This window comes from Dufourea novaeangliae, unplaced genomic scaffold (assembly GCF_001272555.1).
Source record: "Dufourea novaeangliae isolate 0120121106 unplaced genomic scaffold, ASM127255v1 scaffold89, whole genome shotgun sequence".
In the NCBI taxonomy this organism is placed as follows: domain Eukaryota; kingdom Metazoa; phylum Arthropoda; class Insecta; order Hymenoptera; family Halictidae; genus Dufourea; species Dufourea novaeangliae.
The window spans coordinates 2,893,104-3,037,282 of record NW_015373988.1 but is presented as its reverse complement, the minus strand read 5'-3'; the positions used below and the strand labels follow the sequence as shown (position 1 = coordinate 3,037,282).

The 144,179-nt window shown below is 42.2% G+C and overlaps 1 protein-coding gene across 1 annotated transcript; it reads left to right on the top strand.

The window, feature by feature from the left end:
- The first annotated feature begins 41,121 nt into the window (after nt 1–41,121).
- LOC107187569 lies at nt 41,122–130,574 on the top strand. Its single transcript, XM_015575694.1, is given in 6 exon segments — nt 41,122–41,491; nt 67,831–68,032; nt 116,612–116,741; nt 116,744–116,827; nt 118,727–119,392; nt 130,011–130,574. Coding segments are annotated over 6 exon segments (2,016 nt in total).
- Nucleotides 130,575–144,179: the final 13,605 nt, after the last annotated feature.

The window sequence follows — 144,179 nt, the reverse complement described above, 5'->3', positions numbered from 1 at the left end:
GTCAACAAGAACACGTCTATCACTCAGATTAAACACAAGTAGTGCACACAGTAGTGAGTGTTAGAAAGCAGTGTTACAAAGTAGTGTTACAAAGTAGTGTCAATTTATTCAAATGACATATCACCAACATCATTCAAACCATTTCCAACGAGTTACGTGAAATTAATTTATCATACACCAGCGAAAAATCACGAGCTTACTACGAATACGCCGCAACAAGAAGAATGGAATGATTAATATTTGGTCTCCAAACTAGTCGACTGACTCTTTGGGTCTATCAAAGGTATTTATAACAATTTGTACCAACCAAGTCAATTATACGTGACAGTGGCGATCTCTCAATAGTTCAAATTACTCGTATAGTCGGGCGCAACAGACGGAACAGTTAATCCAAATTTTCCTCGAAAACGCGCCGTGATCCTCTTCCTTTCATTCGCCGCCGGGAGAAACAACCCCTCATCCCGACAAAGGGGCCGGGGGAAATTTCAGACGACTCGTCGTGCATATTAAATTTCCAGCGGCCGATGCACGCGGACCTGTACCTTTCGTGCTGAATGTCAAACAAATCCCGATTTCATCAAAAACCGATATCGGTCTATCTGGCCGTCCGGCAGCCACGCGAATTCTGCCATGTGATGGCCTATCCCCCGTGTGTTGTTCCGCCCTAAATACACGAACGACGGAGTAAAAACCAGATACCATTGGTTGTCAAACGTTCCGAGCCAGGAACACGACGATTTTGCGAAAGTGTTGTTACCTTATCCTCGCCCAATATCCTTGGGCTACAGTTTTCCCTATTTTTTCTTCATCGAATTTCAATCCTCATCGAATAATTGTTCCAAAACGCTCCTTAATTTTCTCACGTAAACTCGGTATGACTTCTTTCTGGAAATTTTAAGTTTTATATCGCATTGATACTAATTTTTTGCCTCCTAAATAACCACCGTAATTTTTAACACAATCTCTTAATTGATATAAGAAGTTTATTCTACGACTACCTACAATACGTTCAGAGGATTGTCTCACCAGTAAGGACAAACGAAATTCATCTGTATAATTTTGTGCAACGGTGCTGAAGTTAATATCGATAAACTAAAAGTTTCCAAAGGAAGCAATCTACATACAATATTCACCATAATTTCAATCAATCTATATTAGTCCGGTTTCATTCGTGAAAAGATAACAGATTCTACGGGGGAAATCTGCCAAGCGTAAAATTATTAATACCTACATCGAGGAGGAACATTTCACGACCATTATCGTATTAAGCCGTCACCTTTAACTTATTGATTATCCACCCCGGGATCGATGGATTCCTGACAGTGCACAAGGCGGTGAACGGCGTGGCGAGAAGGGGGATTTTATCAAAGAAACGAACAGGTTCAAATCGAATCATGACACGACGGGATTAACATGCTTTCCACGTTCCACCTCTTACACGGTAATTCGTTTAATCGAGATCGCGCCGGGCTATAATCTCGTTTACGTCTATTCATCCATCATCTTACAGCTAACCGATCGTGATTCGCCCGGCGTGTACGGTATCGCCGGCGGTAACGCGAGACGGCAAATATGCGAATGAAGAGCTAACCAATTGATTGAGTCGCGTCACGCGTCATTGCCCATGTATTCACTGACCGTGGTGGTTTCATATACACATAAGAGCGACCCGTCATTTCGACGGGCGTCCCTATCCGCCGCTTAACACCTCGATGGACGGGGCCTGAAGAATGCCGTTTCTTGCATCGTGAATTCAAACAATTTGCGCCGGGCAGATTTGCCCCGAGAGCTTTTCGTTCTTACGACAAAGTTGAGGGGGAGAAGGGACTTCGATAAAATTGCAATAAAGTCGCCTAACGTCGCATGGAAATTCCCGGAATTTCGAACGGTAAAGAATGTCGTTCCAAAGAGTTCCTAGGATGCAGGACGAAGGGATGATAATTACATCGGTCGAAGCGTATAGTAAAGTTTATGGTATTTTTAGTTTTGTGTCGCCAGAGGAGAAGCAGCGAAGAATAACTTTCCGGGACAATAGCTTCGTTCTGCTGTAGAAATGTTTCAATGCTCGGTTATTCGATTGAAATTTTTTTGCTAATTTAGTACTTGGGAGTAGATGTTATGACGCGAAGGGAAGTATGATTTGATGCATAGGTTGTGGAAAAATTGTGATATTTTACGACACGTTGAAAAGTAAAAAGATGATTGCAATTAGAAGTGGTACAATTTTTTGCATTCATAAAAGCCCTGCGCACTCATTACCATACACATGATATTTGCATTTAAACCGCTTTTAAGATAACGAAGGCAACAATTTATTTGATTTAATCCTCTCGCGAATCTTCTTTTGTTCGTTGAAATTCAGAAATCTTTTTTAATAGACCACTATGGAGGGGTTAATTGAAATACTTTGAGAGTGAGTACGATTGAGTTGTTTTAAAATACACTTTATCTGGCGAAAACCAACGTAGAATTTCAAATTGAATACAGTCCCAGTTCTATGCCAAGAAAAATTACAAACGACTGTCCCAGCATCCACTTAATTTCATTACCATTACATACATCATTTAATTTTACCGACAATACCGCACCAACATCAAAATGTATCCCAAGTAAATAGTTCCATAGACAGACAGAATTTTCAAAAACGTCTTCGAACACAAAAACTCACCTCAAAAAAACTTATTACATAATTTCGACTAATTTCACTTCGACCGAATCACTCCATTTCACAGTGCATTTTATCGCAGCTTCGTCAGCGCCATGTACGAATCAATTTATGTCGTTAAACGACAATGCCCGTTAGGACGATCGTTCGACAGACGTCTAAAGTCTATCGATCCAGCTAAATCCCTTGAACCGAATCCTTTTCCCCATCGACGGAAAAGATTGATTCATCGCGGCGCACCCCGCTGAAAGTGGCCGCCCTATTCTTCCCTGTAAAAGCATTCGTTGCTGTCCATTAACATTCCTCCGGAGTGAAAAACACGTTTCTTCAAAGGGGGAGGGGGTGGGCGTGAAGTGCGACCGCGGCGGGTCAGGTACAACGCGATTTCCATCGACGACACAGCAGAATGCACGTCGATGGGACCGTGCGATAACGCATACGGAATTCCGCGCGCCCGTTTACACGCGGTTCAGGCGAAACTTTTATCTAGCCGGGGGACGTGCGGAAAAAACGAACCCTACTACCCAGGGCAGGGTGTAGACCGAATGGAGGTGGGTGGGCGACTGTTACACCGGGTTAGCGACACTCCCGGAACTTTATACCGAACTTTCCACAAAATTATTTCCCTGATAAAAGTTCGCGGGAGACGCGTCACTGTGAGTCAAGACCGATATATAACCGGATATTACGCCCCCCCCCCCACCCTCTTAAAAAGTCACATGAAGCAGTAAATACCGTTGAAGATGATGAAAACACGTTGCTAGGAGGGAGGTTACGCCGCATGGAAATGCTCATGGTAACGACTACGGGGATGTAATACGAAATGTCTCTATCGTTTCGGTGGCCGAGACAAGGGCCCGTGGAGATGGCGAAGAATCGGCGATGGAACTCGTTTGTTTTACGGGGTATGTTTTGTTAAATCGAAGAGTATCACCTGTTGACGTTGAATTACCTGTGCTTTGTTTCGAGGTCTTGGATATTGTAGATTTTCTTGTATTTTACTGCCTCACAATAGTTTGATCTTTTATGAAAAGTGAACGATTTATATGTTAGGAAAAAGAAATGAACGAATAAACGTACCAATGAATGAACGTCTAAGAGGTTTTATAATTATCAAAGTCGAATTCTAAATGGTAATAATATTAATAAAAATGTGGCAAAAACATTACTAATTTTCTTCGGGGTTTAGTTAATTTTTACAATTACATTCATTTCACAACTAAGTATGCCTGCATTTTAATCTCATCATCCCCTGTTATGTACGAAACACGGGTACAAGAATAGAACGCCGAAAAAAGCTTCAATCCGAGATCATGTACCCGAATGTTGATATTTCTTCTTCAATTGCCAGTACCACGAGGTTTAACATAAGAAAATACAGAAAATGTAGAGGATTAACGGCACACAAGGCGAACGGGGAACAAAAAACGAAGGTAGAACTAATGGTCCACGGCCGGAAGGAAAACGGCTGGTAAAGCTACTTCCCCTCTTCTCGACTTCCTGCAGCTCGCGCCACAGTCTTTCGGTAGAGAGCTAAGAAGCAAGGCTCGTATCGTTTAAACGGAATTAGAATTTCGAATGGGAAAGTAAAATAAATAAGGGCGTTATTATGCGGTAGCTTGGGCGAAGTGTTTCATCGCGGGGCGAGATATCACGAACTTTGCTGACCGCCTTCCAAATGAGCCGGATAAAATATTCTTGCCCCGTTCCGGGCGGGCGAGCGGCGTTCTCGGGCTCTCTCAAAGTTGCCCAGAAATTGCGTTAAATATCTCGAGCAATTCCGCCAAGTGCTTTTGTCCGCTAACGAGTAAGTTGTAACGTCGGGGAATTTAATAACACCCCATCTCCCAGCCATTCGTTAGTTGTTCGATTTAAAATATCCCGGATGAAGCACTGCCTCCCATCCCACCCATTCTCGTTAGCTTATTTCTCGACTACGCTTAAAAAGGGACGCGAGCGCGCGAATTGGAAAAAATAAAACGAAGGAAGAACGAAAGAGCCGTCGGTTGAACCGTACAGGCGCGATATAAAAAAGCCCGCATGTACATCGGCGCGCCCGTGTCCCAATTGGTATCGCTGACGTTACAAGCGTAGAGGAGAGAGGCTGGTGTGAGTGACTCGTTCGTAGTCGCAGCTCATTAGAGATAGGGGTAATTTCCTGATTCCAGCCAAGCAGCGCATACCGTTCCAGGTGCTTACAGGGTTTCGTTATCAGTATTCTGACAACAACGGCCATTCGGCTAAATTGAAGGTCCGTATGCCACGTAGGAGGAAGTCTATGCAGTCTGGTATGTAAAACACGATCGCGTAATTGCCCTGGTCTTTTGAATAAAGGGCTGGGTGTGTATCAAGTAATTTGTTCATTATGCCCTGGTAAATTGAAGTATTTAGCTTTACGGGAATCAGAGAACCGTGAGACGTAAATAATATTCGTAGTTGCTCTGTATCTCTGAAAAATTTTAGTAACCGAACGGTTGAGTCGATTATTCGAATGGAGATTACAGTGATAGATTGTCAAACATGAAAAGTTTGACTATTTAATCTTCTATAACCAAAATGAATTTTTATTGTTTCAAAAATTTATTATCCGTGTATACTGTTTACTACTGACCCGTTGAACACGGGGAACTTAAATGTTTAATTTGGAAGGTTTTAGTTTCTTCAAAATAGGTTTTCGAGTTTACAATCCGATTAGACAGTAGTGCATTTTCAAATGAACAACCATATTTTAATTTGCAACTTACATTAATCAACTACAGAGAAAAATATTCTCGTTTGTGTGATAATGGTCAAACTGGACTTCAAAATTAAGTGATGTTTCAGATATTTAAACAATGGTATGTAATTACATATTTAACTTTGGGATTAGATGACTTTATTGTACCCTTGTCGATGATTAAAATCGTCAGTCATCGTAAAATCGTTGCCAGTCCCGAGCGGTGTACTTATAAAGAGAGATTCAATTCTACACTTCATATTCCAAACCAAATTCTCGACTAAACTATGAGTCTGTACTGACAATGAAATACTTCCAATCCAAAAGACAATCAATCCTCAAGAATTTCACCTCATATCTTCAACCAAACAACGAATAGATTTTGCTATAAGGATTTTGTAACAGTTTCATTCCGATACAAATTTACAGTAAACAACATCAATAATTTGTAAACACACGGAACAGACCGTAACATACATAGAAGTGTCGTTCGCAACTGATCTTCATAAAATACCGCTAACAAGAAGTTCCGTGATACACCAGTTCTACACCAGATAAAAAGTGCCATCACTTACCGGGTGACCCGGCAATTGCTTCCCTTTTTGTCACGAGCAGAGGACCGAGAATATAAATGACTGTCGAAAATTCGTGACAAACGCGGTCGGTTCGCCCGGTTCGAAACTTTCCGAGCAACACTGTAACCGGCCTATGTGTATACGTACATGCATAAGTGTACTGGGCCGCTCGCGTGGAGTTTGCGCAATTGTGGAAACGGCTGACGTAATTTACGCGGATACAGGCTCGCGGTTATATGATATTGTATAAGTACGGCTTGTATCACGTATATACGTACGTTTAATCCATTAATTTTCGTCCAAGCTGCTTCCCTCGTCGCGTCAGGAGCAGCGATGTAGCCGTGAACCGCGGAAAAAAGTTGCTCGATTAAACTGGATCCCACACAACATTCAAGCCTGGCTGGATTAACAGCTTTGTTATTATCACGAGCGGTCGGTCATTGACTTTGCTTCTCTCCTGTGTTTCCTATTTTTTTTTTTTTTTTCGTTTTGTTTTTGTTCTGTTAACAGATTACGTATAAACTTTTTGATTTGCGGGGCCGCTACGCGAGAAGCCATTTATCCGATAATATGCATTGCGGGATATTAACGCGTGAATTTACGAGGCCGCATCCATTTATAATAACACTCGCTCACTACACGCTTACCAGACAGTTTGGAACGGCGAAAGGTATGACGTTAAATCACCGCGATCCACCGTCGTCGCCGATACATTGTTCCTTCGGAACCATTCATTTTTTTTTTTTAGAGAGAAAAATTCGTTTTTCGAGAACGTTTTTATTTCGAAACGTTCTCCTGTGTCATCGAATATTTCCGAGTTTTTTCGTCTCTATAGATATTTTGTGAAATTTAACTGACATTTTCAGATGTAGATTATTCACTAATCTTCTAGACGCAAATAAGTTACAAACAACATTATTAAGAAAATGTAACGAGAATTTGTCGTGAATCGAAACGATCAAATATATTTTTGTTCTAAACATTCATGTTTGAAGAGCATCGTGAAGATTTAACGTATACTTGTTCACTAGGTTATCACTTAATAAATCCTTAGTAAAAATAAGAGAACAAAATCACACAGACATCATCTTCCAAGGTAATGTTTAACCGTCATTTTGTATTGCTCTGAGTCACCTGTGACACTCGTTCGTGTACGACAAATGTCCACACAATAAGTATACAAGGTTCCCGGTATGCAAGTCAATGAAGTAAAACGATTTAGATCTATGGCGATCCAGGCTTCATTCCTTCGTATTCTAATCGCAGGGACTTAAGGGGGCGAGAAACGCTGATCCAACTGTCAGGCAACATAACGACGTAATTTAGATGAATCACTTTAGATAAACGCTCGCGCTATCTAGATGTATCGCTCTACCTGCTCTCCTGAAAAGAATTATAGTCCTGTGGTATCTTAATCTACCAGTTGGTTTGTCAACATTCGGATCTTGTTCGCTGTTTAACACCTGGTAGAACATAAAGCATGATAAAAGATATTGAGCTTAAACGTATAAAGTGATCGCCAGGTGACAAATCTAAAACGTGTACAAGATTGCACAGAGATAATTAGATTTAACGTTCCACTTTAAGTCAGATTAAAGTCAAGTCTCTATGCCCCTACTCGTCCATTTCTGACATCTTTCGCAAGTTACAACATTGTAGCTACTCGTTACTGCTACTCTTAACGATGCAAGTCAGCCGGCCGAGTTCCCGCGGTAGCTTTGGATACGTGCTGCCAAATCTATTGGTAGCCAACGACACCGCCGGAACTCGGCTGGCAAACTCGCGTTTTGATTGGTCGGGTTTTTTGGTTAATATCTCGTTAATAAAGCCTCGGATAAAATTTTTGCTAAGGGAAAAAATAATTCAAATCATCCTAGGAACTCCCCATTTCCGGGAATCGAAGCTATTTTGGGACACCCTGTATGGGAAGTGTTAAAGGAATTGCAACGTGAAATCGAGAGAAATGTCATTTATGATGTAAGAATATATAATAAATATCGGTACGTGAATGGAAGCTGTTCACTGACAGAAATAGAGTGACATTGTTTTGAATTATTGTTAAATTACTGGGATTTATACTAGTCTTCATTTTTGAAATGTTAGGTCTACCAATGTAATGCACATCTAATAATTGATCGATCAAGATCTTAGACAAATTATCTGGATCATTAACATTAAAATAATTACTTGGGCCACATAGCTATTTCAACAACATCGACAAAATTGTTTCGTCAAGAAGTACAATTTCTTTATCCATGTCAGTGTTAGTTAACTGTTCTGGTAGATTTAACGTTCAATGACTTGTCTTATCGCGATATCCTTCTTTCGTTAGCAATACTCAGCGTGCATGCGATTTCTGGTCATGCCTGACGTATTCCACTGAAAGTGGCCTTCAGTGGCCAAGTTGACTTTGCTGCGACTATAATTAATGTCGCATTTCCGGTATTCCAACGCGCCCCGGTCTACATACCGCAAAGTACCGGTTGACACTTTGGAAAACCGGTCGATTCCACGTTTTGTTGCTTCCGTCGTGCCTATTTCAACTGGTCCCGCGGTATGACCTTATCTCTGAATTAGTTCCGAGAGATATTCAGATATTAAAATAATTTTCCTACGCTCCACGTGGGTGCTTCGAGTTGTATACACGAACGAAATTCATAAGTGGCACAATTACGGGAACACTGAATTTTGCATTCAACGAATATGTATGTAAATGCAATCTGTTCTTGTACACTTTATTTCAATCCGTTAATGCTGACTCATACGAGTTAAATAAAATATTAATACTGGAATCTCTTTAAATAATCTAAATGGATAATTGGATACGAGTTGTATATATTCCCTGTTTCCGTCTAAAAATAATCACGCCCGCACAGTCTCCACTGCATAGTATTTCTATTTTCAAAGGAAGCAATTTGTGCTTCCAATTACCACAAAAAACAAATACTGCCGACGACAGTATATTCATTTATTTTCCAATATGGCTGAACGAACGTTGAACTGTATCCGCAGGAATAGCACTTGTACAGATTAGATTTTCTTCTGAAACTTCTATAGGGCGATGGTAATTTTCAAGTCACACGTTCATGTATCTGTGCATTTTAAGATTTATTTCACTTTTTCATGTTGTACCACTCCTTCATAATCAAGGCTATTAATATACAGGGTGTTAATAAAAATGCAGGACACTTTCACAGAGTGGATTCTACGCGCTAATTAAGACAAAAATCAAGAATAACGAAACTCCGTTCGAGGCTTCGTTTCCAAGTTATTAATTGTTGAAAATACGGCCACAAAACGCGTGAAATACGTCCGGCACGCTGGGTTATACTACAGAAACAGCCCATTCCCAGGTGATACACAGGCTCAATCGATGACCCAGCGAAACTAATGGATGAAATAAAACGAAACGAATGAAATCAAATCGCGAAACAGTTGAAGAGCGTACCTCTCAAGTAGAACATTCCGTCGTGTCGGTCGTATTTTACCTGTATCTCGCCCGTATCTTCAACAATTAATAACTCGGAAACGAAGCCACGAACGGAATTTCGTCATTTTGTGAAAGTGTCCCACAGTTTTACCAACCTTTATAGAAGGGGTAAGTTTTTCATGACTATTTATATTGTCGACTTAGAATTGTTACGTATTCATAGTATTGAACTACGAAAAATAAGTGACCTCTCTGGAGCCTAAAAATAAGCTTCCTCTACAGATTAACTCCCTTAACACTAGAACTACCAAACCCGTCGAAATGACGGATCCCAGATTTTTTGTTTTATAATTATTAAAATCCTAGAGATACTTTCATTGGAATTTACTTTAACCTCTATATATGTATATAGTAGGGTTCGATATCTGTTTCCAAACTAGGACGGACTATACGACGTCCGGTCTGGGAGACGTACGGGAAAATTCGTGGGTTCGAGAACAATTTTTGCACGAACGGGATGTTTTAAACGCGAACGGGCCAGTAAATCTTCCTTTGGCGAGAGGCGCGCGAGGGGGGTGCCTCGTTTCGCACGCCCGCCCGTCCCCCGTAACGATGTTGTCCATGCAAACACAATCATTAATGCAAGAAGAACGCGTCAAATAGATTACACGTAACCCGCCGCGATGTAAATCACATCGCTGGACTGGTGAAGTAAGGTAGCGCGGACCGGTGGATCCTGAAAATGACAATGAATCGCGCGCGATCGACGATGTAAATCAGAGCGCTGATTTATGGGCGTTCGGCGCCGAGCGCGCTGCTTCCAGTCGGGAATTGTGAAAGAAAATTAGAAAACGCGGCGGCGGTAAGTTTAACAGAAAGAAGTTATAGGTTAATATTTTCACCTGGTAGCAAAATGAATTGGGCGGACTAGAGGTGCATCTCACGGAAATTTTAAATTAATAATTCAATACTGGATGGTATTGGAAAAAAAATTCTTTAATGTAGATAAACTCATTTGATGAGAGAAACTTAAAGGATATTAACTTCTGTGTTACTTCTGTCTGTAAATATTATTCCACAGAAATGTGAATTTGCATAACAATCCGCGGTATGCTAATAGGCCTTAAATGATGGACGTCTGACTCTTCCGGAATATATCCATACATTCCACATGTCTGCTGTAATGAATTGTAAGCAAAATATATTAGATATAAGAAGATTATTATAATATTAGACTGTTAATAATACCCTATATTTTTCAAACTTTAAATTCGTTTTTTAGAGTGTGCTACTCCAGTGACATGCACTCTCATTCTCGATCATTTTTCATTATTTTTGCGAGATACGAACTGAAACATGTTCTGAATTCAAATTATATAACATATTTTATTCAAACAAAATGGTGTATTACTTATTTGTACACCTGGTAGACCAAACAAGCTATCAATCTTATAAGTAGGATATTGCACTATTATACTCATCTGGTCTTCATAAGAGAGCCTTCCTAAGGAAGGTTCATATTCCTTTTCCTTATTGTGACTAAAATGTTAGAAATATAATTCATTCATCGAACTGAGTATCGTACATATAAAAACGTGTCGTAAGAATCAATCGAGTTCCATTTCTAAAAATCTCTAAATCCTTATGAGACAATCTTAGGTGCCAGCGTACGTTTGGTTAAACGAAAAAACTTTTCCCCTCTCGTACACGTTCAGGGTCCAGCAGAACGACACTGCGAACGGTCACGCCAGGATTTAGGGGCGAATCGCCGCGGTTTTTCATGCAAACGATAGCTCGCGTACATCCAGCTGCCACGTGAGCCATGATTTCTTTGGTCGACGCATTCGTCAACGTCGCCCGGCTGAGTCGCAGAAATTTAACCCGCCGGAGAAATGGACGGCTTTGTGGTATGCCATTCACGGATGGATTATATCCACTGCGCAAAACGTCGTCCGTGGAAAGCCTCGATTTGTTTTCGCGCCGTGTGCGAGTCCCGGCTACTTCTTCTTCAGACGTTGCTTGGGAGCAATTGGGTTCCAATGGTTGCTATTGATTCAATTACTAAGCCGGTATCCGCAACATTCAGGTTACGTGTTCAATGGCGAGCAATTAGCCGTGAGTTAACGTCCCAATCTGTCGCTCCATTTGATACATTTTTTAATTGAACAAGTTGTTAATGTATATATATATTCTTACCATTGATAAGATAAGTTATCAATTTCTATTCACTAATGTCGCGTCTGTGATAATATAAGAAAACAGCTGTTAAATTTTAGATCAACTGTTTCGTTAATGAACATGAATTATTCTTTCATTTAAGTCCGTCTATAGAAGTTATTTATAATTAATTATAGAACTATTAGAATACATGGGTAGAATATTGGTACCCAAATTGAGTATCGTAGTGTGGAGTTAAGAAAAATCAATGATTGTTTTCAGAGGAAATTTTAAAGCTAGAAATTAATTGCTCTTTTACTATTCCATCTCCACGAGAACGTTTTTTACCCACGATTTTATCATACTTTTCAGAAAATACAAATAATACGTGGAATTGCACGGGATATATAGATTATAAAAATCCCGAGGATTAGAATTTATAGAGAGTAATTTAAATTTGTATTCCTCTGTGTTTTTATCCAATGGTTAATCTAGAAGGAATATTAAGTAATGAGATTTATCGAGTCCGTAAGTCCCACGGAATTATATTAAAAACACGGGGAAAACGTGAAACGTCCATTTTCGTTGGTTTTATAATTTCGATGCCTTCTGATAACTAAAAAGGAGTACTTTAATACGACGTAGTTGAAAAGGGGAACAATCTGTCAAGTCCAAAGATATAAGCTTTTCAAAAACAGGTGAACAATTTGATAAGTCCATGAAAAACTTAATACTAAAAACTCAATTTAAGAACTTAAATGGCCATTTTAAGGAAAGCTCAGAAGTGATTGTTTAAAAAAAAAACCATTAACAGAAGAAAAAGCTTATAAGTCCACTTAGTTCTGTAAAAAATCAAGGCCATCACAAATAATATAACCATCGATATTTTTGAAATGTTCAAGAGAGCGACAAAAACACATATTTATTGCCAAAAGCAAATAAAACCCAAATTTTGGTATCAGAGTGCTTGCAAATTTTAAATGCCTCTCCTATAAAACCCAGACAATGTGACTTATCATGTTTTTCCTCTGTGATGTTCATACGTTCATCGTTCTACAAATAACTACCAATTATACAATATCTAAAGTACGTGTTGCAAAAATATTTCGTAAAAAAATTCCAGAATATATAGAATCGACGATTAGACAGCCGCGGGTGCGCGTCTCAGTTTATGAAAATAGGTTGTTCTATGAGTGCTACGCATTCCGTAAATCACCCTCCAGCGGCCGAAAAGATTCGTGTGCGTTCGCTGAATAAATTGCCACGGTTTTATGCATGAGTATTTAATCACCGTAATCATTTATTCCGTCGGCCGGGATTCGTAGCTGCGACGTAGGGAGTGGGACGGTGGAAAAAAAGCTCCGAGACTCAATGAATTAACTAAACTCGCCAACTAAACGTTGATATTTCAGCTTGCTAAACTTTCGACGTCATTCCCAGCGCTAGCTCGCGTGCTGCTCTCGCTCTGAAAGCGTGCTACCTGATGAAACATTCACCTCCTCGTTTAAATCGCGTTCGCTTCATTATTCCGCTGGACACACAACCCACCGATCAACAATGCCACGGAATTTTATTCGATCAAAAATTTCGTGCATTTCGCGAAATAAACACGAAATAAAACGCAATGTTAAACTGTATTTCTTCAATCTATATTCGGATGAATTGCGGATAATGTGTCCACCGTAATCTGTACGATATTGGTGAAAAGAGGGGATAATGTTGCATTGTATACATACATTTGAAAAACGGACGATGCAAATGTACTATATACAGTCTATCGAGTGAGAACGTGTGCGGAAATATTTTCGCCTGGACACAGCTGACATAAAAATTCCAGTGAATTCAGGTAGCCTGACCCTTCCTCTATGATGCATTGTAGATAAATTTTCACTAACTGTCCGACCTTCGTAAGGAAACTACGTTTTCAAGCATGAGTGCTGTGTACGCGACACGTTCCGAAGCAGTCTTCTTGTGCAACATTTAATTTTTTAACTTAAGGATACCCAGGAGGTTATTGAGTTTGGAAGGAAAAATACAGACTTTTGAAAAATACAGAAGTTTTGAGAGAACAATACATGTAACTTAAAGCAAATTCGCCACGTTCAATCAACATGGCGATTTTTAACCAAAAAATAGGCTGCGAAATGCCAGGCGATTATAAACAATAACGGAGATTGGACAACATACTGAAACGAATGCATCGTAGAGGAAGAGTCAGACTATCTGCAGGTAAAACTTTTACGATACACACTCTTTACTAGACAGACGGTTTATGAATCTGTGTATTTCGAAAGACTCGATTCGACAGATTTTCCGCGTGGCACTTGGACAAATCTGTCGAAAGATTGAATAGCCGTCGAGTGGGGTTTCGCTTTTCGTCCTTGTAATTTAAACGTGCGATGGAAACGAGACGGTCGGCGACGAAAAAATCGTGGAAGAAGGTTGAAGCTCTCATATGTGGCACAGACACATACACAGACCTCAGCCGGTGTGTGGTCGGTCCTTGCGTGTCAGGTTTATTTCTATTCCGTCCAGGGGAGAAAAGCGTCGGTTAGTCGGGGGATGGAAAAAAAAAGGATGAAAAAGGATGGAACGGAGGAAAAGAAGGGGGCTACGGGCCCAGGTTCGTCGCCGCGTGGTTTCGTTCCTTCCCCGGGTTGCCACCGCCTCTAAAGGACGAATTAGATTACCCACCGACTCGATTAAACTGGCGTCATTCGAGGCTGGTCCCGGATAATCTCGGACGTTGCCTCCCCAACGGCTCGTGTTGTCGACACGTTCCAGAGAAAAGCCATGATTTCGTCCCGGGCATTACCGCGAACTTTTACGGAACCCCCGTAACACTGGCGAATCCATTACACGGAATAATTATCCCCGCGCGTAATTATCAACGAGCAATCTCACGCGGAAAATAAAAAAGGAGACGTTAATGAACGATAATTTCGCGCAATTTCCGGTGGTACGATGAATTTATTCGTCGGGCGGTTTCGCCGAGCGAAATTTCGGGATGGAACGACCAACGATTCTGTTAGATTCTTCGGTCGAAATGGTTGCCGGATCCTTATAACGGAATGCTTATTATGTGAATCTTGTGCGTTTGAGGGGACTAAGAATGATTGAATGCCACGAAATACACACTGAACAGCGTGTTTTAATGTTCGGAAACGTCGACATGGAATTTTCGAAAAGAGTTCGTAAAACTTGAATTGTTCACACAATCATTTATAGTTAGATCCAGTCACAGTTTTTGTGGCAATAAAGTTAATCAGAACACATCGATCAAAATGAACATCAAAATGAAGCGAAGCATATGCACAATATACTATTAATATTTCCACTGACTACGTAATTTCCGTGATGTATTTTTAAATTTATAAATCATTAATCGGAGAATATTGTTCCATCTATATTAAAATGAATAAAATTATCCAAATGGAACGAAACATATGCTCCATACAATATTTACATATCCACTGATTACGTGATTTATGCAGCTTTTCAAAGAATCTAAGAACGACTTATCGAGGAACCTCCGATACACAAACCGCCACCGCGTGAAACGCTCATTTTCGAGAAAGAGAACGCGCGCGCGACACGCGGACACGTCGCCAGGGCATAAGCAATCGAATCCCGTGGGGAGAGGAAACGGGGGCGCAATCACGGCGTACCATAAGTTGTATGCAGCACCGCGGGGCGGCCTCATTCTTAAATCGTCGTCGTTCCCTCGCCCGGTAACCTCGGCGCCTGAGCTGAAAACGGGGCCATATCATATCGTGCCGAATTGCGGTGCCAGCGATACGGCGAAACGCTGTGCACGGAGAAATCCCATGAAATAGAGTGCAGGTCGCGACGCTCGCGCGACCCAGGCACAGGGTGTAACACCACGGTGTGCAAGAGCGCGATGGGACGCGCGGCTCGGCGCGGCAGTAAACGTTAATTGAATGCGCTAATTCACTCTCTAATCTTGTGTAACCCTATTTACGCGTAATTGCAGAATACACGGCCGCGATATTGCCTCGCGGGCGTGGCGCGCGCTTCTGTGAGCTCTCGCGAAGGTCGGTGCATACAGCCGGCAGGATTTTCAGGCACCTACGGGAATATTAATTTGCCAAGGGTCCGCCGACGCCCTGGCAAATACCTATAGCCGAATATCAGGCACGTAACGCCGACGTATGGCTGGTCCCTGCACTCTCGTTCAACGTACGGAACTGCCGCCCGTAATTATGCCCGCCCTCGCGAAGGTGTTGCTTCCCGGGAACTGGATTGTATTATGCGTTGCTCAGAGAGTGGCAAACGGAAGGAACGTGGCTCCGATTGCTTCTGTCCCTGCAGGCCCATCTTGTTTAACACAATCGTAGAGATATGGCGAACATGATTTTATTATTGATCGAAACTGTGACATACACAATAGGATTATATAACATTGCATGACCAAGAGAGCGAACGGGACACGTTGGGATCGAGTGGGACAGGGCGATAACATGAGCGGTTAGATAAACTTCAAAGTAACACCGCAGCATCTCAGGGTGTGAACCATTAGCCTGCAGAAACGCCAGAGGCAGACTTAGGTAAAGCAAACAAGGTATTAGGCGTTGCTCAAAAGGTGGCAAACGGAAGGAACGTGAGTCCGATTGCTTCTGTCCCTGCAGGCCCATCTTCTCTAATAGAATCGTATATTTGGGACGCACGTATTTATATCATTGACCGACACTGTGACATACACAATAGGATTCAAGGACGGTGAATTATCGACTGTTTTCTTTCTCCAGCTTGCTCGCGTCTAAATCGTTTGAGTGGTAGAGTGAGAAACACTGAGTACCAGTAAGATCCGAAGACAGCTTATTAGAGACCAATATGATGTGGCGACACCCTACAATCAAAGGAACTGGTAAGGATAGCTTATGACTACTAACTGGGCAAGAAATGCGAACATTAAACGGGCACCAGTGTATAGTCCTTGCCCAGATATAGCGTGGTCGTAAATTATCGCAAGAAATTTCAGGCTACACAATGACAGCAGTCGCAATAGTATGCTCTTGTAAATTATGTAAATAATTAGCGCTTTGTGGCAGTGAATGTTGAGAATATAGCACCAACAGTGTTCAATGACTGAACTTCTTTGGGTGCCTATAAACGCCAATGGCAGACTACTAGCAAATTTTCGAAGCGTCTACAAAAGCCAGTAGCTATGAAAGGGTTACGAGGTGTAGAGTTGCCTCAGCTACGGTGTTATTGGGGATGAAGTAGGATAGACTCTTTACTGCTAGGGCAGTAATTTTATGTCGCCTAAGAAACTGATTTATAAGGGAAGTCTACAATCAAGGGGAACATTTTATTTATGAATCTTCGTGTAAAATCTAGGGCATCATGGAAATGAACAAAGTTTCGAATATTAGCTGCTAAGGTTGCGCCGTTGTTATAAAAAAGTTGCGGAAGTCATTAGAGAAAGTGGGAGTGGGGTTACAACTGATTTGTTGGTTTAATCTGTGGGGACGGAACTAGAGGCACTCTGTGAGAATGGGTTGGTAATATTCGTTTTGTAATATGGTTTAGTAATAAGTACTGCTTTAGTAATAACAGGACTATCGATTTTGGAGTAAACAATTAATCAGAAATTCTTTGAAAATTAATTTTCTTTCTATTGTGGATTTCAGTGGATTGAAAGTAAGTTCGAGTTTTTGTTACATTTCTCGGATTTTGCCGTTTTAATATCCCGAGTGTTCATTAAAATACGGATAATTTTTACAACATACAAGTACACTGATAAAATATGTGAATAATTCATAGTTTACGCGAAACATAAGTACCTATGAAAGACGTTTCTGTAACTGATAGCAAATCTCGGATAATTTAGTTGAATACGATTTCTACCGTTATTGCGCAAAACTTATTCGTGAAAATTATTACATTTTAATCAATCACGTTTTAAAAGATTTTACTACAATTTAATATTCTGTGTTTGAAAGGCTCCTTTTAATCGTTTTAATGACCTGTAATTTAAACAGGATTTACAGGTTCATAAAATTAGCAAGTTTAATGATAATGTTGAACCTTCCTCGCTTGTAATCAGTTTCATTTAATTCTCTCAGTACCAATAGGTAGAAACTTTCCGTATCAGAAACAGTGGAGCCAATAAAATTTACTCCAATTCTACTTAAAACAGTACGTTAACTCAAAGAATTTAATAATAATAAAATTCATAAGTTTTTACACAAATTACAATATGCTATACAAAATGTAATGTGGCACTTGACTCAAATCCCCAAATCAATTAACAATAATAATAATGCAAATCAATTCACCCATCGACAAACATTGCCTGGAAACTACCAACGGTGCATTAAATTCCTTGAACCAGAAGACGACGAGAATGGAAAATTCGTAGGTAACAAGCGAAACACGACTTTTGTGTGTCGACGACGAAAGCAAATTTCGCTACAACGAAAGCAAATTTCCCTCCGCTGAAACTGTCCCCATTGTCCGCGGCAGACTCGTAATCCACTTATGTCCATACCAGTAATTTTAACATTTAAACCGTCGTCCATTTGTTAAACGGGCGCACCGAATTTTCCGCGTTCAACTCGGACGACGACCTGCTATCAGACGAGACCACGATTCGCGAGAAAAGAAGACGCGTACCCGCCGATGCCAATGGCCGGGGACAATTAATACTTCCATTCTGGCCATTTCGTGTGTGTCAGGGTTCGTATTCAGGATGGAACGAACAACGTCGAGAGAGGGGTCTGGGACGGGTCGGGCAAGAAAGGCTGATTAATACTCGAGGTATTGTTTTATGGAAATTTCCAGCAGCCCAGGGGGAGAAGACTTTTTATTCCTCATCCCCCACGGTCCGTGTAACCCATTAGGGAGCGAAGCCCGGGGTGCATTGTCATGCTAAGACACTGATTTTCTTCTGGTCCTGATTACCTGCTTTAAATCGTGACCAGGTCCGAGGCAAACTAAATAGAAACCCGTGCTTTTTCCCCCCGAAGGAGGTGGAGGTGGGGGTGGAGGAGGAGACCGCTGAAACGATTCAACTTCTTAGGGCGAGATCTTTTGACTTAATTACGGTCGAACAAAGGGACGGAAATCGTGGGTAGCTCGTAAGATAGAAAGAAATAGGAAAGACGGGAAATGAAGGCAAAGGATTCTTACGAATTGCCATTGCCATCTTTCGCGTAACGAAGTTACGGCCGCTCGTTTGCATCCGTGTACGCTGATGGCGCCCGGTAAGTTACGTAATTTCCTAACATGGTCCGAGGAGACGCACAAAGGACGAGACTGGACCGAAATGGAATAGAATAGGAAAGAACGGAATAGAATAGAGTACGGAATACAATGAATATATAAAGTATACCGGGGCTATACCGTGCTGAAAGTAGTTCTACGAACGTAAATCGTTATCCACGTGTACTACGTGTGTCGGTTTTTGCTACTGTGGATCTCTTGTGTCCGCTGCCCATTACCGTGACACGTCACATTAAAACATCGAATCCCGGTTTTTTCTTCCTTCTTTTACCTTCAGCACCGTACGACGTGAGGCGCTATTGGACGTTTTTTTTCCTATATCTCTCTCTGACTACGATTCCGTAACGTGTGGGTGATTCGGTAGGCGTGAGTCAATCAACCGTGGAGACAATGAACCATGATCGAGGAGGCCTCGTGCCGATGAAACTTGACGAAAAAGAGAAATTAAAGATTCCGGAATATTACCGAAGGTAATAACTGACGATAAAACGTTAGATTAAAAAGGTGAAATACGAGAAGTATGTGCAACCTGTACGTTATTAATGGCTGTTTTTAACGTCTTTCGGCTATCATCGGTTGATAGGTCTGGAGTATTTGCTCATATTTACTGTTAATGAAATTCCAGTTAAATCCTCCGTTTAGCCTTTTTACTCGGAATATTTAAATCGGCCAACTTTTTGTGAGTCACATTGATATGCCGTCATGGTTAAATACTTAAGAATGGAAAAAGTAGTTAGTCATCGAACGTGATGCTCAATGAAGAAGTGGGCGATGCAAGGTCAGAGTTTGTTCAGGAGCCATTCATTTGGTACTACGGTCATGCTTGAATAGCATCCGTTAGATTCAGAATTCAGTTAGTCAACACCTATCCACGTAGCCAGGTTTTGGCAGGAAGGTTCTATTCAGATATTGATTAGTCAGCGTCGGGTATCAATTCGATAGACCAGTTTTAGTCGAAGTACAATGTGTTAGCCTTTCCCAACATGAAACAGTGAGGGTCATTTTTTGGTTCGACTAAACAGACGATAATGGTACTTTGTTTTGTTCAGTAATACTGGAAGTATCACGGCTTTAGAAAAGTATATAAATTTGATGGATTTTAAAGTCATGTTACTTCGTGTGAAATATGATTTAAAATCTATAGTCACCGTTTTAAATGAAAAGATAAAATTCTTCATATCATCATACATACTCATATTAAGATTTAATGTATCAAGTGGAAGCATAAGAATATTAAATTTTTATCACTAAAATAGGAATTTTACCAGACGATACATTTTTTCGTCCACCATTAAAATTTATAACTAAAGAAAGTGAGAGGTACTTACAGCTAAAGATCTCAAAATGTTTAATTTTCAACCTACTGTATGTCAAAATAATGAACCAAAATGCACAGAATCACCTAATAAAAATCATCTCAAAAACACTCCTACAAAATAATACTATGACGACTGACTAGTTTCGCGAGTCAGCTTTACCAGTTGCCAGCTGTGCTTGTCAAGAATTAACAAAACATAGTTTTTGCAATGTATGCAAAAAAATTCAATAACTGTGAATATCTGAAAAGTACCAGCTGACTTCACGCGAGAATCACGTCATCGGCCACTAACAGTTGGCACTCACATGGCGTCATACCGTTTAGATACCGTTAACGAAGGGCAATGTTCTAAGAATTCAACACCAGGTCTACCCAATCTATTAAACTAATTGTTTCAAAATCCTCTAAAAATATACATTTTACCAAATGTTCTAGCTTCCAATAGAATGTACAAACGATAAAATTAATGGATACGTGTTCAAAAATCCATTATTTCTATAGAACTCCAGCAGAAGCAAGCACACGTTAATCGTCTACATAGTCCCAACATAGCATCGTCGTTTGAAACGTCCTCGGATGTCGACCAGCATTCCCGGTACCATCGGGTAAAAGTAAAAACGTCTTGGAAAATAAGCGTGCACGCAGAACCACTGATCTGTCTCCGCGGTGGGCACAGTAAAACTTTCACGAATGATATATCGGCGTTTCAGAGGCAATGAGAATTATTCACGCGTGAGCGTGCTGAAACGCACGAACAGAGAGCAGAAACAGACGCACACACACGCGCACAGAGTGGAGACAGGACATACACAGAAAGTGGCCCCTGTTGTTAGTCGATGCTGGTCGACGTGAAAATATAATTTCCGCTCTCAGAAACTCGCCGGGATCTGTCTCTATTACCCGGCGCATCGGTACACACAGAGAACAGGGCATCCGACTACGAACTTCTATCGTGCGTATATAAGCTCGTGTTGGTAGGATCGAACAGTTATTTAACCCTTCAGCCACGAACAGCCGAGTACGCGTGTACGTCGTATGAAAAAAGTAGTCCCTTATTTGCGAACGCCAGTCATGTACGGCATCAAATATTGACCGCCATTTGCGAGACCCGCATGTACAGAGTGTCTTCGAAGTGAAACAAACTCGTAGAACTCCGTAAAAAGGAGCAAAACTCTTAATTAACGGCGGCTCGGAAAATTAAATAAAAACGATACTTTTCGAATGTTCCTGTCCCTAATACGTGGTTATGATCTTTGCTCGCGGGGATATGCTGGAATGCGATCGTAATTTCTATTAAACCGTGAATAACATTTTATGGATGTGTAGTAAAATCGAGGAGATATCAAATGTCTAGAATTTTACGAATTAAATTAATGTGCGCGAGTAAAAGATGAGCTTAGAGGCAGTAATGAGTACTGCATTACTTTTTTATTGAAGTCAGTATTTATTTCTAAAGAGATCGACAACCTGTGCTTGCTTAATTAATGTTTATCGCTTGTTTTTCACATCTTGTACTATATTTCTGTTCAGCACACGGTTAAGAAGATATTTTAGATTTGAATTATATCATATATTATTAAAAATACTAGTGAATTACTCAGTGATGTTTTACCAAATAATTAAAATTGGATGGTGGATAAATAATGTCATCAAAATTATTTATCTATGTCTTCATTTTATTTGACCTGTCGCTGACAGTTACAATTTTCATGCTACCAATTCACTAAAGACGAAATGAGTTTAACATACACTGAAAATGTGCTCGATACTAAAAATATTCGGTGTATCAAATAATTCACTATAGTTCCAATGCGGTGACAATAGATTTTAGATTTCGAATATCTTTCCAATTTCCTGTTCAGTCAAAATGGCTAAGGTTGACAGAAACAAATAACGAATATTGTTTAAATAGGGTATTTGAATTATTTCAAAACAAATAGAAAGTTTCACAGAAAAAAAAACAGTGAACTATTAATCGCTACATCTAATAGTTACAATACCATTTCAAGTGACACATCAATTCAAAAGCGTATCAAAGCTTGACCTAGCCTACTAACGCGACTCCGGTGTTACATTTTACTGCGATCTCTCATTCCAGCGGTCGACGTGCGGTTGCCCTGCACAGAAAGATCGCTTTGCAGCCGAAGCGCGCCGCGGCTGGAGCGTTAAATTACCACGTCATTGGAAGGGGGTTCAAGCTTTATCGTATCGGCCGGACTATTAATTGAATAACGCCCGTATACGAGAGCGTGCCATTAAAAAATGATCCGGTTTCAGTAATCGTTGCATCGATACGACCCCTGATACGTTCCCTGGACTGGAATCCCAGGCATTTTTGACGGGTCTAATTGTAGAAAATGGAGCGATTTAATTACCCCAGCTGATAATCGGGATTCTTGAGGCGCGATTTTCTGCTGCGTCAAGATCTTTCTCTCTCTACCCATCGGCCGCCGTGGGGGGTTTAATCTCTATAGGTTCGGTTTCCTTATTGGTCATACTGACGATGATTTCCTGTTTCATCGATACCCTCGAATTTCATCTGGTGCCCACGAGACGTCCAGGCTACGCGGTCCAGGCCAACGAACTTATCTCACACTTTGCGTGGTGATCGTAACATTTACTTTTTTCTTTCTCTCTTACAGAGTCACGTCCTGCTGTTTGCACCGCTAGAGAACCGTACCCGTCCCACGGAATATTATCGCCTTAACGACAGTGATTTTGCTCGGCTTCCTTATTACAGGCACTATCGAAATTCTCGGCAGCGTCGAGATCTTCCTCCTCTCATCTATCGCCGGGAGTAACGATTGCGCAAACAGATTTTTATGGTACCGCCAACGATACGAATAACTGAATATCAAAATGAATCAGTATGTATATATCTTCTGGGTGAAATATGTTTCGACTGTCTTGCGATGTTCGTGTATGAATTAAATTATCCAAGAGTTTGCAAATTTTGCGAAGATGATGACCTTTTTGGTAGTCTAGAAGACTTCAAGATTTCGGTGGTTTTCTTGTCCTACTTTGAACGTATAAACAGACAGTTATTTTTTTGAAGAAGAAGAAATATAGGAATGATTAGGAGGTCACATCCTTTAGAAATAGTTCCACGTGTAATTTTTTTGTGTTTACAGTTAGCCCTCGGAAGGCAGATGTTTTTGATGATCAAAAAGATAGCGGTACCAGGGTCCAGATAGGCCCTACTGAGTTATCTTTAGATTGCGTCTTAGAACGAATTTCTTCAAAATAAGGTTTTCTTACAAAATTCTAATTGAAATTAATGTACTCTTTAGTTAGTTTCTGGAAGCTGGAATGATGCGCGATGTTTCCGAAATCCTGGATCAAAATGGACCCAGGCATCGCCTTCCGAGGGTGAATGTCCCAAATGAATAATTCTATTATTCTATACAACATTCGTTGACAAACTTCGTTTTACCAGAAAAAAAAATATTATTCCGTGTTACATGGTAGTTTCTATACCGTCGATCGTATACTTTGAAATCCTTGAAACGTTCTTCGTTTTCTTTTTTTTATACGTGCATGTCCGCGTATTATACAGCGATGCACGTAAACGCATCACAGGCCCCGACGAGCTGTTCTCTCTCGTTTGATTTTAACGATTACTCGCCGCCTAACTAGTTCTTCCAATATCCTGTATTATTAGGAATTTACATATTTATGTGCACGTAAAGCGGTCGCTCCCAACATATGATTTCATTCGAAGTCCTTTAATATAAACTTCAACGGCGATTTCGCTTGCACAGGTTATCTCGAGTGGAAAGTAACGGGGCGAGGTAGGCATCGGCCGCCTTGTTTACGATTATCATAAATATGATCTACTAAGTCCTTCCTGTCCTCTGCCGTGATGCGTCGCGAATCAATTTCTTCGACAGAAACCCTTATAATCGTCTGCAACGAATTTTCATCCTCAGTTTGCGGCTCGACGGTCTCCTATAACCTTATATCGGACCGTGTTACGGTGGGGTTTGAAAATGTTTGAGACGTCCGAGGCTGGGAAGTCTGCAGGATAAGCGATTGAACAGGGATAAGTCGCATCCTTTCTTTAATCATAGGTAGGAGAAACTGGTAAAGGAGCCGTTGAATATTTAAAAGAGACACGTTTTTTTAAAGTCATAATTTTTTCGTAAATGCATGGACCATACACAATGTGCAACTGCACTTTAATCGTGGACTGGAGATACAAACAACAATGGAAATATTTATCGCATCACTCGAATATTAAACATCCTATTAATTATACTTCCCTTGTTATTAGTATTAGGAAAATTAATTAAAACAGATATTTATTGTAAAAATGTGTAGGTTACTATTGTGGTTACAATAAGTTGAATACGAATCATTTCATCAATCATAACACTTTAAAGGTTATGCGTATTGCATAAATTACAGCGTTATGCAATAAACATGATTTTAAATTTTACTTTTTACAGTGAATTAAAGTAGTCACATACTTTCCATTTCAGTTTGTTTATGACATTATATTTTACTCCATTACTTCCTTCTTATTAACGGTTAAAGTAAACGCCAATCTAATTAAACATAGCAGATTAGTTTGCCACGATTATGAGACCGTTCCTGCGAAAGTCAGGTTGCAAGCGATTCCAGAAAGGCGTGCGAACCGTCCCTGTAATAAACAGTGGACCTCCTAGGTCAGAGGGTGACATTTTCCTGGCGCCAGTGATCGTCTTGGGAAAGTCTACTTGTTTTAATACAGTGCGAGGCACTGTTCTGCTGCATCCCCTCTGGGGAAGGCATGATTAGGACAAAATGGAAGGGAGGGTAGGCCAGTATCTTGACATGTAGAATTCTTACTGGCAGAGTCAATTCAGTTACAGTTAGAGTTCAAACAGAGTTCATCAGCGAGAATTACAGTATAGAGACGTCAAGAAGGACGCTTTTAGTGCAGTTTATGTAGAAGTCTTCCAATGGTTAGGTTGGAGCTTTAAATGGACAACTAGGTCCACCTCAGATGTACGTTTGAAACCAGTTAGGCTCTCAACGTGGAAATTAAGCAATCAGGCTTGTAAGAGCACTCAGGTCCTTTCTGTAACTAGTTGTATACTAGTAAATAAATTTTAGTGAGTATACATATAGTCCCAAAAGAGTTTTAGAAGACGCTTCATTTATGCGATATTTTGTGGCATCGATGTAGAATCTTAACGTGCCTGAACATTAGCCTTTTTACTAATGTGATCAGAACTGCAAAAAATGTCACGTAATGGTGGAGTGGATGAATATCTTCTTGGACAAAGAATATACATTATTGTGAGAATGAAGACATAATATGCTTATTAACATCATTGAATTATGTGAAACAGCAGACGTTACAAAACAATAAAAAAAGGGAGAGGCAAGAAATGTAGAAGAAAAGACTGTACACAATACACGCAACATTATACAAAGTGCCGGAAAAACATATTTACGAATATTGAATAATAAAACGATCCACGATTTCATTATTATTCAGTATACTCTACAAAAGTCTTTAGGAACCTCGCTACTAATTCATCATTAATCTTCAAACAGGATGTCGGTCGAGTGATGCGAAATGGATTCGTCACGGACTGCGTTAATCATTATGTCTAAACATTAACAGCGTCGGTTCCTCGCGTAAATACAGCGTTAAATCGTTTATTTACCGCGGGCAAAGAACACAGGGTACAGAGAGGGAGAGCAGTATTCACGTGGTTCCGGTTTTGACATTCTAACGACGCTGGTTTTTGCCAGCTGGTCAGGCCTCACTAGCACCGATTAACCACCGCGAACATATGTGTATGTATATATGTATATATTCGTGCGTTACGCTATTGCTTTATGTGTCTTCCTAATTAGCCGATCTTACAGCGGTACTGGAGCTAATGAAGGGTACTCACACGCACATCTACCCAGGCTACCGAGAGTATATACCCCAGTGATGACTAATCTCCGCTTGTGCCTCGTTGACCGATCGTTATGGCCCGGGTAACGACAGAGAACGTTTCACCCCCCCTATTCGCCTTTTACCTTCATCTTTCTCCTTAACGAAGTAGGAACGAATCACGAAGGAAGACGGAGAACCGAACGAACGCATCCATGATCGTTCCTAGGAAACGTTTAAGACTCACTAGACGATAGAGTCGATCGGGTTCGCATGCCGGTCGAATTGACGGGCCAGCGACGATGATCGACGATCGATCGTCGAGCTTTAATCACTGTCAACGAATCTCTTCGTTGAACGACCCTTTCTCCCTCTTGCTCTCTCTTTCTATCTCTCTCCCTCTCTCTCTCTGCTTATCTCTGTCCCTTTTCGACTGGGAGGGACGTTCAGATAGGAGATGTATCTACGCATGTAACAGAGATCAACGACCCGCCTGGGTGGCTGTTTCACTTATCTATCGTCATTGCACTCTATCCCAGCCCAGGGATGGGACGTTCTTATTCTGGTTGATGAAATTTGAATTATGATAAGAGATTACCGGGAAAGCCGGAGCACCGGAGCTAGGCGTACAAGATAAAAATGTCTCCGCCGCGATGCTAATGTGCGGACTACACGTGCTTCGAATACCGTAGCGTTACCTTGAGTGCCCCGGTAATCCCTTCCCCTTCTACCCATCCCCTAGCCCCTCCGCACATCGTTCTCTACCTCAATCCTTTCGTATTTTATCTTGTTCGTTTAATCGGAACGTCTCGTAAATTGGATTATCGCGAATTCTTCGATTGTTCGAGTCGACCCGTGTGTATCTTGTGCATGGATTGCTGATCGTATATGCTCGCGTTGGTGGTATTGTTTGAAGGAGTATTTTAGCGGGTTCCTAGGAATAATCAGTATTTCGTTTAAATGGTCTCTACATGGGTTTAATTGAGAAGAGTATTGCCGTGTGTATTGTTTCATTCGGACAAGAATGTTTCTGAAGAAAACTGAACATGTTAAATTTGTTGTGTAACGCATTATATAGTTGATAATGCACTTTGTTTGAATGGGGGGAACAATTCCGATAATACGTGAGTTAAAATATTAAGCTATGAAAGTTATTAGCATACTATAAACTATCTTTGTACAGCAGTTTCTTTCTATTGTCTTGTGAAATATTATGACAATATCTGCATTAAATAATACAATAATAAGACTGTAAGTAATGTCATCAAATAATACTGAGAATATTCAACTATAGACATATATAGTTGAACTGTAAATTCTATGTATACGTACATCGTCACATTCAAGTTTATTCACAATGTCAAATAATATTTTATTTTTATAGCAAATTCTCTCTTTACGTTAGTTTACATTTTTGTCTGCATAAATTCTCAAAATGAAATAATTTTCTGGCTGTACAATGAACCACGCGATGTACACGTTTCTGATTTTAATTCAGTAAGATCTCGTATTATGTTGACTAGGAACCCACATATACTGTTCACTAACGCGACTTCAATGCATATAATATTTTGATGACAGGATTTTGAGGTTTGAACGTCCGAGAAAATCTGAATTAATTTTTAATTTACTAATTTACACAAGTTTCATTTATAATGAGTATTTTTTTGTTTGACCGAAACACTACATTTATTAAAGACAGTTCTCCCACTGTTTGTCTCGCTTGAAATTCGTCGATGTTAGTAATGGAAGTTCGCATCAGCGATTTAACGGCCAATTTGCGGAAGCTCTTTCAAGCCTTCAATTATCGTAAGCGATAATGGGAAAGATTCGTACTACGCCCGTGGGAATTTCGTTGCGAACGAAGATATACGATTTCTAGGAAAATCTACCCGGCTTGGACCGGGAAATCCTACATTTAAGATATCACCATAGAAGTTGAAAATAACAGTGCTACGAAAAACGATAGTAACCAGAAACTCATTCTCGGCAAACAGAAGCAGCGTCCCGCTAAACAATTACATTTTCTTGAAAGTGTAACATTTCTCCGTGCCGCCTCGTAAATGTTACAGGAAGACGGGTTCTCGAGAATTAGACCATCGTTATAAGTAATAACAGAAAATTCGTGTAAAATAATCTTATTTCATTAAGGGAACTTTTATCTATATCTACGCGATTATTCCAAGAAATCGAATGCAGAATTCGAGTATCGGAGGGATCCAGTTTGAGGGGAAATGAAATTGGAACGTTGACTTTATGGTAGAAACATAAAATCAACGTGCTGGGAAATCCCGTGAGACTGATTTGTGCGAGGGAAGAATCACTTTTTACGATTTTACACTAACAGGCAACCGTGACCAGATTTATTTTCGTGTAATCGACCCTGGACAATTATTACCGCGTAAAATTAAACGGAGATATTTACATGGTAAACAGCTATGACGTGACGTTTTTTCATGGAAAAAACTGGATTGGAGTAGAAAAGAGTAGAATTGCATGCTTTGTTGACAGAAAAACTGCAGAAATTGTGCTGTCTCGTGATTATACGTGATATTATAATTGTGCTAATCGAATAAAATAAGAGGAATTTCTAATATTTATTCATGAAAGAAAACCAAGAAGATTGAGAAAATAGTGTAATAGTAGAATCTAAGACGAAAAATTTAAATGCCATGGAAAATAATTTTGAATTTTTTATATCAACGAATACAGGGAGGACATCATATTCGCAGTTCATTTCGATAATTTGACTTTCTTTAGAATCACAGAATTGGCGTATTTCCATTTGAAGGCGCTAGTTGCATTAAAAACTTCCAATCGGCGTAACCAGGATAATCGCTGAAATAAATCGATACCGCATACATCAGCGATCTCGAAACGTTTCATAGAATTCCCTCCGGTTCCACAGATTTGGTTACTCGAGAAACTAAGAATTCTTAATTAATTCCAACGCATCATCCCATGCATCTGCCATAAGCACAACTGTAATCGACAAGTCACAGTATTAAAGCTAACAATTTTCCATTATGTCTAACCCATGAATGTTGTACAACCGAATAGATTCTATAGCGTGTACCACAATACATTAACAATGCTAATAGAGGAGCTCTTCACGGTATGAATGCATTATTCAGTCATTACCAGTGCGCCAATTTGACGTACAGCTACGCAGCCCGTGTCATGTCTCATTCGTTCGGCCACCATATCATCCGCCTGGAATTACGCTCGCGTACACGTGCTACCGTGGACGATTTTTGCGGACTGTAATTTGATTGATGTTGCGTTATTAAAAGGAACTTCAATTACAGCTATTCATATATTATAAAACCGCGCAGCTGGACCGCTGACGTTCGTAACAGCGCCGTTTCAACTCCTTTTCCCGTGTCCTCCTGGGTCGGTAAGTTTTGCTCAATTCTGATTCAGACGATGAAGCTAATAGAACAGGTTATTTATTGTATGTCAAGTAATCGATTTGTTCGATATGTTGAATTAAAATGTTCGTTTGAATTAAACACTGTTGCGTGGAAGGCACTATACGTTGCGATAATAAATTCCCTTAGTGATAGTTCACAATAAAAATCGATTCATTTTTTATGTATTTCAAAGAAGAGGATTTCTTATGAAATACACGATTAAACGTGAAAATAATTTGCTTCAGTTTTTCATACCAACTACGAGTGAGGGTGAATCATTCGAATTATTTAAAATTAGTAATTATACCCGTGTTTTATTGGAAAAATTGTACTTGTGCATCAATAAATTGTAATATTAAGGTACAGTTAGATCACGATTTTCAGGAAACGTGCAGAGATAGTTTTAATTATTTTATTTAATGATTTAAATAAACGATACATTTAAATTTTATAAAAAGGGACATTCGATAAAGGGTACTGAAGAAGAATGTGGAGTCAGGTTGAGAGATCGGTGTAGGTAGAATTTTAAAGAGTTCACCGACATTAAGAAGAATAGGGTCACGGAAGAAACCTGTTTCGTCGAAACGCTATAAACTCAGATTGGAATTTGGTCGCGTGTACAGGTAACAGGTTGACTTTAGACCTCTCGGTCCACTTGAATAAAACAATTCTTTTCGTAACTGTTGGAGCGGATGCGAATTAACATTGTAAAGTTGATCGTCCGTACTACATTACAATGACAGAGTAAACAAAAATAAGTCAAATATTTATAACTACAGGACATAAAATTTATAGAATGTAGATCAGTTACGAGGGATATGCGACACAGGAAAATAACATTAACTCCTCTTTTTAATAGAATTATCTACTGTTTATCTGAACTTCAAAGAAAGATCGATTCATGAATGAAATAGTGTTCCAAAGATATTCTTTGATACTAAGATACTTTGTATTCCTAAAATATGTTTTCTCTTAAAAGAGGTACAAACCCGCAACCTTTAATTGTGCTATGAGTTAATATAAAGTAGGTCTTATAGCATAATTAAAGGTTACGTATTTGTACCTTTAACGAAAATTTGCAACAGGTGGAAAAACCTTCAAGCAAAAGAAAACTGTTTACTTTTCAAGAAAATTTTGACGATGATTTTGAATCTTGTTTGAAGTCATTGGAACACCCTGTCACTGATGATTCGATGTCTTCCAGATGAACACTAGATAACACAATTGAAAAATTCAAATTAATGTTATTTTCGTGTGCCACATATCCGTAGTTGATAAAATCGAGTTAATAAAAATTAAATCTTGATTTCATTAACTATCACAACTTCATTAAAGAAATAACAAAATGGTATCTTATATTTCCTCGATAACCAGTAACTTTTAATTGAAACTGTATTATACCGAGAGAACAAATTCACGGGTAATTTGAGGTCGTCAAAGATACGAGTCACCCTCCTCGGTACAAGTGGCAGGATCTTAAAGCAATTAAGGCGTTCGCCAGGAGGGCAACTGTTACTCCCGTACCGAAGGACGTTAAGTCGTGGAAAAGTTTCCAGAGAGGCTCTGTGAATGATGTAGGCGGCAGGGGGTTGATTCCCTCGTAAGACTCGAGCAACCACAGCCTCTGCTGAAGGGCGGAAGCGTATACTTGAACGGTTTGGGTAAATCAAGCGTTGGGGGAGGGACGTACGTTCTCTACGATCGCGGAAGTGTTAGTGGTTGTAGGCAGAATGGTTGAGTTAATTGCCACCGTTCCCCTCTTCCATAGTTTCCTTCTTCGTACAGCAGCCCGCGCGGTTTTGTTCCGCGGTAGAACCTTTAATTGCGTTCTCGCCGCGATTTCGCGAAACGGTACGGCGGGATAAACCGTTTGAAACGTCGTGGGTGAACAGGAAAGGACTCTGGTGGCAAAGAAACGAGTGCAATCACATAAAAGGACTTGGGCTATATTGTTTCGAGCGAGAGGGGCTTTATCTACGATCAACGTTTTCCTAGAGCAACGACTCCCCGGCCGTCGCCGTCGTCCTCGTCGTCGCAGCGAACCCACGCGGGCACGGTGTAAGAAGCTGATGAACGTGGAAAGCAACGGTAATGACAATCAGAGAGCGGTAGTGCCATTATACACGGCTGACTCCCTCAGACACGCAACTGTCTCACGACCTTGTACGAACACCTTCCTTTAATCGTTTTTCATTCCACCTCTTATCATTCTGCATTCGCTGCGGGTCGAGGCGTAGAACCCTCATTCGTATGAATTACAGCTCTCCGTTCCAGCGAAATCACAGCCCTGCGCGACTTTAATAAGTAATTAGCAGATGACACTACTTTGTTGGGGATCTTTTAATCGCACACTTCCCTTCTCGATATACTGGATGTATCCGGTGCTACCTTCAGGATGCTTTCTTGCCCTAGCATTTGGAAGGGGAACGAATGATTTATTAACTAATTAATAGGTAGGAAAACATTAAAGTAACTTTAATGGCTAATTTCTTCGGAGATCGTGAATCTCCAATCCATTGATTCCGTTTCATTTTATAGTTGATTTGTCCACATCGTTAATACTGTATGAGGTTCTTTCTTCTCTTCTTTGCACACACCCGGTACCGGAAAGGAGAATCAATGCCGTTCTTCCGTGCTATTAAGACTCCTCGTTCATTTTATACCGGCTTAGTATGTTTCCTGATTGGCGCAAATTAATTATCAAAGTTACCAGAATGTAGGTAATCTTGACATAGAAATAATTTAAACCACAATATGTATACTTTAGTAATTTTCAAACTCAACACAGTGAAAGAATTCTAAACGCACTGTTGAATTCTACACGCGTTTCACTGTGTAAACAGGGTAGATCTGATCCCGAACTGACGCTTCGTCTTCGGTAAAGAAGAAATTTCACGAGGCGCACATTATTGCGAATCTCCGTCATTTGAGTGGAAGACTCGATAACGTACGGTTGCGCAGAGTAGCAATCTATACGGACGATAGCACCATGTTGCAAGTTTACATAGGCAAGTACACAATCACCGCCCTTCCATCGCATCAATCCTTTGCACCAGCACACAAAGCAGACGTTGCGAAGACAGGCCGCATCGGGACAACCTATCCAACGTTCGCGAATATACATAATCCACGTATCGGATCGGAATTCATGCGCAAGCGTCGTCGAAAGCGAAACATAGGTAGCAGAAGCACGGTAGGGTACGGGGAAATAAGAAAATTACAAAAGGGTAACACCTCGTAACCTTTATGCAAATAAAGCATTCTCGAAAGCGTTAGCGATTCAAGCATACGGATCGTAATGCCGCTCCCTGGCCGGCGACAAGATCTTTAATCGCGATTAAGCACACGAGTCGCAACACGTCACCTCCGCTGTACAGTCGCGATAAGAGGCAAAGCGGTTCCTCGAGACAGCAAAACCAGAAACGTCACGGCACCGGCGTGCACGGGTTGAGTAGGACAACGAAAGAGAGCTGCTAGCAAGGTGGATCGAGAATGGGTAGGGGGATGCTAGGGAAGCCCACAGCGTGTAGGGTCACTATCAATCTCCTCCACGACATTCCCGTGGAGGACGCGTAAGGGGGATCAAGGTGGTGTTAGCAGGCGCGAGATAGAAAGAGAAAGAGAGAGACAGGGACAGAAGGGGACCCATCCCCAACGTAATACGACCAAAGTTTAATTACCACATTACTTTGGGTACGCTTTATCTATCTCATCCCCCAGTCCCGTTCATCCTTCTTCCGTTGAATCCATCAGCAGCCAAGATGCTTGATTGCTAGAGAGAGAGAGAGAGAGAGAGAGAGAGAGAGAGAGAGAGAGAGAGAGAGAGAGAGAGAAAGAAGTGGAGGGGATGGGATAGAAGCAAATAGCCTCCTCTCGAAATTCTATACACTATTTTCCTTGAACTTCATCCTCCCGGCTCAATCACCCCACCACCTTGACGCGTTCGTGATCGCGGAGGCTACGTGCACGCCAAGGTAACCGCGCTTCTTTTCTCTGTCCCTATCGTTTGCCACCGTTCTATCTAATGGCCAGTCCGGCTTTATTTCGTTCCAGCCGATCCCCCTCCCTAAGTGTTTCCCTCTAACAGTATCCGTGAACACGTAACATCTATAGAAGGTAGTGGGCAGCCACTTAGAGGCGCGGAGCGTAACCACGCATAAACCAGTTTCCTGGTTATCCGACTCCTCGCATTTTCCTGGTCGACGCACCGCGCGTCGAACCCGTACGGAACGTACCATTAACGGAGGCTCCGCACGATTCCGCCGCGATTGGTGATCACCGGCAGCGGTTGGATAGAGAGAAACACTGGAGTGGTGTACACACCGATGCCGGGGCTGCTTAAAGGCCTCTGGTATCGTTTTAAAAGCGACGACTGCCCGGGTACCGTCTCTCTACGTCATGACAACGAGCATCGAATAATTACGTAACGAGCCGTGCTTTCTTCTGGCTGCATCACTTCTACCCGTGGTCTGCCCCCTCTGCAATACCTTGTGCGACGCTCCTGGGAAGAGGAAGACGTTAACGGATTGATTGGTATGCGTCTGATCGAACGGCGAACGATTCCGGCGAGGTTATTTTATGTATTTAGAAACAACTTGATTGACCCTCTACACGGCCGAGCCAGACGATGCTTGAAAAAGAGCATTCCTGAAGTGACTTTAATCGAATGGTACTACGTTTACAGTTTTCTAATTGGAGACTCGATCAGTTATTTCACTTATATTTTTTATCGATCATGTTCGATCACATAGCATTCGTGTTACTACATGGAGAAGGTACGAGGAAAAGGATGACACGTAAATAATAATGTATTCACAAATCATCGTACGTAGATGATGAATAGTCGTGCTTTATGAAATTAACAATTTCGTCGACACTACTATCGACTCAGGATCGCTAGCGATACGAATCGATACTCGACTTTACGACCATGCGTTACTGCGATTGCAGATCAATACAGCAAACGTAATAATCCACGACCTCGGTCAATATTTAATAAAGTATAAATTTTATTGCGAGTCTAATACAGCCAATAAGAGACATCAATTTCTGTTCAACTTCCTGACACCAGAAGTTAATATATTGGAGGAGCAAATTTTCATAAATATTCGTAATCAGGTTATATGATTGTAGGACTTCCTGGTGTCGATAAGTTTACAACCGATGAGATCGTTAAAGCCCGGGTTCTATACGCAGGGACAATTAACCATGAGAAAATCATCGACGGCGAATATGAGTCCGCGATTGGCAATCAAGTCACGAATAAGTCGGTTGCTCCGTATCGAAGACGGAACCGAGTGATAACCTTTCGCAATTTATCTGGCCTTCTTCGGGGAAGGCTTTCTCTTGCCCTTTCACGCGATAAACTGGTACAAATTAAATCAGCACGGAGAATTTTCTTCGGGACACGGTACAACGTTCATAAATTTCAATAGATCTCGAAGGGGGGCGAGTGTACATCACGGGGCCGTGGCATTCGTATACACTCTTATAATCGTCTCTCTGCATAACTTTGAGAATCCGTTTGACCGAGAACCAGTATCGAGAACGGCCTTACGCCGTTATGCGATAAGTCCCGTGCCCGTTAAACGTTCACGCCAGTCCGAGATTCGTAGGTACGTTTTCGTTTGTTGTGTGTGCGCTCACGAGAAACAGGGAGAGAGAGAGCTCGACCAGTACCTACCTACGGGAATCACGGTTAACGCCGAACTGATCCGAGTAATAAATTAAAAGAGCATGGTGAATTACGCCTGACGTGATCGGGAAGTGATTTTTCCGCGGTGTAACTGTTCTTCTCGAATCGGTCAGGATTTCTCACGCGTCGGTGGAACGGTAATAACGTTAGGTGATCGATCGTTTTAAAAATGGTAGCAACTTGAATGATTTCATTAGCGAAACACGGAAATGAAAAATGTACTGTAGTTGGTTGAAAGAAGAAAACAATCCCACGGCGGGAGAAAAGTTCTCGAGTCAAGGTTAAAAGAATACTGAACTTGGAAGGAGTAGATTAATTGGAAGCGACTGAAGAAGTTATCGTTTCGAGCGACTAATAGTGCTTAAGTATCTTCGTGAACTACTTTCGTGGTAATCGAGTTTCACGAAGTTCTTTATACATCGTTAAAACGCCAATATTTAAATTGCTGTCAAATCGACGGCCGTTTTAAGGACAACGTCCAATGAACTGTTTTTCGTTCGCCTGTCTAACCACTCCGCGATGGAGACGTGTACTGAATATTGAGGTAAAAGTGATGTCTGCATTTTCAACTTTTTCGTGGCTAAAGTGAACAATGATTCTATATTGTAGCTCAGAAAACGGGATGCACTTCGTCGATAAGGTTTTCAATTGGGTAGAACGCAAGTTGCAGAAAGGGCCATTTCCATTCGAAATCACTATCGCAACTTTGGTTCAATTTGTGCAAGGCAAAGCGATGTACGTTGGCTGTTACTATCGGTTTTGTGGCCAGTAAAGCCATTCAATAGTATTAGCACGTCTTTACTATTCAACTGTCTTTATTGTACCATGATACCAGATAGTATTACTATCGAGAATAAGATACAGTATTCGGATAATTCTTTTTGAAAATAGTTTACAGTAACGAAGATAACATAATAGGAAAATAGTTGATAGAAATCCGAGGAATGAGTCTGGTTTGGAATACACGTGGTGAATTCCTGATGAAAATATTATACACAAATGTATAACATAATAATTATAATTTCACCAATATTCTAAATAAAATATTCCGTTTTAAATGCTATAATTTTTATGACAATTAGTACTTGAAAACTGACGTATCATACTATGCAAATACTTTATCCAATTACTACAGACACCTTACTCGTTAAACTGGTTGGACTAATTGCATAAAATAATCTGTATACGCGTCTCTAACGATCGTTTAAAGATACCTGAAATTCACCGAACGAATAAAACTAAAGGTAATATCTGAGGCGACCACAATATACGGATCGTGCCAATAGCACTAACTGCACTAATTGAATAAACAGATAATTCCATTTCCCACTTCTCAATTAGATTCGATAATTCTGAAACTGCAAGCATTATCTCGAATTTCTCCGTGCGGTTAATACATAATTCGACTCGGGCCAGAAGTAAGTGCTCGGCGCCACTTCGGATTTAAAAGTACTTATGAAATTGGATCTTATTCCCAATGGAATTTCAAAAATGTAATCTTACTTTCCCGAAAGAACATCATCTTCAACGATTACGATCCATCCAGGTTGAAACTAGAGGGGGGGTTGATAGGAGGAAAAGGGTTAAAAATTCTGAACGAATCGCGCGTTCGATGGCGCATCATAATACAGGGTTAGAGGATGTCTCGCGCAAGGAACGAAGCAATCAAAGTGATCGCGGTATAGCGCCCGTACCGGTGGCTTTATTAGAAGCGAGTCCGTAAGACACGCATCACCAGATCAAACAACGACGACGACGAGGACGTCGGACGGCTAGGGGGCCATTGGGTCGATCGGTACTCAAGGGCGGACGAATAGCGGCCGGTCGTAAATCGACGGAAGACTACCACGACGACAAAACGGTCGTTTCCTTGCGAAATTCCGCGGCAGAAGATTGCCGATTGCGATTGAACCCGATGAGACATCCAGGCACCGTTATTCCGGCATGGTGACGCGCTCGATGGTATGGGCACCTGGTACGAGAGCGCGCGCGCGCGTGCTACGTCTCTCTTTCTCTTTCTCTGTCCTCTGTTCACCACACAGAGACCCCTTGGTTCGTTTCGCTTCCTTCTACGTCGAACCACAGCCTCTAAGCACCGCGTGAATCGGACGAGTTGGTATATACGCTCATATGGGGGAGAGGGGGGGGGGGGGACTAACGCCCGGTTAGGTCACACTGATCACAGATGTACACCTATACTAAATTTTTCTCTTTTTCGGATCCCCCACCCTATCACATGCCGTGTTACTGTTGCATCTTTCTTCGTTCTCCTTGGCTCATCATCCGCTCCACTATGTGTACAACCGAGCGATAGCTACTATTTACCCGATACGCATCATTTACCCGAAGTTCGGAATGCACCAGCGTTGCTTAATGAGCAATACCGGGAACGGTCCCGTCGTTCTCCGCATTCCGTTTTCTTTCTGAGCTCGTTTTTGCTTTTGTGTCCACTGGCCTGTGTAATCTGACGGATATTCTGGTACCGCGGTCTATTATCCATCCGGTTGACACGGTTCTATTAGATCGACCTGTAAACATCGTGTAATACAGTAGCGTCTTCGGTGATCTGAATACTCTAATATTTGTACGTTCTGTTGTCCGAACAGTGTCCATCAACAACAGATGCCTTCTCGTGTTGCAAGTCTGTAGTGTTTACATAGAACGTGTACTTTTTTCTGTTCGTTCGATCGAACGAATTCTGTTTGTTCGATTCGTCGACCGCAGGCATTTGTGTTGAAAAATTTAACAGCTAAAATGATATGGGATGCATTAATACCTAAGCAAACTATCGATTTTCTTGATCTCCATTTAAAGAAATGAAGTTTAGTATCAGAAAAATTATTGTTCTACTATCCGAAAATTCCTTCATCCGAACGCTGGTGTCACCCTATTAGTTCGGATACTAGAGGCTCCAAACGTCCTACTGGTAATAAATAGTTCATGGTAACTTCGTAAAGTTATAAGTTGAAGACTGTACAACAGAAAAAGCAATAGTCTTTCAGCAACAGCTCCGACGACCGTTCCAAAAGTTCTCGAAAAACCTTGAAATTATAGCTGCGAGAAAAATTAGGCGATTGTAAGATATTGCTCAAATTGCAGACACTTTCGACGGACCAAATTTCACCCCGTGAGTCCCACAATATTCACCAGCATCCGATTTCCACTACCCCAAAAAATCACAGTTTGAACAGTATCCGAAACTCTCGGAGGCTTGCGTCAGGAATTCGAGTGTTTCCGCAGTGTCACGGATTATTCGCCGCGGCAGGTACTTCGATCGCATAAGTCGAGGAGCCCGTTTAGCGTCGACGCCTCCGCGACGGGGCCGGTGTCCCGGTGGCTGAATAAATTTCGTGGGTGTATCGTGGCAAGGTTACATCAGTGGGACTGGTGGGGCCCCCAAACACCGTTGCTTCTGGCTAAGAATAGAATTTCACCCAATCGTCTGGACGGACGTGAACGAAATCCAGGTCTGTCTGTGCTCCCCAACCAGAGATGGAGTGGGGGGAAGAGTGGTAAGGGAAGGGGCGGGGAGGGGGGACTCTCGTGATTTCGTGTGTAGACAGAAGGGACAGGAATGGGGGAAGAATTCGGAAAGAGACCGGTGGACAGGCTCGCGAAGAGAAGGAGAAAGAGGTTGGCTTGTTTTCAATGGTGTCGTACCTGCGATCGAATTATGCGTACCGTTCTGTCCTCCTTAGTCGGCAGCGGTCCCACTGCCCCCTCCCCCTTCTCCCGATCGGTCGAGGAAGAAACGTGCGCCGCGACTCAGCCAGGTGTATCCAGTGCCTAAGAGCCAGCCGGTCGACGTCGTTATACCCTGGAGCGCGGTGCCTCGCGAGGTGCGTATTTATACATTGCAAAATCGTCCGCCGATCTACGAAGTGGTTGACGCGGGTGTGCTCCGAGGAAAAGTAATCCGGTCCTATCGACGCCGTTGTGCTTCGTTGGTGCGCACCGTTTCCCCTTTTATTGTGCCGGGTGATCGACTGTATTTCGAACGAGAAATCCCCCTTTTGAAAGCCGATCGGTTCTTGTGAGAAGCGTACACATATCCTGGTTGGATATCGGACGAAGAAACCCCCTGGACCACCATCGATATCGTTCGTCTCCACCTCGTTCCAGTCGAGGCTTGATATTCGACAGGTACGTTCGCCACAGGATCCGAAGAGTGTGTCTCGGAAAAAATCGAGCAAGTGCATCGGCACAATTATTTTAACGCGAGGGTAACAACGAAACCGGGTACGCTCGTTCGATTTCACTGCGATTCCCGCGGGGATGCAGGAATTTTTATAACTTTGTCACTTGAGCTTTTGTTCGCTTCATCGAGCCACGGGAACGTACATATTTGGAACGGCAGCGCTGTCGAGTGCGCCGACTGTGTTATTTAGTTTTCCCGCGCCTAGAGAACAACGCGACGGAAATAAAGGCCGCGACACCCGATGTGCTCGTATTTTTTGCAACCACGTTTTTTTCCCTTCCGTACGCCCCCTTTTTAACCAATGTACGTAGGTACTTTTGCATGGGGAATTATTGAAACTGTTGAAAAGTTCCTTTGCGATCTGGTGAAAAATTTACATGTACATGTAAGGTTCGTGTTCGACGCTCGTAAAGTTACGATGTTAACTAAGAAAATTAGGCGGTCAGTCGCGGTGAATTTTCAGTGAATCTAGGATGTAGACCAAGAGGTCTCTTGGTATTCATAGCGTACGGTTGCAAAGGCACGTTCTTCTACAGTGACAGATTTCAACCAATGCTCTCATTTTATTATTATTACACGTAGTAGTACACAAAACTAGGTTATTTACGTCCAAACTCGGATATACTGGTTCCGTAGCTGGAATGTTGAACTTGCTAACATTTATATTCAGAGACTGAGCTGTTTCCGTAAATCAGGAATAATGGTTTTACTTGCCACAGAACTTTGTATTTCACTGTAACAATTTCGTTTTTGTTCTTTCGTTTTACGAAGTTCCCTGCGCTTACTGGGCACGTTTTATGCGGGTAAAATATTGGTTAAATATTTTGATTGTTCGAAGTAACTTGAATTGCCGAGAACTATTAGTTTGACAGATTATTGTTGCAAGTTGACAAAGTTTGTGCAAAAGAGTGGTCACTTAATTTTTCATTTTTCGTCTAAGGTCTGCAGTTTGACATTTATAAAAATTATGTGGATATGTTGTACATTATTTTATACAATTGTCTCTACTTGTTAGATGCACATTTTATCTTCAGAATAATTTTAGCCGTAGGAACTATATCTACGACTTTCAATAAAATATTTTGAAAAATGCACTGCACACTGCATTCTAATATACGATTATGAAATTACCTTATTTGTTCAACGTAGAATTTTTTCTCAAACTTACGCTAGACGAAAGACTCAAAACTGGAGAACGAATAATAGAATCAGTAGTGTATCAAAGATTTCAAGCAGTCAGCAATGCGTAGCGGTCATCGAGTGTTATTTATCCGATTCCGATTACGATCCAACCATTATTCTAATTTTCAAATAAACACGAAGGCAGAATAATCCATGTTTTTGCTTCAAATAATATCGATAATTATGATGATGCATTTATTACAGTACACTTGTTGGCATAGGTAATAAGCGAGATTTTCCACAAATTGCTACTGAATTCAATTATCGAACAATTCGCTCCACGATTAAACATTGGTACCCAACAATACAATTAATCGTTCGACTCATTTAACACATGAATATTTGCTTAACATTTAATATTTCCAATAAACCAGAAACCAAAGAATGCTCCAAACTAAAGTGACAGTACAGGCATACATATACTCGAGAAAGTAGTGAAACACTTTCAGTCACACTTCAGAAACACTTTCAATCCCAAAACCCTCTATAGTAATATTCCGTGAACAATACTCTTCCCCGCAGCACCAAAAGCTGTCCTGTAATTCTCTCGAGCGCATTCTCGAGAAATCGAATCTGGACAATTAACTGACCCCAGTGTTTCTCTATTTTTTTTCGCAGATAAAGTTGCACGGACAGGTGGAGCGGCATGATGACACGAGAGTTCATCGCGACGTTACTGCTGCTGCAGGCTATCGCGAGGTACGGTCGCGTGGCGACCGCAGAGTCCACACACGCGGCTGAGCAGCAGCAGGCCTCCTCTGCGGTCCCGTCCGGGTTTTCTGGGCCGGATTACACAGGCCCGTCCGCCGGTTCCGACGAGTGCGACCCAGAAATGGTGGGCTTCGAGCTGGTGACCGGTTACGTGTACACAGCGCCGACGAACATGCTCGAGTCCATACCAGGAACCCTGATGCTCACCGACTGTCTGGAGATCTGTCAGGCGAACGACTCCTGCCTGGCGGTGAACTACGAGACGGGACTGTGCGTGCTGTTCAGTTCGAACGCCGACAGCAACCCAGGTAAGATTGAATCGTTATCGTATTCGCTCGCTCGTGCGACCGTGAAATGTTCATGTCGATATGTGTGTGCGTGTGTTCGTATGGACCTGCGTGATCGACGTTGATATTTCTAGGTGGAAACGTCAAACGGGTCAGGAAGACTGTTCTGAGATCAGTCTTCCTACCAGATACACCCGTGGACATTGAACGGTGCCACGCATCCGGGGGATCGTACATGTATGTATGCCCCCGACGGCGGGCGGCCCGAATAAGGGAATTCCATGAAACGTGTAAGCGTTCCGCGGAATGATTAAATGACCGGGGGAGAGAGAGAGAGAGAGAGACGATGGGTAAAATAGACGTGTGTGTCGTTTGTACGGAGAAGACAGGGGATCAGGGAGGGAGAGGCCCGCTTTATACAGCACGTGAGTCGCCTCGCTGAAAGCGTAACGGGTTCAATACGATATTCGGACGGTCGGTCGGCTATTTGCTTGTTCGATTGTGAGGAAAGTATCCGTCGAAGAATTTCGCGATCGGTGGGAGGGATATGGCACGGATGGTATATACCATGTATATGGTGGTATATACCGTAAGTACAATCGCGTATTGTCGAGAGATTTTTCCCTGTTCGTATGACATTCTACGAGGATTTAGTCTCTGCTCGTTAGTAAGATATTATGGCCGGTTGATTTTTGAGATGGTATTCCGGAAATGACGGAAATCGGTGTTTAATGTTGTGAATGCATGATGTAGGGTGAGGAATCGATGGAAATTGATGATGACCATTAAACAGATATTTTAAAAGTTATTTTAGAATCATTGATATTGTTTACGGTTATGAATGTAGTAAGTGTTTCCTAGGGAAAACTGAATACATGATATTTAGTCTATATTATGAGGAATCTTTTAAACGAGCTAAATTGGGATTTTCAAAGCACAGATTTTTAGAGTGGTAAGAAAAAACTATTACGCTAATTCATGATAATTGTGCATTAAATGTAGAAATCTGACAAATTTTAGATCAGAAAGAAAACATCGAATGAAAGTCGGAAAGTTATAATAAATGTGTTCAATGTGAGAAAACTGTTGAAAGTAATAATTAAAGAAGTACAAAACATACGATTAAAATATTTCAAAAGTTTCTGAACATATTACAGAAATTATTAGATTAAATAAAGTGTAAATGTTTCGTTCTCTTCCGTGATAATTAAAAAAACTGATACGAGACATTGAAAATATTCAGTTCTATTCGGGCTGAAAAAAACTGATTTACTGCTTGGAAAAATGTTCGCTCCCACGTTGACCGATTCCACGATGCATCCGTGCTGTGCGTTTGATAAAATTCGCTAGTTTGTACGGTGTTCGTCGCTCGTGTATATGTATACGATCGTTATTAATCGCGCATTTTACGGATTATACAACGTAGCGTAATCCGTGTTTGTCGATTGTATCGCGATATACCGTGTATCGAATGCGTACGAAAAATACCAGACTTTCCGTGCAGCGACTGCCATCGAAAATCTGGTCTTCTTGAAACGTTGTTCACAGTGAATTCGAAATGTTCCTCGTCTCCCATGTCGCTGGCTTTGAAACCGAATTTTTTCCGAAAATGGTAGATTTTTTTGCGTTGTAGATGGTGCATTTTGAAACGTATTCCCTATTTTTAAAGATATTTAGCTAGGTACCACAAGGCATCATCAGTGAGTTCACGTAACTGAAATAGTTAAATTGCGAAATTTCATCATGTGAATACCGAATTTCTTCCGGAAAGAGTAGATTTTTTCGCATTGTAAATGGCAGATTTGTAAAGGATTTCCTATTTTTAGGAATATTTAGCTAGATCCCACAAAGAATTATCAATAACTTAATTTAATTTGAATACAATTAAATTGAATAATTTCATCTCGTAAAAACCAAACTTTCTTCGAAAATAGTCTATTTTTTTTTCATTTTAGGAGTTCGGTTTTCAAAAGTATTCCCTCTATTTAGAGATATTCACCTGGGTATCACAGGAAGGACATCGGTAATAAGTTCATTCAACTTAAATAATTCAATTAAGAAATTCCATCTAGTAATGCCAGCTTTAAAAAAACACAAGAATTCTATCTCTGTTAAATTTATGGACGTAGAAAAATGAATCAGGTGGTGAGATATTTATTGATTTATTCTATAGGTAAATACTTCATTCTCATAAATCTGCTACAGCCGTCTCATAATCGCTTTACGTCTGTCTTCGATTCGGGTCGGTCCATTTAAATGTTCACGAGGCAGCATCCGCGTTCGCCACGCGCACGGTTGATATTTCCGCGAGACGTCGGCGAAAAATATCGAGAGCCCGGCCAAAGGATTTGTCAAGCGCCCCTCGACCTACTCTTTCATCGCGTTCCGAGGCGTTGGACTGAAGACAATTTTAAGCTATTTCAGCCACGAGCGTCGCGTCCGGATTACGTGTTGAAGTTTTATCGCGCCGTTGCCCATTTTTACTGTCCTCTCCTCCCATTCGAACGAGAAGTTTTGCAACCGGACGGAAGGGTGTGAAAAAAAAAATGGCGACGCGCGAACGCCTGCTTCTCGCATATTCGCCGGCTCGATATTATAGCTTGGCCGATTCCCGCGGAAGATTTCAGGTAATTTTGAAAAGTAAACGGGAACGTCCCAAACCGCGAACGTCCTCTGCGAAATCGTTAAGAGAAACATTTCCTGATAAAGGTAACATCAAAAGTGAAAACGCTCTAAAAGCTCTCTAAAACAGACGAATATTTTAAACAGATGATTTCTCACGCGAAAATAAATCGAAAATGGTACAAATCAATTGTATCGAACGTAGGTTTGTCTTTTCGAGAAAAATCCGATTCGAAAATTCGTTTTAGTTAATTAAGCACGTGCGAACGCGGGAAATTTTGGGATTCAATTTTCTCGAGCTAAATGATTTATCAACTACAGCTTTTTTTTATTGTTTCGCTTTGTCTGCGAATATTTGCGCGTGGAATGGCTGTTTGGAAGTTAATGTCGCTCGCGTCGCAGAATTTTGTACGTTGAAACTTATCATTTTTCTGATAAGTGATTCGATTTTCGTTGTCACGATGAACCCACGGGGTGGTTAGCGCGGGGCGGAGTCGATGTAAATACGGAGTAAACTTTATACTCGATCGAATTCAATTAAAACCCACGGAGTAACTGTACCGCCGCCGCGGGAAGTTTTGTCTGGTTGGGTTGCTTGCATCGGTTAAAAATACAATTTGCTTAAAAGTTATACAGGGGGTTCCGTTAACGCAACCGGAGGTTCGTTTTCATGTGCAGCACAGTTAAGATACAAGATAATTACCGGAGAACAAGGATGCATTATAATAATTTTATTCTCGTGGCTGCCTCGTATACAAAATTTAATGTTGCATACGGAGGGTAATTAGGAAAAATGAATGAGTTTTGAGTTATGAGTTTGAAGTGCCCAATGATAGTACCGATTCATTTCGAAAAACGCAATGTTGGGTGCGCTAATGAGTGAACCGTTATTTTTCACGCGTTCTTGATTCTTTTAAAAACAAGTAGAGAAACTAGAAAAAGTAGTTTATTATTCGTTTGTACAAGTAACGATAAGTTAAACTTGGAGAAATGGGAAGAATTCGTTTTGAATTTTCATCTTGAAAATTCATGGAAAGTGAAAGTTAAGGACGAAGTAATTAAGATAGAGACGTTATTGAAAAATATAATTTTCTCTTGTATTGAAGCAAAATTGAATGATTTATAATATTTTAAATAGTTTACTTAAAGTAAACATTGTTCGTTAGAAAGCCAATGTAAGATTTAATAGAAAGGTGAAGCTTTCGAGTATCAGAGGAACTATTCTGACCTTCTTTGGCTTTATTTTACGATGAGTCGGGAATACTGCTGTTAAATTTGTTTTGTGGAAAAAATTCACCTATAATGTTATATCAATGATAATTAATTTCCCTATAAATCACTTATTTCACAATCTTTCACTAAATTCTAACTGTTAAAGAATCACGAATCTTGGATTCTTAGCTTAGTAGAGTTATTTCACATCAATGTTTAACGCACTACTCGGAATAAACGTGATACGATTATTACTTCCAAAATGTATTACACATTATGACGTCAAGGATAAGGCGTGAGGAAGGCCGATGAACATTCAATGTGTTAATGATTGCTGGATCTAACGAGCACTGCAAAATTTCCGGCGGCATTAACAATGAAGCACCAAAGAGATTTTCATTAGCGAGGCAACCTTAACGTCGTCGGGCCTGCTCCAGATGCATTTTTATCAAAATCCATGTACGAAAATCTCCCTGGAACAATACACTCTGTGTGTAACGATCACGTGCATTGTCAGGAAACTCGACCGCGCTGGTTCCTTATGAATAATGGATACTGGTATAAGTAAGTGTAATGAGAAATGCACTAATTGAATCTTCCGGGGTGTAATTAATATAAACTATGCGTTCATGGCCGGTGGACTCGTGAGCATTAATTACGTGGCAAATGAGTTGCCGCATCTATAGAAAAACGGTGCATGGCTCGCGAGATCTCTTTCGATTACACCCGTTATTGTTCCGCCGTGTTCATCTGACCGTCCATGGAAACGATTCTAATTGTTTATTAGCGGCGAGGCCAAGTTCAACATGCACTCACGAATATTAATCGCTCGATATCCGTGATTCGTTTCATTGGGTTAGGATGGAAGAAGTATTTAAAATAATTCACTTAGTCATGTTATGAGTAAGTGCTTTGAAAATTTCAAATAGTACGCATGAATGTACACTTAAAATTCTCTAAGAATCGAGTAATCCGTACTTTATCGATTTTACGCATACATACAGTGGCTCACAAGTTTGTTCACGAAAGACTGTCACTTCTATTTCACCAGATTATTTAACAACATGCATATTTCATTTAAAAATTAAGAAAAATTTATCACAAATGGATGATACAGTCATAATAAGCAGAATATATAAATAGAAATTGCATAAAAGTTTTTCATCAAACAAATGAGTCACTGTATACACTGTGTGTACATTTACATTGTGTAGGAAACAAATACAACCGACGTAGGTATTTATGCAGATTCACGTTTCTATAGATTAATTTATAAAAACAGAAATTGCATAGAAACTTATCTTTTGTCTTAATGGTTTCACTCATTACAGTAGAAATAAAAATAAAGTACACGTCTAACTTTGTTACAGTTTTTATTTTATCGTGCTCTATTCAGTTGTACCTATTACAAACGTCGTGTACGTATAGTAAAAATATATTATATGTGTTTTTCTAAATTTTCATTAATGATTCGTACACATTCCGTCAGAACTTGATTATATTTGTAAGGAAAATCTTTTGTTTTTCACGGTATTTCTAAACCATTCAAGGAGTTTCTGTTACATCTCGATACGACTCGCGACCTGTTTGGGTCCCAGCGCCAGTATTCATTACTCCGTCACATAATTTACGGCTGACGAGTTGAGAAAATTCTTCCGTGTTCTTGAAAATCGTTATACCGCCGCCCGCAGTAAGTTTCCAACCGTGACGCAACCGAGTTTGGAATTGAATTTAAACAATCGGCGAAAAAGGGAACGGGGATGGCGATGGTACACTTTTACAACAATGAAAACCAATTTCCGTTGCTCCTGCCCCATGAGTTCTCTCCCTTTGAAACGCGCTCGAGGATGCAGCGTTCTGTAAGGAGTGGAATTATTCAAAAAGTTGCGTTCACTTTCCCGAAGTACATAAATTGTCCAAGTTGGACGAGACGCGCAACGGGTCACGGTTACGAAAACATCGTGGAAGCGGATCAGCAAACGATCAACTCGCTCGCTTTATTCATATCCATTCGGTGGCTCGCGTGTTTCAAAACAATGTGTGCAAACCGGAACGAAACCGAGCCGGAGGCATTGTTTTATATCAATTCCACCCCCTTGTCGACGCTTCCCAACACTAAAACAATAATACTCCTTTCGGAGGGATATCGTTTAATTGGAGATGTTTTTTAGTCTATATTTTACTTCCAACACCATTTAAATTACTTATTTTTCATTTCTGGGAAATTTAAATGTTTTGAAAACCCAGTTACCTACAATTCATTTCTGGCCACCTTAGTTGCATCTATAATTGTTTAGCTCTTTCACTTGTTTCCAGAGAAAAGTAACACCGACCAATTGTAAACTAAGAAACTCGTATCGTCTAGTTAATTTTGTCCGTCAATTTTGAAATTGAAAGAAAATTTTCAAATTGAAAAATGTCACTTTTAATCGTTCTATTGTACAAATTCATGCCCCCCTTGGAAAAAGATATTAGGAAATGATAAGAAAAAATAAAAGGCATAAAAAATATATATTACAGTACATGTAAAGGTATAGAAATATATAAAACATAAATTATTTTCACTTACATATTTCATACAGAAGATAAGCTGTGTGAATGATTCTTATCCAGTCTTTTAAAAATCTCAGTAAGAACTGAACAACGAAAGAAAAAAAAAACTTACGGAAGAACCGATACATTTCTATGTAACTTCTGTTTTGGTCCATTACTCTGGAAAACGGTGATCTAGCCATGAATCTGCACACAGCTCGATCATCGACGTTGTTCGAATAATGAGCCCGGATACGCGTTACAAGTTACAAGAGTGTTACGATCCATCTTGCTGGCAAAAAAGTCCCACCACAAACACAGCCGGTACACGCACTCTACGCCGGAGCGGCAATGTCTGGAAACTTGATTCTCGCAGCATGCACCTAATGACGACGATCGTCGACAAAAAGAAAAAAGAAACAAAGGGGAAGCGAGGGAAGACTTGCGGACGGTCAGGTTCGAGTACGAGGGAAAAAGTAGGCGATGCCAACGAACATGCAAAATATTCGAGACACCCTGGCCCGATCGTTTACCGCAAACTTCTCGAGTTATCGAGTTGACGTGCAGGTATACCTGCTTCTGACAGCTTGACGTCGTCTACAAAGTCCTCTTTTGCTTCTTTTAACAACACCTCCGCCGGCTTCCCCTCCCCACGATCGTCTATTATAAATAGGCCAGCAACCGACGACGTTAAGTCGGACGTGTTGGATTTTAAACAGCTAATTGCGTCAGATTGGTCGTGCACCGTAAAATTGGTCGTGTCAAGCTTACTTGCCTTCGTGGCATTTTCGAGCGTACGACAGGAGAATAAGAACACAAAAAAAATGAAGAATCGGAGAGGAGGAGGAGACAGCGGCCGGATGCAAGAAGGGCGGCAAGAAACGAGAGAAAGATAGACCACGGATCGGCCGATCTTCGACGGGTCTCTCTGGCTCGAGGACGAGACTGACATCGTCACGGTTTGATGGCTTCCTGACATTAGCTTCCTGTATCAAATGCACTACGAGCAAAACGTCTTTTTCGTCTTTTCACCGATGTTCTTTCCTATTATCGGGTGTATAACGCTACAAATCGAGCATTGCTAATGTTTTTGGCCCGCTTGTCTAGTTCGTTAACCGAGACTTCCTGCTACCGGTTCATGCCTGCATTACCAGACACTTCGAGATACTTTTTATTCGCGGCGGAAAAACGTTCTTAACGGTCTTTACCGCGACATAGACAAAACTGCTTCGATTGATTTCTAATGGATTTCATAGAAACGTGTTACTGGCGCGTTAGAAACGTTAGCTTTGGAATACATTGAACGGTACTTTGTTAGTATTATAAAATGAAAATTGAAAAGGACTGATTTTGTACACAATATTCGCATACAAAATTATATAGGAACACTTCGGAGGAGCTAATAATATCTGTTCCGTATCGTCGCTACTATCATCAGTGCCCACAATTTTGATTTATAATACAAAGTACGTATACACGAGAAAGGAATTTTCGTTACAAATCTATAAATATAACTACGAACTGGAATGCACAGTTAGAGACAAAATTCCGAGTGTATTTACAATCGTGATAAAACGTTCATTTGCCACGATAAAAGCAAAAAAACGTCTGAACGTAAACACGAGAATTCGTTCCGATGTCCCGCTAGAAATACAGCTACCTCCATCAGTGTTCCTCTGCGTTGAATATTTGTTTCTCGTAAAACGGGACGAGTGGTAGGTTCGCAGGCCCCATGTACCGTGGATCATGATCGACGATGGGACAATGACGATATAGCATGAGCGTCACGATCACGAAATTTCTGTACCCGAGGCTCCGTTACTGAATGATAGGATCGTCTTACGGCGACCCGAGCACCGTCTACTTACCATTCCTTCTCATTCGTCTACAAGCCGTCTCTCCGTTCGTTGTCCCGAAAGAACCACTTACAATTAGTGCACGCTGCTATAGGACATTGCCGGTAATTAGACGTCGGATAATATATTCCAGGTGTACCGCGCGACAACGGGAGATAAATGATTTTTTCTTTCCCCTCGCCGTTTCTTACGTCTTTGGTTACACTTTGTTTTGCGCCCGTTACAGGGAATTCTTATTGCAAAGCTTCTACCGTGACAAATTGTTAATATGCAGTTGTAATACCTGTGTCTAATTTGCTGGTGATAAATGTCATTGAACTAACGTTCAGTCGATTTAAATTACGGTACAGAAGGAATGTGTTCGTAGCTACATAATTCAAAGCGCCCTCCTTTTACTTGTTCAGACTCACTTATTCGAATGATTACTAAGCAACCAGACCATTGTCATTTGTCATTTGGTCAATTATCTTTTTCTTATATCGGTAATAGTTCAGTCTCTCAGGTGTACGTTAAGTGGAATAACATGTTAAATTGTATAGTGGGTCACAGACTTACTCATATTCAGTCCTGTTTCTTTTCTTAAACATCGGTGCACACCAGTATTTAATTTAATCTGTGATTTTCCATAAACGGAAATTTCAAATTGTTTGAACGCAAAATTTGGAACGTGTATTGTAAGTACAGGAATTCCTCGATGAATCCGACACGACCAACGGCGTTATCCCCACAACTCAAGCTAAGAAAAGCTAAACAGAGGCTCGGCTTCGTTCAAAAAATCAATTTATAAGGGGGAAACATTACTGTATACATGAAATTTAAGTATCATTTTACTACTCCATTTACTCTCCCAACATTTCAGATTAAAGAATAGTCAAAATTAATTATCAATCTGTTGTCTAAAAATACATAATGTGTACAACTACATAATTCACTATTCTCATAATTTTTCAATAGAATTTCAATTCAATGTATTTCCTGAAAATCATTTTATAAGATAGCATTATTGCTAACCACGAGATCCTCGATCTTCTCGAAAACAACTACTGAATTCGTACATTACCGAGTATATCACTCGTGCTGCGCACTCACTGCACAACCATCAAGACCTCGAAGTAGATGTTTTCCATCAAGCCCGTAAAAGAACTTCTACGCGTTCGCGTTACACACGTCTTCGTTGTTACACGTTCACTTCCTATACCGGGTGTTCGCGATTCCGCTTTCATCGTGGTCGATTCTTTTCGTGCGCGGCTCACAGTACAACCCCACTCCCTGTCCCCATCCGACAAAAGAGACAAAAGGCGGACGCCTCTGTACAGTCTTCCGCGGCACCGTTGCTCTCTCGGATATGTATATCCACTCGAAGCGCGCTCGAGCTTGCCAGCCAGTCATTTTTCACTCTTATCGTTCGGCCTTTATTTAAAACGCGCGAATCGAGTGGCCCCAGAGTATAAAAGAGAGGCAGAGCAAGCGTGTACAGAGCGCAGGCTTTGCGAAGCGTCCTCCTTCGCGATAGAGGAAAATCGCGACGGTAGATCGCGACGGGGAGGGAACTTTATAAACGATATAGGTGGATAAGTAGCCTCAAGAAAGAAGTGGCCTGGTCCACCCAACCCTGTCACGGCGAAAGTTTTCCCGCGTTTTGATGGAAGTCAGGCAACGGGACCGGCCTGATACGAAGTTCGGCGGCCTGTGTCCGAGAGATTTAAAGTTTGTTTCGCATACTTTGGGTATTACGGGATTTTGATGCGGCTTTCGCCCCACGAAGCGAACTGCAAAGTGGAGGAAAAAGGGGGTAGAAAAGGCGGAGGTGGCCGACACTCGGGGGAAATTGTTTATTAAACGTTTCGAGCCACCGGCCGACTGTTGAATAACTGATGACTTCGTCGGGGTACGAGGTACCCCTCAGCGCCATCTCGCACGTGAAATTAATTGCCGCGAATTTAATGGAATTACCATCAAGTCACAAGTGAATCCACGGTTCCGCGCAAGCTACGATCGTTATTTGGAAAATCCCGTTCGTGAAATGTTCCCTGCGCTCTCGCGAGATTTTCGCTTTTAAGCGTCACCGTTAACTTCTCGGCTGCTGGCGATGATCCGCGAGGATTAGCAGCTCTGGACGCCTCGTGTATCGTGGATAAGCGCGATTGACAATATTTTGGGCGAAGGTTTCGTTCCACGTTCGTTTAGAATTTCGATTGGTGAACTACGATGGAACGGGAATTACGGAGAGCGTATGGAAATATCGGTGCATGGACGACGCGTAAAATAACAAAAGGGGTGACCCAGCGAGGAACGAATGTTTCCCGTACCGGTTTGGAAGGAAAAAACAATATCGAAAATTCTGGGAGAGCATGAAGTGCATTTAAGTATAGGCGTTCTCGTTACCTTTTCCATTACCATTTACACAAGAGAAAAAAGATGTTAGCTTTGCTAGTATTGGATTGGACGAAAAGTAACGTCGAAATTTTCAGTACGGGATAATAGTTATTTCTTGGAAATATAGGGAACTTTATTAAATAACGCGGGAGTTCGATATTTTCAATATTTCAGCAATCTTGCTTGTAGTGTAACGTGTATTATTTTCAATTATTAATAACGATAGGCCTATCCGATCGTTCATCATCCGCCAGACTTAAACTCTATATCACGGAATTTCTTGAACCACTACGAACCACGTTTATCTCTTTCCACAAATAAAAAAGCTAAATTGCTCGAAAGTACTCGTTCTCGACCCTGATTCTCAAAATAGGGTCAGTTCAGCACAATTTATTCCAAATGTAACGATTTCTCTTTAAACCAGGTGTTGAAGTGTCATCTCTCAGAATGCATACATACTTTACAGGTTAGGTGCAGTGATCTAGATACAAAAACTAAGAAGCATCATCCACTGCAGAAATCCCACATTACTTTTTCGCCAAACCCAATAATTCGACAGTAATTCATTGTCCACCTTGTAGAATCCTTTCCACCAGACACATACTAAAACGCTTTTAGATCCATCGATCATTTAAAATCCAGGGGCTTCGTTAAAATATTTCGAACCGTTACACCGATTCAGTCTGTGACCGCGAGTTATGCAATTTATTATAAGATCAATTACATAAATCCACGCGCCCGTAATCGTCGAGCAGAACGCGAATATTATTTTCTAATAACGAACCAACGCGAAAAACAACGAAAAAAAGGAATAAATAAATCTTCACGAAATTGCGTTCCGTGGCGATGCGCGCGCACGTGCCCGGGACGCATCTTTCCGGACAAATGCATTCCGTGGCCGCAGTTGTACAGAACGGAAAGCTCGGTGAGGGAATCACAGAAGCGTTAACGAAAAGATCAAGGAAATGATTTCACGATCTGATTGTCCGGTTATTTACTGTCACTCGCCACGTTAACGTCGGGTTATTCACCATCGAACGGTATAACGGGGCTTGGCTAGGCCGCATACCAGCCGGCCGCATCGCCTGCAACACCATAATGCTGCACGTGCGGAACGCCAGGGCCTGATGCATAATAACGATTTCCATATAAAACGAAAAGTCAGCTGGGGCTCGCGCGGGGAGGAGGTGCGCTGGGCCCTTAATGAGAGATATTAACATTTTCCATGCGCGTCATGAAGGTTACACGCACGCGATTGTATCTTTTTCGTCCTTTGAGGAGGACGATGATTCGTCCAGGAATAAGGGAAACACGCTCCAAATTGGCACACGCCCCGCTATTATTCGACGTGAGCGTCGCCAGGCCAGCGAAGTGACATTAAAACTGAACAGATTGGCTCTCGGTTGTTTCCATTTACTTATGAATATGCAACTGACTCTGATCGAGCGCTTGTACCGTTAACGTTGGGAACTAGGTGATACACGTTAAAACGACGATTGCGTGCTCGCGAAAGAATACGAAACTGGGTCCGTTTAGAAGTTGATTGTACCGTCGATATTTTATCAGCGGGACTACCGGTATTGAATGCGTACTAAATTAAATTGTGTAATATTGGGTCATTCCACGCGAAATCGGACACTTTCTGGAGCACCATTTCGGGTTTTATTCAAATTTGGATATGTTGTAGCCTTTAGCGATATATGAACGTAACTCGGAGGATTTTTAAAATTTTTTTAAATTGTTGATTTTACAGCTGCTGGAAATTTAGGGTCAACCTTTTTTCAGTAAATCGTAACTAACTAGCGAACTGATCAAAATGTGCTTTGTGGACACTTACAGTGGAGACATAAAAGTATCGAATAAAAATTATATCAGTTAAAAATAATAATATTTAACCGTGTATTTTTCAATTGTCTTAACGAAATTTAATTGTATAATAGTAGGGCCCAATTGAAAAATTTGAAAAAATTGAGAATGTAGTCCTATTTGTCCTCTTTATGGACAAATTTTAAAAAATGTACATAATATAGAGGGTGTTTCATGTAGGGTAGTACAACTGGGCAAAGCGTGATTCTATAAGATGTAATAAGTAAAAAAAAGGATAAACTTGTTTCGTTTGAGATTTCGTTTTCGAGGAAATTGTGTTTGAACATTCATCTGAAACGCGTGTACTTGCGCTGGTAATAAGTGGAAACGGAATACGATGATCAGACGCGTTAGCCAAGTCCTGTTCCATTGCCCCATGCATCCAACAAATTTTTACCTTCGATTGTCTTGAATACGAAGCATCACTCGAAAGAATTTTATTGTCTTTTTCTATTTACATTTTCTCATAGAATCACACCTAAATACTAATATTGTAAATGTCATTTTCACTCATATAACATCTGAATAATTTCTATAAGATGTACAAATCAATCGTTTCGACATCCTCAGTACTTTCAACATTAACCTCTGGTTTCGTCTATCTATCCCCAGCCCTTTATAATAGACTCAGGTGTATGTGCACCACGTATCGTTGCGCAACAGTCGGAACGCGCAGTTCGGTCCGATAAGTCGAGTCCTTGCAGCGTGTCCCACGCGTTTTACACGCGTGGAAACGCGCCTTTAGGATAATTGCACGACAGTGGTCGCAGTCGAAGGGTCAGTTTCGCGTGAAGAGACATGTACGCTGGATCGTTTACGTTGGGCGCGCAGCCATTGCTATAACCGCGAAGTCGCGGTCCGGCGCCGCTGGCAGGCTAGTGTGACAAATTACACATAATTCACGAGCCAATTTCACACACGGTTGTCCCGCTAGGGAGGACACCGTTGAACGCTACGTGTGTGCCGAGAATAATTCGGAGGAACGAACGATTCGAGCCGTGAAAGAAAATAAATACGGCGGCCGAGGTGTACGATAGTATAAAAATCGTTCGCAGCAAGGAGGATTGACTGTTTTACGAGGTCCTAAGTGGCAATAAAAGCGAACAGTTCCACCCCACGGAAAAAATGTCGTCTCTTTAAATTTCACGAATCAGTTGCCTCGTGGAATTGGTCCACGGAAGACTAAGAAACGTGCTCACACGGGGGAATGACTTTACGTGATCCGCGCGATGCAGGTGTGATTCATTCACACGCCGAGTGTTAATTACTTTTATCATAGTTACGGTATATTTAATTCAGTAGTTTTTGTTCTCTTCCATGAATACAAAGATCAGTTCTTTAAGAATTTAATATTATGCCTGAAATTGACGTTGAAATGCAAAGAACAAACCGTTACCTATGATGAAATGTAATTGATTCAACATTTCTAGTGCAGATGTCTGATCACATACTGACTACAGCTACTGCAAAATGTGGATGAGCAATTTGAAAAATTTCATTTGAATAAGATCGTATAAATTACTGTAGGCATTGGATGACAATATATTTCCATATATCTTATTAACTTTCACTCGTATTTTGTTATTTTAATAAATGTTTATTTACATCTCTAGAGGATAACTTATAACAGTTATTAATATAGTCTTGTGGTTGCAATGATTTAAAAAGAAGGTGACTACTTATCTTCGCTTGTCACAAAGTTTTCTTCTCGAAAGAATTATTAATCCTCGCCCAGTCCAGCCGGGTCACTTTTGACCCATGTTTCTGGTTCAATGATATAAGCGTTACTAGAGGATATTTAGTATTCAAATATTCAATATTTACCAAAAGCGATCCGAATTTGTCTGCTTTTGGTTGGCAGTTCGAGGATTAAACATGATCTATGCATTTTTATTTTTATTTTTCCGTGAAAATTATCAGATCAAATTGTCATATTATAGTATTGCAGATATTTCATTTGCAATAAATACAGAATATCTTCTAGTTCACGAAACTATAAATACGATTTCAAGTAAAAAAAAAAGCAACCAACCATCAGACCGAGTAGCTAATTCTACCAGTCCCTCCAACTCAAAGTTCTCAGGTACAAATTACCAATACGCTAACCAGCTTAAGTTTTAAAGAACGGACAGGTTTTTTCCATGAATTGTTATATTTTCAAGTTAGATCTTTTACAGATGTATTATAGTGTTTTATTACGAAAACCAAGCGACCCCTCTGGAGCCTAAAACAGGGCTATCCATCCTCTACAGGTTAATAACACAGTCACGTTCGCTTCCATTCCAAAGCCAAAAAAGAAATGTCCCGAACAGGTACGCAAAGACGACAGGAAAATCACCCGAAGAATAACGGTTAAGACTCTGTTTACACGCGAAAACGGTCGCGGGCAATCGACTCTCGACACCCTCGGCACGTCAAAGGGCCCCACACGGTCTGACTCGGCGGGTTACGCGTCGAGCCCTTTCCCGGTTCGCCGGACGACGGTGAATTGCGTGTCGAGACGTCGCGTCGTTCGGTCACTGAATACCGAAAGAGTACATATACCGCTGTACACACAGTGGATTCCAAATAGCCGTGGGAAGAACTGTGGGCCCGATGCCTTTCGAATACTAAATACCCAGCGGCCTGGGTACAGCTCTGTGTGTACCACGTTCGCTAGGTGGCAGGTGGTCTGCTCGGTGGCTCGGAACTGAAGCGTTAAAGCGCCTCGTAGGCCGTGATACGGGCGCCCGCGCCTCGGGCCCAACGAGACACGCGTCTCTCGAGATCGTTTGCGTGTGTATACATATATATATATATGTATATGTTGTGCCCCGGTATAGGCCTGTGTGTATTGCCCCGGTGTCCGTGGCCGCGGGATCGAGGTAAGTAAGGCGTACGTAAGCGAATACCTTCCGTGTACGCTTACATCGCGGTGGTATACGTTCACGGTGTCGTCAAACGACCGGCCACGAATACCACAACCGGGAGAGAAGGCGAGATCATTCGTGTCCGCCGGAATTTATGGGTTTCGCTCGTACAGCACCGCTACAGCCTGCCGCTGAATTTGCATAGGGTCGAGCGCTAATAGTCGCAGATAACCGAGCGATGGAGGGGAATCGCCGGGGACGACGCCTTCGTGCCACGCGAACTCGATGGTGGTTTTTATTATTCTTCGCGATCCGAGATCCTCGGTACGAGGAGACGACTAGAGGAAACGGAGTTTCTGATTTTCTGGTGGAATGGAGGTTGGGAATTGTGGATGTGGTTGCGTGAGATATTGAATGACTGGATGAGGATATTTTTGTGGTGTTTGTCGACAGATCGATTGATCGATGAAATCGAGGGAGTTGATAGATCATTAGAGTCGATCAGGAAATGTCTGTAACTGAGTAGCGGTTGGAACTTTGGTGTAATATCGATGTGTTACTCGCAAACATTGTTGATTCAGAAGCTCACCAGTGTCAAAATTCATGTGGATTCTGTGTATATTTAGGAATTTGGACAATAGGATGAGATACGATTTAAAGAAATTGATTTGTGTAGAAAATAGATAGGAGATGATATTATTATATGCTTCGGTTCAATTTTTCGTATTTAGAGATATTTAGGATTTTACATTTCAACCTTTATAGAATTTCAGTTAGTAGCTGATCTTCTACTGATTAATATTTAAGAATACTGAACCATGCTTGCTCTGATATCTAAATAACAAAAAGAATAAATTAGTCCGAAGGAAATCAGGCGTAAACAGCACATGTATTATTCACGACTGTTGTGTGAGCCTTTAACAGCTTCATATTAATATTAAAAGTTTAATATGAATGTCAGAAATGTTTAAATGGATATAATATTCCGAATAAAAAATAGGTATTTGCAAAGTTAAAAAAATATTTAAGAAGGTCTTGGACAAATTTACTGTATATTTGGGTGTTCGAAATACAAAAAAATGGAATAAAAAAGAAATGTCCGTCGAGCAGACCTCGTCTGCTGTGCGAAACTTGTAGAGGGTACTCGCAAAGTCGTTTAGTCATCGTCTACGGTGGAACGCGTGGGCTTCCGAATCGGTTGGACGCTGAAGTTGCATAATCATTGTGAGTTCAGGGGTTACCGACGGTCGTGAAGAAATAATCAGTAGCCATTGGCTTCGTCACACTCGAGTACACGACTATCTATCTCATCTCGCAGCCACAGAAGCGGCCAATCGTGCTCGATAAAGCGTGTTAAAGTGCCTTGACGTTAGATCGCTACACAGACAGGAATACAAGAGGGATATTCCTTTGCTAACACATCATTAAACTCTTGATGCGAAGTTATTGTACGTGTATGCAAATATTGAATAGTTTACAGAATTAATCAGACAGGGCTCTACCGGGATGGAATATCCTTAACGAGGTGTGAAGGGGAAGATTTTGTAATAAGATAGACGGACCGAAGTATGTGTTAATACGTATACGAGTGAACATTTTTATTCTGAATTTGAAGGTAGAAATATTCGATTAATTTCTATAACTAAATATACATTGATCTGTATCATATGTTGATACAGATTATTTACTTCGATATCCACAAATTCTGAATAAGTTTACGGTTTTAAATTTATAAACTTCATATCATGTTTGGACTCCTATCTACATATATTAAAAACTAGACGATTTAGAACAAAATAATTTTTACCATTGGAGAGAGTGATATATTTGACACAGGAAACATGTAAAATATAATTTTTTTAAAAGTGGACTTAATACACTCTCGACTCTGATGTCCAGATATAAGAAACAGATTAAAACGATTCCACACATCGCAATAGTCCGTTTACATTAGATACACAAACTGCATTTCCGGTAGGCACGCGTATCTCCATTAATTCCAGTAAAATTCAAAAAAATTCCAACGGTCCCGATATCCCATCCATCGAAAACTAATCCGTGAAACCGCTATTCGCTAACTAGGCCTGTCAGTTTCGCTCGTTGCCCGTCCGAAACGGGCAAAAACATCGCCGGAAACAGCTCATAAAACTACCCCAGTATGACCAATTGACGTGGGGTAGTAACTGTATGCATCGAGTGTGAACAGTTTCCGGAGAACCATCGAAAGTAATTAACATTATTGGTCTCTCTGTGTGTGTGTGCTTCTTTGTTCGCTGGTGCACGGAGAGATATGGTCGTCCGTCGCATGCTCGTGACTCTAGGTCCGCCTCACCTCGTCTAGTGGCGTGCATGAATCGCCGCCGCTGCGTTTCCACAGAACGACGACGCGCTTCTCCCCCTAGGCTTCCGCCTAGGCGTGGTCTCGTGTATTAAATTCTTGCCGCTGCGCCTGATGGGGTGCACGGTGCTTGCACGCAAATTAGAAACATACCATCAGAGATACACGCCGCGCACGGGGAATGTATTCGTTCTGACGACGACATTGCGCCGCAGCGCGGGGGCTTGAAAAAGTGACAAGCAAGCCTCGTGCACCACTCGGTGGAGACGCCTCCAGCGCCTCGCGGTTACACATTTACGACAATTATACACTAACGAAATGCACATTTTCGCGTCGCTGGCAAGATGGACGCGGAAGGCGGCTGTTATTGCGCCACAGTTTGCTGCACGACAGTTGCTGGTATGTATATTTACGTATGTGTATGTGCTCTGTAACTTCGTTATGGTCGTCGCGGCTCGATGCGAGGCGGAAATGTGTTTATTTCATTTTCGGGGGCTTAAGTGTCGCTGGTTCGTAATGACATTGTCGTTTCTCGCGGTTCTTTGTTTAGGGGACTCTAGATGTGCGTTTATGGTTGTGAGAAAATCAGTAGTTCAGCGGGCTGTAGTAATTGGAAAATGAAGGATGAGGTTTATCCCTGTAAAGGTTCGTTTATTGGAAATCGAAATGAATGTTCGTTGCATACGAGAGCTATCGAAGTATGATGTTTAGGGCTTGTCTGTCCATTACTCCCCTTTTCTACTTACAGCATATCCTGAAAACAGTACGCTATTACTTGTTTTATACTTGATTTCTTAGTACTTTTTCAGGATTCATTTTTAAGCAATAATTACGAAAAATGGGTAGTACTAAAATACTGTCTATTTTTATAAATATTATCTGAAGTAGAAAACTTGTCGGGTATAAAAATGTAAAAATATTTCACTGGAGCACATTTTTAATTGTAGTTTATAGTCCAATGTTTCTTTCGATTATTCAGAGCAACGTTTACAATAGCGGATAAGGGTAAGGAAAGGATCAATGAATACGTTATTTAGATTTTTAGGGCGCTTTGTACATTCTCATTGTACCCGCTTCCTTGAGCGACCAGGTATGCATCGCAGGGTCGCCCTAAAGGATCCTAATTAAAGGAAACGAGTCTGTTAATTCTAGAACCGTTACGGTCGTTCTCGTACAGCCGTCCGTTGCCCTTAAGGTAGAGATTACGAAGCATCAATCTCTGTTAAAGAAGGGCTGGTGACCTTTACAAAAACCCCATCACCCTATCTTTCGAAATGAAAACGTTACCATTACCCTTTCATACATAAAACGTCATGTTTTGCGAATGTTAGTTGCTCCAAAAGAGCATCACATATAATTATTTACCGTAAATTTGACACACAAGAAAACAATGGTGTTTCGTCAAGGAAATATCAGAATCTTTAAGAATGTCAAAATACTCTATTACAATTTCTATTTTTACGAACGTATCGAAAAGACGAAAAGAATTCAAGTATTTAAGAGGAAGAACAAATTTCGTATTTTTCCCTCCAAAATGTTCAGCAAGAAGCGTCGCCGGACGGGCCCAAATAATTCAACGGAATACAGAATGCGACAGGATGGGGACGAGTGTCGCGGCATTTTTGAAAGTAAAATTTCGAAGACGTGGCGCCCGCGCGGCTGTGAATTCGAGCAGGTTGCGAGCGGCGTAACCGAACGAAAAAGAAGAAGAAAAAAAAACGAGGAAACGGGGTAAAGGAAAAGAGGGGGGGGGGAAGTGTTCGTGACGAGAGGGTGACACGACTGCGACAGCCGAGGGAGAGGGATGTTAAAAGTACGAATGCATTCAATTCCTCGAATTGCATCACTGTCTGCCGAGCAGACAAGAAGGCATAAGAAAAAGAGTAGGAGAAGGCTGCCGTCGTGTGTGAGGAGGACGATTGAAAATGTTGGCGCCGGTTCAACAGAGAAACTTTTCTTATTCAGGGGGCTTCGTATACATGCTAAACTTCCCTCGCCTATAATATCAGTTCAATGGACAGATCGTTGTTACGAACGGGGATCTAAACAATGAAAGGAATAAAGAAAGAAACGGCGGGGGAACGCAGCACGATGAATGAAAAGCGATTTCGTTTTGCCGATTAAGTGTTTAATTACTGACGGATGCTGGGGTGAATTTTCGCTGAGCTACGTGGTTTACCTACCGCAGGATATCGAAATAAAAATAATCGACGGCCAGGTATCGATGTCGGGACGAAACGAAACTGAAATCACGATGTACCCCCACCCCTCTCCTGCCATCGTTTCAGTCCAATAATTCTGCGACGTCGGAAGAAAAGAGGATAAAGTCAGTTTATATCGATCGTGGGACACAACCACGGGGTCAATTGTTCATTCGGCGTTCGATCGGGCCAGTGAAGTGGTAAACAAACGTTGGAACGTCATATTTGTCGCTTCTTTACTCCCTCCTTGGGAGGATGGCTGAAAGTAGTGAAAAAGAGCACAATTACGGGACGTCCGGTCGCGGCCACTCGAAAAACTGTGACTTTACACGGCACGTTAAGCTTTTCTAACGACCGGCTGCAATTATACGCTCGGGAACAAACATAGAAATGTATTTGTGCTCGCGATGGTTGTACACCGTGGCCGATGATGGGCTGTTGTTTAAAGTGGCGTGGACGGGACAAAATTTGTTTATTCATGAGACGTTGGATATTCGAAGGATCGTTTTAGCAGAAGTGAAAATGTTGAAATTGTTATGGAAAAGTGGTCAAACAGAATGTTTGAATCACGATATTCCTTAAATTGTTACAGGAGAAGTTATCGAGTTAAATGTTAGGTTTATGTTATTCGTCGAAAGTTGTGCTTAGTTTTAATTTTACATACGGTGTAAGTGTTAAGGTTATTTCACAGGTAATATTAGATGCAAAGAAATTAGTATTTATGCATTGACAATTCCTTTATGTTTAACAAATTGTTTCTTTGCTCGTTTAGAATAAAACAAGCTGTGTTAAGTATGACATGACTTGACATTTGTATGCAAATTTCTTTAATCTCAAGTGTGACAGCTGTATAAAATCCTGTTTCTAAAGGATCGAAATAGTGTTGTTAATATAATATGAATAATGTAGGAAGTAATTTAACGTTGTCATTACAGTAATAAATTTGACTACACAATATTTCATTCCTTAACGTCTGACATTTTGAAATTATAGGTCTTTTAGGATAACATCTCGTAAGTTGCGTGACGTATAATTCAGGAAGATTGGAGACCAAATACAGTTAACAGCTCTGTAATTTTACCACATAATAATGACGTTTGGGCAGTTATTTAGAGTTCCGAAATTGGGGTCCTTGAATCGAGTTCCTAGCGAGGAGTTGTGTGGAATATGACTTAAAAAAGTTCACCGTTTATAAAATTAAGCAATCTTCACGCCAATGTCGTAACATCTGCCTATCTTAACATACCACCTGACTATTTAAATTGCTCCAACAATTTGCTACCTGCCTCTTTAATTCATTCGACCTCGAACGATTTCGAAAACTGATCGTGACGATAATCACAGATTTGTCCCGTTAAAAAAAAACCGAAAGTGGTTTTTATACCATCGAAGCAAATTCATTCGTAAACTATACAACATTATTTCAAGATACGGATTATATGTATAAAACAGACATTCGTTCCTGGAACGTGGCTACCGAAAATTGAAACCTAACGATAATCGTTTACGTTTATATTCCTCAGACGTTACCATGAAGGCTCTCGTACATGGCGTCAAAGTAAAGCAAACAAAATATACCGAAAATTAGAAATACTCAAAAAAACTCCGCTCAACAATAGAAACTTTTCACATTTCTCACGTATACCCGAGAACACCATTAATAATATCATTCCTATCATTTCGACCATCGACACAACGATACTCCTCGAGCCGCTAAAAGACAATGGGCAACTTCTATCGGACCACCTTGTATAAGAATCTCGGGACCGAGCGCGGAAAGTCCGCGCATGGATGGAATTTCATTGCCTTTGTTCGGGGGAAGGAAGTCAGAGCAACGAAGAAGAAGACAGAGAGAAATAAGAGCGCGGCGGATCGCAGAAAAAGCAAGGAAAAGGGAACGAACCTGTGGAGAAGATGAAGGGAAGGGTGTGGGGGAGGGGGAGGGAGATAAAGAAAACCGAGATTATACATCAAGTTCACCGCGACGAAGGAGTCGCTGGGACAGCTAGCGGTGGTACGTTGCCAATGCCACTTGAGGCTGAATCGTATCTAAATGTGCCTCGTATATCAGAAATCGAACTGTTCCGCCGGTACATACCGGGTACACACAGGCGCGCGCGGTTCACTTGCATCATTTTGTGCGGTCCCCGTCCCCGTAATACCGCCGCCGCCGTTGCAGATGCGCCCTAGGTCGTTCCACATTTTCCCTCGACGTCGTGACAACCGTACACACAGTGGAACCGGTGCTGGTGGTTCCCTTTCCGTACTTCCTCGATAGTCGTCGACGCGCAAACGGTGGGGAGGGCGGGAGGGAGGCGAATCCCCCGTGTGTTTTACTATGAAATGATGTACCGTGGGTGCCCCGTTGAAACGATACACACAGGGCGGCTGATAAATCTCTCGTCAGATTTATGGCGATACAAAGCTGTTTCGTTTCTCTTAAGTACAAAGGCGCACGTCCGGGGCCCAAGGGGGTAGGGAAGGAAGATTTTTGCGACCTGGAAACCGCCCCGGGAACGATAAGGCGTCGACTCGTTGATGGAAAATGAGACCGGTACTACCTACTTGCGAAATGTGGAGACGTCCGGTTTACGAGGGATATATCCCCTCCCTGCAACCGACTTTCCGTGGCCCACCACGTTAACGTCATATACGTACTGCATACCGAGCCGAAAATAAAAGATTTACGGGCGTGCGCGCGCGCGGATCTTCGCCGGCGATCTACATGCAGCCGTTCGAGAAATGAAAACAGAAAGGAACCGTGGAGGATGGGTGAGCTGGAACCGTGCCAGGATAACGTGCTTTCCCATGGATTGACAGTTTCGGGTTCGATTCACTGGTTTATCTCGGGCACGTTCGACAATCGGTACACACGGTCTTTCATTGATAAGCGGGCGCAATTTCTCGGGTGTCTGGAGATTGTTTGAAATTAATCCTCTTCACTGCGGATGTTATTCGTCTTTCTCAAATGTTAAACGAAGATGGGCTAGTTCATTGCGTGGATAAAGAGTTTCGAATAAGGAATAATAGATGGAAATGTCCTTCGTAGTTTTAAGCGATTGAACGTGGACATTTTTATGTTTATCATAAAAGAATACTTCTATACCTACTCCAACGAGTCACGTCAGTTACTATGGACAAAGGGAGTTGATGGCCATTCAGGTGGGACAGGAACAGAGACAGTTGCTAGAGAATAGTTGGGCTTAGAACGCGAATGTTTCGGCTATTTGACTGACTCGTTGGATGAGGTATAGCACGAGTAGACACTTGGAAAATAATTATTTAATCTTAATTGTTTGAAAGTCAAGATGACGATCTTACATACCTGTGCAGTCTTTCACTATTCGAATAAAATTGTGCCTAATCTTGTGCGAAACACAATGTAGTAACAATTTTAGTACAGATTACTATAAATTTTACTCTATTTCGGATCTATTAACACTTTTAATAAAGGAAATGGATGTCTACCCTAATTTCAGTTCGATAAATGAATCCATAAAATTCTGAATTTGCATAAATATTCGCAGTCTAGTTAACATTTATTCTAAGCAATCTCGATTTCTTGTCGAAACTATAACTAGAAACTCATAATTATAGTGCAACAAAACTGACGCTTCGTGAGGACTAACCTAATAAAGTTCACGGAAATCAGAATATAATTTAAAGTACATCGAAGTCTTCAGAAAGTATATTCGAAAAATTTCAAATAGAAGAACGATATTTTTCTAAAAGCATTTCGTAGTAAGTCAAGCTTTTTTTTGCACGAATCTGCCAATGAAGCGCTAACTAGAAAGTCAGTTTCGCGTGGAAATTGCTACGTCAATGGGACCGAGAGGAATTTCTCTTCAGAAATTTGTCACGCATTCGGTCGGTCAGATATGTATTCCAACAGCAGCACGCGATGTTCTGTGTGCGGGAACGATATTTTTCACGGGCGGAACGAGCGACGCAGAAGAGAGCTTGTTAAACGAACGGTAAAAAACACGGAATGATAACAGCGGTCGATACGACGGCCTATGTATCACGCTTCCTTCCGCCGTACGGATATACACATAACTGATACGTTCTCCTACGTGGAATTACAGAATCGATTGGTCCCGTAATTGCTCGTCGGGATCACTTTCGCATTACTCGGTCCCGCTTGATAATCAATGAATTATATTTCATGGCAAACGTAATAACAATTTTACGTGTTTCTAATTGGCCCCCTGTCACAGATCACAGATGAGTCTCTGACGCGAGAAGGATCACGAACGAAGGTATAATTTAGACGATCCTGTCCTTTAACTTCTCGAGGGTTTCCTCTTCCTCGCGTGCAAGAGATCTGTTACTGTAATTTTCTCGTATAGTTAAAAACTGAGAACGGAAACTTCTCGTTTCCTATTTAAACCTTATTCGACGAAAAAGTTCTTTGTCCTATTAAATACACGCTTCGTTGTAAAAATTGTATAGTACACGATATTTTCATGAAATGTGATTGCGATTAGGACAAATGTACCATCAAATGCATGATTATTAAGAATTACTTGTTTAGACGGTAATCACGTAATCATACATTTGGATATCTTACGTTTATTCTGAGATCCTAATTCATTTAGTTGTTAATAGCATATAATTTGATGACTGCAAGATGTATCATAATGTTATTATGGAAAGGTATTAACACAATGTCGTAGTTTTACTTTTATCAAGAAAATATTACCAATTCATAGCTAAGACTAAACAATGCCCTATGTTTCATTAGTGGTTGTCACATCAATACGTCGTTCAACATCTCTCTAAATCACCAAAAATGTTCAAGGGTCCTTTCGTCAGTACTCTAGGGAGCAAGAACTCCCTTTCGATGAGCCTTGCCTCCTAAATCTTCGTCAAATGGTAGACACAAAACGAGGCTAGAACTACCAATCCGAAAAGTCGTTATCTCTTGGAAAAAAAGCTCCACACCGTCAAACTCAATTTGAGGTGATCCCTATTGGGTTAGATATTGTCCAAGCACTTTCCCCTATATGTATATACAAGGCACAGTGAACATGATTGTCGAGCAAAGGAACATGACAATGAAGTTCACTAGTATCGTCTGGGACAATACTAGAATCAGAGGAAGCTGCCCAGCCTTCCGATAAAACTCTATCCCGTACCTGCAAAGTGCTTACGATCCGACGATGCTCTATTATCTCGTAATGCGGTAACATTATAACGAGTAAGTGGTACCTGTCTTCTACATGTAGATCCCCGGAAGTAGCCACTGATTACTGTAATGCGCTTACCCCTCAGCCCGTAACGAGGAACATCTTCCTACTGTCTGGCGTTCCGCGAAAGATACCACATCGCGGATCGCGTCGAAGCCGCAAAAGGAAGAGACGTCCATTTGCGTTGCGGTCGCGGCTGCGGTCGCCAGCCTCCAATCATTAAAATTAGTTACAGACATTAGCCCGCGAAAGGTTCCAGGGCTCCGGTAGGGGGTAATTGAATATCTTTAACGCCTCCTGGTGGATTCCGTCATTTGACGAGCCCTCGTTACTCGTTCGTCCCCTATGTCTTACGTCGAAAAACTTTTCAGAGGATCACGATCGCAAGCCTTGCTCCGCCCCACCCCCCTCATCGTCCCTTCGAAACGACCGTAACTCTGCCGAGATTAATTATGATTTTCGCAAAGGGAGATGACGCGGCAACGACATTAGGGCGGGGAAATTATTCCGCCACTTAGCGGGCTCCTCTCAGCCCCCGTGGATCGACAGGGTAAGAATAACGAGCAGCCGCGCTCGAGACACTTTCGTTCGCCGGGAGAATAGTAAGCATTGATCAGCGTCAATTCAACATTGGTTCATTGAATTAGGGCGAGGGTCGGGTTTGATACCGTATCGTGGAAATTCCTAACCCTTGACGAAGTAATTTTCGAGCGGAGTGACTTGCCGTCCTACATGAAGAATGAACCAGAATATAAAAGTAGTCGATTGTGTTCGTCGAAGTGTTAGATGAAGTTTACATTTCGAATTATATTTCTCTTGACGGTCTTTCGTTCCATCGCGACTGTATCTACTTTTAAAGAGTTTTCAGGTTAAATTATCCATTTAGTTTAAAACGATCTGTTCATATTAATTCTAAATAAAAATGATCGAGATGAACCGTACATGTGATAAATCCATTAGGTCCCATGTACCTATAATAAGTTTCTGTACTAATGAATTATTTTCGAGAAAATTAGAGGATCGCAAATGTAGGCGATCCAGTTGCACCCACAAAGCGAAAGAAACAAAACAATTACATGTCTCTTTCGTACAATACTAATACTATCAGAACCTAGTTATATTTTTATAAAAACTTTCCAGAGATTTATACGTCGTACTGACAAGCAGAGCGACTGCAATACACGAACCCCTAATTACTCTGAGCATTGTATTTGCTAGCTCGAGAAAGTACCTACCCTCAATGTCTATGACATCGTCGTCCATTCACGCAAGACTTCAACGTACATACATTAATTCGTCATTAACGTTTTCTGCTACAGGTGCTCTATCGCAATCCCAATTCCCAGTGTTCACGATCTACGCCCAGAAGAGCTGCCTGGCCGTGAAGCCATGCGAGCGTGCCTGGTGCATCGACAGGGTCCAGGGACATCGGTTGCAGGGCCACACGCGCCGAACGATGACCGCCTCTTCGCGGCAGCACTGTCTGGAGCTCTGTTTAGGCGAAAGGGACTTCCTGTGCCGGTGAGTAGATCCGTACAGTTATTTTTCGTCCGTTGCATACCGAAATCCTATTCACGGGGAACAAGTCGTTTTCCGGGAACTTGATTCCTCTTTCTTCCTGGTCGCGGGACACGATATCCGTCGAAGGGAAAGATGCGAGTATCGTCCCCGAGATTCGTCGCGGGTCGACATACGGAGCACGGAAGACGGTTCTCCCGTAGTCGTCGTCGACGGCGTCTCCCTCGAGTAAGTCTTCGAGAATCGAAGGCAGCTCTACACGGTTCGGTGCGTTTTCCAGTTATTGGATTCTTCGATCGAGAGAGGACGTTACATCACGCTCCTATAGACTCTCGAGTGTTTCTCGGTCATGAAGCGGCCGTCTCCGACGTTTCATGCGAGCTGGAACACCAAAGGGAACGAGCTATCCTTCTGGAAAAGTTGCAGAGAAATAGCTCTGGGCCACCTTGATTCCTCGTATGTTTGGCGTTTTAGGAGACGACTATTCAACCAGTTTCTTTCATCCCCTCAAGCCCCCTGTATCGAACACACCGCATCGATTCCATTTAAATATTTTTCATACGTTTTCCATTCCCCTGACTCTGTGCCCGCCCAGCGATATTTTCCCGTCATTGTCGGTCCACGTCCGGTTCGAGGCGCCGCGGCAGGCAGGCACGTTTTAAATCGTCGTCAGGCCAATTATGTCCGCGTCACTGCGCGGAAACCCGGTTATAAAAAGTGTGGAAAGTATGGGAAAGGTTGACGAATACTGCGCTGATTCACCGTCACCGTCGAAATTCCGTCGTGGATCAAACAGTGGGCCAGGAAATCGTTTTTGTACACCGAGACCATGTCGATCCATGAATGTTCATTCTTAATTCGTGATCGAGGTCATTGGCTGCCGTCTACCAGGAATTTTCGATGCGTTCATGCAAATGCATCCGTACTTCGCGTATCGCGTTAAGTACACGGCTCGAAACTTGTCAGGGTTGTAGTTTGCTCGTTTCATTGTCAGTGATGGGTTACAACGCGTAATCAAACGATATAAAGTGTACGAACACGTTGTCATTACGGTTGTTCAGAAGTGGCTGGGACTAACATCAAAATAGCGAGGCAGTAATACTTTAAACGATATTATACATACGTACTTTGAATCGGCTCTGTTCAACATGAGCTCTGGAGCTTAATGACTATCTTTAGCGCTGTTTCCGGTAGGCACGTCACATAGAGGAACGGAAATCAATGGAAAGTAGGTATAAACGTCAACTAAGTTACAAACTTTTATTTCAACGATTTTAATAACGATTTTGTTTGTTCTGAAGAATTACTCAGTTCTGTTCTTTGTTACTACGTTTTCGAATAGACATTCTTTGTTGCAAGGTTATGTCAATGATCTCTTAATAGAATTCCCATATGTGACGTTTGTTATCCAGCCTCTGTAAAGGTTCCATTGAACTGTTTGGAAGCATAATTGCCGTTCCAACTTGCGTATCTCTCCACTTTTGTGCTTCGTTGGTTCATTCATCCAGTCATCTCGGTACACCCACGGAGCGAAGACACGAAGTGACGTGGTGCTTTCCGCAAACATTTCCGGCAGGTGGTGGATGAAGTGTTTTTAAAGACGACTAGGAACACCAGACTATGAAAAATACAAACAAGAAAGGAACGAATAGGAAGAGTATAGAGGATAGCTCGGCCGTTTCAATTACACGCTATCGGTCCACTTTAACGCACGCGTAAAAAGGTAAAACGTTCGCATCTACGATTCCCTTTGTCGATCGGTGAAATTTTTAAAGTCTTCAAATATTCAAAGCTAAACGGAATCGAATAAAAGCTAAATAGAAAAGATACACATATATACCACCGTGTATGGAACCGCCTGAGTAAATCCGCGTCGAAAAATATTTCGGAAAGACATACTGAATTTGATTTTATTTTATTGTTTCATTCAAAAAGATTGGATTACCTTTTGGTGAACCTGACATTTTTCATCTAGATAATGTCAGTTGGTTAACGAATACTATTCGTAAAGAGTTACCAACTAGTTCCATTAATTATAGAAAAATAGAAACCTCTCGCATTTTTCCATAAATTATTAGATAACTATTCTCTGAACTAAATTGAGAATTCCCAGAACTAAAATCGAATATAAAAAATACACTCGTCTATGATAACATATGTATGTAAGCTATCGGTAAAAAAATAACTGACAAACTTCGACAATGAAATATAAAATTGAAAATCAAACATCGATCTCGTGTGAAATGGACCCGAACAGTGCACGAGAATTAAACAAACCAACAAAGTTTCTTTCTAAAATACTCATCTCTATTTTCATAGTTCTCGCCTACACCGAACTCTAATACAAACCATAACGCCAGCACGAAATCCAACCAAACGACTACACCTACGCCATCCTCCTCTGTACCCGAACAAATTTATGAATCACACCGCCCAACGTTACAAACAACGCTGGCCCGCGAACCGTTATAAAGTTACCGGATAACCAGCACGCGGCAGGTACTCGGCCGTATAAAGGTTAATTAATAAACAGCCGCGTCATAATCGTGACAAGTAACAATGCGTTGGGGTGAAAACGAGCTGCGACAACGGACCATTAGACGCGTGCTGCCCGCGGCGGGGCCGTTTGATACGGTTGAACGCGCGGGAAAAGCCTTATTTCACCGCTTCGCCCGGTAATTACGTGGGACGATAGGGTAGACGAAGGGGACACAACGGTTTAAAGGTATTTCAATCCATTAGCCACGTGAAATATCGGCGCCCCTGAGGTATGCGGAAGGGCGCCCCGATGTCAGACCCCGTGGGCTTCTTCCGATTTCGATAGAGACCAGCCGCTGGAGAACGCACGTTTATGCGATATCACGCCGACGACGACGCCGCGTCAAGACCTGCATTCGTGAGGCGATCGGGCACGGTTGAACGTGCAACACAACGTGCACACCTTGAAATAGTCCAAAGCGAAAGGTCTTTGCCAGCTGGTCGCCTCACGACGACCCTCGAGAGCGCGGCTGCTCCGACCCGAGGCGCAGGGTCGAGAGGTCCTTGCCCAGGCGGAACCGTATCAAAAGTGGCATAGCTACGCGTCCGTGTCCGGGGAAACGGGGGAGGAGGAAGGACGGTGGAAAGAGGAGCAATGATTCGATCTCTCCGCGAAAACGAATCCAGCCGCAGATTGAAAAATCCCTGGAACATCTTCGATTCCCTATCTTCGCTTCCTGGATATCGTCGATTTTTGTTTAACTTACCTTACGGGCACGATTGCTTCCTGATCCCTTTCATCGCTTTCGACGGCAGGCTACAGAAGTATTATTAACGCTGGACTTATCAACAATGTAACGAACGGTTTGATATTTAAAAGAAAAAAATATTCGAGATGTAATGATACGGTGGCGCGGCCTCAAAGCGTATGATCCGGGAACTTAATTGATAAACCATGCACCCAACGCCAACGCTAGCCTTCCAGCCGACATCTATTGAAATTATGGTTGGGAAGTTATCACCTACGATAATCTATACCCACAGCATTCCCATAGTGTAGAGTCTACGGTTAAGTTCGCGAACAGAACATTCTGTAAAAGTCTCCAAACGCTGCAGAATACAGCTTCTAATCACGGGATCTAATCTTAATCAGTCATTTATCAAAATTGATGGTCCAGGAAGCGTGCCTCTATTGTATGTACATACCTAAAAGTGTTGAATGACCTTAAGGAACTACGATACCGTTCGTGGTCGAGTGTTACTCAAAACTTTAGAACTTTTTTTTTTAAACGAACGGATATTAACGTGCAATAATCTCGTGGCGTTGAAGAGGGATCGTGGTACACGGCTGAAACGCGGAAGAGATCGGTAGGAGGCGAAATGTCTCCATTAAAACTGGAAGGACCCTTTGGACGAGGAAGAAGTCTCGTCGTCCAGGGTTGTTGCTGAGCTGTTCCTCAGGGATAATCGAGGAAAGCCTCTAGAACGGCGTTATTGCGTAACAATATGTGCGTGCGGCGGCGAAATGGGTTGTCTTGGCGCTCCGGTTGGCCTTGGCTTGTAAGTGGAACCCGCGGTTTCTAAGGATCGTCGGTGAAGATCGCATTAACATTCCATGGGAACGGTATTTCCTCCGTACAATCGGCTGATTAGGCGTCCGTGGTTCTGACCAGCCTCGCGTTCCGGCTTCTACCGCATGATTGCCTCGATTTTCATGCAGACCCACGGATGTGCTACATTTCGCCGGCTAGGCGGAACCTTGATCGTCGAAAGATCCACGACTCCTCGAAATTTCTGTGGCACGCGGATGTACATAAGTAAACGGAGAGACGCTGGAGTCAATAGCACACAGAGATACATACACATGACATTATTCTCATGTTTTGGCTTTTCAAATCTAAACTTATTATGCGAAGAAAAAATTATTTAGGATTATTCGTTAAAAAAATTAGCTTAAAAAAATATCTTTTTACAACGCGCTTCATTTTGTGTATGTAACGATCGTTAAACAGTGGATCAAGAAACTTGTGACTGGTTACTAAGAATCTGTCGATTTAAATGGATCTTTCATCGATTAAATACTTTCAGTTTCAGATAAATTATAGTCGTTCGAATTCTGCAGTTGAAAATTGACATTAATTATGCGACAAGCTAATATTTCAAATGGCGGCTAAGATTTGAAATTTAGTTGACAGAGAAAAGATTAATAATGTTCGGTGTTCACTGAATAAATGTGATAAAATTCCATTTTTATTAAGGAACTATCACCGAGTAAAATCAGTAACCATATGAACCTTTACAAAATGTTTCCATACAGTGAATCACTCATAGATATATGTACATATCAACGAATAAAAGGGAGGCAAAATTATGTCGAATCGAAACAAACGGTAAAACATTCCAACAGAAACACCAAATTTCGAGAAAATATCGATATCCTTGAAATAAACAAACGAGGCCTGGCTTCGGTTACCTAATTATCAGGGAAAACGCCGGCTCGTCGCGCGCCGTCATTACAATTGAATCCCGTGTCGCGACAGACAAAAGACGGGAAAAGAATGGGATGATTTTAATCATCCGATATCGCGACAAGATATCCCCCTCGGGCTCGGTACCCGGAACCCGAATATGTTCGAAGTGTGCAAATAACGCAACGAAGCATGGAACTCGCCGAGGCACATTCAACAAGGTTCTCCGCTCTCGAAACGCCGGCGATTTGTTACGAGCAAATGGTGAAGATCGGATGAATTCCGAGCGGAGAGAAGCAGTGTGTGGTACGCTTCGTTCTGGAGTGTTTGAGCCGCATCGTAGGGTGGTGGTACCCGGGGATAGAAGAGACCGGGACGAACAGAAATAGAGAGAGAAAGAGACATACGATACGGTAAAAGAGAAAGCAAGAGAAAGAGAAAGGATAAGCGTGAAAAGAGGGCAGGTTGCCCGGTACGGTGCACGGTTTACGACCGTCGGGACCGGTCGAGCGATCGATCAAACACGGATCGGTCGTTGGAGGGATCGTTCCACCCGGCCGGGTCTCTCGGTCTGCAACAGGGACCCTAGCCTCATGAGAGATAGGTTATTACCAGCGGCGCTGTGTATCGGCTGTTCCTTGTTACCCGGATAATGAGTTTATTGTTTAAGAATCACGCCGCAGTTACATGTGCCGCGATCAATTACAATAATGTAATATAATCGTAGCAAGGTCTCGGTGCAACCGTGAGCGCGCGCGCGCGCGCACGGGGCTCGGTATAATGAGGTCCGTTCTTTAATGAGAGGATCGCTCCGCGGACCGGGCTTTAGCAACCGTGCGCGAAGCCCTTATTCACCTACACGGAAGTTTACAGGTATGCGCAGCCCATCGTTGAATCCCCTGTACGTATTCTTAAGCAACGAGCATTCATGTAACGTCTGTGTACACTCGGCGGGGTTAGGTTCACGGGCCGGGAAAAGAAACCCGGGAGCGTTACTTCGTATATCAACGTCGGTACATCTAGTCCGCGGCGCACGCCCGCACGCCTCACCGAGAGGAAAGTTGAATTCAGTTTCAGCCACGTCGCGACGAGATAAAAAGTTAAAAGTTCGTTGCCAGCTGAAATTTCAGCGGAGATATTGGGCTAGTCTGCGAGGGGTGGGGAGGCTAAAAAACCATTAACTTGAATCACGAAAGAGTTTCGCGGGAAAATTCGGTAAACTGGCGAAAATTCTCTACTTAAACCGTTTGGTGTACGTCGTGGGTTCACTTTGAAAAGGAGGCGAGCGGCTTTAATCGCTCGCGCTGGAAAACTCGACCGAGCTCGTGACAGCACACGCTGCGGCCAGAAACCTGGACCGATGATTTATTTTTTAATGAAATATATACATTTCTTTTCATTAGTCACGTTAACTAACGTTGACCGATTTTCTTAATGAATAGGAAAGTGAACAGAAGTAGAAATCTTTCAGTTTTCTTTGCGAGGTCTTTGATGCGATAGGGTTTTCAAAGTGTATGTCAAATGAGCTATATATTAAAATCTCGATGAGTGTTCGAAGGCTCCTCGACAGTGAACATTAAATATTTAATAAAGTAATGGCCACATGCGGCTGAAATAAATATTATTGGCTTCAGAATTCCAAGCCCTATCACAGTGCTAAACCTAATTAAAATGTCAGCGTTACACCTAAGGATCTCTCCTTGTAAATGCCGAGGAGTTTTCGAACACTCATCGAGGATTTACTGTATAGTGCTCAGGACACTCAGAGGATCATATATTAACCCCCCCTCTTCTTGTCAGTACGAACAACATAATCTCCGAAAAGTTTTTTATACAAGTATACCTAGGTGTCAATAGTGTTAATATTGTACACAAAAGATATGAATTTAGCAAACCTATAGCACTTGCTTCGTTCCTTTCGCTTGGTGGGTGCAATAGAACTGCCCACATTAGCCATCCCTTAAGTCTTTTGAGCAGTGTATCATACTTGAGTAACTTTATCCTTGTAGTATCATCACGAGAATGGTAAACAGAACGTCACATTAAAGCCACTTTTCCGCCTGTTGCAAGCTTATACGCCAGTAACATACAAAGGATTAACATTTGCAATCGACAATAAAAATAACTGAAAGTACCTTTTACATAGTCAGCTACAGAATCTGAAATGTAAATACCGTATTCGACATTCATCGATGAGACAGCAAAATGTCTGTGTATTTACTCGAGAACGAAATGGAATAAAAATGTTCCATGGTTACACAACTAACGAACGCAATACCCTTAACGTGTTTAACGTTTGTTCGCAAACAAGATTACCAATCGGTAAAGGTGTTCATCGTTCGAACACACATTTTACAATGCACACGTTCCGCTCATCCCCCGGCAGATGCTCCGTCATTGAATCGAACCGAGACTCTCGAGAGGACAGTTCGCGATTTCGAGATCCCTCGCGAAGGAAGCACTTACGCGGCATGACTGCGTGAAAAGTGGCGGGAACAACGGGCACCGGGGTGAAAAAAATTCGCCGTTTTGAAACGAAACGACGTCGAGCACCACTAGACACAATGAATGAAGCTGAAGTAGCGCTTTTGTGCGAGTTGAGCGGTTAACGCCCAGGTGACTTCAGAAGGAAAATCTCGCGTTGACCCCTCGCGAAAATTTTTCCCCCCCCCCCCCCCACCCCCAAACTTCCGCACAAAAACAACGATGCCACCCTATCCTTTTCGGAGAAATGATATATTCAGGAAGAACGACGCCGACGAATTATGCGAGGATCCTCCGGCACGAAGCTTCCGGCGTGTGGAGTCCGCGGGAACGCTTGGAAATTCACGCTACATTGCTCGGATGGAGATGACCGCGCGACGTAGTACGCGGTTCCGGTGAAACGCGCAGGAAAGGAAACGAATGCTCGATGGAGAAGAGACTTGACTGCACAGTGACAAACAGACGCGTCAATCATTCCCTTGCCCTGGCATAGAAATCCTGCCGAGTGTTTTTATTTATACACTAGTGTTCTGGATGATGCGCGCTGTAACGGTCGATTCGACTCGTAACACTTTTCGAATGAATAATCTCTAACGGAGTATACACGTATATTAGGTTCAAACAAAAGGCCTCGTACACTACTGTCCATAAGAGTCCTGTTATTGTCGATATTAGAATGTCACTATTTTTCGGTAAATAAAACTACTTATTAGTTCGTAACAACTTGATAGTTGTGATATTATTTACAGAATTGAATAGCTTCGATAATTCTTCTTTTGGTAGTCGACTTCGCAATCTCTGGCAACTGTTAAACTAATACATGAACGCAGAAAAGTACCACAGAAGTTAGAAAAAGGTAGCTAAAACTGGTTCCTTTGAGTTGTAATTATTATCTCCGAAATGAGAGATGGATAAAGTATGTTACAAAAGTTTCTGTCTGTTACTTATTGGATCTTGATAATACGTTGAATTATGGAATAAGATAAGATTATACGAGTAGGAGTTTCTAGAGTACCTGAAACCGTCCTTTCGTATTCTTAATTCTTCCATTAAACAATTCTATTATTAGACAAGTATTAAATAATAGACATAGCAGTTATAGAATTTTTTGTCAGGCTTAATATGTTCCTATTAGTTCCGAAGTGCTAATATATTACTACATTCACTTTTGTACGATTAAAAAGAAAGAAGGTTAGACTACACACTGACTTCTAGAACAAGCTTTCATTTCACAATAAATTAGCCTTATCTCAAAACAAGCCTTCACTCAAAACAACATTTACTAGAAACATCAATGCGATTCTCTCACATAAAGTTACATCAACGTATCTGAAGACAGCAAAAGAAAACCTACAGAGCATCATCAAAATTCATTGAAATTCCGACAACCCGACACTCTCGAGTATTATACAGTACTTATATTCACAGGCAAAACGAAAAGAAATTAAGAAGGTCGTAAATATTTATCACCCTGCAAATCTCCTATAACGACTGCTTTCAGAGAAAACGCAAGGGAGCCTGAAGTATGAAAGAATGCAAAAAGAGTCAACTTGTCTGCAAAACCAAAAGAGAAAAAATGAAAAAAGAAAACGCAGCCTTAACTGCCGATCACAGATAATTTCGCAGGGGACGCTAACAGCCTTCCGGTTGTCTACTCGGTAGTGTGTTTGCCGGGGCACACACGTTCGACACATTAAGCAGTAACGGCACGTCGCCCGACGATAGATATTGCGCTTTAGTTGGGGGGCAGCTACAATTTCCTCCCGTTCCCAAGGAAAAGTAGGTTACTCTTCCCGTACGCTTCTCGTGCACTTACCATTAGGAAGCGCCCCTCGCCCTTTCTCCCCGCCGTAACAGCGACACATCCAATTATAAGTGCGAAATTCATTGTTCGCGGAAATGGGCAGCGGGTTCAGTAGCCGATCTCTTCCCGCGCGCCGCTTGCGCTTGAACGACTGCCAACTTGGGCGAGATACCTCTCGACAGAGTGTGTATATATATATATATATATGTGTGTATGTGTGTACCGGTGAACTACTCGGAGGCGCCAACAATCCCGCAGTCAAGGAGGCTCCCTCGAGAAATCTTCTGTAGATATGTGGCGAAACGGGAAAAGAGAAGAAAAGAGCTCGCGGGTAGAAACGAGAGAAGAGGATTGAAAAGTATCAAAGGGAACTGTACCGCCCGAACAAAGGGGTGGGTCCCTTGGAGATACACAAGGTCCATCGGCGGACCGAAGATTAATTAATTTATCCATGTATGAGATACGGGCCCCACCGCCGATCGATAAACGGTAACCGCTCGTGAATTGGACGACAATGGGTTGAGAAAGTGGAAAATAGCGTATCGATGCGTATAACTGAAGAAAATTTGAATCGTGATACCTCCTTTACCCGAGTTTTTGGATAACAATAGAGGAACATTTCGGTAATTTTTGTTGACAGTTGTCTGCGTGTGCTATCGTTTCAGCTTAGTTTCGAAGATTTTCAACACATTGTGGTGATTGGTGTTAATGTTTTTCGATTGCAAGGGTTTACTTAAACCCATCGCACTATTTAAGACACAAATCCACATCAGTACTGTGAACGAAAAGTGAAAGAAAATTGAACCTGGATTATCGTTTAGTGATCGAAATTCCAGAAATTAAAGTGAAAAGAACCATTATCGCGTGAAAAAGGGTTAACAACTCCGATCGGTAACCGTGACAATGTGGAAGCTCGTATTCACGGTTACGAAGAAACGGCAATCTCGGTAATGTATCGAGAATGTTATCTGTGCACGGAGCACATACGATCGTTGATGCATAATTGCATTCGTTCGAAGGCTGATTCTGTTTATGGACTCGTAAAGCACACTTCGTAAACCGCTTCATCAATTGCCGGTCGTAATTTCAGATCCCCAAGAATGTCCCAATCCACCACTGCAACTGTATTGTAATCAACGATTAACGTTCGTTGCAGTTTCTACCGGATTTACTGTTCTCGACAATTTAACGGTTTCTTAACGGCTTTGTGTATTATGCCAAATAACGTTCCAAGGGAAAGAAATATACTGAGCTAAATAAGAATTTATAAGAAATATAATTCGGCAGAGTTAGCTGCATCAGTCATTAATAATACTAAGACTGTTATTATAAACAAATATCTGAATATAAAAGTATCTAAGAAGAATATATTTCTTAAAAATTCAGTACACTGTGATTAATTTTCGTGATAAAGGAACTAGTTTCGTATTACATGAAAGTGATTATCTACATGTACAAGAATTTCTATTCACTAAAGTTAATAGCATTATCGGTATTTTAACTAGTGCAATATAAATTACCTTTCTAGTCAATACAAAACAACACATATTCTGATCTAATTTATTGTACAAAATAACTGATCAATACATCAGGAACTCCAAGAATATTTCCAAACATCCCTTGGCAGATTAATTTTTTTGAAGTTAACACTAAATTAATTATACTTGAAGTGGAACAATCTGATTCCGCGAGGAAGACATACGATTTAAAAAATATTTTCTATATCAGTATCGTATCTTGCACGAGCATCATGTAGTTCGATTTACTCGCCACGGAGATCGCTCCAGGGAACGTTCATTACTTTCGCGAGTGCTGAAAGAATTACGTCCATTTACAGAGGAACAAATAAATAAATCGGGCAAACAGGTCGCCCACCGGCTCGCCGCCTGCCGTTCCGCCACTTTTTCTTTCTCCGTCACCAGCCGAGGTAAGTACCTGCGTGACCGGACACCGCAGATAACTGTCGATTGTAAACAAGGCCGTGAACTCCATCGACCGATCCGAAAGGCAATTCCTTTCTTAAAACGAGAACATCCGGTCTGGTTGTATCGAGAATTCGAATCAAGCCCTTTCCAAGGTTACCCAAGATGAAAGGGCAAAGGTTGATCTAAGCCCGAGGAACAGAGAAACCGATCATGAAAAAAACCTCATGTCGGCTCGTGTATGTATGTGGGTGTGTGTGTGTGTGTATCTGTTCGTTTAGATGTGCAGGTGCAGTAACTTCAAGGAAGAAAGGGGAGGGGCCAGTTCAGATAAAGAAAGAGGAGGAAACGGCATTTCTACGTGGCGTGCAATGAGCAATTATCGCGAGGCGGCTACGGTTAGATGTTCGTGGTCTACCGTTTTCTCGGGTGGCTTGCAGCTACGCGTATACATATACAGTGTCATGCAAAAGTCTTGGATCACCTTTACACGCACGGTGTGATGCAAATTATTGACGAGAATTTGATAAAACATAGGGTTTCAAACAAATTGTAAGAATTGCATACACTTTTTGACAGTCGAAGGAAATGTGAACAAATATGTGGTAGTGATGACATTTTTAATTACTCTTTGCGGTAGTAATTTTATATTTAAAGAAGGAATATGTTTCTGACCATATATCTCTTCAGGTAGTCAATCTTATGCATTAACAAATGCTTTATCATCGACAGTTACTAATTTCTTAAATTTATTAATAATTGAATCTCAAGATGTTTGAAATTGTTTTGAGTTGAAGTTTCAAATCAGTTGTGCAGTTCAAACAAAACTTTCTTATTCTGAAAGGTACTGTGAATATCACTTCGTTGTACATTGTTATTAAAATATCATGTTTTTAACAGATCAGTTACAATACAATTTAAATCAGTTTTATTAATTTTGTTGGGTGATGTACCTACATCTAAAAAGCTCTGCCTTGAGACAGAGTTATCCTACAATCAGTGTATATTAATCACCATCGACGTTGTGGGTCTGTTTACTTCCTGGTGTATGAAAGACTTATGAAAAGCCAAGAGGTACATTATCAGTCTGTTACAAAGACACGAACACGTCTGTAGATATCCTGCTGCTTTTAAATTCCTCGCGTCTCTTGTCGAATCGTACAAAATATATTTCAAACACTTAACATATGATAAAATTCTTCCTTCGATTATATGTACATTCAAATCTACATAATCGGATACAGATTTTTACTGTTCTCCCTTTTTTCCAAAATATGCAGCTCAATTACGTTACAATACTATTTCCAATAATTACACCTTTACGCAATATTAATTAAATAAAGTAATTTAATTACAGCACCGGTAATATTTTTTCGAATAAACAGGGAAAAAAAATCATCGCCGGTATTCCATTATGCAACGCGATCGATTGTATCGGTAAATCGGTTACAATGCAACGTCGCCGTAGGTGATCCATTAATTTTGTGTCTTACAGTATATACATATATACATGAACGCGCGCATTGGAAAACCGTAAGAACCAACAGACGTGGAAAAGAGCCTTCCTTTTACTCGCGTGAAATTCGCGGTTACTCGTGGCGGTAACACTCGCGGAAAGCTGACACCGTAATTACCGTGTGGCGTGGCACTGGCGAACTTACAAGAAAAAGAAAGAAAAAAAAAAGGACACGAAACGGACAGATTATCACAAAGTGGTTAATCTGTCCGGCGATTTAATGAGCGAAGGATCGGCCTGGGGTATACGCGTATCAATTTGATCGGGCGCGTACAGATGCTTTAATTGCAGCCTAAGGACGCGTTCCGGATGGACGATGAATAAAAGCGTGTATTGAAAGGGGAGCTCCTACGATCCAGAGACATAGTAATTACTCGGACGGGATATAATAACTAACCGGTGTACGACGTATACACGCGGCTAGACAGTCACTCTCCGTCTGTCTCTATCTCTCTCTCTCTCTCTTGCTCTCGCGAGAGAGATAATGAAGAAGCGCGAAACAAGGCGCAATAGAACCCCGAGGTAATTAAAACTGCAATTTGTTAAGCCCATCGGGGGGAAGACGCAGAGGCCCCGTGTGTCGGTTATTGGATTGTGAATTAAAGCCACGCTATTAACGATAAGATTTACGAAATGAGTAATAAGGTGCGAGAATCTGTTACCCCCTTCGCGCGCTAGAACGGGCTAGAGACGGAACCGAAGTATGAAACAGATAAAGGGACCACCTACCGCGTGGGTGGTGGTATTCGCCGGCGAGGAAAGTTTTAACGGTGCCGAGCCACCACCGTGTAATCAATCACCCGGTAAAGTTGTTTAATCCCTTCGATAACTTGTAGCACGCATGCACCGGGCGTCCGGAGGCCCGGGTATACAGATCGGCTTGCGGCGAAATTGCGTACAGGTCGGTTCAAAAGTATTGTCGCGAAATTCGCAGGTGTACCAAGGAAATCTTAACAAGCATGCCTCTGTCAATTTTTTGTTTGAGCAATGCGTGTTATAATAAGTTACTATATACTGTAGTTGATTTTCAAACTGGTGCCTAACGGTAAACTGTTATTTTGTCGGTTGTCTTATGGTTTGGAACGCTTCGAGCGAATTCTGATCATTTCGCATCGTTTGTTCGGATATTTGTGCAATTTTCAAACAATTCATATTAGAATACCGTCGATTAAGAGATTTAGATGATTTTCCGAAGAAAAATCGTATTCCGAAAAAATGGACTCCTGGTGAATTTTGATACATCACTTTTGAGTCGATCTGTGCACGGATGTAGATTCGATATCGAAAAATAACAATCACTGAAACGGTGGAGATCACGCGAGTAAACGGATACGTTTAAATGTTTGCTCAGGAATGCTTGTCAAGCCGTAAAATATCGCAGTACGTGATTGCCATTACCGGTGATCCAATTTTTGCCGCTTGATAATATCAAAGAATCCCCATTGCATTGGTGTAATCAGCCATTATCGCGGAATTGTTCCGGATCTCGAAGAATCGGACGCGCGCGACTCGATTTCAATTACAGTTAGCTTCCACCGCGAAACGAAACACGCAATACGATCGTTTTTCTATTGGCAAGGGGGGGGGGGAAGCGAGGACTTCGTACACCAGATTTCGAGTCGACAATGGGTAATTGGAAAGCAGCCTTGGCCGAGGGGTATGGCCAAGAACGTTCCCGGATCATTATTATCTTTCTTCGGCTGGCCAGTCTCTCTATTACATTTTGGAGAACTCGGTTATTGGAACTCCAGCGAAATCGTCCGAATCCATCAGCGGTGTTAAGTGTTCAACTGTAGCAATTTCTGTGAACCTATATATCTTCGGTACGCTTAATCTAACACACTTTCAACGAAGAAACGATGTGAATAAGTAAATCGATTTCAGAAGATTGTTTTTTTTTCATTTATTTTTTAACCTTAACTTAACACCAAGGTTGTTAGCAACTGCGATTGCATTCGAATTACGATAGAATAATTTTTGGCAAAGTTTTGTTTGTTTTAGAAGAGTTAGCAACTGTAGTATTTTCTTCGGGATGATCAAACTGTCATTGATGGGTCGATTGCAAAGTGTCGTCAAACCGATGAAAATCAGATCTATTACAAAATAAGATGATCTATAATGCTTCTAGTGTTAGGAAGATTTTGTTTGGATTAAACACTTAAAAATAATATCACCCGATCTTGAAACTCATTCTCAAAATACGTCCAAGTTAAAATTCGCGAAAATTCGCTGACGTTAAAAAATGTAGATTATTGTATACAACAACAAATAGTACAGTGATTTACATATTACGTTATTCCTAAAATACTGACGTAATTTACAACATGTAACTGCCATTCCACGATCGATTTCCTGTTTCCATCTTTTCTAACATTGCCTAGTCATGAATGATCACACGGCTCCCGCATTTTACCTGGCGATCCATTCAAAGTCCCTCTTCGATCCGCCGCTGGTGGATAGACAATCTCTGCTTCGTTCAGTGTCTATTACCACGAAACCGCTGGCGTATTTTTCTCATAGACAGGCTACAAAGCTACGCCACTGTTGACGCTAGGCGTACAGACGACGCGACGCGAGCACGAAAGTGTCGTTTCCTGCCCTCGTTTTCCTAGAGGAGTCTTCTCGTCACAGTACAAGCACTAAATTCACCACTATGAATGGTTTTCGGTAGTTCTTTAAATAAATGTCGCAAGTATTTAAGAACTTTGAGTTGTAAACGAGGAAACGTATCGATAATACTCTGGAAACAGAAAGGCTTTGATAAAAATTCTTTGAATCTTCGGACTATTTGGTAGAGTTATATAATACTTTACGTAAAATTGGGTGGTATTTTTAAAAACGATCAGACTCTTCTGAAGCTATAAAATTGAAATCAAATTAAAATTAACAAATGTACTCCGGTGAAGTATAAAAATTTTGGCAACGACGCAGCTGCTATCCCAATACTCATTTTATTCCTTCTTCTCCAATGCTTATTAACTGATCGATCAATAGATACATATGCGTATTATACAGTTTTTTCGTTCATATATAATTCATCATGAGATACCTTGACAGGATCACGTCCAGCAATTTCCAATCGGTACAAAAAATAAATTGCTATTTCTTAACAAGTTCGACGTTCAGGAAGTCGTTCGCACTGGAATTCTTCGAAACATCGAAGAAATTGAGATATCGATCGGAATACGAACATATGTAGGCAGCCGGTCTCAAAGAACGCTCAAAAAGAGTACGGTGAAACAACATAATCTCGGCTTCGATTTATCTGATAATCGAAATGGACATTCAATCAAGCTGAACATGTCTGCGCCGCAGGAAGATAACGGATAGCCAGCCATATCGTTTGTGAGATCCTGACCTTACGCTTACCAGACAATACTGATCCAATGATTCCTCCAGTATATTCATTCTTCATAAATCTAACATTGCTGACGTCGGTGTATTTTAAACGCGATTCGAGGATACTGCACTCTATTTGTGGCCGCTGGCCAATATAAAATATCTCAAAGTTACGTCACTATCTACTATCACAGAAGTGATTGCAAGTGACGTAGGAGTAACAGAAGATATTAAGAAAACGATCACATTACATTTCATAGAGAACTGAAACATTCTTCCTACTATTAGGTGTTACAACGTGTAAGACACTATTTTTCATAAAATTCTATATTTTCTCAAGAAACACTAGAATTAGACTACTTTGAGTAGTTCGTCTACGTTCGGACTACTTTGAATAGTTCCTCTGCACTCGCATTACTATAAGTAGTTCTTCTACACTTATACTACTTTAACAATATTTGGTATTTACCTACAAGAAATCGGAAAGGTATTCTGAATTTAAATTGCACTACGTCCTTACTGTTACCATAAGTGACCACATTATCCGAAGACAGCAACCTTCTAACAAAAGTACAAAATAGGAAAGTCATCATGACATTTAAATCTTCTAGAAGAAACAAGTTAGTATCGCCTATCAACACCGCATCCTTCAAAATCGACGCCTATTTGTTACCCAGCAAGAGCATCACGTCGATCATTCAGCGCCCTAAGAGAGATTCATTTTAAAATTCCGCTGTTATCGGGGTACATCCCTTTGTTTCGCAATGCAGCGCACCCTTGATCGACTCTCAACGAGCGCGCGTAAATGAAACCTGGACGGTTGCATCGGGCTGAAAGAGCGACGTCGAACAGAAGATCCGCAGACAGTTCTCGCGCTATGGGGTTGGATAATCGTCCGGACGTTGCGATCCGGTATTACTCGGCCTCCGGGGTTAAATTGCGATCAAGGGCTTAACGGTGATTCCGAAGGCCGGTGGAAGTACGTGACTGATTTCTACGATTTATTCGCGCGTACACATGGACCCAGGAACGTAGCTGCAGACACCCCGCCGTCGAGTATTATCGATTCGATTCGTCGTCGAATATCTGCCACGTTTATTCCGCCATCAGAAAATACCACCAATGGGCCACTCTGATTTTCATTCCGAGTCGGTCATACTTTCGGCTTCCGAGGATCTTTGATATACCTGTGTCGCGTAATTGAAGCAGGGATTAACTCCGCTTGGCCATCGTCGAAAGGAGATTTTTATAGATTTGATCGATATTGGTGTTCGACGAACTTTTGTGGTCATTTATGCGGATTCCTTCATGGGACATCGCATGTGTCACTTCATCGAAACCGTGAGCTTATTTGGTTACAGTCTTACAGAGCTTGTAATTATACAAATTAATTATGGAGATCATTAACTTGAACGTTACATTGTTAATACGCGGGGCGGGATTAATACGAATATTGTATTCAGTGCGGTTATATTTGTACGAGTATTAATTTGCATATTCAGCTGAGCGGATGAGAGCTGTATGGAATGAAAACTAAATTGTCGAAACATTATGTAGAATTTTCTTGAATTAAATTGTTTTTCTTTTCTACGAACTCCAACAGTCGTGCACGTTCCTCCTCTCGAAAGGTTTGAAATATCCGTTCGCGCTTCACCCCGGAAATACCGCGCAGATCCATGGTTTACGGTTGAGAATTAGGAAAACAATTATTTCAATTTCACGCGAATTCGAATCTGTCATTAAGGGATATAGCCGGAGCAATTACGGTATGGTCATATTCCAGTGGCGCGGCGATTTCATCCTTAACGTGGCTGTGGATGGGCACTTAAGGCCGTGCACGAAATTAACGGCACTGGCCGTTCGCATAATCCAACCGGCGAGTAACGGCGCTCGCGTTGCAATTAGCTCGCAGGAAACACACGCGGGCAAACGAATATTCGAAGCGAGGATAGGATCCCCCGTGAACGGAGCGAGAAAGAGAGACGCGAACAGCTTACACCCTTGACAACGACACCGTTACTCGACGCCATTGTAGGCCACCTACTGTAGGACATGTCGCGCCGAATCGTACACGCGCAATCAGGCTACGTCGAACCTCCATTCTGCATGGATCCCTATAAATACACGGAATGCGCAAAGCCAATCGAGCCTCGCGGTCGATACAACGACGGGGGAGGAAGGGGTCAGGACCCTGTATAATAAAACCTTATACAGGGGAACGTGGCTCGGCGGAATGAATAGATAGAAAAAAGGAGATCTCGATGAACCTGATCGTGCCGAACAATATCTGATCCGAACATTGTGTTCCCGTTGGTATCGATCGACGATCATCGTCCATGCAAGTGGTAATTTGCGGAACGATTATAACAGTACCGCGATCATCCCGGCATTATTTACGAGATTCTACAGAGATCGAACGGTACGGCTCGTTGTGTCCTCCAGTTATCTGTCCCACATTTGGAGTGTGTGTGTTCCCCCGGTATATCTCATTAGACACCCACCCACGTGGTCCGAAATAACCTATGCACAGTGTATCGGTAGCCGGCGACTAGGCCGATGATAGTAAAGCAAGCACAGGCAAGAGGTAGAGTGCCGGGGATGAGACGCAGAGGACGACCGAGGATACTAGGCCGATGATAGTAAAGCAAGCACAGGCAAGAGGTAGAGTGCCGGGGATGAGACGCAGAGAACGACCGAGGAAGATAGAGAGAGAGAGAGAGAGAGAGACGGGGGATGAACATGAGTAAATGGATGAATAGGTAGACAGAAAGAGAGACGGAGAGAAGCCATCGTGGTAAGCGATGAGCACACGCCTGTCGGATCCGACATAGCCGCTGAGAACAAGGTGGCATTGGGGGATACAGCCGGTCTCTCGATCGCGGTCGGCCGATAGCTGCCGCATGACAAGCCCAAGGGGTGTACGTGAACGGGTGAATCTACCTAGCCAGCCAGCCTCTCCACTCCGCGCGATGCGAGGAGTCCCTTGTCCGGTGTGTCCCTCTTATCGTCCCTTCTCCCTTCGACTCCGTGTAGGTTCGGTCTCTTGACTGGATTTGGTCGATAGCCTACATTCCAGGCTCGCCTTCCCGGTACCTGCTACCATTTCGATAATTGTGTAAGCAATGTCCTGGTATGGATAGAATGACAACGTTGCCATGGTCAGACTTCAGGGACCGGGAGTGTAGTACAGAGGTTTCAAGAGGCAGCGCGTCGTTGTCGTCGTCGTTGCTTCTAGAGAGCGAACAGCCAAATACCATCGTGGAGAGAAAACCGTTCGCGTCTTCGTGGCCAGACCGTCGATCCTTTTCGAACGGGCTAGATTAGCCGATTAGCGAAGTCGAAGCCGAAGCCACGGCCCACGTCTTGATCACGAACCGGGCGAATAGGCAAGTGAAGCGATCGCAAGAATGCTGCGTCGTAAATACGCCAACGAATCGCCTTACTGTCTATGGAGCTAATATACCGACTCTGGAATGCTCAGCCTTTTCATCTTACTCTTACTTTCTCTGGTCGTTTACCGACGATCGCTATTTGAAGATGCGCCGCTGAATCTCGCGAGGCAATCAGCCGACGAGGCATGAATCCAGGGAGAAAGGAAAGGAGAGGAGGATGCCTTCGAAAAAGGGAATTAAAAAACATCCGATGCGGCGTCAGGAGGGAGGGAACGGGACGCGGCAGCGGCTGTGGCTGCCTTCGAGAAAGAGATGAATGTGTGCGTTAATAGTGGACGAAGCGTACCCGCTCGTAGAATATCCGATTCGAAATGACAGCAGACATTGTTTATCACAATAAGAGCATCTGTTGTCGGAATTGTATAGAATGAATGATTGCGAGGTGGATTCTTAAATAAACTTTTTCCCTCGGTCATAAAAGAGCTTATTGTGAGCTGTGAAAACATGGGGATTGAAATGATGTTTTGCCGATCAGAACGGTTTAGCCGCTAAAGAAATGTAATCTATCACGCTTTCACCTGTACACTGAATTATGTTATTCATTGAATAGGTATCTTCTACGTTCATAAACGTCGTTCCGTGAATTATTTTCTGCTATATTAGCCTGAAGAAAGATACCCTAAGATTTCTTCTCCTAATAAAACGTTATAATGTTGTTCTTCAGACGACCATTCGAGTTCTTTTACAGTATTTACAGATAACTGTTAGACGTAGCCACCTCCAAGAAATGCAAGTCTAACAAAGGTGGTAATTTAAGAACAGACGTAGATCTCACTCAAATACGTACTTCCTAAATTCAATTTCGTGGGGTACTTCCGCCCAACGATGGTACTAAAAACCATTTAACATCCAGTGGACAGTTACAGACCGTGTACGCTTCTGACATGTCCGGTCAGCATCGTCCCTCGATAAATTCTTCCCGTGGATTTCTGATGTTCGTGCCGCGCTTACCCGCGCACCCCTAACGACACTAAAGGAAATTTGTAATGAAACATGCAAGACATAATGGCGAAGAAGGCCGGCAGATGCCACCGGGGCGATTTATCACGAGCGCGATGTGATTTGGGCTCGCCTCTGGCGCTCGGACGTTAATAACGCTGACTGGGAATTACGGGTCTTATCCGCCGCCGCAGCCACCTCCTTTCTCCGCCGTGTCTATCCCGATGCATACCTAATAAAGCTACGGCGGGGCCGTATCCTCGGCGTCGCCTTTTCCGTTGCGACAGGGATAAAAAGGCGCAACAGCCGCGAAGACGACGACAACACGGGATGGCGCGCGGGCGAGATGATGATAAGAACCGTCCTAAATCGACTGATAAACGCGACCGTTGGGGGCGCTGTGTCGTCACGCGCGGGAAACATCACCGTTGGAAAAATGAGAGGAAAAGTGGGGAATAACGTTTCCTCTCTGCAATTCATGACCGGGGGAATATTATTCCTTTAGCCGGGGAATACTAAGAAGATTTTCTTGTTGAAATTCAGAACTCTATATTATTACGGTATCAGTTAGGAATAAAGATTCCGGGAATTCATGAATCATCGATCGCACGGAAATTGAGACTTAAGTGTGTGATGTTACAGAACAGTCTGGAGTTAAATCTTATTCGTACACCTGTGGCTGCGGGCGAAATTTTATTCGTTTATTGGATCGTTGATGCTCTTGGTTTGTTTCGTGATTGTTATTTTATCACTGGACAAAACCGTCTACTTTAGATCGCGAAAGGGGTTACTAACTCTGGCCGAATCGTCGGTGTGTGGTCAGCAGAAAGTGTCGGGACATTCTCACGAGACGCAGCTTAATCGTACCTTCTTCCGTAAAAGTGTGGGGCCATTTTCGATGGCGTGGTCGTTGCGGGCTTTCTGAAACGACCGTTCTTTTAGGTCAGTTCGAAAGGACGTAATGGGACAGTCCATCCACATTTCGGTCTTTTTTCTCGCGTTGAAGGAACGTTTAGGGGATGGCAGAATCGTCTCACTACGTATACTAAACGTACCCATCCAAGTTTCCGTTAACATTACACCGTATACAGTGATTCAATTAACAACGACGGTGGCCCGGATGCGGTCTACCCACTGCATTACTTCAGTAAAGTTGAACTAACAAGATGATGACAAAAAAGTTGCTTCGAGGAAGACATAGTCAGTGAACGGGACTCTGGTATGTGCAACAATATGCGATTGGTGTATCACTGTCGGGTTCGATGCTCACTGGTAATATTTCTTCATTCCGTTCCTCGCGTCCCTGCGCAGTTATCTTTTCAGCCTGTTTGCGTTTCGATGCCTACACAAGGTAACCGTCCTTGTATCTCATCGTCGACGAGCGGTCGGTTGAAGCGAGACGGGAATAGGACATGGTCCGTGGAACCAGAGAAAACGAATAGAAGATGTGTATCGGGTTAGGTCGGGATAGACGTTGATTCAAAAGTGCAAAAACAAGCGGAGGAACGCGGATCGACGGAGCGAAGGAGCAAAGAACCGAAACGTGCTGGCGAATCTGGCGGCCAGTCGACCAGGTCAAAACCAGCCGAGGTAGTAGCCGCTATCGAGTTCGAGTCTCGTTCCACGAGTTGGCAAACTGTTCCCAACGCTGCTCGTACCACCCCCTCTGTACGTCCCCTCGGGCTTCCGTGGTATTACCTCTTGAACAGAGAGACGGAGATAGGCCCAGGGGAGAGGGAGCAAAAGGGTCGGGTGCAACGCGTTTTCTACCCTCTTGTAACTTTTATGATCCACGTAAAGCAGTGATTTTCACCGATTTTACCCGGGTTGGCTCTTTCTTTTTTCTTTTCCCCTGCCGTTTCAACAGTCGTCAGTACGCGGCTCTAATTAATTCAGGTTTTCCGCCCAATCGTCCACTCGTTACTTGCTTGTTTCGACCGTGTAGAAACTGGCCACGGCGAACGTTACATCGAAACACAAGGGGTCCACTCGTGCATAATGAAGAAAGTACGAACAGAGTCTTCAAATTCATCCCTGTGCTCAGACGTTTTTGGTAGTGGGTATGACTCTACTGTTTTTATGTTCGAATTGCTGTGCCAATTAACCGTGTATTGTGTCTATTAATTTATTACTATGCCATGAAGAAATACCTAGTAAATATTATTGAAGACTGTATTAGGTATAAACTGACGCAATTTGGATACTTTGCTGTTCTAACCAAATTAAATGCTGCTGACGATAGGTCACATATGCTAACTTAAACACTGTTTCAGTATATACCTACGTGATGTTTTTTCATAAGTGTGTATGGTTATGATCCAAACAAACACGATAAGTTATTTTTATCTCTGCGTTCTCTCGGTGTAAGACAATTTGTTTCCATGGTATAACTTTCTCACAATTCTCACCATAATTTCAACAGAATTCTTCATTTTTACTAGCGTGCAAGAAAACTCTCGGTGGGAATGTTGCAGGCGCGTCACGCTCCGCTTAATCCGGAGGCAACGAAATGTAAAATGATGACATAACAAATGCTACTTTTTACAGCTGACTTGTCAGATACTCAATATTCAAAGACAAACAAGATACAATGTATCAAAATAATAATCGTGGAGCAATAAATATAACACTTACCACGAGAAAGTAAAATCATAACTGTAATTATATCGTTATTTCAACTTTTTCAAAAAACTAGCTAACTTCATAAAAATTTAAGAAATAGGTATGTAAATATCAAATAAAAATAAATACTGCAATTTCAAAAAAGATATACAAATACTGAAAGTTCGAGAATCGCGCAATAATGAACGTTTCCTCCTCGATTCTTAACTAATTTTTAATAAGGTGTTCTATGATATCGTCTTAACCAATCTCAGTTCATGGGAGAAACAACGGCCCGGAAAAAGCCGGTGACATTTTCTTTCCGTTTCCCGTAACAGGCGGAAGATGAGTCGAGAGAGTCGTTCTTAACAGGCGTTTCAGCGACAGGGAAAATAATAGTGTCGTATTTGCGTAGCAAGTGTCATGGAGGAGCTTTTCCATGTAAAGCTGACAGATGGCTCGAGGTTTTCGAACTTATATCGTGAGACGGGGAACGAATACATCCGGATATACGTCACGACGAGCGGTGTGTGCAGATACACGTACCATTTAGAAGCGGGTTGGGGGCCCGTGGCTTCCCGACATCCTAAAACCACCGAGTTCCATCTTCCCAGTCTACTCACCTGCAACAAAGAAAAATGATTGCCCGGATAAGCAACAGAGAAACTATAAAATTGATGAGCGCCGTGTTTCGTAACGTTACAGAAGGGTTCTACCGTCTACAGGTTTATTGGTTTCTCCGCCGCATAATTATTTTTTCCTAAACGAATTCCTGGCCCCTAAAATCGATCCTATCGGGCCCGAATCGATTAACCGTTCCTCCTCGATCTCGCTGGAAGGAGTGGTTCTTGGCTGTTAATTACTCAAAATACATAATTCTCCTTAGAATCGGTTAACCTGGACCCTAAAATTAAACTTAATTTGCGGTTTCCTTTAAACCGGATATCAGATCGCACGCTGTCCTTCAATAAAAACACAGCCAATTTTATTCTCGTGTCAGTCTTGTGTTCGGTTTAATGTCCCGTTAAAAATACACACGGGCTAACGTTAAGCAAATAGTTTCCACTTGTAAAGGTAATCATTTCGTTTCGTCGAAGAGGGGCACAGTAAAGGTATCAGCGAACATGAGCCAATTTATTTTATCCATTCAGCTATAATTTCCTTGTAGAATAGGCGACTTGGAAGTTACAGACGGCTCGTAATCAATTTCATTTTCCGTGCGAAGGTTCGCGGCTCGAAGTGGACGCATTTGTATGCATCCAGTCCGTTCCCAGCGGTTCGTTTATACTGCATCCTTCTCCGTTTAAAAAGATCCAAACCGGCGTCGTCGCTCTACCCTTTTCCCGTCTACGACCGTACAATTGACTTCGTTAGACGTTTGTTCGGCTTCGACGTTTTTAATTGCTCGCAAATCAACAATTATATATTCGTCTCGCAGGGGAATCGAGTTTGACAGGCTGTGCTCGTGTTATTATTTCCGTACGACGTCGGCGACGCTCGAACGGAGGAAAATGGAATCCTGATTTCAACTTCCCGCGGCGAAAAATTGATAGTGACGACGACGATGGAATGGAGTTACGTGGTGGGGGGGGGGGGGGGGGGGGGGGCATAATGCTGAAATTCCTTCGGTTTCTCTATCATCGCCGTGTCTCCTTTTACTCTACTCACTTTCCTTTTATATTGATCCGAGGTGAAAAATGAACACATTGCAAACAAGAAGAAGAAAACCCGCGAGACCGACATACTTTCTGTGTAATTTCGTTCTACAATCTACGATGATGAGTTTTATAACACATTAATTCCTTTTCTACATTAAAATTTTTCTCTCTATAGGAAGAAAATAGTTTAAAATCTTCTGCTACCTTACATTGTCACGAAAAATATTGCACGAATAATTATTATTGGGCAGAGGGTAAAAAACTAATATTGTAGGATTATTCAAGGACATTTATTTGACGACGAAGGTAATCACTTTTTATAATTTTCAAAGTCTTGAGTTGTCGGAAAATAGCATGGCTACGTTTCTAACGTCTGCTCGTTGCGAGGGCCAGTAACTCAGAACGCAGCCAAAACAGAAATTGCAAGCGAGCGCAGTTCCTCGATCGCAGTCAGTAGAATCGCGATAGGTGCGGAAGTTGCCGGAGGTAGACAGTTAACAGGAATTATTCCCCTGGGAGACGTTCGGTAGAGCGACGAAGCGTATTCCTTTTACCAAGCATGGGGAATACGAGAATTACGTATTCGCAGCGCGCTCATTACCGAAGATATTCCGAAAATTTCGCGACTTTTCCACGGAACTCGGAAGACAACGCTGAAAGTTTTGTAAACTGCTCCCGCGTGGATAGATTTCAAGGCGAATAAACTCGAATGGAAACTATACGCAAATAGTATGTATTTCCCACAACTCGTAGAGTTCAGTCTAAATAAAGATTTCCATTTCCCGCAGCTACTTTCGCCATCTTTTTTTCCACCCAAGATAGGACGTTTATCGAACTTCGTACTAGTCAGGTATTGCTTCCCTGCAAAGTATCGAGTAATCTTCACCGATAGATTATATCTTCTATTTCATTACAAACTTAGTGATAATGGTAAAATTTAAAAACCACTGAACATAAAAGAAATTCGTTTGTAGAATTATGCTGCAGTAGAGACTTGTTTCTTGGAAAACACAAAATATCAATGCCTTTCGATAATAACAATATTCCAACGAGTGTTGAATAAATTTCAGAAAATCAATTCACCGATTTTCTTATGAAAATCGATAAGTTCAGGATAGCAAGATGTAGATGTGTGCGTAATAAAATTCACAGGAATCAGAACCGTTGGAATGATTTGATACCGAAATCACGTCCATCATGAGAGGAAGATATCCCGAAATAATTTCTCGCAGCACACTAGATGGTCCGGGGGTAATCTCGGATATTAAGAACCCAATCCTTTTTCACAGAATGGGTAGTCTAGCTGGGACCACCACCAGCAGCAGCGTACCTGAAATTCCAGCTCGCATTTTTCTTCCGCATCGCGCCCCGTTTTCCCTAGGTGTCGCTCCATTTAGACTAACGACCGACACGGGCCGATCGAATCAGCCACGAGGAATCTGAACTATCGTCCCGGAAAATCTGGAATGTCTCGGTCCCGGCGCGTCACGCCCATGGGCGACTGGGCTGCTGTTGGCTGCTGCTGCTGCTGGCTCCTAGCTTTTCAGCCTGGCTTGATAGCCCCAATATTTATTTCGCATTGTCTCTCTGCCCGCTATCGTTCCCCTCGGCTTCTTTTCTTCGGCGTCCGTACTAGGCGGAAGTCGTGAGCGCGCTACATGCATTGCATGCCGCGCGATGCGATGCGATGCGCAACAACGTCAAAGGAGCCCCGCGATTTCCCTATGCAAATCGTCCGCTCCGCCGGGCTACCAGGCGAATCAAGGACACCTGGAGGGGCGGAGGGTGCAACGGGGCACCGACGGTGGCGGGTAGAGGAGGGGAGGAGAGGGCAGAGGGAGAGCACCCGGTGAACCAGCTGAAATAACCGTCGGAAATAATGCCATAGATTGGGAGGACGAGTTAGCGCGCGCATTGCGAGAAATGGACAATATATCGCTGGACCGGCCATTACATGGGACCATTAGATAGTCGACACGTCGAGATAACGAGCATTAGCCACACAACGGTCACGTTAGGTGGGTGCTCGCTACGTACGGAGTAGCACCGACCCAGCAAGATCCATAGGCAACCACACAGTAACCCAGACCATCCCCGTGTTCTCTGCTTCTTGCTCTGTCTCTCTGTCTATCTCTATTTTTCTTCTACTCTTTCTCCGTCACTCTAGACCCATGAGATTCTTCATCGACCGTTTTCGTTTCTTTCTACAGATAGGTCTGCGCGGTTAGGCCCGTCGGATTTTATCGTCCCGATCGAGGTAGTTTGTATCATGTATTCTAAACCCGTCGGGTTTCGCAACGGCTCATAATGCTCTGCCCCGTGTTTATCTGGACTGGTTACGGCTAATGACGATTTGTACCGATTTGATGGCTACTTTGGCGTCGAGGAGTGATCAGGGTGTTGTTGAAATCGCGGGTATAATCAGGAAATCGGTGTTTTGTCGTGGAAGAGCTTCAGCCGAGAACAGAAATTACCTGCTACCGAAGTTTATTCTCGGGGAAACTGATACGGCAAATTAGAGGGATATGAGTTGAGCTGGTAATAATGGCAGTAATGGTAATGAATACTGCGTGATCCAGAGTAGTTGCATCAGATATAATAACAACGTGTAACACGTTATAAATGGTCGAGTACAACTCGCTGATCTTTTAATCACCGAGTCTTCTTCAAAGAATGTATTTCATCGGAGATCATATGAATTAAGTTATGCAACACACTTAGCAATGCTTTCATCTTTTAATTGGTATTTGTGTTATGAGAAAATTGATTTTTCCTTTGATTGATATCTGTAATCTCATATACAGAAAAAATTATGTACAGTGTACTTCTACAGATACAAAGAGTTTCATTTTTCAAAATTATGGCTTATTTATGTATCATTGAAATTACGATTTTAAAAACTTTTCAATACATGTAAGTAGCATTAATAAATACTAGTCTAACGATCCTTAAAATCCGAATATCACCAATGACAAAACGAATGGTTTTCATCTAATTTCATATTTTCATTCATCTCCCAACAGGCGCATGCCCGAAAATACACAGTACGAACGCGTAAAACAAAGTGACGATCGTAATCCCGTATTGGAACAGATGAATCTACCAGGAAAACGAATGGAACACCGGCCCCATTCGCGTTCATTAAACCGCTCGATAATACGTACTCGTCGACAGTAACCAAGAGGAAGGGGGTCGAGGTAGAGACCCAGCGCGCAACGCTCGTAATTTTAGTCCACACGGTGAACGTTATAAAAGTGTTATTTAAAATCGTGCAGGAATAGTAGCGAAGGCATTCAAGCGGTAGTACCCACGCTAGATCCTCGTGTAAAGAACAGTCCCCGCGATGCAGGACGTTTCCTTTTCCGGCGAGGTAGATGCTGAGATCGACTCGGAGCGCGCAGGGGCCCCCCTATTTCCCTTCGCCGACGGCATCGTTCTCGTCCCATCACTAACGAAGAACAGAAACGCGCTCTCGTACGGATTTCTCTCGCGCTCCTGCATTATTGCACGCCTCTCTGCTCCCTCCCCCAAACCCCTCACCGTCTCCCCCTTAATCCCTACCTGCCCGGGGTCTTGGTTGCTACAGTTAAATAAAGAGGCCTGATGGCGCGCATAACAGCGAAGAGAGTGCATACCCCGAAAGAGAGAGAAAGAGACCTTCGATGGCACGATACTGTGCGTAATTCCCTTTGTTTCCGCCGCGCCGTTAGTTTCCAGGTGATTTCAAGAACGATTCGACCACCTTCGACAATTTCGCGAGGCATCGACCGACCGGCCCGTCTATCTTGCTCGGCGCAGGCATCTCCGAGGCGAATGTGTAATCATTGGAACGAAGGAATATAAGCTTGTGCACCGCGAGAGAACGAAAAACGGCGGGATTGTGTAGGGCGGGGCGGCGAGAGGGTTGGGAGGTGGAGGGGTGGTAGATGGAGTGAAGAGTGGCACACGGTTAGGTAGTCGAACAGCGGCAAGTAATTTTGACGTTTGCCAGACCAGATTGTCGAGAGTCTCCTTCTGCCCTGATTCGCGGAAATACCGGATTTTTGCTCTTCTTATCCCCCTCCGGCTGCCGGGGAGAGCGTCGACGTATAAGATCGTCGAAAGTCAATTCTCCGCCAAACGAGAGGGGGGGAAGAGAGAGAAATAAAAAGGTATTTTCTCGTTACATCGACTGGCGCCCCGTATTTCGACGGGGAAACGATCGGGGGCATAGGGAACGGAGGATATCCGTAACCCCTTATTTCAGGCAATGCAGCTTAACGACAAAAACTATCCCCGGCTGATTATATTGTGTACTCAGTGTCCATTACCGTGTCAAGACGTAATCGTTATCGGAACCTTCTTCCACGGACTACTTTGGAATCGTGGATAACCCGCCTCGACGCGAAAAGGGTACATTGTAGTTGACGCTAGCTGTGATTTGGATTATGCAAGATTATACCTGGCTAGGCGTGACTCGATCCATAGGCGCAATTTTCAAAGAAGCAATTTTTATTTCAGATTTAAAGGATATTATGAAGTCGATTTTGTATTTTTAAGGTTTGTGGCAATTCACTATGTAACGTTTAATAAGATACCGTTTAACGTTGAAGTTAACCGACAGGATATTGAAAGAAATTTATTTCTAGATGTATACTTATGTTTTATAAAATATAGACTCATTTTATGCCTTCCTGTCACTAAAGATCAAAAGATAACACGGAAGTTGAGAATCCATTATGAGAATGTTAGGATGGAATAGTCCATGAAATGATTGCGATAAACGTAGCCGTTTGAGATACTGTATGGGATTAGAATCGTGCTTCCTTATTTGTTAGTTATGACGCTTCCGATAATACGCGACGTTAAACGACCGTAACTACGAAAAAACAGAGAGAACCACCCGAGACTATAAAAGTTGTCTGCACATTTACATTTGCCGAAGTGCACTACCGAGGAGCCATCGATGCTTTTTCTTCATCAAACGCACGCACGATCAACAGGTTTCCGCAACAATTTTTCCCAGAAACGAAATCCCCAAACAGGAAATCTTTATTCGAAGCTACAAACCATTACTTCCCTTCATAAATCACTGGCTGGAGGGAGCATCCTTCGTTTGCTCTATCTTAAATAGTGTCGGTGGTAATAATGTCCGAAGAAAAATCGGACGATCGTAAACGTCTCCGCGCGTAATTCGCGGGGAGTAATTTATCTGGACAGGTAGGACACGTCGGTGCGCTTTGTATTAGCCCCGGCGAGGCTATAATTTCTCCCTAATTAATGCTAAAAGCCGGTGGCGCGGTTTGTTTTAGTTGGCCGGGGCGTTTACGATAATTATATCGTCGCGGCCGTGGAACGGCTGAGTAGTTTAGTCACGTTCCTCGCCAGGGCGTAGGTACGTTTCTGCGACAAGGAATCGTCGGATCGATCGGCCATTTCAACCCAGTGTCCCTTGGACGGACGTTAGAGTCTGTACCGGTGATAAAGAGGCTTCTCGTTAGTTTCAAATCGGTCAACCGCGCCGAACGGTAGCCAAAGGACGAGACGAGAGAGAGAGAGAGAGAGAGAGAGAGAGAGATAGAGAGAGCTTTCCGCCAGTTCGCTACGAATTCCGTAACAGACGTCGACTTTGCGCCCGTTCATGCGGAACCTCATCTTTTCCATGTGTGATACCGTCACAAAGGAGGATTCCGAGGGACACGGTCGTCGGTCGCAAAGAGAACGACGGCTGGTCGTTACGCGGCGTTACCGAATCGCACCGAGCGTCGCGACGAAGATTCGAAAGGGGAAGAAGGGAACAGTGTATATGTGTATGTGTGTGTGTGGGCTGCGTAGAAATCGAGCAATTGCCAAGGGACAAAAAGGAACGTGAACGAACCGTGGACTGGTCGCGGATGATTGCGTCGTAACCAGAGTCTTCCGTCCTTCGTTCTGGTCCCATCGATGCTCGAGAAGCGTCTGTCGTGAAACCTTTTTCCGTGCTACTTAAAGTTGCTGAAGAAAACTCGATTAATCGGCGTGGTACTCGTAAAGGACGGGGAATTGACAAAGAGCCCGGTAACAATGGCCCGAGCCATTAATAGATTAGCACGCTGTAACACTGTCCGAACCACACAAGCTATTAAAATGTAAATTGACCACGGTTCGTTTGACTAAACAGTCACCAGAGACCTCTCGGACCGAATGGCGATTCCATTGCATCGGTACATGTTGGCGAACGATTCCCTTTCCGTGTATGCGTTACAGGTTCGATGTAGAATCGAACAACGAAAGAATAGTGTCTAATGCCGACGAAAGACAGTTGTAGAGAAGCTGCTAGCATGGAAAAAAAGAGAAGTCCGACTGGTTCAGGTAATACTCATCGGTTCTCTTCTTAACGACGGTAATCGTTTAAAAGCACCACTGCCCCATGACAACAACACATCCGTGCATCTTGAGAAACGTCGGTGGGCAGTGTCTTCTGGAACGAAGAACCAGGGATAGTCTTACGAATTACGGCAATTCACCGAGAGAGTAATGTTTTTCCGTCACGTTTCAACCAATGGTTACACGACTCTGACAATCCTGGTCCCGTAGTGGGTATTCATGTAACATTCATCTTCCAGCTCGTGGCTTCCGCGTCTATTGTCGGGGACCGTACGTTGTACTCGATTTCCGTTCCGTCTGAAAGACGCGTCGTAGAACGGTCCCCCAATGCTGATGGTTGAATGTCAAACGGATTAAGCCGTCGTTACATTCGCGCGTCATTTATCACGCGATAAACGTCCGCGCCAGAAAATCGTTAGTTGTTAGCCTCGAGTTCGGGGTGCGGGCATCACGCCAAGACGGGTTGGATGGAAGTGAGGGGGGTTGGGATCTCTGTTTAAGATTCATTTAAACGCGCCTTCTTAATCGTCCCCAGGGAAAGGCTAGTCCCAGCGGCCTGGCCGCCATGGGACATCTATAAATCACTCACTCTCTATCCCCTGAGGGTACGCATGCGTCTGAATTATTTCGAGAGAGTTTGAACGTTTATCGCGACCGGTACGGTAAGCATTTCTCATCCGGGGTTGGGTCTTATCAGCAATGGGTGGAATACTCAAGAACAAATTACGTCCAGCGCTCTAATGAAAACCGATGGTTCTTGGATTCGGATAATAAGAAAAGTTTAAGGGTAACGATGACGAGAAAAGGGAGGAATGAGGACCCCGTTCGAGGGAACGGGAATTGGTTGCTTTTTGTGATAAACGTCCCCCGACGAGCGTTAATTACATTCCGCGTGAACGACCGCGATCGAGAGATTCGAAAGGCGAATCCTCCTCCCTACCCCAACCACTCCCCATCCGATGGGATCGAGGATGTTCCGCTGAAAACACGCCGTGTCCGCCCTCTGAAGTTCCTTAAATGGTCGAAGTTATGTATAAAAGATCGAGCTTCTCCGTGAGATTACGGCTGTGTCTGTTACTACCGATTTAGACTGTGTTTTTTCCCTCTATTTCTTAATCGTATCGGTTTTATGGTCGTTGAAACGCACACGTTAATTAACCAGGACATCCAATGGGGTCTCTTTATGGGAGATTTTCAATTACCGTCGCGAATACTGCAATCGAGGATGGAAAGATTTGTACTTGGTGCGCGTTATACCGCGGATCCTCGATAATCGTATCGGAGCCGTTTATATCGCCTTTAATTAGTTGTCCGCCTCTGCTTTGATTTCCAATAACCGTGGAGCTAACGAAGCTATTTGTTACTACCTAGGAATCCGTTAGAACTTCTCGGCAGATACGATATCGAATTTGTTAAGAACCGGAGCTACCGTGGAAACGGTAATTATCGAACCGTATCCCACTGCCGCCGCGTCCGTCGTCGGTTAGAGACTTCTTCGTTAAGTCTTTATAAGTTCCCCGATAAAAGCTTACACGGTGGATGTACACACAGGTCGTATGGATCTACAGACGAAATAAATTCCGTTGGACCATGAGACCAGAGTAGAAAGAAGGAACGGTTTCCCATGATATTTAAGCGTGCATTAACCCGTTGTTTTACGCTGCTCCTCCGGGATTTATGGAAGAGGAAGTTTAGCGGAAGGCAAGCGACAGCGTGTACTTGAGACGTAACGATGTGGGTACAAGAGGATAGAAAACGGAGAACGAGAGACTGGGAAAGAAAGTCAATCCCGATAAGACTGAAATAAAATGTTGCAATCTGATCCCTCGCAAAGCACTTGGGCGAAGTCTTGGAATACGTACTTCATTTTCAGCGAGCACAATTTCAAGACTGGATATAAGCACGGAATTCATATTCATTTTATCCAGCCTTTCTGTATAGTATCCTGACACAATTTACCGAATAACTTTGACCTTATTGACCGAACGTAACTTAATTATTTGTGTCTACAGATCCTATCAGTCTGAAAGAATATCCACAGATTGCGTTACCTAATGCCCAACTAATCCTTAAAATTGGATAAAGTAGCCCAACACATTCCACACAGTCATCGGTGTTTCGAGGATGCATCCAAAGATGCTACCCTTCAAAGAGGACGGATTTCTCAATGAACAATTTATACATTTGACTCGACAGAATATTTATTAATTAATCAATTCAACAGAATATAAATCGAAATCGTGTCGTCTAAACCTCGACTAATTCTTAAAACTGAATAAAACATAGTACGCATAGTTTAAAGCGCAAAAGTACCGCGTGTAGGCCGCAATCAATTAGTCACCGTATAAGGATCAGTCTGTACAGCGATATATCTGCCGTGCCGTTGGTACGCACTGGATACAGCCAGTGCAGTAGGTGTACTGACTGGTCAACCAGTAGTCCTGCAATCGTCGGTACTCATCTCGACGGGTAGAAACCCCGCTGGGTACCATCGTACCGCCCCCATCGCTGAGACCGTGCACCTTGTACAACGACTTGATGGCAGTGACAGCGGTCCAGGCAGCCGCTGCGGCAATAGCCAACCTACCAGCCACGATCATAGTGGCACGCGAAGACCAACCAACCGGTATCCACCGGTGCACAGCGTTTGTTTAAACTAAACAGTGGCGAATCGGAGTAAATCATTCAAGGCGAATGGGGGAATGTTAAGGGGCCCCCTTAGTCGGCCACAACCTTCTAATACGCGTGGTTCGACCGACCGTTTCGTTTCCCTGCTGGCTTCACCAACTACGTAAACACGTTTTCGATTCACCCGGTATGCCTGCTGCTTTAGCTATTCGTGCTTATCTGCTGGATGATTTTCTTCAATCGGAGCAGGCTATAACTCTTTTGCGGAGAATGGTGGCAGCTGGATAGTGGAGGACACATTGCTGGCTGCGAAGAACCCTGTATCTTTCTTTTTATTGACATTCTTTGTCCTTTAAGTCGCTCGTAAGAAGTTTCTCGCGTAGTATAAACTATTGCTTCGAGTGATGATGGCAGCAATTAGGAACGATTCATTTATACACAACCCGTGATTATTCTCATGAATATATAGTGTATTGGACTTCCTGATTAGGGAGGACACACGTCAGGTTTGGTTTCCTTGAAATATTTCTAAACTTATTGCCATTATATTTGTGGTATAACGAAATCATTATTCACTCAGCTAGGTTTGCACCTTTATTTCAATAATTAGTACAGTTGTATATATGTATATTATAGCTACTTCTGCTTCCAATAATTCATTGAAGATTCTAAGTAAAACCTACCCCAACCGAATATCATTACCGCTACCACCCATCTGAAAAAGAAACTTCTGTCTTATGCCCATGTACAAACTTTTATTCGCGACGCGCATTCGGCGATTCTCGTAGCCGGGTCGAAATACATCGCGCGCACATGGTTGAACGCAGCTCCTCGTTTTAAGCGTTTCAAGTGTCTTCCGTGCCGCTTGCCGTAGCAGAGGCTACACCAGTAACCCATCCGTGCACGGTGCAGCGCACAAAGCAACGGTGTAAATGTGCCCTTAGGTACCCCCGGGAGTTCAGCTACAATTTGATAGGCGTCGATGCACTCGATAAAGAGGTGAATTCTCCGGGAGTCAGAGCAAACTAAAACCACGCGATATTTTCCTCTATCATTTTCTCTCGATCTCCACTCAAAGCTGGGAGCGCGCGCGCACGGCTGTTTCGAGGGCTCCTTATATACTCGAATCGTATGGCGTCGTGCTTGAAAGCATGTAAAGGGGGCTGGGTGATAGGGAAACCATCCTGGTTTCCCATTTACATAAATCGTTACGGTGCCGCAATGCTACGGGTTCCTGAGGACTCTGAACGTCACAGAGATGAATCGTGGTGTACCATGGACCACGGGTCAACGGAAAAGGCAGCGCACAAATCACACGGGTTCAAAGTAAGAACATTAGGTACACATTTGACAAAATCATCGGTCGCTTTTACGGCAAACAGTTTATGATTTTTACCGGTAACATGCATGTGAAGACGGTGCAGCATGGATGTACAGGAAAAACTAGTACGCTCGGTTTTTACCTTTCCTCGTCTGGCCTCGTTGCCTGCGCGTCGTTACCGTGAGAAATAGGAACGTGCATGCGCGCAGAAATCCGACCATTAAAATACATCCTGTCAGTATTCAGTGGTGTGCACGGATCCCGAGTTGCAGAGTGTGTGTGTGTGTGTGTATATGCGTACAAACAAGCGTACACGGCAGCGCTGTTCCTGCCGCCGCCGCCACGGACCGTACTATTCTTGCGTGTTCGTCGCTAGCGACTTGGGGAGAATTACGGCGAAGATAGCAATAAGAGAGATACGACTTTATCGCGACTCTGTTCCTATCTACGTATACCACTGGCTGCTGTTCCGCCTGGTGTGCTGTACCACCAGCCCAGGCCGATCGACCCTCTTTTGCTGCCGGTGTGGACCCTTGTTCCATTTTCCTTTTATATCGCCGGACGTTATCAGATCATAGCTCTCTTCTCCCCCCTGTTCTTGGTTCCCATTACGCACCATAAAACCTGCTTGTGGATTTTAACATTGACGATGTCGAATTAGATATGCCCCGTGGTGTCGTTTGAGTTCATTAGAGCATGGAGCGCCCGAGGAATGTCTGGCAGGGTGGCCGATAAAAGCATACTCGAAGTGTGAAACAGTCAGGTGATAGAAGTCGCGACGAGGATGACCTGTGGGTCATTAAAATTTCGTGTGTTCAAGGTTCCACCCAAGGTATAAATGTCTATGACGTAATTCAGGGATATACTGTATATACGTTCGGGGAAAGAGGTTTATACACGAAGAGAAATTATACACAGTTTCGTATTCTCATAGCGTGGAATATAGTAATGGTCCATTTGTATTCTGACAGAAACTTTTCCAAGATTATACGAAGTTGTATTGGACTTCATTTCACAGTTTCTTCTTCGAAATCGAATCTCTTATTGAAAGACTCCTTGGATCGAAGGGTCGAGACTGTTACGCGATTCTATCGCGAGTTACACAGCATTTTGTATCGATCGAAGATCGAAGATAATTGGAGCTCAGATGAATCGGAATATACCGGCCACTGAGGACCACCGTATTTGCATTGATCGTATAGGGCAGCCACGTATATTGTCCCTATCACGAGACTATCAAGCGTCATTAACATGACCTGTTACAAGAACGCCCGATAGAAACGAATTCCTCGATAAGTAGACTGGTTAAGCTCGGCGCTGATAGCAGCTCCTTCGCCACCAACCCCCGACCCTATCTCTCTCGCGTTCTTTCCTTCTTCCCTCCCGAGGTTCTTCCCACCTCTCTGTCGCGGTTGCACGATTTGAATATGCAAATAGGGTGATACAAGTAATTAATTCGCAATCAGACTGGTGTTACCGTTTTGTTATATATGCTACGGTTATATACCGCAATTCATTAGCGGTGGTGATATTTATTAATCAGAGACTCGCACGTGGGTGGTTAACTACGATTATAGGGTCGATCCTCATAACTAATTAATCGTCGTTTGGTTCGCTCGCTTTGATATTTCTTCGCCAATACTTACCACTGTTCCTTACAAGGAGAGGGCTCCAACTTAATGAAACTTTTAGGACAGGTAACTTCTATTTCTTTAAATACCACCGGTGATACCAATGGTACCAGTGACCCCTAGAATTCAAACACGTTCTTTTCAAAGAAGTATTTGAACACTGGTCACCACTTAAGGTTTACATAAATCATACGGAGAACTTTAACAGCAAATAACTTAAACACTTCTGAATATCTGACATGGGGTAATTTGTGATGAGGAAGAAGCCTACTTACGTGTCCCAAAAATTTCATTAAAATCGACGACCCGAAACTGAAATCTTCTTAAATATTTTTTGAAGCTATTACAGAATTTAGAGTTTATGAATGTTACGAAGGAGCCCAGGGGACAGGTGAAACTAGGTTACACGTTACACATCGTTTATTACGCTGTGTTCATGGTGTACGAAAAAAAAAAAAAGACAAAGGAAAACATAGTCGTTCGGTCGAGTTTGCAAAGTTTTCGTCGCAAGCCACCTATTTCTAAGACGCAGCTGGGCTCATATCTTAACTGCTTGTTTGCCGCTCGAGAAAAGCGCTATACCGATGCTCTGAAACTCACGAGGTAGCACCTGTTACACCCCAGACCGTCGTCGATCGAGCGTAGAGCCAGCTGGGCCACCCGACACCCTTACATTAACTTTATCGTAATTACATCGAGCGGGGACCGTACATATAAACGCTAATACCAATGAGCCCTCGGTCTGCGCGTGAGTGCGTTCGTACATGTGTCCTCGCGTGTGCATCGTCGGTGCAACGTCTAATTCCTTACACCTCGAGGTGCTTACCGCCCCCAAGTTCCGAGAGACCTACTCCGCCAGTTCCTCTGCTCTATTTTCCCGCCCCGTAGCCGGGTAATCTTGGGCGTCATGATTTCTACCAAATCGCCGGCGAGAAATATCATTTGTAACTGCGCTAGAATGCAAACTGCACGCTCGTGATTTTCCACCGTTCTACCCCGTCCTGCCCGTCCTCCAAAGTGATTTGATGCCTCGTTTCAATTAATCTTGTTAACCAGGGACTTGAGATTATAGCTGAAAGTAACAGTTTAAAATCACTGACTGTTGGAAATTACGATGGCCCGGAGTGGTAACCCAGGCCGTATTTCTTCACGTCAGAAGAGGCTTAAGTACCGGTCAGGAATATTAGGATACCTGGTCTGTACGAAGAAAATCTGATGTAGGATGGTAGTAAATGTGGCATAGCAAGTGATACAGTGTATGGTAGTACAAGCGTTATGCATTCAGTTTTAACGTATCCCCCGAAAGAATATTTATTTCGGATTTCCAGCAATGTCGTAATGGCTTGTAACATGTACTGCGTATTTGACAGGAGCCCTAATACTTACGAGTGGAAGGGATTCTAATCAGTGGACGGATGCAGTTTTGCTTAAATATAAACAAAAGTAAGTGGTCTAACAAATGTTAGAAAAGAACCATTCAGACAAGTTAGCTCAGTCGTAGAACACTCAACGTGAATAGTCAAGCTCCTGCTATGGTAGATCTTCTCCGCTGAACTTCGTCAGACAGAGTACTCCTCACGACGACAATCTAGAAGAAACGGTTGGCGCGTGATGTGCTGTTTTGCTCGTTCCAGCAACGCGTCGGAGAAGCGAATGTAAAAAAAAAAACTCTACCCTTTTCGTCGTGGCTTGACACCCGCAGATCGAAAAACCAAGTAGTTACGGGCTGGGAAGAGAGACAGCGAAGAAGAGAATTAAGAGAGCGAACGGTAGCAAGGAAGAAGGTCGTAGGTTGTTATTGGACCGCGAACATCGACGGTAAACGGACGGACTCATAGTGGTGCACTTTGTTCGCCTCGTGGAGAGGGTTTGCGGAAGACGAGGCCGACGGTGTGGGTTATGTATTGGCACATGTACGTAATTGTGGCCATTTGTCGAGGAAAGTAAAAGACCAGCGAATGCGACGAGGGGGACGAAGGGTGGGCGAGAGCGAGACCGGTTGCAGCCGGGAAAAGTCGATGTCGAATGGGACGGGAAAGAGAAATTCGAAGCGTGGAAAGGGTGTCTCGTCCCGCAGTCGCGGCTGAACACGCAATGCATCACGGGATTGCGTAGACGGCGTATATCTCCAAGTAATACTACGTGAATACGGGCTCGGGTACCCCGGGACATGCCGTGGTTGCTTGTACCATGAAATGCTAGTTAAAATGCCTTTTTCGCCGCTATTATCTCCTTCGGTTTTGACCCTTCTACCGTTTCATTCCTCATTGCCGTCAGCTTTTTTCATCTGCTACCTTTGCACGGGCTATTGGATAATTATTACGAAACCGGTGAAATTGAAGATTTGCCTGGATTTTAGTGGAAGAGGTCAACAGGAATTATTTATCGAAGAACTATTCTGAGATAAGCACTCCTGAATGAAAATTCGAGCTTTAACCCTGATATATCTCTTGTGACAATTTCATATATATTTTTCTCCTAAGAAATTATGTTATTCTGTCATGTATAGGTAAATTTAGCTGAGTCCCTGTGACTTTTATTTTAGAGAATTTAAAATTTTACTTATTTAGCTCTTTATTATCTTAATTTTTGACTAATTGATTGAATTTGATATTAAGCAACAAATTAAATGGGGAAAATGAGGGACGGATGAGGGTTAAATATGTGAACTTAACTTTGTTGCTACAACTCATTAACCCTTGTTCATATAATACTGTATAAAGAAACTGTTATCAGTCTCAACAGTCCCATTTGGATGACCAAGCATTCGTAAGTTCAAAAATCGACAGAAAATCGTGTAATTACTGCCTCTACGTCACTTTCCGGCAATTAGTCCAGTCACCTAGAATCTCAGATGAAACACACTATTCCCCCGAACCAAAGACATACGATCCAACTGAAACCCGTCCCAGATTGAAGCTCAAGCAAATTTAATATTTCCTGCGAGTGTCCTAAAAACCCCTGCCACCGTACCAGCGTACGTATCTTTCGCTTATAAATAACGGCGTGGAACGGTGGATAGCGCTACCGCGAACAATCCAGTGAGCTGATTAGTTCATTCCAGCTCGAGACGGGAGGGGAGGTAGAAAAAAAAAAGTGTCGTAGATATGAACCTGTTTCGGTTGGCCGTACAAAGAGCCCCAGCGCGCAGGGACTCACCGCGGGCTTGTTTTTACGGGGACGATCGTTAATATCGCCGCTTATCCGAGGATTATTCCCCCGATGGCTGGGGCCATGCGCCGCAAAAAGGGGGCCACGCGCGGCCGCGAAAGAGTAATGCAAATTAGTATTTCTCCGCCGGCCACTCGCGTACGTAAAATATGGCGTACGTGACGGGAAATGCCCGATGGTGGATTGCACGCGACCAGGCTATCGGATTCATAGTCACATCACACCCACCCTCCAGCCCCCTCACCACCCATGGCTTTTATAATGTTTCCTCGTTTGCCCATTATCGTCGGCGACGGTTAGCGGATCAATTTAAGTTTTACGGCTTTACTTTCCACACGGTTATATTCCCGGCCAACTCGCAGCGCAGCGACACTCGCAACGTAACCGTGTCTCGGCCTCTGTGTGTTTTATCGTTCCCCCATGGTTCGCGACAAAATTTTCCGCCTGATCGTCACGCGCCCTCGGAGACTTCAACGAGCTAACTACGTATACATATGTACGTGCAACCGGCCGGTCCCTGCATTCGTGGCACAATCAGGATGAGACTTCGGTCGAAAACAAGTGAAAAGTGGGAAGTACTTGAGTGAACATGGATTTTCGTTTTTGGGAACGCTTATTGCGATCTGTTTCGGAAGTGGAATTTTGTGTTTTTTGACTGAAAGCGAGTGTATATTGACGATTTCACGGTTTTAGCTGTATTTTTTATAATTACGTAAGCTGAGTTTAATTTTATTGGGCATTTTTAGTGGAAAAGTGTTAATTGAAAATTATCCAGTGTACAAATCTTGATATTGTGATGTATATTTTTATATTTGCAGTATAAAATGACTTATAATATACATGCTGAATATTCTCCGTGTTCAGTGAAATAAATCTTCAAATTTTATCACTGGTAACCAGGAAGAAGATGGAAATATAACCGCAATAGTCTCAATGCAAGTTTTACAACACCCGACACTATCTTTCCCATTCACATTCCTAAATCCTTAACTACTAAGGTGGGGTCTAAGGAACCCCACGAATATTTTCAGACATTAGTTACATGAGAATGCGAAACAACTAATTGTGTACCAAGTAAACTACGAATGTGTATGTATTTATTCCGTTTCTAAATTTGCAAAGTATAGTCAAATAAAAATTTCAACAAAATTTAAAGTTATTTATGTACTGTTGTCAGTATACTAAAGGTTCTAAAATAAAATTCTGTACAATAGTAGTTTTTAAATATTAGTGTCTAATAATTTCGAATTAACATAGACTTCCGCAGTATAATAACCAGTAACAGGATTTACGTGCAATAAGACTTCTGTAACAAGTAATAAAATCCCCACCTGACCAGGTTAACTGGATCACGTCGCGCGCGCTCATAATGCCTCGGCGCGACGCCCCGCCCTCGTACGAAATTTCTTCGAAAAAACCTGCAGGCGGGTAAAGCGGTTTAAATACCGGCAGAAATTCAATTACGGTCGAAAAGCCGCAAGGATTGTGTGCCTGGTAAATGGTGCTCGTCGCGCTACCGCGCGAAATTACGCCGGGACTGTGATACTCGAAAGATCGCAAAAAATCATACCTCCGAGAGACGCTCGTGGAGCGCGGTATCGAATTAGTTTATTCGTCTTATTTATTTTACTCGCGGCCGCACCCCGATTCCCCCGTTTTCCGGGCCGTTGCTCCCCCAGCCCGATGGAAATTTAATGCAAGTTAGAGACGGCCGATCTCCTCTGTATTGAAACACCGTCGCGGACGAATAATATGAGATTCATCGGGATGCAGCGGGCCGAGTCACTTGTAATTCTTTTCCGTCGTTGCCTCCGGCACCGCGTTTTCCAGCTGCATCCCCCTTCCCCCAACCCCTCCCTTTTCAGCGGAACCGTCTTACCCCCGACCACCCTGATCCGCGCCATCTTTTTTTGTCTCGCCATTTGTTCGAAATAACGCGGCGAGGAAAGGTCGACTGAAGAATTACGATGCCAAATGGGGTAGGAGAGAAGGGATGAGGGGAGGGGTGAGGAAGGGACATGGACATCGCTTCGTCGAAGTTAACTTCGCATTTAACATCTGCATAGGACGTTACAATTTCCCTCGAGGTTTACTCTATGTTGTACGCTGGCGGGATATCTTTTGTCCGGATTCGGGGAAAACAAAATCAAGGGACAATTCAGCGGTTACTTGTGGAATCCTTCGTCTTTTAGAGAACGGTTTGATGTAAATGTCAAGTTTTGTAAGGATAATCGTAACATTGTTATGCACACTGAAGTACAGAAACAATAGTCTTAGCACGTTAAACGCCGTGTCTGTTACGACTAATGTATACTCAGTTTTAGACGGCTATTGAAGACTGTACAGAAATGTGATTCAGTTCGTGACCCGAAATTAAAATTGATGGCACATTATGATAAGTTAACCCTTTAACGCCCAGATCCTCAAATCGTTATTTCAAAATTCTGAGAGTGTATGTTGTGTTTTGTTATTATTAAGTAAAAAATGTCGATATTAAACGGACCTATTTTTTAATTTTTTAATTTAGTTTTTGGGTGAATACTTGAATTTCTTAACTGAAAATATGGAGCTTTAATTAGTAAAAATTCCATTCTAACCAGCGACAGAATTTGTCGCACTTTTCAATTGAGTGTCGTACCGGTGTTACACTGTGCATAAAAGGGTTCATAAAAACTCTATCTCCTCGGTTGTGCATATTGAGAGACACCGAACAGAAAAATTGATTTAGTCGTAATACAGGCGGATGGGTGATTTGCGCAGAAAATATCGTATGACATTCCTATTAGAGATCGATGATGACGTAGCGTCGCGTACAGCTTGCGCGTAAACCTTGTCACGCAACAATCACGGCTAGGATCCGCGGAATCGGATAAAAAAAATTTGCGATAAAAGCGATTTCCCGAACGGTGAACGCGGCGTGAATAATAAACGCGGTTTCCAACATACCATATCGTCGGCCAATTATTCGTGTCGCAAACAATTCGAACGAAATATGTTGATTTAACAAACACACATGCGGCCAGAACCGTCCAGCCTCGTAATTTCTTTTTCCTTGCACTCTTTTTCTATTTTCAGAGCACTAACGCTCGAGTTTAATCGATTTTATGTATCCAACGAGGTAACTATTTTCGGCGTGTCACTCTTATATCATCGAAAGCTCAAACTTAAAAGGCTCGAACAGTTTCGATATCGTCGAAGAAATTTGATCAACGCTCGAGCGAACACGGTGCAGGAAACGTGTAAGTGAAATTGACGCGGTAGGCAACTCACTCTGTTTTCTTAAAAGTTTAACACACTAGACTTACCAAAAAAGTCTGTACAAATTTTCTACTTCATTTAGACACACGGAAAACTATCCTGATAGCAGACGTTCTATAACAGTTTTTCTACCCTTCATGACGAAAATAAAAATTTATTCAATGTTATACTCGTTAATGACTCGTAAAAATGCAAACTACAGTCTCCAGAATTTTTATTAAATAGAGGATAAGTTTTATAGGTACGATAAATAGCACCTTGTTTGCTAAATAACTGACCCCGTGGACATCGTGGTCGCTTTAACAAGAATTATGGATTCCAGTAACTAGATTCAAGGTCACGAATTTAACGGAGACTACGACTCCGGCAAAATACGATAATAAAAAATGTGGGATCGTGATAATCACGAGAACCGCAGGCGATTCGATTATACCGTCGACACGACGGGGGTGGCGTTTATCGCGGCCGGCCGCATAAGGGCGCAGTGATTTTTCGACTTAGGTTTCGTTCGACGTGGAACCAGGAGAATATTGAAATCATAACGTGCCAGCCATGAATATTATTCGGGTCTGAGGCGATATAATTTAAAATCGATGGAGCGACGTGGAATAAATTTGGCACCCTGGGCTGCTCGCTTTAAGTCCTAAGCCCCGGTGTTGGCGGGACGAAAGGGGGACAAGGGTGTTAACGTCCGGAGCAAACTTCAGTTAGATAATGATAGCGGTCCAGCACCTGAGCTCCACATGATGGAAGTTTTCACTTCCATCCTTTAACACTTTTACCCCGTTACCCCTTCTTTCCTGGATTAGATTGAAAACTTGACTTGTTAATATCTTACACGATGGAGAAAGTGATGTTTGGGGTTAATTTAGAGTTCACTTTATATTCGGTTTGATTGATATGTGAAATATTACTGATCGTGAAAAAAAAACTGTAATTTTGTTAATTGATCTTTGATATTATGTACATTGTTTGAATTTTGGGGAAAATGACGATGTAATTGAAATTGTAATTTTGAAGTAAATTTTATGAATTTTCATTTAAATTACATTATGTAATTCCAATGTAACTGAAATCACTTTGTACCGGAGACAGAACATATACGCTTTGTGTTTATATTAATTACTGTGGACATTCTTGATTTTTTATAAGACGGTATTTTAGAAAATATTCACTGTACAGGGATATAACATTTTCAGCAGTTTTGTTAGTTCGCCTTCGGCAAATTTTTTCGTCTTTTCTTTATGCTTTTGCAAAAAATACCCGCAAACAGAGTTTCCTGTAACAGAGACTTAAAAAAATGTAACGTATTTTATGTTTTTGTCACTTGGAATACAAACACAAACTTTTGCATTTAAATCGAGGGATTATTCATCTTTGAATAGTGGTCATTTTCTAAAATTCGTATTAAATATTGTCGAATATATTTATCGGTTACAATGCTGTATTATTCACCAGGGACTACTGAACTCATCAATAATGCATGTAATTACGTAAAAATTGCAAAACTGCGTTCAAGTGTCCAGCAAACGAGGTCCCATCGAATCCGTCATGTAGAAATGAACCAAAACGCAAACATTTGCGTGCGATATTGTAATACACACTGTGGTTATTTAGAAACGGTTGAAATTCTGCTGTCGACAAATATTTACAGAACAGCAATTATCCTTCACCACAATGAAAACATATTCTGACAGTTGCGTGTTGCAGCACTCAGATATCTGCGGTATCAAATGGATCGTTATAATCAAACGTAAAAATACAAACTGCAATCAATGACAGAAAAATGAAAACAATGGAAAACAATTTCGCGAATGAAATTCTCTTCTTGAAATTGGTTTTCACTCTCTTTTTTTTTTTAATAATTGCAAGCATTTCAAAGCTGACAGGTGTTATTCTTAAAAGGAATGAATTTCATAAAAAGAAATTATAGTTATGATTTTAGTGTGCCATTCCATTCAGAAGCATAACAAGTACTTAGAATAAGAATTAAGTATAGGTAGCATGAATGGCATTTTCAAAGAGGACTCAAAGCGAATGCGTATCGAGCGAATTCGTGCAATTAAAAAGAGAGAACAAGTTTCTAGAAGTTCAATCCTCGAAGTCGATCAATCTTCTTGTCAGAAGGATTTCATCTTCCGGAGGATATGCAAAGCAGTCGCCCAGCCATTCTTTGCGCACTTTATATTCACAAAACCGGAGCAGGTCCTCTGTCCATATTCCTATTACCTGTCTATTGCCCGCGAATACGTGAAGAGTCACGATATTCTGTTCAACGGCGAGAAAAAATGAAATTGAAATAAGCAAGCAACCATTAAACGTTCTCATTTCCGTAGAAACGATCTGGTGTTACGTTTCTCGTACGTGAACACCATCGATTTAAAATCAGTGTTTTGCGAGTTTAGCGAGATTAATTGCGATTCGATATAAAAACGAGAAGTTTATTGAAATTCTTACACTCAAGGGTGAAGAAACCTATTAACACGCCCGCAATTTGAAAAATCTTGTATTTTCTTCCTTTTGAATTAATTTGTCTGAGATTTAGAAAAATTCATCAAAATGGGGATCGAATAAATATATTACATGTACCAATAAGTGATCCACTATTTCTTTTTAGTAAACTGGTAACATAGTTTCAATTTAAAACATCTTTCTAGCCTTTTTGAATACTTGAAGCTGAATTGAAAAAATTTCATAACTATGTACGGGATAATACATTACTCCCGATTTATTAAGTCGTTCCATACTTAAAATTTTTAGAATAAATGTCGAGTGTCTATACTTTCCATTTTCGTGGAACGTTCTCTATATATTCTTTCCAAATCATTTGCAATATAACCTGTCAAAAAAAACTCCTGACTGCCATTTTTCACTTTATCCATTGCGTTCCTATTTTGTGTCCATTTGTAATCCCTTGATTGCACTTTTTAAGCTCCCTTTGACGCTAGCATACTGTAACAATACTCCCGTCATACAATACGTGCATACGTGATGTTTAAACCATTGAATTATTTTTCTTTCAAACCTTGGTCGCAAAACCTGACAAAAGAAAGACAGAACAGGTCGTTCTGTCACTCACATTACAAACTTTGTAAGGATGTCAAAGGTTCAATTTGTACAAATCAATTTTCCACACGAAACAGTTTTTCAAAAACAAGCGTGCTCGAAATTGTAAAGAAAAAGCTGTCGTTTTCAGATCACTTTTATTGAAAAAATCACTTTCAAAGCCCAACTAAGTATACTCTTGGTTGGAGTTTCATGAAGCCAACAAAGTGTACTCTAGTGATAAAAACTGCAATTCGTTTTCCTTTGTAAGATTGTTTTTCTACATCCCCACAGTCAGTTGTATAACAACCTGTATTTAATTCTACTGTATGTAAAGCAGAGATAAAAGCACTGGAAGCACAATTAATACATAAATACATTTTATGTCACATATTACAATTTCTTTCTCATAAAAAGTGAGTTAAACTTTCTAGTAATGTTAATAAATGTGAGTTTCAACAAAAGGTGTGTTCTTTTACTACAAAAGAATGTGTTGACCTTCATACGTCCTAAACCTAATAGTTAACAAAATATTATATTTACAAAATAACCACTGTATTGAAATCACTGTATTGAAGTTGAGGGGTATCAGTTCGAACACCTATAGCTTCCAGATAGTAAGTATGTATTAAAAATTATTTTGTAAATATTCTGTGGTTGATCTATGGTCCGAAAATGGGTCATTCCGTTAAAAAAAAGCAACGTGACGTTATAATCATTAAAATGCCTCCACCCACAAAAAAGCACGTACCTTATAAGATGTGCCTCTTGATGCCATTTAAGTTCCACGCCTCGAAATTTTCATAAAGTGCACGTTAAGTCATTATTCAAGGTGATCAAGTTATCTGAGACACCCTGTATACTGAAGCGTTTAATCCGTAGAGGCGTATCCAAAAGAAATAAAATTAACACTACACACCGAGAAGATAGGCGTATGAAATGACGCCCTGAATCCTGATCCACCGAGGCAAATGCGGCTCACTTCACGCTTCTCATTCTATTACTTCTCAACGCTGTCTTCCACGATTCACAAATAAAACAACCCTAGAACTTCATTTGTTTCTTTTCAATTTTATTCGTTTCTCGATTGAATTATTCGAATTACTCGCGATTATTACGCTGTTTCTGAAGAACCGAATATATATATGTACCTCGTGAAACGATCTTACGTAATTGAATAGTTCACCGCTACCGTTCGACGATCGTACGAGCAGCAGTATCGAGCACACCGACAGAGTTTCCGGAGAAATACGCGAAAGGCGGGGTTACAATTTCTGGTACGGTGAGATTTGGCAAAGTAAAGCATGCAGTCTCGTGGAAATCCATTAACAAGCCACCATTACAATTTCTGGCCGGGATTCCAGTAGGAACCATTCAATCCTACTTTATAGAGCACCGCTGAAACTTAATAAATTCGCGTATTGTCCCGACGGGAATCCCGAGATTTCGTCCTCGTCGGTCGGTTGTAACGATAGTTTATTGTTAACGATAACTTAATAGTCCCGGGGATTTGATACTTGTCATTGTAACGGACTACCAGCGAGCAACAGGTCAATTTAATCGCCGTCGCGACGTAACATTCCATTCGAGAGCATCAAATTAAAAACACCACTTTCGCAGTCATTAAGTTATTGCAATAACGAGCTATCGACAGGCTTTCACGGAGCATTACCACCGCTTACCAGGGGACAGGCGCGTCGAAAAAATTTACCGACCCGATTTTATCGGTCTGCCGTTACAGCGACGCGACGGGATTGAGGACGCTCGTTTTTTCAATGCCCCTCGCTGTTTTGATTTTAAAACGAATAATATTATACGAGCCGTGATATACTGTCACTGCGTTACGTGAAATGGTGCTTTTCAGAACTGGTCATTTCTGCTGAACAGTCAAAGCTGTTCTTTTTGACTCCATACAGATGCTATGAAACAGGCACTACAAAATTTATGGGTAAACTTGAATTTAAAGAGAATGAAAAATTTGAAGAAACACGGAGAGCATATAGTAAATATAGTTACTATAAACTTTAGTAGAATTCTGGTTGAAAATGTTGAAGTAGTTACAGAAAGGATGAGTTTTACTGAACTTTTGTCAATACTATGTCAAAATATCGGAGATAAGTTAGAGATCAAGAGATAATGCAAAAAACAATTGCTTGATATAATTGTGTCAATCTTTGATGAATTTTAGTTAACAGCATAGGAAAATACTTGTATGTCTAGCTTCACCAATAACTCAAGAAAGTGTGTCAAATATATCATCTCAATACGACTTGAGATACAAGATTTTTTCTGAACCTCTAAATATCTCAAAAGCATAAATAGCATTACTGCTTTCCAGGGTCCATATTGCAAGCATACACTTTGTAAGTCTACCATATTAATATCAGTTCCCGACTATAGCTTCTAAAATTTACCTACAGATTTTGTGAAATGATTTCAGATTCGTTTTACATACAAAAAATACTTAAATCTTGTGTTGCAATGAACGAAAGCCTGAACCAAATGTCTAATTTTTGTTGCAGATCTTCCAACTACGTGAACGCGACAAAACAGTGCGAACTCTCGGACATGGACCGACTGACCGTTGCTGGATCCAACGCTTTCCAATCCGCTAAAGGCTACGACTACTTGGAAAATCACTGTGTGGACGATGTTGCCATTCTTACGATTACGGTGATACTGGTGACATGGTATGCCGTCTCAGCCATCACTCCAGGGCCACCCTTTCTGACATTCAGGTAAGAAATTTTTACCAAGACTGTGAATTAGTACTCGATTTTCGGTTATTAAGGATGGTGTATCTAATTCACATTTTGCATTACGCAATTTAATTATAATATTAAATGCGCCAACAAGTAAGCCAGTATTGTTCTGTAATTAGGAGGCGATGTATTTTTGAAATTAAAAATGTTCGATGCTTTTTACTGAATGGAAACAGCGCCGAATCTTGAAAAATATTTAGTAATACAAGAGAAACAGTATTGCCTTCTGACTGTTTTCATACTTTTAGCCGGTAGTGTATATTATTTTCTTCCGCAATGTTGTTTAGAAGTGTAAGAATTTACATTGGAACATTGAAAATCTAGGATATAAATTGACAATATTACTTACAAAGCAACCGAATACCCAAAAAGAAGAATTAAATAGAAATTTGTTTCATATTATTTAATTCATTGATTAAAAATTCCTTTATAGTATTATTCCATACGTGTCTATCTTAAAATTCCCAGTTTATATCCGAGGTAACGTAGTTTGCGCTTGATTCCGCGCGAAACGAACGGTGCTGTTCGTCTCTGAAGAAATATTGAATAAAGCATTTATCAAACAGATTTCATAGAGGGAAACGTTGTTTCGCGGCCGTTAAATCACGTTGCGGTGAAACTTACTTTAATTCATATAACATAGCGGAGTAAAACAATTCGACGTCAATCCCGGGCTAGAATTCGCTTAGAAATCGTAGACCACACATTTCACACGTTCCACTCTCGCCCCCCACGTACATACTCTTGAAAGGGCCGGTAGGGATTTTCTGTAAACCTGATTACACCGCACACGTGCGAACCGGGTCGAACAATTCGCCGGGAGCGCATTCGTGGAAAATCGAGTTTCCATCGCAGATGCTTACCCTATCGAGCCTGTGGGTGGTTCTTCAGCTCGTGCATACGAGAGAACGCCACCGCCTCATACTCCCCTCCGGGTAAAGTCAAGACAAAGACTTTTCTTCTCTCCAACCTGTTGAAGAATCAGTTCACCCTATTTCTGCCTAGCGTTTCACGTCGAACCGAATCACTTGTATTTTTAACATTTTCATACACGTGTCACGACGCTTCCCGTCATACTTCATGGCATCGTATCGATCATCGCAATAGCATTTTAGAGCGGTCGAAGTGGAACTGTAATCGTAGTTTGCTTAGACATGGTCCGTTCCAAAAATAACCAAACTTTTTAGAAATAACGAAACACCGGCAATTACCAGACATAAATGTTTGCATTTCATTCAAAATACATTTCTTTTGCGACGATACAACGATTTACATGGTCAAATAATCTGTCGGACGAGTGCTCTGTGTCCTTTAGTTTTGCACTGAAATATAATCTGAGCAACGCTTTTATAAATATTATCATTAGAATATGTCACATTTTAATTCTACCGAAAGTACGAAAATACTTCGTACCCGCTGGTGAATTACAGAGTAATGACATAAAGAGGACAATATTCCGTTTCCGCGAGTGGAAAATATTAGCACCGGTCGACAGTATCACATATTCTCTGTTCCAATGTAAATTCCAGCGAGAATTCAAAAACGCACAAAGTAACTGGCTCCCACGAACGGCTAAATTATCATTCTGTATAAAAAATATGTCTGGTAATACATTTCCGACGTTAATAATTTTTTATTCGTGTTTGAAGGTAGATATTACCTTTTCCTATATGCGTTTCGGAAACATTTGTAAATTGAATCTTTCTGCTCGACAATTTTGACGAGGCATCGTAAAGAAATTAATAACGAAAAAATTCTGTCCCATATCCATAAGGCAATTCGATACAGAAAACATTTCATAGAATACCGAAGACTTGTTAATTCGCTAAGTGCTGTCTCGTACTACATCGGAAAAAATTTGTTCGCTGTCATCAGGAACCGTACCTCGATGTACCAGAGGGATCAACGTACGAGCTGAGCTCCTGCTACAACGTCACCATCGACTGTCGTGCCGGTGACATGGTCACAAGGATCCAGACTAGCAAGCTGTTCTACGGCAAAGTTTACGTGAAGGGATCGCCGAACTCGTGTGTACAGGACGTGAAGGGTGCCTTGGAGTTCGAGCTCCGCATGGCGTACGACGATTTGGAGTGCAACATCAGACAACAGGGCCTGGGTCGTTACCTGAACGACGTCGTGATCCAACATCACGACACGATCGTCACCAGTTCCGATCTCGGGTTGGCCGTCACCTGTCAATACGATCTAACGAATAAAACGGTGTCGAACGAAGTCGATCTCGGTGTGCACGGTGACATAACTCCCGCCCTGTCCGAAGAAGTGATCGTCGACTCGCCGAACGTAGCCATGAAGATCACCGACCGCAGTGGAAACGAAGCCATCCCATCGGCCGAAGTAGGTGATCCCCTGGCTCTGAAGTTCGAGATTCTCGATCCTAACAGTCCTTACGAGATCTTTGTACGGGAACTGGTGGCCATGGACGGCGTCGACTCCAGCGAGATCGTCCTAATTGACTCGGACGGTTGCCCCACCGATCATGTCATCATGGGACCACTCTACAAATCGGCTACCACTGGCAAGGTAAGCTCCTGCTCAATGGTTATGATCATGGTCCTTTTGTTATATGACTCTACGATGCTATGGGAACCATAGAATTAGGTATTTAACGTTAACTTCAAACTAGTCGTAATGGAATAAGACTTAGGGCGAAAGGTGAGTTGGTCGGGATCGTGAAGAGAACAGTTTCAAAGTTAGCTGCTAATGAAAGATAGTGTTACTTATTGAACGAGTAAAGTGGAGTCCAAGAACATTGGATCATACAAAAATAACACCTAGGTTCTCTAACAGGACCTATTAGGTTCCTCTACTCAAAAGACTTTCTAAGGTCTAGAATCTCTTCTAATCACCAGAACTTCACTACTTATTAACATTCGTGTAATTTCCTAAGTTTAAAATTTCCCTCTATGGCATAAAGAAGTTCAAACTATTAGGTCTCATACTAGCTGTTCTTCGCGTCTGTTTCGCAAGATTCAAATGTTTCCACCCAGTCAACTCTTAGGCTGCGCGAGAGAATTGAGGATAGTTTGATTACAGCTTGGCATACGTAACGTAGCAATAGGCGGAACGCCTAATAAAACCGATCAACACCGATAACATCGATACGTGGTTACAGACCGTTTATGAGAAAACGCGCGACGCTGTTTTACATTGATGCACGGGGGTGGGAGAAAGAGGGAGAGAGAGGAGGTCGAGGTTGGAAGAAGCCACGAGTCAACCAGTTAGACCAACTTCATGCTAATCAATCACTCGGACGGATTTTACGACGGGAAGCAATTTGCTCGTGCCGTAATAGGTCGCATCGCTGATGCGCCGCCGTCTTAGCGATGACGCGTCATGATGTGCTTGCGGAGGTCGAGTTTCCTCCGAGAGCTGGTCATTACTTTCTACGTGTACCGTGATGTTCGCTGTCGCTTGAAAATTCCTGGAGCAAATACTGTCTTCTTTCTGTTGTCACGGAACGCCTTCCTTTTAGGTGATTAACAGACAACACAAGCCCCAGGCGGGGAGAAACAATTTCTGGGGGTAAGACTGAATGCTAAATATAGGAGCCAATCTAAATTCTGTATAAAAATTAGAACAGTGTCTATTCTGGGTTATAATGAGCTGTGTATTAAGAAATTGTCCAAAGCATTGTATTCGATGAAAATGATTTTATCCGAGACAGACTTTGAGGGATTATTTCGACGGGAACAGAATTTATGGTGCACTTCTTTTACTGAGAAAAATTGGATTATTTAAGAAGACGATGTGATTTACTTGGAAAGTGGAAAATATTAAATCCCTCTCATTTGTTAGATCTTGTTTCTGGTAATTTTATATTACACGGGATATAAGGCTGGCTTTGAAAGTCAGACAATATTGGACTTTAAAGTTAATATAGTTTTAACGGAGTAGATGTTATTAAAACGGTTCAACGTAGTAGAATTAAATAATTTAACATAAGATTCGGTGTATATATATATATATACTTCAGTCTTTTCATCAATAGTAATTTTTTATAAACTGAATAAAATAGTAAATTTGTAAATTACAATTTAATCAAAATCCTTTTTAATGTTAAAATGTTTCATATTTTCTTATTAGAAAGATGTGTACCATAGAAAATATATTCTTAGATTTATAACTCGAGTAAAATGTTTTGTAAGTTTACGTACAACACGATATAATGTAAAGTTTTTTGAATTATTATTCGACTTTTTTCATTTTGACACTTATTCCGCGGTACAGCGGTACTTGAAAGTGTGAGCATATAGCTGATTTAGAACTGAATTTTATTACGTCACGAGGAAAGGTGTGAAAGCAAGTTCAGGGTAGTGGCAACGTAAATAAAATTCCCTCGGGCTACCTCGACCCATGTGTTCCACTTACGAGTTAATACAATATCACTTACAACGTACCGCGGAGACGTTTCCATTTTGATCTTCGTTTCTAAAGCAAAAAGAAGCGAGAAGCGATAAGTGAGAAAATCAGAGCTCTACTGAGTGCATTGAAATAACCACTTCCAGCATATTTTTACATTCCACTTAATAAAACGGTATCTATGTATTAACATCGTACAAAACTTTGCTCTGTATTTGAGGCTCTGAAATCTTTACCAATCTAAATTACGTTATCATGTATATCACGTATTATTATTAACATTCACGTATGTGAATTGTCTCACAAAATATTTGACTAAATCTACAAACCTTAATTACACAGGTAAATGTTACATTTTAAATAGAACTTTAACCCTTACCGCGTATCGCTTCCTCAGACATAGGTTTGGAAAAACAATTTATGGTTTCGACGTTCCTTAGATTCGTATCTGCAAAAACTAACGGATTGGTGAATTCTAGACAGAGATAGATTCGCTAAAGAGAAGATGAAAAGTAGTCGAACACGTTCCTGAGCGGAAACCGAAAGATGAATGGTGTTATTCGTGTAACAAGAATTCAGACATTCGTATGATCATGTTAACGTGTCAAAATAGTGCTGATTTATCAATGCGATGTAATTGTGGATGTCAAACACAGGGTTTCCGGCTGTGACGGTAAATCATAGGGAATAGACTGATTGTTGCGCGTAATGTTACATATAATTTTCAATAAAATGACAATAATTGGTTGTCAAGTATTAAGTTTCAAAACAGATCGTTTCATTAGTGGGATACTTAAGAGATCGTCTTACAATTTAAAAAATTATATGATTACTTTTTCCGAGCATAAAATCTATTTAGAATCTGATTATCATGAAAAATATTTTATATGATCTCTTTTTGTAATCTTTGTATTAGTTTCGAGAAAACACTATTTGTTCGTCATATATTTTAGATACACTGAAAAAATTAAACGTATTAACTGAATAGTATTAATGAGGCACCTTAGAAAAACAAAAACGTATTGTAATATTTCAGCGAAATGTAACGAATCATTATTGGTTAACTACTACTTTATATTAGGTAGCAGGAAAGATTTCTACGAAACTGAAGCGGAAATATAGTTTGTTTCAATCATCAAATCCTAACGACGGCTAATGACAGCCGACCGTCTTAACGAGGTGAATGATCATTGATCCAGCGATGATCATTTCTTCTCTATCTGCTGTGACTGACAGCATGGAATTACCTTGAAGATTGTTACCGCACAAAGATACAATTTGTTCGGAATCGTCAGGGATCGTTACTTCTTGAAAATTGTCAGAATAGCAGCTAACTAGGTTGAGTTCGATTGATTTTAAATGCTCTAATGAAGATCCACCTATATACACCCTTATATGAGAATCATAAATTGTTTGCTGTATTTTATATTTTCCAAGTACATTACTGTATCTGAATCAAATACTCGTTATAAGTGACAGGACAATAGCACGTTACTTCAAATCTGAATCAATACAGAAACAATTAACAGAACAACCACAAGGAGAACAATTGAACGTAGAAAACTTGATCGAGAACGTGTAATTGAATTACTTCGTTTGAAGCTTCGTTCCCAGCAAAATCGAATTTGACAATTAGTCATGCACACGTGCACTTGAGTAATATGCCTAAATTACTGGTGATTTCTACTCGTGCTAATGCTTATAATCATTGTCACTGCTATAATATCATTTGATTTTCAATTGTAATAGAAACACTGGGAAGCAGGTTATTATTAGACTGTGTATTATATGCATTTATATAATATCCGATTATCTAAAACTCAGTATAGTAAAAAATTTTGAAAGTTTATTTAAATTTCCTTTTTATTTCAAACATATTCGAAACTTCAACAGAGTAAATAAATTTTTCTCTGCGTAAAGTTTCGGGAGATTAATCCGTCAAATGTTACATTCGCATAAACATCCGCAGCCTAGTAATCACCATCAATGCTTATTCTAAGTAGAAAGAGCAATTAATAGTCAGACACCGTATGACACGTATCTGAAGCACAAGTGTTCGACAAACATTCCAACAGACATTTCCTCCTACGCAAGAATGTCATTCCACATGTTCGACCAATTTCTACACCAGTAGAATCTCGATCCCTGTAGTATAATCGTAACTTCGCCCGGTATAGCGATTGTTCATCGAACCAAGTTTCCAATAAACGTTTCAAGCAACTGGTCCAGCGTTTTCGAAGGTTAACGTCCCACGGATCCCGTTGATGGTTCATCCGTCGACGAGTAAAACAAACGGATCGTTACGATAGTGGCAGGCCAGGCACGAGAATTCGCGACGGGGCTACGGAGGCGGGCGGGGGAGGGAAGAAGACAACAAGAGGCATACCGCCTCGTTAACTCGTCGTTCCACATCATTTGCTCGCGCGAGCTCGGCCGGTCTGCGGAGCAATATCGCTTTATTAGAAAGTAATAACAGTCCACGGGCTGAAAGAACGGGCAAATTTATACCCGTTAATCCGGAAAAGACGGGCCCCGTCGAGATATATCACCGAGTCGTGTGCGCCACGACACACCCCACCACGCGATCCGTAACCCCGCCTCCCTATTCGTACCACGATCTCTCGTACACCGCACGCCGATTCTGCAGATCACGCGAGCTAACCTCATTTCCTCCCCAGACTTGTCCAAGTAACGAGGTCTGGCTGAGGATCTAGGAATGGCCGGTTGTACGTGCCCCCTCGTACACAGGAAATTACAATTCGTGGAACAAGAATCTAACGAGAAGAAGGCACCGCGAGCAACGAGACACCGCCGCGCCACTCCGTAGACGCTTTGACGGCCATGCGGTAGGACGGTGTTTACCTGTCGCGAACCGGGAGCGATAAAACCTCTGTCCGGGACACGGTTGATGTATCACACGCGATCGACTGAATGTTCAATCGTGACGAACATCACGGTATGAGCGTGACGTGATATTACGTCTGTGCAAACGTCCTGGTACCATTATAAATTGATGGCATTCACGGTCATGGAAAACTGAGTTTACGATATATTCATGGCCACCTAACACTTTTGCTATCTAAAAATTTATACCTGTAATTCATTCCACGTGTAACGAACCGTACTTGAATATTCAGGAAGTTGGGGTAAATGGATCCCGTATTAGCAATACGAATGTAATGTCGAGCGACGATTAAATACGTGGATTGTATTGCTTAGTCAATAAATACGGTTCATTTCCGATGGAAGATCATGCACGTATTACGAAATCGTGAACGGAGGAAGTCATGAGTATGTTTTAGAAGCAACGACATTGGCTGTGTAATCAAAAGTACTTGTGTGTAATTGGTGGAATATGAAACATCAGCTCTTATTTGAATTGATACAGATAGGGAATATAGTAGCTGCAGAACGTTACAGACAACTAAAATGTTTCAGTGACGAACTAAGAAGAAAGGAATCGTATACTGGACAAAGAAATAAAAAAATCATCCAGTTGCAGTATCTGAACAGATTATGTTACACTACTGTTGAGTAGTTCTTCGACAAATAATAATTATAATAAGGTCTTTATTACACCACAGAAACAAAGATAAAAGGAAAGAAGATATAACCTGGTGATGTGATGGAGGTACCCCAGCCTAGCTATATTTAGGCCAAATATAAATGATACATACTCTGCAGATCTAGCCCTAACAGATTACGACATATTCCAATTATTAAAATACATTTTATCTAGAAAATATGTTACTGAATCACAAGAACAATTTCATTACCTTAAAATCAGTATCATTTCTGTGTAAGAAAATCAATCGTCTGCCTAAAAAAGGGTTGACAGGAGTCTAAAATATTTTGATCTTAATCTATTCTGAACATAATAACAAACAAGTAGTTACATTCTGCAGAACAAAAACGTTGAGAACGTTTGAATAGGGCACACAATAAATGCTGACAACACTGGTTCCCTTCTCACATAAATACCCGACACACTGTGCAACCGAAGCGGATTTTTCTAAGCAATCGGCGACAAGAAGAGGGCGGACGGTTACGCTTTACCTAGAAATCGTTGGTCGCGAACGCGTTAACTGCCGGTTCTTATTGTGCTTGCGCGTACGAAGAACCACATACTTATCACGTTCACCATTAATGAGATTTTCTCAGGCTGCGAACGTCTGTTTTATTTTGTTCCTCGTTTTGTTCTGTTCTCTTATCACTCGGCCGACACCGCAACGTTACTCGTTAACCATTTCCGTCGAGGGTACGTGCGCGAACGTGAATGGAGGCAAGGAGATAATTAATAAAACGGAATCGGTAATTATAGAGGTAGGAACGGTACAATTAGAAGGCTGAGAGTCGGTCGGAGTTGAACGATGATACGGAAGAGTGACGGGTTCATTGGAAACTCGTACGTCGAAGTGAAACCTCTGGATGAATTATTCGCCTGAAAACGATACACCCGAGGATAAAAAGCACGCAACACTGGAAACATTTAACTGTATTAGCTCGAGAGCTCTTTGTGGCACTCGCGAATAAATTTCCGACAAACCAGAACTCAAAATGCCACGAGTAAACCTACTGAATTGAAAGGGGAAACAAAAAGAAACAAACAAGAAAACAGTTTCACGACAATTATTCGCGTTTCCTTTCACGGTTTGCCTCTTCCGCGGAGACCGTTACAGAAGAGTGCCGATTACCTTGAGAATTACGAATGTTGATTATACCAGTAGGACATACAGAAAGCTGAATTTAAGAGAGGTGAATTTATATTGCCTGAAAAGTGCTCATCTTTTGTGAAACAGAACCAGGAAAACCTTTTTTCTATGTTCGTTCTTATACATCTCGAAATTATTAAAACGAATGAAAGGAGTGAGACTGGTTCAGATTGACACTTAAATTCTGTAAAGAATTGTAACTGCGTGAAATGACATGTCGCAGTGTTTATTTGACTTGCGTCGACTTTTGCAGTGTTGTTGATCGGCTGCTTGTCTCATTCGACATTTGGCCAGAAACTTTATTAGCTCCGGATAAGAGGATGGCAAGAGAAACGAGAACCGAAGAAACATTCGGTCGGGCCTGAAACGGCTGGCAAGAGGATCCGTCTCGTCTAACCAGGAATTTGCCAAAAGTCAGGCTTTCCGGTATGTCTGTCACGTAGCCAAGCCGCGGTACGGAGCTCTTCCATTTCACAATCGGTTTGAATGAAATTGGAAACATTTCTCAGCCACCACGCTCACATAGACGCGTAGGCGGCGGTGTAAGTGCAAATATATGGCATGTTTCATGACACATAAGACCCACTTTCGAGGCGAAGTCAAGAATTATAACGAACTGCCGTCTGATTTCGGTTTGCTTTGCGTATCGGTGATTATTTTACTCGCGCAGGGAATCATAAACGAGAAACTTTTCTGACTGCAGTAAAAAAGATAGACATCTGTCATTATAATAACAAGTGGTGATCTATTAATTTCTGATGGAACTCATTTCCGAATGAGAGCCATATTTATACAATATTTCTACATCCTTCCAACTTCAGAGGAAGAAGACATATAAGTTCTTCCACGAGCTAAAAATTTTCAGAGAGAACTAAAACCACTTTTCGGTTTTAAAGCTACCCTCGCACCGTTCCTCCCGTATCAAAAATCACTGCCCATTCGTAACGAAAGTCACACGCGCGCAAAGCTTCCCGATGGATCGCGTGCTACCGTGCACGCGACCATTTGTCCAAGCGGAGTCCAGTTTTATAGAAGCTGCCAGGATCAAGTTAACGGCGGCTAAACGCATAAATCTCTCGCGTCGTGGTCAGGCTATGCTTATGACATCTCTGTCCCGGCGGATCTTAGACGCGATCTACCATCACTCTCGGCCGTTTCGTCGTGGCCGCGGGCAAAAGTAATCGCCGCTGCCGTCGTCGTCGTCTCTCGTCACGTCCCCGTCGACGTTTCTCTGCGTTCCCGTCGAAAGGGAACGCGGAATCCGCCCGTGCCAGATGCCGCGGATACGCGGCGAGCGTTTCTTTTCCCGCGTTTTGCTCGATCTTCCAGGTTCTCTCCTTGCGCCTTTCCGCCGACCCTCTCCTATCCTCTCGCTCGTAGGCTGGCTGACGTGAAGTTAATAAAGTTCCGCTCGTTCTACCAGTCGCGTCCGCCAAAGAAACAGCTAAATGAAGCTGTACGTGGAATGAAGCATATTTTAATGTCTTACTAACTCCCTCCCGTCCCACCCCCTTGCCCGATAATGTACGTGCCTGGTGTGTAAATATGATGAACTTGGTAATGCGCCGTAGAAACCAGTTCCGAAGAGCGTATACACGCGTGCAGAGGGAAGCGCGTTCCGTTGCGACCGACGATCGTGAATCCGAACGCGTTTCCCAGTTCGGTGAAGAAGTGACGAAAGAAACGCTGACAGGATTCAATCCGGTTGATTCTTTTTTTGTCCTTTCTTTTATCGGGTTGAGGGCCGGAGATGCGACAGTGACAGGTAAAATACCGTGGATAAAAACTGTACGCGGGTAGATCGAGCTATCGGGAAATTTTATGATTAGACGACTTGAAGGAACAGAGGGTAGGCTGTTAATTCCCGGCGGTGGTGGGATGGTAGTCTTGAGAATTTACTCGGGAGTTATTTAAGGAGGTGACACGGAATGCCCAGTGTGTAATCGATTTATAGCACTGGGTTTAATGAAATCTATGGGTAGACGTTAGATGATTTTTCGGAATGGTAATAGTATAACGATAAACGAATCATCTAAATGTACATTTAAAAAGTGTATTTCTACTGCTGGGAGAAAGTTGCAAAAACACTGTTCGACCAATCATCTGAAGTTGAATATTTTAACTTCATAAGTTGAATGGTAGAGAACAGTTATGTCCTTCTATCTAAGTCTCCGACTTGTGACAGCCCTTTCCCTTTTTTGAGAAACTAATATTTTGAAGTGTTGATGCTAGTCACCTCAAGCCACAAATAGAAAGAAAAGGCTCAACGAGAGCACAGTCAAGTACAAGAAAAAAGGAAAATCTCTTTGCGATTACAAGTAGAAGAAGAACGACCCTTGAGAGAAGAGTTCGAGAAACAGTTCGTCGTGATGGTCTAAGGTCACCACGATGGATGTGCCTCTGCTTTAATGGCAATTTCTCATGATGCTGTGTAATTGCTGTTACACAGCCTTACTTAATGAACATAAAAAAATTGGAGGGCAGGTGCCATCGGGAGCAATAACCAGTTTACGATGGTCTTCCTCTTGCACACATTGCGTGCCACGAACCGGCATATTACGTGATCTTGATCATTGCCTTCCGCGAAACACCGGGGCTTGTGCTTTTCTTGTCCGAAAACAAGCAAAACCGTTCGGGAATTTCGAAACGTGTCTGGCAATTTATGCCGTCATAACGTGTAGGAGGAATTGCTTGTCGGGTGGTCGAAGTGGCAGGTTCGAGGAAATGAATTTAAAGTACCTTATTTTATATGACGACAAAACGATTACCGAGCTAAATCGTTTTACCCTTTATTACGCTCGATAATGGAGAGCCAATTACAAAGAGACCAGACGAACCAAATTTAATGCAGTGATTACGAAAGTTTTTCCGAATAAGAGACGACAGACAACCTCTTCATTTTTACAGTTTAATTTTCCTTCAAGGGACTGTCGCATCTTGTCAGAATTCGAAATTAAGTCAATGGAATTTGATGCGACGGTTGGTGTGGTTTCGTTGTAAGATATAACATCGGCCAGAAAATCTGAAATCTCTGGTTTCCTGACAGATGATAGGCCGCGTGAAGCTGCAGATTGTATTTTTTATAATTTTACCGCGTCTAACTCGATGAAAGGGCAGGGACAACGCGATATCCCGAAGCCCCATGAAATGCAAATTTCACCCTCTTAACATCGTCGCTTGATGGTATTTTAATTTGACCCCTGCGCCGAGATAAAATCCATGGAAATTTTCTGTCGTTGCGTTGGATTCAGTCGCGAAAGCATTTATGTTTATAACAAGGGGGGAAAGAAACGCAAACAATAGATCCACCGAGGGCAGCTTATAGCGGTACTCCGGGTTGTCTTCGCCAGCGGTGAAGTTCGTCAACAAAAATACGCGAAAATCGTTGTGCCGTTTCATTGTGAGAAAAGATATTCCGCTCAGTTGTGGACGTTCCTTTCAGGGACATTGACGTATTATTGTGGCGATGAATAACGGTACTAAATGGTTTCTTGCGTGTCCCGTACGCTGTCGAAAGTGTACAATTCCAGTTGATTTTCGATTGTTCCCACGGATCCTGAAGCTCGGAATAATTATTCGTGTTTCATCATTTGCTGCGGCGAACGTACAATGTGTTGATAGGACGAAACATTTAATCCGTTTACAGATGGAAAAACCCCAGGGAATCAAATAACATTAGATTTACATCTATAGTTTGTTCCTTATGAACTAAACAAATTTCATTTTGTAACCTTTTCCCTAGAATATAAAATGGACACAGAATTTGAGACATAATTATCCTTCATGTTAGAATCTAGGCGATATAACGTTAACATCTGCCAGCATTATATTCTTTGTATGAATATTCATTCCCCCAAGAAAGATATGCATCTACCACTGGTATGACCCAGACGTGACCCAAATGTGAGTCAGACCCTATTCACAGTTCCCATAGTGATACGACTCGAATACACTTATTTTAAATAAATCAAACAACTTGATGAATGAAGTCATAAAAAAACAGTCGTTGCCAGTCCCACGTTTTAATTATCGTTTCATTCACAGACAATTTTTTTATTCCATTCCAGATTCTACTATCCCACTTCGACGCGTTCAAGTTCCCAAGCTCCGAGGTCGTTCAGTTCCGTGCCCTGGTGACACCCTGTATGCCGACCTGCGAACCAGTGCAATGTGATCAAGAGGAGGCGACCGGTGAGCTTCGCTCGGTGATATCCTTCGGTAGACGTCGTCGTCGTCGTTCGACCGGTTCATCCGCCCAGAACCGCGAGGATCTTCTGCTGGTGCAATCTATCCAGATCACGGACAAGTTCGGATTCGAGCACGATGGCAAATCATCGAACGCCAGTTCGGCGACCAGGGACACCGTTTTCGTCGAGAGCGAGGATATCTCGTCTACGATGGGCGTGTGCATCAACCTGGGCGAGGCAATCGTCGCCGGGACCGTCTTCCTTGTTGCTCAGATCGCGATCATCGCCGCGTGGACCATCACCTGGCAGAGACGCCGACAGATGCTCAAACATCAGGAAGCATTGTCGGTCTCGGTTTCCGTTCCCGGGATGCATTCCGTTCCGGGACGTACAGACAGCCTCTGTAAGTTGTACGACACCGGATATTCAGCGCGCCGTTTTTGAATACCCTTCGTTTCCTATCCCCCTCTGACTTTCCGCCCGTCCAATCTCGTCTTCCTACGCTCTGCCAACGTTACGAGTCTCCCAGCTAGCTATACGGAGAGATCTCCTCATCGATAAGACTCGATGATCTACTTTTTTTTTGTTTTTGCTTCGTTGGAACAATTTCAGCTTGTCGAACCGGTGACACTATTCTCGCTAATAATATGATCTTGCTTCGTGTGTTTCGTGACATTTTCAACAGATCCAATCGGCGCGATCTTTCGGGAGATGGATTACGGTTCAAAGGAACACCGAATCGATAAGCTTGGCTTCTCGTGGCAACCGTCTCGGTTGCCTTATGATCCGGGAATCGTACAAACTTTTGTGGAGCGTTTTTTTTTTTTTTTGATAAGCCTCGGTTCGATATACAGGGCAGCTAGCGCAATTTTAAAGATATCGAACCGCAGATGTAGTTCTTGGATGGAAATTGCCTGTCTCCTCCACAAGACTCCGCGCTTTCTTTACCTTATAAGAATTATCGCGCGTGTATTATTCTTTCTCTCTGTTGTCGGGGACGAACAATCCATCCATATGTCTCCGATAGCTGTTCTCATTACTAACAATAAGGTCAATTAGTTATAAAAATCATGTATCATCTAGGAGTGAACTAGAAACCGGGTAACCAGAAAGGGCATACTGAACCCTTAAGATCGCCGATTTCCCTTCGTAGCTAGTTGAATGATCATCGTTAGAATCTCGTTTCATTGTTTTGTCTACACTCCGATAATGTTGAACTCGATACCAGTGGCCATAAAATACGATTAGGTGCGTACTCATCTGCGGTTATTAATTTCCAATGAATTGGCGTTCGAAACCCCAGAGCCAGGTCTCGTCACATTAAAATAGGAATCCGGAAAAGTTGGCCGAATAATTGTAGGAGAAACTAATTACACTGTAGCGGCTAAAAGCAATTAAGCGATCAAAGGGCAGAGTCCGATCGATTATCCGGCAGCTCCGTCATCCTTCATTTATAATAGCGCATAATCTTGCTCGTTTCTTGCGACGATTCCGTCCTTTCTTCTTCCTCCCCCGTTTTTCCTGTTCGTTCATACGCGAAACGAGACAAGACAAAGCGAAACAAGCCGAAGCGGGGATGAGGCGTGGCGTGGCTCCAAAGGCGATGGAGGTCGACGTGTACTTGCTACGTAGGATAGGGCACTGGCACGGACTCTAATTAGCATTGGGAATCGAGCATGATTATGCAGATGCTCCGAGTAGGATATCAACAGGAGGAATAGTGGACTGGTTGAGGGGATTGGGGCGTGGGTCAGGGGGGACAGAGAACGGTCGGAACGGAACGACTGGAAACAGTAGGAGACAGACGTAGAAACCGGTGAGTTGAGGTAGGGAAGGGTGATGCGCGTAAAGGGGTTGGCGGAAGGTTAATTGCCTCTTGTGGCGTCTCGGGGTTAAGCTAAGCTTCGTGGTGTTGGACGAGAATTCGGGAGCGAGAAGGGTCCGGAAACGAGACAGCGAGATGGCGTCGGATCGCATCAAGGATAGCTATCTAGAGCGTACTGGGACCACGTAACCTCGATCCCCATCCGACTTAACCTTAGCCACGTCCCGACCATCCGTGTTGGCCCGGTTAATTTACATCGCGACACGTGAGCTTATCAATCTGGACCGGCGTGCTTTAAGTTAGGCCGAAAGCTTGGAATGAGACCTGCGATCAGTGCTAACTGGTTGGTTCCTCGTCCAACCGTGTCAAAGAAGCAATCTCATCACCCCTCTACGTAACGTTCCATTACATAGCAATTATTCAATTTAGTGTAACGAAACTGAACATACATTTTTGGATTATTGTATACTTAAACGAGGATAGTTTCCCTTTAAATTATCCGCAGACCGGAATTGACCCATGTAGGCGTTCCCCCGTGTTTCGTCCCGGGATCACGAAAATTCGAAAGTTACCGCGGGAACCGCTATTAAAGCCGGAAACGAACGTTTACGTAAGGGAAGTTATTTTGACGTTTTCCGAGGAGGGGAAGGAACAGTTACGCGCTAGCCCCGAGTTCAAATATACCCCATTGCCCGGGAAGTTATAACGGAGAGTCGATCTTAACTTCGGAACATAGATCCAACGTGCAAACGTCGTCGCACAATGCACGGAGTGCAGAGACAGTACGTTCGAACGGATTACATTCTGCGTAGGATTGCTATTTAACATAACAAGCCTTACGGTCGAACTTGCCGAGACTAGGTTGTCCCGAAGTTCCGGGCGGAAGGGCTCAAATTTTCCATCGGAACAAAGTGAAACTACGACCGAGCAGCAACCTGGTAGACCAGATCTATGACAACGGGGATATCTGTAGAGTCGAGTCGAACGGAGAGCCGCGTGATACGTTGGATAAATTTAAATCGGTTAGCTACCGGTACGTCCCAGCTCCCCCTATCGATTTCGGCAATACAAAGACTTTCGGACGGAGGGATACCGGGTTAATTGAGAAACTTGAAGATTTGAACACGCCCGTAAACGCAAACAGACCAGGGAAACGGAAGGACAGGTGAAAGAGAAACATAAAGACGAGCAAAGTGCGAGTCTACGATTATCGTGAAACGTTTGCGTTTCAGTTAACCGAAGTTTGACGGTTTGTTCCTCCGTTCGACATTTGTCTACCCGATGGTATAAACGTTTGCGTTTCAGTTAACCGAAGTTTGACGGTTTGTTCCTCCGTTCGACATTTGTCTACCATCGACAAACACACCGCGAATAGCTTCAACCCAGAGTTTCCATTCACGATTCGAACCTGTGCCGATGCTTCTTACCTAAACCCATCTTGACGTCTTATCAGCGTCCAGAATTTTCAAAAATCGGATGATACAGAACCAGGTGAGAAATTGATCGATTGTTTCCGTGACAAATTCCTCCGGCACCTCGACAATGCTCCTGACAATCGAGTCCGGGGTGAGAAAAAAAAAATCGAACAGAGGAAAAAATGTCACCGTAACGCACCGGTATTGTGCCGCCGCTGAAACGTCGACGCGCGCTTTAATTACTGGTTCTAATTGCCATGGAAATTGCTAGGCTTTCTCCGCCCCATTCAACCTCGTTGCGACACGAGGCCCGCGCGGGATTCTGTTTTTTTTTTTTTCGAATCGAACGCCGCTGATTGAAAACACAGGCCGTCCAGGGAAGCCATAGGTTTCTCCTGGTAGCTGTGAAGAGGATGGCCACATCCGCGAGTAGCAAGGGCACGTGCCGACACTCGACGATACTCTTCCCGCTTCGCCGCTACTACTTTATACATAATAAAATAACCATACGCATGTATACATCGACAATAAGAAGATATGCCAACCGAACGAAGGTGCCTAATCGCGCGGTATCAATAAGCGACGCTACTTAAGATTTTGTGTTACAATTTAACGAGTACCGCTAAGGATTTTTCGCTAACGCTGACACGTAGTATAATCCAATTTGCTTGTGGTGAGAGGGTAGAGCCAATTTTTTTATACACGTTCGAACGGTAAACCGTTGCGAACGATTAGGATTCCGAGCCGCGAGCGCGAACGCGTTTATCGCGAGGTGCTCGCCGTTCGCGATGTCTTAGAGATACGATCCTAAGTGTACGAGATGGCGCATGAAGAATCTCGTTCTATCTCGCTTGAGAACGTAACGTCGTGCGAAAGAACACGCGACCGAATGAAAATGGGGGAGGGAGTTCGAGATTTTCTCGCGCCATCTTGTAGAGGAAGCAACAATTCCCACGTAGTTCTAGGATTGATAGCCCCCAAGGCACTTTTCATCGACTTGATCGGAACCGGTGCTACTGCGAGAACCGTAGCGGCGGTCACAGCGTGTTCGATCCAAGTCAATGGAAACTGCGTTATTTCTACGACGATAAGGTCTCTTATGGAAGTAACCGTCCACTATTAACGAGCGTATACGATGGAAGGAGGAGAAAAAAAAAAAACGAAGAACGAGCATGTATCGTCGTTTGATTACGTAATTAATGTTTAAGTTTAACGCGGGCCTGCGAGCGATGGAGGAGCAGGAACCGCTTATCCAACGAGAATATTAGGCTCGAGGACGATCGCCTCTTTCTCTCGATGACACGCCGAAGAAACACCGTTTCCCGCGTCGCTACTGACGCGTTCTGGTCTCGGACATTTTCGCGCGCAAAGAAGTTTGTTCCCCCTTCCTTTTTCCTGTACGCTTCCTTCAGTCGTCCTTCTTAATGAGCCTTATACCAAGACGGCCCTACCGCCTTCTTTAATCGTGTCTGTTCACGAGTCTGCTGAGACCCGTCGGTGCTTGTCCTCGAGCCTGAGGTGCGCGCCTACTCCGTTGTAAGCTTGAGAAGCTCGAGTCTGTTCTGTACCCTGACAAGCGTACATATTTCTACAGCGCTTTTTTCTCTATTGCTCTCTATCTCTGTGTACCCTTACCACGTGCATTTTGCCGGGCGTGTTTTGTATCACTCCCGGTATTTCCTCTCTATTCCCTGCCAGACCAGATGATCCAACATGATTCCGATTCGCGACCACGCGAGTCACGTACAGAGCTTACCCGACGATCGAGCGATTTTACATAACACGCGCACCAACCGTAATGGCTTATTTATTTTTTACGTTTAACGTGTACCGCCCTTCAAGAATACTCGTACCTTTATCACACGTTTATCATTCCTGTATGTGTGTGTTTATTTTTCTTTTTTTTTTTTTTGTATCTCTCTATTTCTACTTCACCTTACACACGTCCCCACGTCTGGCATACCTACCGTTTTAATGACGTCCCTTTAATTCGGACGCAGGTCGCTGCTCGCGCGCGCGCGTGCTCGCCTGTGCACGATGAAAGCAGGATAAGGTTGGGACAAGCGGATGATTAAACGAATTAATTGGACTGCCAGGGAATTCGATGTGTGCGCATGTTTAATTAATTCCTCATTAATTTCTGTCCTCTCTATTTCTTTTTTTTTTTCTTTTTGTACCAGTATCGTGACGTCACCCTCTTTATTTGGCTGAACGTCGTATATGTCAGTACCGTAATACACATGTTGTACATAGCATATATGGTACAGAGAAAATAAACTCATTTTATAATGAACAATTGCGTCGAGTGTTTATTGTCCATCCGTAGTGTCCATTCCTGTCCGATCGTTTGCGTTTAGCGGTTTCCCATTGGGGAATCATTGATGATTATCTGGGATGTCAGAATCGATTAATACTAGTTCATTGTTGGGGTACGTCAGCCATTGTAGGACGTTGGAGTACTCGCAGTTTATTTCTACATTTTAAGGTTGTCAATATTTTTACAGGTAAGATATACATATATGCATTATTAGATTACCATAATATAATTTAGCATATTGCAGACAAAGTGTGCGTTTAACTTATGTTAACAGAAATGTGATATTTCGAACTGGTAGGGAATTCTTGTTCCTGTTCTGCTAGAAATTCCCTTTGGATTTTCACGAAACATACCGTCTATTTATTATCTAAATTTTTTTAACTACGCAAAACATAGAAAATACAGTTTATAACACATATGTATGTTCCGTAGGGATTCGTGAATGTTTGATGCATACCAGAAACATATCCCGTGAGTATCGATAAATTCCAGGATAAGAAACTCTGTTGTTGAGTTTTATATACGCTTGTATAAAAAGTATCAAAACTTATAGTCTTTGGCATCTTGAAATTACATTTCATTGAATCATTATTTTCTAATTTTAAAGAATCTCATAACATTCATTTGTATTTATGACCCAGGAAAATTAAATAATGCAATCATTCTTCAAATTTGTATATTATCCACGAATAACGGTGACTGTTAATTTATACGCGACGAATAGTTCATATCGATGAACAGGTTCTGCCTCGAAGTCTTAGTGGTAGTTTAAATAGGTTTCCTGGTAAGATGTCGCGGCGGACAATTGTACACGATTCGAGGTCACGAGCAACGCTGCACAGAGGACAAGGGCTATTCAAAGGGGGACGTTGAAACGAATTGTGCATCCCTAACGACAGCCGTTTGACTCACGTACGTATCAATCAACGAATTATTATGCTAAATGTAACCGTGCCTTGCCTGTAAATGTGCCGAACTATCGAGCACGCCGAGATACGAGGTTCATCGATTAGGACGCATTATACACAATACGAGTTGCAATTTACCATTGTACATAAAATTCATAAATAAATTCTTAACCGTCACATAAATATGACCAGAACGACGCCAAATAACAGCGATCCATCCATATTACCTCGAATACCTATAAGAACTAGCACAATTGAATCCAATTAAAAACAGTAAACTTGTCTCCATAGTTTCTTTTCAAGACCAAAAATTAACAATAAAAAGTTCACCCGCCAAAAAGGTCGATTCTTTTTGGCTTCAGCAGCCTTTCATTCCGATTTCTGACTCGACTGGACCAGCATGCTCGGAATGATGTACCTCGAAATTGAAATTCGTACACGTTGCGCCTACTCAACCAGAACTGATCGCGGTCAACGTTCAACAACGAACCGTGTACACAATGTCGGCGCATTTACATTATAAATTCAGTTAGCAACGATCCGCTGGCTCGATCGGGACACACAATGCTGTCGGGCGATCGTCGAACGCGCGCGCGGGACCAATGAAAATTAGATCTCCTCACTAGAACAAAAAGCCTTCGGATGTTTCAAGAACAACGAACCGTGGACACGGTTGTGTCCAGGGGATGGGCCCCCGTGGGAATAAACCACGATATCGTGGACGAGGACACCTAGAAGAGGAACATCAGGTGTGCGTCATGCCGCACGAATGAAAAGTGGATCGCGTGAAGATTCAAGATTCTGGTAAATATCCACTGGGTTCTCAATCTCCGTTAGACGTGCGCTTCAAACGGCGTGGGAATCGTGGCCGGTAACCCTGAGAACGAAATTTATGAGCTCAATACCTACCGTGACGAGGATGCACTGGCTACCGTCGCGCTGCGCAGGTGAAAAATCGAAAGTATTCTAATAGACTTATCTCTGCCACTCGATACCCCCGAACGAATTTACAACATCGTTTCACCTTTACCTCGCGACAATCGATTCAACGACCAGCTGAATAAAGGCAGGACTCATGATGATCGGTAGGAAACCGGGGAAACAGGAAACTTTATTGAGTTTCCGTTAAGACAGTTTAATCCTTGGTGTAATGAGGAACACGAACGCTCGATTTAGATCCTTCCCACTCTTGGTTAGGAGGAACTCTGAAACGCTACGTCCGCTAATCTAGACGACTTCGAATCGGGCACTAAGTTTCCCGTGGTGACGCCGCCGCTACTATCCGAGACAACTGGGGGAAGATTATTTTCCTCGTTGGAAAATAGCGCCACTGCTATCTTAGAACGGGGCAGGAATAAACGGCTGGATTATCGCTTCCAGACTGGATCGAAGAGCTGGCGGGCACAACTTATCGTGCATTAAACAAGAGTGCAAGTCGGCCGAGGAACGATTCGGCGAGTCCATTCGACGGGTCGGCTATGTTAATGAACTGGATCGAGATAATGGCGTGCAATGCTCGTAGTTTACGGCCGCAGTAATGCAGCAGGAAGTATCCAGCCGTGGCTACCGGGTGACAGAACATGGTTCCGCGCTGTCGATCCCTCCAGGGGGAGGATGAGAGAAGATCTCTCTATACGTTTCTACCGACCAGCCGCAAGGAATGGTACCAGCTCCACGCCGATGACATAAAAGTCTCGATGACTTTCGGGTATCTTCGAACATTTCGTTCCGACACGACGGCGTTTCCCGTCACGTGACTTCCAAACGCTGCTTCAATCCATTTTCGATATATGTACGGGATCCATTCGGGATTATGTGTTTCCGCGATCACGATTGGGCAATGTCGGACGAAAATGTGCGCAAATTGGGAAGAAGATGAAAAATTTTTGTAAGAGGCAAGGTGATCCAATTACGATGTGAAGTGATTGGAGAACAGAGAAATCATATTTCGTATTGGTAAAATTCATGTCATTCATAATGCATATGGTCGCTTATGAATGTTTGCATTTGATTTGTATTCTTGTATATTTTTTATACCAGATCTCCGTCGAATTACACAATCTCTCAAAAACGATCTAAGAAATATTGATGTACGAAAAAGACAGGTAACAACATTCGCAACCATACTTAAATATTTACGTTTCGTGCACAGTATCTATCATCGATAACTTAAATAACAACCTGAGAAGTATAACTCGCTGAAGAAATTGGAATGCTGTTTCTATTAAGGTAAAATAATATCCCAAGGGAGCAGCAGTAAGCGCGACGGATCATCAGTCACCGTACATCATCTTCTATAAGGAAGCTAACTATAAGATATCAACTGCGAGCCATTTGTCAAAAGTCGAAACGGTCCTCTCGAAGTGTCTCTATGGAATTATCTGTCCCTGGCGCCAGACCCTGGGAATTCCGGACAATCTGTCCCCTTCGAATTATCTAACATTAACCTCCGGGTTATTGATCCTATGATTTCCGTCCTCGTGTTCATTATTTCGTGACAGTTCATTTGAACCACGAGTCCGTACAGAAACTGGTACCATTGGATTCACTGATAGAAGTAACATTTTATAGACTGAGAAAGATACAAGTACGTTGAAAATGTAATTTAACAAAGCCATTTGAAGGACGGATAAAAGCAAGTGACGATCTTAATATATTGGTGCCTTTTAATTTGTATATATTTATCATTTACAACTGTATATTATCCCTTGTGCAAAGTATGTAGTCAAAGAGATGAAACAATTGTGATAAAAATTACTCTCGTCTCAAATGTCGAAAAATTTGTAGTAGAAAAAATCGAATGGAATAGTTATTTTTATTCAAAGAAATCCTTAACAATAAAGAAATGTATTTAGTATTTCTTAATGTTAGAAATGGATTATGTATTTCTTTATCTATACAATATAGATTGAGAAAAATAAACAGTGACCGAGGAAAGCATTATCTGCAATATTAAGAATGTTACGACTTAACGCAGGTATGCGATGATCGCAGTGATCGTTGCGTCTTGAGCCGTTAGTACGGTCAGCAAACCGTCATAAACGAGGGATTCCTGGACTACCTGGACAGCTGCACATCACGTGCAAAACATTCACTATTCTAAGACTATTGCTTTATTGTTTTCCGGCACTGACTTCCAGGAATCCTAGAAACAATACCTACTCCAAGCCCCACTTCTCCTACCTCATACTACCACTTCTTCCACGACATAAACCAACCAAAATCCTGCATCTTCCACCAATGACAAGTCGATCCTTGCAACAAGCGTCTACGCATTCAGTCATTCACCAGAACACATTCAACCGTCAAGAAGAACACATCTCTCAGTCGAAATAAACACCCAACTAGTACACGCATACACATACAACACACCGTTAAAGTTACGTTTATACGTGTTACAAAGTCGTGTCAAATCATTCCAAATCACATACATCACCGTACATCATCGCACCATCTTTTCAACGAGCTCCAAGATATTACTTTATCAACGAACAATTGCACATCGTGAGCTTATTGTGAGTACGCTGCACCAAATTAATATTTATTATTTCATAAACAACAAATAATAATATTTTCTGTAAATATATTGTAGTAGTTAAACAATTCTTGCAGTAGGATTATGTTAAAAATATTTTTTGCCAGAGGTAGTACAAATTAGTTTTTAACAATTTTCTGTCTTCTTAATATTTATTCAGTGATTTGTATCGTGACCATCTGAGTCGTTATTGGACATTATTTCGTTCATGTTTATTGGAGTCTGAACACTGCTTGGGATTTGAAGGAATTTCATGTCTTTCCAATCAAACTATTCTAAACTACTTCGGTAGGTTTTTAAAGCACTTTAATTGGTCGTAAATAACATCCTATTTTGCGAGGAGAACAAGGCAATATAAGTTTGGAATCCAGCCTCGGGAATGAGATTATACCATGATATTTGAAATGGTAATTACGATTTCAAGCATTTTTCACGGCATTATTTCGGCCTAAATTATACTTTAACAGTACTTGATGATCGTAGATTTAATTCGTATCTGGTATAAGAAATGCTTTGCCATTTTGCCAGTATTATGGTTAATCCAATTATAACTATTATAAACTGCGAATATTTGCACGAATTTAACGATATAATAGGTTACTTTATAAAAATGAAAAGTAAAGGGAATTTTATATCCTCTGCGTGAAATTTCTTTTCACATATTAAAATTTATCACAAATATCAAAAATTCGCAGTCTAAATTATATCTTCTAATTTACATTCACCCGAAGAAGTTTAAAAAGTTCCCATTTTCATTTCCTTACTTGTTCCGGTATACAATTTAAAAACTCTACATCCTCAACTTCGAACTAGTTTAAACGTACCTAATCTTCGATCCAACGCAACAATGACGCGGACCAGACTATACTAGATCAGTGCCTTGCACGGCCCACCAAAAAAAAAAAAAAAAAAAAAAAAAAAAAAAAACAATCCAAGATAAAGCAAAAACCGTGCGAAAAACCGGTGCACCATGATCTATCCTCCAACAAACCAGACTACCATCCTTGTCCTCCAATACTCGTAGTACCATCAGACTCTTCTGCATCAGGACCAGATTACTTTCCCAGCATCCCCAATGCCCCGACCACGATTTGTATCCCCTACATCCGACACACTTAATCTCGGTTCCTTGCGACAACAACACCATGTCTCTCTTCTCCCGTATCACCTCCCAGTCTGGTGGGCCAAGCTAGCGTACTCGCACGGGCGAGCGGTGAAAGGCGAAAAGCTCAAGAACAAAGTGTACGCGCGAGCCGCGAGGTCGAGGAAGTAGCCTTGCTGTAAGTGGCGGCCGGGTTCTCGACTGCTGGAACGGGTAAGGGGGTCGAGTGAGTGACTGACTGCAATGAGGGGGTTAGCTGGTTCGGGTTTACCCGACGTTGGGGTTAGGTTAAGTGTCACCCAACAGCCTAGCCGTGTGGGCGTGTAGGGTGGGGCGCAAGAATAGAAAGAGACGGAGACATTTAGTCGATAAGAGAAAGGGAAGAGTCTGGTATATGAAAGAAGCCAGGGAGACAGAAATAAAGACGGAGGAGGGGGCTGCAGGGGACGCGACAGTCTGCCGTGAGAGACGGGAGGCCCACATTCCCGGGGGGCGGCCGAGCATACCGGCAAGGATGGAAGCAACTTTCCGCTTCGATCCGGATCGGTTATATCGGAGCCACGCGTGGTGTCACGTAAACCACAAAGAAAATACCTCTTCGTCTTTTCTTCTCCTCTGGCTTTTCCTAGCTCCACACCCACCCCGTCCGCAGTTACATTGGCCATCCACCGAGTATTTTCCACTCGCATTCTTCGCGGCCAATAGCTGGCATCGTTCTCGCCCGCCGCTATATTTTGGTGGGCGGCGTACGTGGAAATAAAACAGCGACGAGTCCGTGCGGCGAATCCGACAGATGAAGGAAATTCTTGGCCCTCCCACGCTTTTCGATTCCGTCCGATGAATGGGAAATGTCGCTGGTGGAATCGACTCTGCCCCCCGGTTTTAACCGTGAAAATGTTTGTCCGAACTTCTTTGCATTCGACGGTTTCTAGTATCGAGAACACCCGATACGTTTTTTCACAACACGATACGTATAGTGGAAAATGTTAAGACTTTAAGGATAAAGACCAGTGTAATGGTGAACAAAAATATGAAAAAATTTTTTTTATATTTTTCAACGATTTCTAGTCTTGAAAATATTGTGGTCCATAACGTTGAATACACGCCAAACTTTAAACCCGTGTTTCTTGAAACAATGTCCTTTAAAGTAACGTCTAAGATAACTCAAAAGATAATTAATTGATCGACGCGATACACTTTGCTTCCTGCTGGTAGACAATAGACACATTGGAAGATGAACCGAAAAAATTAAGAAAAATATAACTAACTATATTTTTGCTGTTCTTCGCTCCTTTTCAGAACGTTACATTCGTATGACCCCTGTACAGTCCACTGATGGATCGTCTAGACTCGGGAGTCCATGAAATGACGTACGATATAACAGTTTCATTTTATCCTAATATAAATTTTAGGAACGGGTCTATATACATTTACAATTTCACGTCACCAAGATTCGTGCCACACTCACAGTACATTGTTAGGTCTATCAATAAATAATTCAATATTATTTTCACTAAAGTGGAAACATAGTTTCAATTGATAGACGAGAATGACTGTTACTGATACAACACAAGCTTTCAATTTTTTTAAAACTAAATATTGTATTTCACGAAGAACAGTGTATTACTTATCGATACTCCTAATATGGACAGCGTCATATAATATTATTAAATGAATATTATTAGTTACATTTTATTAAACATTTATAATGCGTATCATAATGTCAAAGTAGAAGACATAGTAACTCTCGCAAATCTCGTCCTCGGTACTGTAATACGTGAGAAATTCCATTTCACTTAAATGTTAATCATTCTGAAAGGATACAGAAATCCTCTCTTCGCTCGAATGTTTCACACACACATAAATATTTAACGTTGTTCAGCAAGGATCTTATCAGCGTTCTCCTTTTTTTTTCTTAATTAAAGCCTCACGAAACGCAGAGCGGAAACGGGAAAGCTGAGACGCGAACGTTTTCTCGTTTCAAGGTTTGTGAATCTCCCGTAGCAAGCAGACCTCTTCTTCCCCTACTTATGCCCGCCCACCCTCTCGGCTTCCCAACCCTCCCCGGTCCCACGACCTCGCTCCTCTTCGTTCAACCCCACGTTCAAATGTCTGCTTCCGTCTCCCAGGCGTCGTTCCAACAGTCAATTCGTCCGACTTCTCGCTACACTTGCCGAACTTCAAGTATTCTCCGAGTTGCAACCATGCGATCCTTATTCAAAAAGGTTTCGGCATGCTCACTGACTGGGAACAGTTCCCGTCGGGGTTTTCATACGCTCACTTGGATTAGCACGATGGAATAATGTCCAAAAGCACTTCTGCCGAGCTACGCCGGATCGCCCGCGCGTTCCACTTCATCTGGATCCTGACCTGGCCAGGCAGTAGTAGGTACCGGAGTAGGGAAATTAATTCGATCGATGGATTGGAAAAATAATGCGTCTCGCCGAGAGAATGTTTGTTGAGGGGACCGAATATAAGTGGTTCCCGCGACTAGAATTTTCAGTTTTGCCAGTCTAGTTGGCACTGCATTGCGAGCAGGATACCCACACGATTTTGCATTGTTAATTTATATTACGAACATAATTTCGAGAAATTTATCAATAGTTTACTTACAGTCGGATAATTCTCATCTATTAATAAATATAATAATCGGCGTGCTTTTCGTTAATGAATAAAATTACGTGGAAATGGAAGCTTTATTTCAATTTTCAAATAAAGTGACGGCTATCAAACGATATATTAGAGAGGTCTTGGTATAATTCCATAAAAGGAATCGAGAAGATTTAAATCTGAGAACTAAAGGGATTACAGGGGTAGACTTTATCCAATCCGGTTGGCACAAGACGTTTGATTTAAATGCTATCTGACATTAACAAGAAGTAAAAGTAGAGTGATTCTGCAACTAGATTATAGGTATGGAACGGATAAAGACGAAGTTAAGTGACTA